Source organism: Neopsephotus bourkii, unplaced genomic scaffold (assembly GCF_033783945.1).
Source record: "Neopsephotus bourkii isolate Nb327-2 ecotype Australia unplaced genomic scaffold, CSIRO-AGI_Nbou_v1 NB_732, whole genome shotgun sequence".
Lineage (NCBI taxonomy): Eukaryota > Metazoa > Chordata > Aves > Psittaciformes > Psittacidae > Neopsephotus > Neopsephotus bourkii.
Genome location: NW_026901230.1, coordinates 311 through 144,489, shown reverse-complemented (window position 1 = coordinate 144,489; position 144,179 = coordinate 311). Strand labels below are relative to the sequence as shown.

At 39.8% G+C, this 144,179-nt stretch overlaps 3 protein-coding genes and 1 long non-coding RNA gene across 5 annotated transcripts in view; 2 read left to right on the top strand and 2 right to left on the bottom strand.

The window, feature by feature from the left end:
- LOC133212686 (pre-mRNA-splicing factor ATP-dependent RNA helicase PRP16) overlaps window positions 1–6,209 on the bottom strand; it is a 9,970-nt gene extending 3,761 nt beyond the window's left edge. The window contains exons 1-14 of one of the 2 annotated variants that reach the window (XM_061354370.1): window positions 5,842–6,209; window positions 4,711–4,898; window positions 4,448–4,552; window positions 3,861–4,026; window positions 3,642–3,760; window positions 3,432–3,508; window positions 3,111–3,266; window positions 2,350–2,511; window positions 2,159–2,266; window positions 1,675–1,787; window positions 1,423–1,560; window positions 985–1,171; window positions 709–894; window positions 99–239 (exon numbers count right to left, since the gene is read on the bottom strand). In XM_061354370.1, the coding sequence (XP_061210354.1) occupies window positions 99–239; window positions 709–894; window positions 985–1,171; window positions 1,423–1,560; window positions 1,675–1,787; window positions 2,159–2,266; window positions 2,350–2,511; window positions 3,111–3,266; window positions 3,432–3,508; window positions 3,642–3,760; window positions 3,861–4,026; window positions 4,448–4,552; window positions 4,711–4,898; window positions 5,842–6,146 (2,151 nt within the window). In that variant the 5' untranslated portion in view covers window positions 6,147–6,209. Of the gene's footprint in view, window positions 1–98; window positions 240–708; window positions 895–984; window positions 1,172–1,422; window positions 1,561–1,674; window positions 1,788–2,158; window positions 2,267–2,349; window positions 2,512–3,110; window positions 3,267–3,431; window positions 3,509–3,641; window positions 3,761–3,860; window positions 4,027–4,447; window positions 4,553–4,710; window positions 4,899–4,980; window positions 5,046–5,841 lie in introns of those variants that run through there. The other variant, XM_061354372.1, reaches the window with a different exon arrangement.
- Window positions 6,210–22,276: 16,067 nt separating this feature from the next.
- On the top strand, window positions 22,277–23,038 carry LOC133212685 (uncharacterized). Its single transcript, XR_009725571.1, has 2 exons — window positions 22,277–22,367; window positions 22,814–23,038. It is a non-coding gene; the product is annotated as an uncharacterized LOC133212685 (long non-coding RNA).
- Window positions 23,039–25,734: 2,696 nt separating this feature from the next.
- On the bottom strand, window positions 25,735–32,772 carry LYSMD3 (LysM domain containing 3). Its single transcript, XM_061354369.1, has 3 exons — window positions 32,395–32,772; window positions 26,592–29,557; window positions 25,735–26,538 (listed from the first exon to the last, which is right to left on the bottom strand). The coding sequence occupies exons 1-2, from the start codon at window positions 32,656–32,658 to the stop codon at window positions 28,949–28,951; spliced, it is 873 nt and encodes a 290-aa protein (XP_061210353.1). The 5' UTR covers window positions 32,659–32,772; the 3' UTR covers window positions 25,735–26,538; window positions 26,592–28,948.
- An 18,284-nt stretch (window positions 32,773–51,056) lies between these two features.
- ADGRV1 (adhesion G protein-coupled receptor V1) lies at window positions 51,057–142,532 on the top strand (the record flags this gene model as incomplete). The annotated part of the gene is made up of 54 exons (XM_061354375.1): window positions 51,057–51,465; window positions 62,712–62,896; window positions 64,600–64,749; window positions 65,591–65,686; window positions 66,757–66,861; window positions 67,989–68,102; window positions 71,101–71,666; window positions 72,959–73,229; window positions 74,023–74,352; window positions 77,209–77,385; window positions 78,322–78,545; window positions 89,467–89,593; window positions 89,682–89,867; window positions 90,734–90,914; window positions 91,802–91,965; window positions 92,614–92,737; window positions 93,109–93,375; window positions 95,748–95,874; window positions 97,319–97,536; window positions 98,692–99,435; window positions 100,437–100,810; window positions 103,151–103,327; window positions 105,857–106,037; window positions 106,836–107,038; window positions 107,670–107,799; window positions 109,156–109,236; window positions 110,734–110,873; window positions 111,297–111,906; window positions 112,872–113,087; window positions 113,614–113,829; window positions 114,985–115,229; window positions 115,432–115,613; window positions 116,306–117,117; window positions 118,252–118,461; window positions 121,490–121,620; window positions 121,894–121,993; window positions 123,019–123,198; window positions 125,571–125,734; window positions 126,215–126,308; window positions 128,830–128,908; window positions 129,683–129,821; window positions 130,323–130,464; window positions 130,867–131,129; window positions 132,694–132,869; window positions 133,803–133,927; window positions 135,186–135,352; window positions 135,435–135,578; window positions 136,461–136,568; window positions 137,051–137,303; window positions 138,071–138,193; window positions 138,394–138,616; window positions 139,053–139,257; window positions 140,296–140,442; window positions 142,280–142,532. Coding segments are annotated over exons 1-54 (11,371 nt in total), but the record flags the coding sequence as incomplete, so codon positions are not given.
- Window positions 142,533–144,179: the final 1,647 nt, after the last annotated feature.

Here is a 144,179-nt window from a genome sequence, read left to right as displayed (position 1 = left end):
CTCCTCCTCTATCCTTTTGACCACCACAGAGTGCTGTACACCCAAGAACCAACCCCCTTCTGTCACAACAGAACTTCCCTCTGCAACATTGACCATACCTTGCTGAAAAGAATATCAACAGGGAAGGTGCGCCCAGGAATGTGGAAAATGGGAACGTTTCCAAAGAAGGAGGCAAACTTATCCGCATCCATGGTGGCTGAGGTGACAACAAGCTTCAGATCTGAACGTCGGGACACCACCTAGAAAGCAGATGAAAGAAACAGTAAGAAAAGGGCCCTTGGGCATGGCTGCAGGATGCTTCTATTGTTATTGAGACAACAGCACAGGACAGAGCTTCTGCTGTACTCTAGTCACTGGCTGTTAATGCCAGGGAACACAGATGCGGTTAAGCTTACTTAACTGCTCTGTGCAGTTAAGTAAGACCAACCTTGGTCCAGGAAGCCTTAAGCCAGCAAAGATCTCTGTACCTAGTGACAGCTAGCCAGCAAGCTTCTGGCAGCGCTTCTGGCACTAGGGGAGATTTAACAGCTAATTAAAACTAGGGGTTAGAACCACAGGCTAGGATGGTGGAGCAGCAAATGGAGAGATGTGGCAGAGCTGCTTCCTTCTCCCAGACCTGGTAGAGAAGGCCTGTTCCTGTCAATACTTTGCATTAAGACCAGCTCATGTCCTCTGTGCTGCTGTTGTCCTGTCCAGGCTCACACATACCTCCCGAAGCAAGCCAAAGAGTACGTCCGTATTGAGCGAGCGCTCATGTGCCTCATCCATGATGATAGCACTGTAGTTGTCCAGGTCAGGCTCTCGCAGGGACTCACGAAGAAGGATCCCATCTGTCATGTATTTGATCAATGTCTTCTCGGACGTGCAGTCCTCAAAGCGGATGGCGTAGCCCACCTGGGAGGGTAGAGATACAAGCAGGTCTCCGAACAGTCCCGTGCGTTCGCTGTCCTCAGCCCACAGCCCTGCACCCACTGCCAGGCTCACCTCCTCCCCAAGCCGCACGCCCATCTCCTCACTGACCCGCTTGGCAACGGACATGGCTGCCACCCTGCGGGGCTGCGTGCAGCCAATCATGCCGTAGCTGGTGTACCCATCCTCATGCAGGTACTGTGTCAGCTGTGTTGTCTTCCCGCTCCCCGTCTCCCCCACCACAATCACAATGCTGTTGTCTCTGAAGAAAGGGAAAAAGTATTTCTTCACACACCATAAAGGGCTTTAGCACTCACAGCCCTTGTTGGTCAGCCAAGCATCACCCCACTCAGACAGAAGAACTGCCACCAACCACACAAGGCAGCGGGGTTTGTTTCCTGAGGGTGCAGCTTTCAAACAGGCCATGTAGCTGGGAGAATTTCTCACTTGGGTTTCTGAGATGTAGGTCAATGCCCTGGGAACGCTCTCTGACCAGGTCCGTAGCAGCCATACCTGAGGATGGAGAGCAGCTCCTGCTGCACAGCAAAGATGGGCAGATATTGTCTCTGCTCCAGGATTGATTTCTTCTGGGCAAACTCGCTGCTGGCTTCATTTTTTTCTTTCATGTGTTCAGCAAACTTCTGCTCAGTCCTGAGGAAACACCAGAAGTCCTGAAACTGTCTATCCACACACTTTGCTAAGCAAATGGGCCCCATATAGGACCCATTACTGGCTGAGCAGGAGTAATTCAAAGCAAACTCATACTTGTAATCCACTTTGCCGTCTCCTGTTACCATCTCATCCTTCTCGTCTTCTTTCTTGATCCCCATAATGTCTCCCAGTTTTGTGCCTGCCAGCTCCCAGTGCTTATGCTGAGCCTGGAAGGACAGAGAGCACCATAACTACCACAGCAAACACTGACAAATCATTCTTCTCCAATCCTGTTCATAAGACTAGGAAAGCACATTAGCCCCACAGTTCTCCAGTGCTAGAACACAGAACATACACCCCATTCCTATACCAAGTCTCCCTCTTCCAAGTGAGCCAAAGCAGAGCTCTTTAGACACTGGTCTGGATACAGAGAGTATCCAGACAGATATGCTGGAGAAACAATATCCCAGGTCGCAAAAATATAAACTCCTTATTATCACTTGCTGCCAAAGCCTATACTCTGCAAAGTCCAAACAAAGGCTGTAAGGCACTATATAACATGTACAGTGCAGTAGTAAGCCAGAAGGTGACAGCATACCCTCTTACGCTCCTTCTGCTCCCTGTGCTTGCGCACCAACTGGCTGCCTTTCCGGGCTATGATGGCCAAATCTGAGGTGGCATCCTTAACAGGGATGACTGGCTCCGGCTACAGGAAAGAAGTACTGCTTCAGCATGAAAAGCTCACACTTCTGGGGCTCCCTGCCACCAGTCTGCAGCCACAGTTTCTACCTGCTTGGTGAAGACAATCCTTCCATCTAGGAAAGGGGGCACCAGGTTGTGCACCAACAAATGCACTTTAGCTGAGTTATCCTCCTCAAAATCATCATCTATTTCAATCCGATGAACCACACCGCTGGTCAGCATCCGATTTGTCTCCCAGCGCTCATTATCCTAAGGGAAACAGCACGTTAGAAAGAATATAAAAGCCCCACAGAAAGCCCAAAAGATCACACCAGAACTTAGGGGTTAGGGACCCACACTTGACAACAGGATGAAACTGATGCTTCCAGCCTAGGAAGCCTGAAACCAAGCACTCAGGGAAGAATCAATAACTGGAAACAGCAGGGTACAGGAAACACACGCTGGCCAGATGAAGCACATGCTCAACAAGGCTATCTCCAAGGAAATGCAGGAGAGACATTTTCCACAAGACCCCTGCCATACTCAGAACACACCAGGAAGCCAAGACATAATCCCACTTGTGCTAAGGGCAGCAACCCCCACCGTCACTGGGCCAACAGCAGACAATCCCTGCAATGTAACTCACACCCCAGAAGAGCAAGAGCATAGCCCTCCACATTCCTGCTGCCCTGCGCACTGTGAACCACTGGAGTTACTCTGTGCAGCAGGTACTTAGCAATAGCTTCCCTGTAAGCATGGGCCAGGACACACATTGTGCTTCCTCACCTGACAGCAGAGGCTCAGCTTTGCAGCCAGCAACCAGATCTATGGAGGGACAGCAAACCCCACACATTCACAACAGCCCTTACCTCGTTGATCTGCCGCCGCTGTGCTGAGATGCGCGTCTGCCTCTGCTTGTGCAAGTGCTGCTCCCGCTTCTTCACGTACTCCTCGGAGGAGCAGGCCAAGGGGTTGTGAAACTCGTCGTAGCCCTCATCCATCATGTACCAGTCCCGGTCAGCTTGCTGGGAGGGGAGAGGTGCTGCCCTGAGCTCCGCCGGCCCCGGAAGCCACCAGGGCCGGGCCGGGCCGGGCGCTGCCGCTGCTCCCGACGTGGCCACCGGGGGGAGCCCGCCCGCCGCTCCCGCCGCCCGCACTGCTGCCTGCCCCCCCCCACCCGCGGCTCTCACCCGCTGGTCGTCCTCCCACTGCTGCCGCTCCTCCTCTGTCTCGAAGGCGATGCCCTCCTCCCCGTCTGTGCGCCGTCCTGGAGGGGCGAGCGGGTTAATGCGGCGCCAGCCCGGGCGCGCAGGGGGCAACCCTACAGCACCCAACCCGGAGTTTCGCAGGAGAAGGGAATTTCCACAGTGTTCCCAGGTAGCTTAGCCCAGGCCCCTCACCTCTCCCTCTGGACAGCCGTGGTGTGGAACCGAGGTGTCTCCGGTCATCAGCCCACTCGTTGTATTTGTATGATGGGGTGGGCAATGGTGTCTTATCTGAGTACCTGCTCCTCACAGACCTGGAAAGCAGCACAAGGGAGGAAATGGTGTCCACAGCCAGGCACAACCCTCACATACACCGTCCCTTGCAACTAACAGCTCAGCCCCAGGCACTCATACCTGTCCCGGTCTCTCCTGTCCGTGTCCCGCTGTGATGATGGCCGGTGGCTGCGCTCTGAGTCTCGAGAGGAAGGCATGGGTGACGGAGATTCCCACTGTGAGCGGCGAGCACTGCTGGAGCCAGTGTCATCCTCCTCCCAGCCGGAGTGAGACGGTGTGGCTGCGTCTAGCAGAGAAGATGGGGTTTGGGACCTGATGTTCAGTGACTCCCTAATGACCAGGAGCCACTGTATACCTTCTAGCAAGGAGCATGGAGAGAGGGTACGCACGTGTCCCTATCTAAAAGAAGCGGCTGGGGCAGCATTCCAAGGCAAATTTCCAAGTGACCACATTTCTATCACACAGACCGAGAAGAGACCCTACTGCACAGAGATCAGCCAGACGTTCACACACATGGTTGGCAGATTGCCCCTGGGCCCAGGATCAGGGTAGGAGTTTTAGGTTTACCCTAACCACAAAAGTTAAAAGATACAGGATTTTTGACCCACACTTGTCCTGACAAAAGCAGCAGAAAACATTAACAACAAAAAGAACAAACCCCTTCCTGTTTGGTCTCACATAAGAACTCTGCTGGGTCCCACTCCTACCTTTGGGCCGATGCCTGGGACTCTCTGGTTCACTTCTCCTGCTGCTGCGCTCCGATGAGCTGTCCCTCTCTGACCTGCTGCTGTGACGACTTCTGTCTTGTTCCTCTGCAAAAGGAAAGTGAGATCATGGGCCAAGTGCAGAAGCAGGCTTCCCAGACCTGCTGCAGAAACCACCACGAACATTAGCTAAGGACTGCAAACAGGCTGAGGGATGAGCCCAAGCCCCAAGCAGTTAAGAGGCACAAAGGTCTCTAAGCAATTACCACGGTGCCGTTTGCGATCCTGGTCCCGGTTCCTACTGCGTTCCTTCTTCTGCTGCTTCCCCTCCTTGGAGGAGGCAAAGACATCATGTGCCCGACGGTCCCTTTCACGCTGCCGGTTGCGTTCCCAAAACTCCTCACTGACACCCCCCGTGTAGGAAGGTGATTCCATATGGGTAGAACGGTAATGCCTGGAAAGGCAGAGCAGAGAGAAGAAAAGCTCAAGAGTGCTGAGGAATAGATGGTCTTGACTCACACAACTCTACTTCTAACCTCTGCTATAGCAGAAGCTTATAGCTGAAAGTGCTCTCTCCATCCTTTGCTAACAGCACACCATGTCTCTGATGCTCTCATGTGCACTTCTGAACAGGCCGCTGCCTTCAGGCATTAGGAAGCAGGGAGTCTCACAACTGCGATGGCTGGTGGTTGCAGGCCTGACAGTACCTACCCGTAACACCCTAGGCAGGGCAGCAGCGAAGAGCTTTGCCCAGAGCTCCTCAAACCTACAGAAGTGCCCCCGATCCTACCCGAGGAAATGCCCTGCTCTGCACACACACTGACTGTGATGAGTGAATTCCTGTTTGTTAATGAAATCTTGTTTGCTTAAAAATTATTTGTTTGTTTAAGAGTTACTTGACTTGCTTAAAGGTTACTGGAAAATTTTGACTTACAGACTGCAAGCATCTGTTAAAGTAAACTAGGTATGGAAAAGAAGATAATGAGCCTTCCTCCCCACACTCACCGGGAGGCCGAATGAGACCCCGAAGGAGATAAGGAGTCTTTCTCCCCATAGCCACCGGGGGGCTGAATGAGACCCCTTATCAACGGGCCACACAGACGCAGAGTACACCAAGAGTAGCACATACACTGGATAAAGAAGAGTATAAAATCAGTGACTTTGGGGAAACGGGGTGCGTGCCGTTGGCGGAGCAGAGACTCCCCGGCCGCCCAGCGCTGTTCTGCTTGCTGTCACTTGCTCAATAAACCAATTTGATTCATTGGCCTGGCTCTAGTCAATTTGTTTGAGCCACTATTTATAACACTGACGGTGCTCACGCTCATTCCCCCAAGGGGATCCGGCAGCCGCGGAAGACCCGGTGCCACCGAGCACCCGCCCCGCACCGCAAGACCCACCTGTGAACGCCGTGGCTGCTCCGGATCCTCCCGTCGCCGTCCTCCTCGGCGCTGCCCGCCTCGCCGCAGCTCTCTTCCCGGTCCCTCTGCGAGGCGACCCGGGACCGCTCCCTGCCCACCTCCTCCTCCCCGCGCTCCCGCCGCTTCTGGGCCGCCAGCACATCCAGGCCCAGCAAGGAAGCCCGTGGTGCCGGCACCTTGAAGACGTGCTGCTCGGCGGCGGCGCTGCGCTGCCTCAGCACCAGCCCGCCGGCCTCGCCGTCCGGGCTTGTCCCCGCCAGGCGGTGCAGAGACCCCTCGGCCATCGCCGCCGATGAACGGGCGGGAGGGGTAAGCACCGGAGCTCTGCCCCTGCCCCTACCCGTCTCCCCGCCCCTGCCTCTGCCTCTGCCCCTGTCCCGCTTGCGGTTGCCTCAGCGACGGTAAACTAGCTCTCCGAAGGCCGAAATGGCCGCCCTACAGTGCTCCGCGAGAAGTGCCGCTCTAGCCACGTGCACCACAGAGACGGAGGCTGGAGCCTATAGGAGCGGCAACCACCATAGAGTGCAGCGCCGCTAGACAAGACGTGCTACCTGTCCGTGGCGGACTTCCGGCGTGAGGAAATACGTTAGGGTCACGTGGCCGCCGGGGATCTTCCGGGTGTGGCGGGCGCTGCCGGAAGCGAGCGGCGCGGGTGTTCCGGAGCCGGAGCGCGGGCGCCGCTGAGCCGGGTGTGGGGCCGCCCGGCGCTGGCCTTCTCCGGCGCTTGTATTCTCCGGCGCTGTGCGCGGCTCGTGCCCGTGTGCCGGTGGTGGCCGGGCCCAGAGCTGAACACGGCCACTAATGGCACAAAGCTGACTAAGTCCCGAGCAGTAGTCTCAGCCAGTGGCACTGTGTTTGCTAATCCAAGTGTGTAATCAGCGTATACAGAGGCGACATGTTGGTTCAGGCAGTGTAATACACAACTTCAAAGCGCTCTCCCAGTGCGAGCTCCTGCTTCCCGAGGGGGGCAGTCGTTGGCTCTGCACAGTGTCTGTGCACAGTGTCTGCAGCCACAAAGGGCTGTCAATGCGCACATGAACATGGAGAGCTGCCTGGCAGCAGGAGCACAGGATGGGTGTTTGTCTAAATACAGAGACGGTGCTGCTCCCTGGAACAGGAAACATCTCCATGTCCCTCCTCCCTCCCCACCTCTGGCTGTCAGCTCTTCCAAATGAAGTCCCCGCTTTGTTTTCCTGATTTCCATTTTGTATCCTAAAATATTCACTCCAAGTTCCGCTTGACAGACATCCCTAATCTAATCTCCATGTCTGCTTTCTAATTTTCACAGTCAGGATAAAACAAATTGGCTGGCGTTAATTGCCTGTGCAGCGGCCTGGAGCTTTGAGCCGTGATTTACGAGCTCGGAGCAGGCGCTCTGCAACACATTTTTCTTAATTTATTTTTAATGAGTCTCTCAATTAATTTTCTTGGAAACATCTTAATGATGTTAGAGGCGGTGTTAATGAGGTTTGTACCAGTGCTTCATTTTGCGTATTTTCAAGTACTGAATGGCATCCCAAACCAGCACCTAGTTCTAAACCAGAGAAAAGGCTGGAGAAAGGTCCCCTGCTCAGCTAACACTGCTCTCTCGGGTTAGGCTACCAGGCTGCATTGGGTGGTGGGTGATTTAGAACATTGAGATGAAGCCAGCCAGGCTCACAGGGACAGGGTGACCTCAGGAGGAGCAAGGGGTTGCGCTGGGGCACGGCTCACGGCCGGATGCTTCCTAAGGGATGTGATCAGGGCCTGGGCTCTGCGCCTGTCCTCAGCTCCTGGGCTTGGCTCTGTGCCGGCATGCCCCACAACTGGGCACCTCGTTGTGTCTCCCCAACCAGATGGGGTGGGAGGCAGCACCCTGGGTCATGAGGCTTGCTGGGGCATGGGGCCAGGCCGCCTGGGGCTGTGGGTGCTCGGGGTGTCTCTGCAGCTCACAGGCTCCCCAGTCGTTGCTAGTGCATGTGCGAGTTAGAGGTAGCAGCTGATTGCCTTTGTTTTCTCTCAGCATGTCAGTGTTCATTAAACTGGAGGGGAATGAAAAAGGATTCACTTTTGTCCCAGCCAGAATGTGGCAGCTGTTTAATTTCAATTAACGTGGTACTGAAAAGAATAACATTACTGCAGTAATTAAAGTGAGACAGCTCCCACCCCAGCCCTGTGCAGCGCTGCTCAGCAGAGTCCAGTTTGAATTCCCATCCTCCCAGCACTAGGCGAGCACCAGCAGGCGGCTGTGGGTCAGGCCTGTGGGGCTGCCCCGCAGGCTCACAAGGAGCTGGAGCAGGGCTGAGCACTCCCAGCCAGCCCCAAGGCAGCAGGATTGGCAGCACATCAGCTGCAGCAAGTGAGAAAGCCACATAAGCAGCGGCTGCAAGTGGACCAAGGTGCTGCGGGCTGCATGTGGGTGCGCTCTGCTGCAAGACGGCAGTGCAATGCCAGGCTGTGCTGAGCTCTGCTGAGCTGTGAGCCATGTGACAGGCAGAACTGTGCCAAGCGAGTGGTTGGGGCTGCTCAGAGCTCAGTCCCAGTATGGGTGCAACATGTGGGGTGCTGCCAGGGGAGGGCAACCAGCTATAGTTAAAGCAGCAGTAGTGCTGTGACCAAGGCAGAGGGTGGCACCATGGGGGTTCCGTGTCCTGGCTGCCCCTGGCTGAACAACACTGAAACCCACAGAGAGCCCCCTGTTCCCCTGCACTGGCAGAAATTAGGGCTAAACTCAGTAGCATTGTGCATGGCACGGTTTAAGTGGCTCTGCTTGAGGGACTGTTGGTGCTGCATCTGTCCCACTGCCTGTGGCTGCAACTCGCTAGTGCAGCAGGTCGTCATGGCAACTGATGGTTCCTATGACTGTACATCTGTGTTCACCTCCTGGGCCCAGCCTGGCCTTGGCAATTCCCGTTAGAAAGCTTACCTGTGAAACTGCACGAGCACCAGGGAGCGGCAACAGCACCGGGAGCTCCAGGGTGCAGGCAGAGTCAGCGGCTGGTGTGTGCCCCAGGCACCCTTGTGCAGCCGCACTCAAGGTGGTGCTGGCACCCGGTGACACCAGCGCTGCCACCTGCATGTCATGCGGCCCTCGCAGTGCAGGCAGAGCAGCCACCCTGTGCCTGGAGCTGATGAGCCACAAGGGCGCTGACCGGGGTTGCAAGGCTCCTCCAAACTCAGCACCTCGTACCCCATTGCAGCAGCCAGCAAAACCATCCACTGTGCCTCTATGGACTGCACTTCACACATCTGCACTGCTACACCCATCTACACTGAACTAGCACTGCCTCTCCCTATCTGGCCACGATTGCACATGGTCCTTTGGGAGGTGAATGTATTGCTCCCCAGCTCCCCCTTGCTACAGGGTGTCCCTCAGATCGAGCAGGTTTCCTGTGCCCCAGGAACCGGCTAGAATTTACTGCCTGCCAAGACAGGCACGGATACCTCCTGCCAGCATCAGCCCATCCACTGTGCACCCTTCTCCTAGAACCCCTGGGTGCAGTTTCCTTGGCAGGGTTTCCCTTTTCAAAAGCACTCGCCCTCTCCCCAGCAGGTCAGTGTCACGTGCACCTGCAGGTTTGGGTTTCTGTGGACCCCCAGCTGCAGCGGGGCTGGCAGCCAGGCTCAGCCCCATCCTCAGAGCTCCTCCTCACCCGTGGGTGCTGTGCTTCCTCCAGGAAGCTTCTGGGGCACACTCAGCCTCCACACAGAGACTGAGAGCAGAGAGGCTGCACTGTGCAGCAACAGCACCCAGGCTACTGCCATCACTGAACCAAATTCATTCATGTTTACCATAACACACACAGGCAGAGAGATTATTTTGGGTTTTGGTTTTTTCTGGTGCTTTAAGAGGGGAAAAAACATTTCTCCCTCTCTGTCTAAACACTATTGATCTATGCCGGGAAGCTGCAGGGACAGGGAAGGGCATGGAGAAATTGAAATTTCAATTCTGACAACCTGTTTCTGTTATTTTTACCTTTCGGGACAGGGAGAAGCACGGCGCAGCGGCCTGGGTCCATGTGATCAATGGCTCCCCTGAGAGCTGGGCGCAGCGTGCCCTGGGGCCGGCCCCGGGCCACAGCACACACAGGGCAGCACAGGGGCAGGCAGCACAGAGAGGGGTATGCAGGGGTAGCGTGAGCCTCGTGTGAGGCCCAGCCGTGGCCAAGGAGACACCCTCACCCGCAGGGGTTCCCTGGTGCAGGAGGTCACCAGGTTCTGGTTCTGGGCAGTCTCCAGACCGCGGCCAGGCCCGGGCTGCAGGGCAGGGTGGTGCCTGGCCCTGCGGGGACAGGGCCTGCAGCATGGCACGGGAGGGCTGCGGTGAGGACACGGGCAGCGGTGGGGCAGTGCTGCCATGGAGGGGGCGCTGGGCCCCTGCGCAGCTCTGCTCTGCCACTGCAGGAGCCCCAGGCTTGGCGTCTCCCGACAACACTGAGTGCTCTGGCGATGGGAGGTTGGAGAGGCAATGCCACAGGGAGCATTGGTGGGGCTGCCCCAGACAAGCTGGGCAACACATCGTAGAATCTCCCTGGGACCGAGGGTTGTTGGAGCAGCAGGAAGGGCCTGACCCATGTTGTGTCCTTCCCGCAGTGAGAGAGTGGCCAAAAGCGGGCACATCCAAGGAGGTTCCCGCACCTCTGGGCCAGCCTGAGAGTGCCTGTGGAAGGCTGCCGACACCGGAGAGGGCAACATCAGAGCTGAGCAGCTCCATCCACCAGCTTCAGCAGGAGACAGAGACCCAGGTGAGCGGTGCCGACCCCACTCCCACTCCAGGTGCTGGTTGTGGATGCCCAGGCTGGAGGCCGGTGGTACAGGAAGCCCTGGCCAGCCCTCACGCCTGCCAGCAGACAGCTCCTCCCCAGGGCTCGGGGCTGTCCACTCCTGCTGCAATTGCACTGGTCCCACTGCCACGATTTCCCACTGCAGCCGTAGCTCCTGCTGGCATCACTGCAGTGCCAGCAGGGTTAGGGGTTGGCATCATGAGCCCTGGAGGACTTTAGAACACACACAGGGTGGTACTGCCTGGTGGGGGGGGGGGGTGTCTGCACCCACCAGTTCCCAACATACCCCACTGCTGCTCTGTGGGCTGCCAGCAGCCTCATCCAGCCCCCGTACGTGGCAGGAGCTGGAGGAGGGTCTGGCTGCAGCAGTGAGCAAGAGCAGTGCTGCTTGTGCTGTGTCCTAGGGCCAAAGGCAAGTGTTGGTGCCAGAGCCACAGCAGGGGCAGCCCCAGGCATGCCGAGACACACTGGAGCTGGAGCCAGCGTCCATACAGGCACTGCAGCTGGACCTAGACTTCTGCAGAGGCATGAATCATGAGCTGCTGGTGCAGCTGCAGCACCAGGAGAGCACAGCGGAGCAGCAGCAGCAGGAGGTGGTCTTTCTGCGACAGCAGTGCTGCCATGGAGGTGATGGGCAAGGTACGGCTGAAGGGTGGCACAGGCCAGGCTGAAGGAGTCCCCAACCCTTGGCCGTGTGCTTACATCTTGGGCAAGGCACCATGCCTGCCCAGCAGCCTGCATGTGGGAACTGCTGGTGATCAGTGCTCAGGGACAGGCAGGATATATCCTGCCAGCCACATGTGGGACGAGTCAGCACCTCACCCTGTATGAAGCACCCTCGACATGGGGCAGGCATGGCTGGCATGGCCCAGTAAACCCAGCTGAGCAGAGCTGAAAGGCTGCAGCTCCTAAGGGCCCCACTGACACTCTGGGCACCATCCCAGTGCTGGGCACCCACAGGTCAGTGATGCACTTCTCCCCAGGAACAGAAGCATGAGGCAGTGCAGACAGAGGTCACCTTTGATGTGGCTGCCCATGGCCATGCGGACACCAGCTACAACATCCTGGAGAAGCACACACTGGTGCTGGAACAGGTCAGTGCTGGCAGACAGGGGCCAGCACACAGCATAGAGCAGTGCTGCTCACATAGGCAATGGTAGATGCAGAGATGAGGTGCTGCAGGCAGAAGAGAACAGGCAAGAAGTGCTGGGACCGACGCAGAACACAGCTGGGGCGGGCAGCTGAGTCAGGCAGTGCTGAGGAAGTGGGGTGAGCAAGCAGGGGGCATCCAAGGCCTCTGGGCTGGAACATGTGAAGGCTGGAGCCTGCAGCCAGCTGCCCTGAGCTGCCACAGTCTTGGTGGCTCCAGCCAGAGGTGCAGCCCAGTGCTCCCCAGTGGCAGAGAGCAGGAGCAAGGAGACATCTGGCACCCACAAAGGCCATCGTACATGTGGCTGGAGGATGAGGCACAAAAGGACCCCAGGAGGCAGCAGGCAGTGCCTGCCATCAGTTACTGCATGTTCACACACTGCAACACTCTGTCCATCCTGGTGTAACAATGGGGAATGGCAAGACCCTGCGGTCACCAGAAGCTCCCTGTGCTTTTGGGTCATCACCAGTTGCAGAGTTAAGGGGCAGACAGGGTTTGCCTGGGCAGTCCTGGGAAGGAGGATGGGCAGGCCCTGAGCCTGGGGGGAAGCAGCCAGGGGGACATGGGAGCCACGAATGCCTCAGAACCACAGTGTCTCATCCCTGGGACAGGGGGAGGCAGTGCCAGCCATGCTGTCTCAAGCAGCCAGATTAGGCACTGCCAGCCTGGACTCCCCGCAGCACACAGGGGAGCAGCCGTGCCTGGGGAAGGACCCACAGCAGGATGAGGGCTGCGAGGTGGCAGCTGTGCTGCGAGCACTGCGGGAGGAAGCAGCCAGCAGCAGAGCAGAGCAGGCTCAGAGCAGGTGAGCCACACACAGCTGGAGCCCAGCAGGGCTCTCCCTGTGCCTGCTCCATCACGAGCAGGCAGCCGGGTGCTGCAGCAGCTCAGGCTGTGCCCGTGACCACAGGGAGCTGGCAGAGCAGCTCAAGACAGAGCTGAGCCAGTGGCAGTGGAAGCATCAGGTGGCCCTCGAGCAGGCACTGCAACACATGCACGCTGTGGCCCATGCTGCAGAGGAGCTGCAGAGGAGCCAGAAACAGCTCCAAACCCTGAGGGAGCAGGTAGGTAGCAGGCAGGACCTGCTGTGGGGTCCTTCCGTCAGCCTGGCCCCAGTCGTCTCTGCCCCTGTAGGTAACCTAGGGCCCGCCCAGTGCCAGCAGGAGTCTATGCTCAGTCTATGTCCCTCTCACTGCTTCTCTGTGCCACCAACAGGCCCATTCCCTCCAGGAGACACTACGTGAGCTGAGGAGCTGAGCCCAGTACTGGCAAGAGCTATACAAGAACAGTGCCCAAGCTCTCAATATGCGAGAAGAGGAACTAGTTATTTGCAAGGTGGAGCTGGCTTTCCTCAAGGAAGAGCTCAGCAAGGCCATGGAGCAGGTGCAGGTTAGAAAGAGGTGTTGATGCGGGAGCATCGGACAAACGCAGAGACGATCAATGTGATCAAGCGATTGCCGAATTTATTCACACATTTTGACAGCTTTTATAATACACAAGAATAGCTGATGTAACTAGTATAGATTCCAATTGGCTTAAAAGTGCTAACCATACATTCTTACGACAGGTCAGAGGCGAACGGGAAAATTCTACCATCTGTTGCTTTTGCTACTTTTGGCGTGTCTCTTGCAGTTTTGCCATCCCGCTCCCACATACTCTTAACCTTGAGCAACTATCAAATCTCTTTGTTCTACTGCACGTAGCTGACCCTTAATAACCTAAGGTTAGGCCTTGCAGCCTGGGTAACTTGAGTACAAGCCTCAGAGTTCGGCTGAGACCAGATGGCTGGGATTGTTTCTCATGTCCATTGTTCAGCTATATTCTTCACAACCGCCATCTCCTAGGGCTAAAATGTCTGGGTTGGTCACAAAGTGTCCGCCGTCCCTCAGCCAATCCACAAAGAGGCAGCACCACAGCCCAAGAGCAGGAGCACAGGATGGGCCCCTAGTACCAGGGAATGACAAACAGATCCTGGTCCACAGGCAGCAGAGAGGTGGAAAGGGAAGGACAGGGGACAGCATTCTGCAGCTGTCAGGCTGCCACAGAGTGGTACTGCCTGGTGTGGGGGGGGGGTGTCTGCACCCACCAGTTCCCAACATACCCCACTGCTGCTCTGTGGGCTGCCAGCAGCCTCATCCAGCCCCCGTGCGTGGCAGGAGCTGGAGGAGGGTCTGGCTGCAGCAGTGAGCAAGAGCAGTGCTGCTTGTGCTGTGTCCTAGGGCCAAAGGCAAGTGTTTATCCCCTTCTACAGTACGTGAAAGCTCTGACTGGGCTGGGCCAGCCCTGTTGGCAGATCCTCTGGTGTTGACCAGCCAGGTGGCCTTTGCTAAGTGTGTATCCCAATGTTTGAAAGTCCCACCACCCATTGCTCTCCGTGTATTTTTTAACAGCCCATTGTAGCATTTGATTTCTCAGAGACTGGCATGGTAAGGGCGTGATATACCCACTCAATGCTATGCTCTTTGGCCCACATGCCTGTAAAGTTATTCCAGAAATGAGTCCCACTGTCTGACTCAGTTCTCTCTGGAGTGCCGTGTCTCCACAAAATCTGCTTCTCAAGGCCCAGGATAGTGTTCCGGGCAGTGGCATGGGGCACAGCATATGTTTCCAGCCATCCGGTGGTTGCTTCCACCGTGGTAAGCACATGGTGCTTGCCTTGGCATGTTGGTGGGTATGTGATACAATCAATCTGCCAGGCCTCCCCATATTTGTACTTCAGACATCATCCTCCATACCAAAGAGGCTTTAACTGCTTGGCTTGCTTAACTGCAGCACGTTTCACACTCATGAATAACCTGGGCAATAGTGTCCATTGTTATGTCCACCCCTTGATAACAAGCCCTTCTGTATGTTACATCTCTGCCTTGATGGCGTGATGTGTCTTAGCAACAACTAAAACCACCGGCGCGTTATCAGCATTGTTCTCAGACTAAAGTTGAAAACACAGCACTGCACCACCTACTAAGAAGGATGAAAATGACTGCTACTGCTGAACCCAGGACACCATACTGATGAAGAACCTCATTTGTCGGTTTTAAGTGCGTGGTCTTGCTGTTGGGTGCCACTGGGATCCTGGCAAAGTGATCTGGGAGAAGCGGGAAGAAAAATATCCATGTCTGTGTGGTCTTAATAGTAATCAGTCAGTGCACTGCGTGATATGACTGGACTTTATTGCTTCAGCAGAAGGCTTTAAAATCATTTAGGTCAGTGTGAATGTGTCCTGCAGGGGTCATTTCCCAGATTTCCCCCCTCTGAAAGCTGGAAGAGTTTGTCTTAGGGGGGATTTTTAACCTGAGAAGCAGTGAGACTAAACTGGATTGATTTAAGTGCTCTGGGAGAGAGAAAACAGAAAAAGGTGCAAGGCATTGCTGCAGAGTTGATTATTTCTTGTGTAAGAACCGCTGCTTGGGGTTCATCTCCTTCTCCCCTCTTCATTAAACAGCTCTGAGTCCTGATTTTTTTTGGCACTGGACCAGCTCGACCTTGGTGGGGTTCCAGCAGCGAAGATGAGTGGCATTGGTTGGTGTTGGCTGTGGTTGGAGAGAGAAATGCCCCCAAATCAACTCCCTTAAAATAATGTTGTGTTTAATAGCTGGACATTTTTTAAGGTACTAATTTTTCCCCCCTATGTCCATTCTAGAAAGATTGGTAAGTATGACTGGCAAGTCACCTGAAATACAAAGACTGAGATGAAGATAAGTGATTTACTGAGGTTGGCTTCAGAAGCAGAGCTGGATTAGAAGCCAGAGCTTGATCTAACTCTGCTTGACCTAAGAATGTCTTTTGCTTTACATAATTAAAAATTACCCACTTTTTATTGTTTGATAATAATTAATGCTATGCTATACTTGACATCCAGTCATGCATTATAATACTGTTAAAATCCAAGCTTTCTGATCAGAAAACTGAGCTAGTGGGGAAAGAATGAGAGCAGGGTAGGAAGACTTTAATGTCTGTCTCCCTTAATGTGGGAATATTGTAAATCTAGCAGCTACAGGAGATTATTACAGTGAGAAGGGCTTCTTTCTGTTTGTGGCTTTTGCATACGGGTGTCATACACCTGAGTGCAGGTTTGCATGTTCTGAATGACAAGGCCTGTCACAGGAAAATAGGAAATACAGCAGAGCAAGGAAGTGCCGCATGTTGAACCCTAGTTCCAGTTAGTGCAATAGGAAGTCGTTAAAAAGCTTTATAAAATGTTTAAGAAATCCAAAATGGCCAAACACTGGATAATCTTTTCCTTTCTATGTTGTGCTGATGTTGAGTAATGGGAGTTGACTTGAACTCTAAATTACACGGTTAAATTTCCACCCCAAAACCATCAGAATATTTTCTGACTGAATATTCATGATGTCAATATGATACAGGTTCATTTTCCAATCCCCCCTGAATTCTTGATAGTTTTTGTTCATGAGGTAGGGGCCAATTCTAGAGGTTTTTGAGGCTGCATGCAGGGTTTTTTAATAGGCTTTGAACATAACACTGATTAACATGTTATTGATTGTTCACTTGTTCTCACATAAAAGCGCCGATTAAAATGGAGCAGCACTCCACAGTGCAAGCTGTGAACAGTCTGCTGCCCAGATGTTGTGGCTCACAAAAGTTAGAGTATTTTCTCTGAGCTGCGTCTGGAGGCCAGCAGTCAGCAGCAGGAAGCCGTAGTGCAGGACAAGCACAGCCCAGGGTGGACCCTGGTGGTGCGGCCAGGTAACAGCTTGGTTATGGAACAAGGAGAAGAGATCTGATCTTCTTTTCTAGATTCCTATTATGAATTCCAGATTACTCTTTTATCATATCTTCTCTTTCATCTTCTGAGGAAACAAATTTCAGTGTCTTTGGGTTCTCATCTTACTGGAGGCTTGCAGTGCTCTTGATGTTTGTCAGGCTTGAAGTTAGCACCTTTTCAGGCACACAAAAGGAAACTGCTGTGCCTGAGAGCTGGTCAGAGTCATTTCCAAGGAGCCAGCCACTTTGAGAGAACATATTATCTCTCTTTTCCAGCTCTGCCTTATCTGATGGTTCTTACTGTTCACCTCAAAATCATCTTCTCTTTCTGCAGCCTTCTTTCTGAGATTGAGTGATCACTCCCCGTTACTGAGTGTGCTTCTTAGTAGAACTGTCTGCTTTGAAAACTTCTACAAAAACTGGCAGTTCCAGGGAAAACAGGTAGTCAACCAGTTGAATGCTCAGATAATGCTACAGATGTTCTTACTGTCTCCCCAAGGGTAGGTTGGTACATTGAGGGAACCTTTTACTGAACCTGAAGTTGTGCAAAAATGCCTCATCTGAGAGGTGGGATATAATTACATCAGCAGTGGTCTGCAGCTTAAAAAGCTTGCTTTCATCTCAGTCATGCTATGCAGTCGTCTTTGGAACTGCATTATGTTGCAGAAGTGGCCTAGCTTTAAGAAAATCACTTTCCTACCCCAGGGTAGATAATTTTTAGCATGGACCCTAGGTAATGTCTGAGATTACCAAAGGATAATGCTTTATCTATGAAATATTCTGGTCTTTTAAATGTTTAATTCATTATCTTTCAAGCACAAACAAACAAACAAACAAATCTTCACCACCAAGTCATTTATTCCTTGTTGAGGGTTACGTTCTTTGAATGTTTTCAGAGCAAGAAGTATTGTTTTCTCAAAAAAAAAAAAAAAAAAAGAAAAAGAAAGTCTGATCTTACTTATTTACTCAGTTGAAACTGATGAGCAGCACAAGTGCAATTTTTAGCTCTCGCTTTAGCTTTCCTTCTTCCTTACTTGACATGCAGATACTGGTTTTGAACTGGGAGCAAACACTGATGTAACTAAAAATAACCCAACCCAATGTCTCAGTCACAGGTAGCTGGGTTTTATAACATCAGATTTCACAACCATATCTGTATAGCTCACTAATGCAAGCTTATAATGGAATGTAAATTTATAGCATGTGGGCCACTGGAAGGGCTGAACTTGCCCTCCCTGGGGCAGATGCCCATGACATGAAGTGGGTGAAATGGCAGTACTCAATTTAAAGTACAGCCAAAATTCCCTGAAACTGTTGTGTGCCAAAACATGTAGACATGCCTGTAAATAGGAGCAAGCACAGCAGGGGGCCCTGCCAGTCCTTAGTGGAAGGGGAAGGACTGCTGCTGTAAATCATCATTCATACATATTGAAGCAATTTTCTGTACAGATTGGAGGAGAGAGATGACGCCAAGGAAGAAGACCAAGAAAGGTATATATTTTTAAGAACCATTTAATATGCACTAGTTGAGTGATAGAAGACATACTGGAGCTGGCTAGGGTTAAAAATGGTAGAAATGTTTATTAGTCTGAATGATTAGGACTTTTGGCAATTTTTTTCTAAATATTTTACAAGTCTGCACATCTTTTGTAGGTTCTGCTTTGCTTCTGTAGGATGTTTTAACTTACTGGAACAGATGTATAATCCTTTCCTGCCTTTTTCATTGATGTACCATATTAACATACAGGATAAGTAACAGTGAAAGATTAAAAAAAAATCCCACAGATCTTTTTGGTTTGAAATTTTATATCTTTAGTCAATACTCACCCTTCTTCAGTGAATAGCTGGCTGTTCAAATTTTCTTTATATTTTGGGTTTCTCAATTATCTGTTTATGATTTGGTTCACTTTTGCATTTTTTAAGCCTTTTGTATGTGATCTAATGTAGGCTATTTTCTGTTTTCCCTGGTTTTACTTTGTTTGTTTTCAGCTGGCTTCTGCAGAATTGTGAACCAGATCCTTCAACAGCAGTTGGAGCTGGCATTGGTTGTACTTACAGGAAAAAAACCCACCTTTTTTATTACACAGCATCATGCATGTATTTGCTTTTCAAAACGTTTTCTAGCATGCATGACTCTCAATTTTAAGTTCTCTGTAGAAGTATGTTGCTCTGTCAGTGTGAAATAACACTTGGCCTCCTGTATCTAGCTGTCTGTTGTATATAATTATTTATGTTCTTGTTCCCTTTGTCCTAGTCCTTCATGTGTCATTTTTCAGTTCAAAGATAAAATAGAAAAGGAAAAGGGAATATGCAGTAGTACTGGAGACTAGCTCAGCTGGAAGCTTTGTTCCTTTTAAGAGCGTCTTTGAGAAGCATGGTTTAAAGGTAGACTGCAAGATTCAACTGAAAATTAAATACTTATTTGCAAGTTTCAACTGAAAATTAGTACTTATTTGCAAAATCTCTAAAGGTAAAACCAGTACTTACCTACTTTTGGTTCATTCTGTTTGTTTTGGTTTTTAATAAGAAACTGGATTGGATTTTATAAACTTATACACAATAATTAGCTCTCCAAGATCCAATGAAGTCATACATGCCAGTTTATTATTTCTTGTTACAATGCTGTGATTACCATGAACTAAGAAAGAATCGCTACACATTGTTGGGGATTTCCCTCTTTCTATTGTGCCAGTTTCTCTATTTGCTCTTAAAAGTACATATTCTTACACAGTTGTAATGGCAAAGATCGGCTGACCACCAGAATTTGTTTTGATTAAAGAAAAACCCAAAGGTTCCTCTGAAAACAAAAATCATGGGGGTTTAGGTGGTTTTTGGGCATCACAGAATCCTAGACTGGGTTGGGTTGGAAGGGACCTTAAAGCTCCTCCAATTCCAACCTTCTGCCACAGGCAGGGACATCTTCCACTACACCAGGTTGCTCAAAGCAACCTAAATCCTGTTACCTGAATACTGATGATACAGAGGCCATAAAAAGTCCATGTGACTCAGGAGGTTTGTAAATAGCTAAGCAGTGACACATATGGTATCTTTGTTCTATTTTGAGGACAGCCATCTTAGGTGACACTTTATAAGCAAGCAGCACAATGATGAGGGAGTTGAGAATCTGCACCAAAATTCAAAGGGACTTCCTACCACCGTTCTCCCTTAGTGTATTGCAGGAGTGGGTTTGGCATCACTGCACAGTTACATTTACAGGCATAGCTTCCTTTCTGCACACCTTTCCCTTTCCCTTTCTGGTTTCCCTGAATGTTTTAACCTCAGCTCTTGTAGGCCAGCTATATACACATGTATGGATAATAATCAGATGTATGCATTTAAGACCAAGTACTCTGAGAACAGGTATTTGGGAAGATTATATTCTGTTGTGCCCCTAAGCTAAACGGAAGTTAAGGGAGCTGGTTTTCTTGAAGTTCTACTAATGATGGGCCATTCTCTAATTTTATGATAACTCCAGAAACACCCAGCATTTAAGGAAAGCTCTTGCATGTCTGTTTCCATTTCCAGGCTGTTTGTTCTATACACATTGTCTCTAAATGCCTGTAGAGACGTAATTTCGAATCACACTTTCCACTTGTTTTCCTTAAATGCCTATTTCATTCTGGGTGTTTTTGCTTTGATGCTGTTTCTTTGTTATTACAGAGCAGCTTGACTCCCCTCAGATTTGTGCAGTGCTTTTGTCACATAATCCCTTCCTAGGCAAAACAGTGAAATGAACTGAATGTTATTTATGAAAAATACTTTTGACAGAATACAGTTCTCTTCTTAGCAGCTCTTAGTGTTCTGCTTCCTTCAGTATGAGGCCAGATAAAATACATAACCTCATCGGGTTACTATCTGCCCCAGAAAGAACATCCCTTTATTTTTCTTTCTGATGCTACTTAGTGCAGTCCAGTATAGAAACAGGGCAAGTTACATGAACTAGCGTATCCATTGGAAGCTGTGTGGCTATACCAGTTTGGCACTTTACACAGGCACTTCTACCTTTCTGAGAAGAGCTAATCTGTGTTAGGTACAGCCCTGTAAGTGTGTAAAATGCAGAATAGGTCATGTAAGTAGCAGTTCTGAAGGAGAGGACAAAGACAGTTCCATTGTGGAAACAGGACTTCTCACAGAGCTCTATAAATGCTGTCACATCTCTCGCTCTGAAGCTCTTTGGTTCCTCTCATCTCCTTGGAATTGGGGCAACCTTAGTTTAGGATGCTACATTCAAGTAGCTCTTACCTGGAATGCTATTTTTGACCTTTGCTTCACCAGTGAAGTAGCATGAAGAGGGTGGATTGGAGGGATTAACTTAATGAAAATCAAGTTTATGAATTAAGGTGGAAATACATACTGCGGACTCATTAGATGAAAGCCAGCTGTGGTCCAAAAGCCATCTTGCTGCAGTAACCATGCCTTCTGTGTTGGAGCTAATATACTCCTGCCTGTCTTATTATCTGTCTGATGCATCCAGCTCTTATTAATGTGTTGCATGAATTGGTAACATTATTGAGTTCATTTTTAAAATGGTGAAAAATAATAATTGGTGTTTTGTCCTAGGTACCTAATATATTGTGAGTAGGTAAGTGAAAAGTATTTTCCAAAGCTGAACATCATACTTTGGCCAAACCTTTGGTCAACCAACTGTTTAAGGTGAATTTCAGACTTGGCCTGTAGGCATCAGTTGCACAAATCAGGCATTTACACATCCATGAATTATGTAGCTCAAAGCCTGAGGTAATGTTAATAAGGTGACATGGGTTTTCCTTAACATACTCAATACATAGGCTCATAAGAGGAAGTAAAACAGCAAATTTGTATTCTTCCATATTAAAAGAAAAATAATAGTGATGTGATTTATTCCAGCAGGTGCAAAACCAAGAAAGGCAAAAAGCTCTGAGCCTAAAAGTAATGTGGATATGTTGAAAAAAATTGAGGTAAGATGTACATACTCTTTAAACTCTACAGTAGAAAATGCTGAAGGAACATGAAACCTTCAGTATGGTTTTTGGTACAAATTAAATAACCAGAGCAGCCTTTTTCTGGCCTTGTCTTGTTACTCTGTCAGACAACTGTTCTGCAGTGTGGTAGCACAAGGGAGGGGATAAGGGTAGAACCTGGCCGTGGAGAAGCTGTTTTCTTTGCTTCTGTTTGACTCTAAACACAACAACCAGTTGTTCTGCACTGTGTAGTGATGTAGCAGTTACTACTAGATCTTCCTGAAGGAAGAACTGGTGCCAGAGCTTTTAAATCTGTTGTTTTGGCAATCTACTGATGTTGGAAATTAAACAATTTTGTAAGTTGAGAGAGAAGAAACACACAGAAACTTAGGAGTTTGGGAGGTGAGTACCCACCATGTGGGAATGGGAAGCTTAAAGGTGAAATGGCCTTGTATTTTTTCTCTTCGTGAACCACCAGTTATTTGATGCAGATTATTATAGTCAGAATATGGTATTGCTTTATCAAGTGTGACATGGCCTTCTACTGTCAATTATTCTAACAGCAACTAGTAAAGGGAAATCATCTCAATTTATTACACAAGACATACTTTTGTAGACTTCAAGTCTGATGGCTAATGCTTGATCAAGTAAGTCCTCGTGGAGTTTTATGCTTCACATTGTATTGTTTTAAATACTGACCAAAGAGCATTTGCACTGCACTGTTGTGCTGGCTCTCTTGCTGTTAACTTGCAGCATAACATTTTGGTAGTGGGGAGGATGTGCTGTTGCTGTAACAATGTTGTAGAAGAGAATGCCTTGTGACAGGAGTTGGAAAAGGATGATGAGAAAGACAAAACAAAAGACAAAGGTGAAGATGATGAAGAAGCAGAAGACTCAGAGGAATATGATCAAGAAGAGCAAGAAGAGGTATAATATTGATTTTCCTATTTATGCACTGGTCCCACTCATTGAGTAGTATGTTGAATGTCAGACAAAGAAAAGCCCTGAGCTTCTCTGAAAAGGAGAGTTGTAGTAACAGGCATTCCTTTACATTCATTTTCGTATTGTAGTTCAAGTGGGTATGTTAGACTTGTTACTTCTAAAGAGCTCAGAAAAAAGATCTCACAAAGAGGAATGTGTCATGCCACAAATCAATACATAAAATTACTCATTTTCATCACTAAGACTGTGATGCCTCTTGTTTCATAGATATCAGGCTTTCATTAGGAAGTTTTCCTCTTTCTTTCACAAGAAATAAGAAAAAAAACTTTCAAAATGTGGGTGCTCAAGCAGTTCCAAGCATGTTTCTGTCATAGATTGTCTCCTCCACATATACAGCAATAGATGTTTCGGGGTTTTTTTAATTCATTTAGGAAAATGACTACATTTCTTCGTATTTTGAAGACGGAGATGACTTTAGTGCTGGCAGTGATGACAATACGAATGAAGCAACATACTAGCTATTGTTCCTGGGTGGTATCCTGCTCAAGCCGTACAATACCTGAAATAGAATTTTGCAGGTGGGCCAAGTATCAACTAAACTAATACTTCAGCTCTGTTGGTTTTAAGTATACCCTACAAAAATATGTTGTACAATTGTTTTTGGTTGCATTATGCTGTAAAACAGGATATGGGACCCTGTTTTCCTCTTTTGCCAAATGTTTCTCAGACTTTCCCCTTCTTAAGGCTTTCTGGGATGCCAACTGGTGGATTAAGTGACATGCCATTGTATTGCCTCTGCACAGAAAAAGAATGTATGCATCTCAATCAAACTTGTGCCTAAGCATTTGCACTGGTCAGTTCTATGCTTCAGCAGTCAAGTCATGAAAATAGTAAGTGAAATTCTTGATGACTGCAGCGAAAACAGAGATCTGGCCTTTATGGACATAAGCTGCTCATATTTGGCAGCTACTTCTCCAAAGGTATTTATGCAACTTCTGAATTTAGGTGACTAAGAATGTTTAATGACTAAGCACTTTAATATAAACTGACTTGAAAATACCTTAGTAATATGGACAAACAACATGATGAGAGTATTTTGAAAAACTATTATTCTACTTAATAGAATCCATTATTTTTAGTATCTTGGTTAAAAGGACCTGTAGTACTTAACAATGTGAATAAGGTTTAGGAATAAGCATTAAGTAATAATTAAGAATAATTTCATTTAGAAAGAATATATGGCAGAATTTTGAGAAATTACAGAATCCTGGTTTTCACCAGTGGCACACAGATCAGTGAAAAGAATGTCAGTCCTTTCTTTGCCTCAGTTTCTTCACCCCTAAAGGCAGTACTAACTTTCTTAGCTGTTAAGTGAGATGGCTGATGATAGGTACCCATGTAACTGCTAATGCATTTATTTATTTCCTAAAGACACAAGCTTAACAGACAGCAAATTAATACAAAAAAAAAAAAACCCCAACCAACCCAAAGAGAAAACAAACCAACCCCCATAAACAACCCAAAAAGGTAGGAAGAGAATGTGATGATGTATTTTAGTGCATGAGGTTTTAATTAGAAAAACGAGACAAGAATGCTGAGAATACCAAAACTAGAATGTCTGGAAATACCCATTTTACTTAGCAGCCAGCTGAGGTGTGGCAACAGCTGAGATAATAAGAAAACTTATTCCTGGGATTAGATACTTGAAGAACACAGTGAGAGAGCAGTCTCTGTGTCCTATTGTCATTTGATGGTTGTTGTGGGTTCAGCAGTAGCATTTAGGTACAAATATTATTGTTCAGTGCTAATATATTACTTTTGATCAGGGTTTTTTGTTTTGCTGTTTGGTTTTTTTTTACTTTCTTAAAACATTGTTCCTGATAACCAGTGTTGTTATCAGATCTAATGAAAGAACAGTTTTAAACCAAAACCAATTATGTTATCGGTGAAGGAAGCTATAGAAGTTTTCCTTTTGAGTCTGGTGTTGTGTTAAGCAGTACTTTACCTCACTGCTTACTGGAAAACAGTACTGCATTATTATGTGAATGCCTGTATGCAGTAAGAATTTGATCATTAAAGTGTAGCATTCAAGTGTTCTGCTAAAATACATATCTGATGTAAAGAAAATGCAACTAAAATGCTATGCAGGTCACACCCCAGCGGTATACCAATTTTATTTGGCAGTATTTGTACCTATGCAGACAATGTTTAATAAACATACTGCTGCACTGCATAGCGAACATACTATCTTTTAACATTACACAGGCAAGCAGCTGTTTCTTGAGCAGGTGTGACTGTTTCTTGCATGATACACAAAAGAGAGATGAAGATACTGTGAACAAATTAAGCACAATGAAAATTAAATTTGTCTCTAGTATGACTAGTATCTGCTTCCCCCACATAAGGTGAGACTCCTTGCCTCTCACAAAGAATGCAAATAAATTGCTTTTGCCAAATGCAGAATTAGAGGATGAGCACCCAAAGAGTATTTGCTGCAGAAGTTAAGTTTGGTCACAAGCTGTGGCTTGCCTGAACAGGTACAAGGTGACACTAGTTCTTCAGAGCCCATGGCGTTCTTCATTCACTGTATTGCTAATGGGGTAATACAGCTCCCTCCTTGCTGTATTGTTCAGAAACATTGCTCTGGCAGAAATCTGGTCCTTCTAAGCCTTTCAAAAGGTGAACTATGGTCCCCTCTGTCCTCCAGAGGGAACTACAAAGTCTCAGTCTGGATCCTTTATGTCTAGTTCAACAATGGCAAATCAGGCCAATGCTTACAAATACGCTGTTCTGCAGTGACCTGTGCCAAAGCACTTCTGAAATGAAATGAGATTGTGCCCTTACAGAGGCCTAACATTTGCAGCTGTTTTAATAAGCTGACTTTCCACTTGCTTGGAATTTATTACAAGATCATACTGCTTATAAAACTTAGACCGTTCTTTGGGTCTCAGTAAACTCTGGGTCTGTACAGGCATATATGCAAATCCTATCTTAACAACATAGCAGAAGAGCATTACTACTTCATAAAAGAAGGCACTGCTTTCCAAGTGTAGGGAGATCATCACATAAGAACTCTACTGATTCCTACCTTAATTTTTCATGCCTATTTCTTAATCCTAGTTTCACAGAACTAACAAGTTCTCAGAAACATGCACAGGGATAAACCATTTAGGCTTCAGTTATACTGCACTAGATGTGAATACCGTGTGCAACTACTGCCAACAGAATACTTGCTGGCCAAGGATTGGTGGTTTAGGTCACACATAAAAAAACTAGCCAATACAAATACAAGTAGTGGCCTATACATGCAAAGATAACAGAGCTAAAAATACATTGTAAGCACCACTTTAACTGCAGTCTGAAATAAAATATTTATTTTATGTATGTTCTTCTAAACGCAGAGGAGCAAAAGTATTTAAAATAAGACTTGCGTCCTCATTCAGGATTACTTTACAAAGTTATATTTTCAGCCTTCATAAAAGTGATACAAAAACTGTTTGTGACAACATACTCCAAAATATACCAGATTTAAGCATTTACATTTTACATGATCCAACAGTGCAATATGCACTTAAACAAATTCCTGATCAACAATGTGTTGTAATTAATCTAAAGCATGATTTACCACTCAGTTGTTTTGTTAGGGGATTTAAAACAAGTCAGTTTCTAAAAGACTAACTTAAATCATACTTAAGTTCCACACAGAGCAGTTACTTGTTTATTTGGGGCTTACATGTGATGATGCATTGCCAATTGTACTGTACTTCAGAAAAAGCAGTAAAGATCCCCACATCCTGTAAAAAGGCAAGCCAGCTGATGCTTGTAGATTACCAGTAGAGGTAGCCCTGCAGTCCTGGAAAGAGACCTAAACTGTATCCTCCGATAAATTTAACTTGCTAAATTAAAAATATTTTACCTAATAGTGAAAACATGCAAAGCTCTTGGTTAGAGTATAAAATAGTCCAATAAACCAGCTATCCTTTTGTGTTTGTTCAACGGCTGCTTATCCCAAGGTAGGCAGAGGCCCATCACATGTAACTCAGTGACAGCAAGACACATGCCTGCCAACCCTAAAAGCCCAAAGCTGAGATAACAGCAGAGAATTACTCAGCTGTACCATCACAGGACGAAGAAAAGCAGCTAACAGTCAGTCTTCCTACTCATGAATCAACAGGACAAAAAAAAGCAGCTAACAGTCAGTCTTCCTACTCATGCATCAACAGGACAAAGATCACCTCGACCGAGCCAAACCACAACTGAAGTTAAGTTCACTTCTATACCAATGGCAATTTAATACCCATCCATTCAGGAATGTGCAGTAAATGAGGCTTATGTTGCATCATCACAATAGCTAATTCATGGTCTTTGACAATTTTGTAAGAAATGGAAGGGTAAAGTATTAAAAATGTTCAGGTTCCACAAACACAATATAAAGGGAGAGAAGCAACCAAGCTTGTAGCAAAAAACCTGACACATAATGTACCAAATTTCAGTCCTACACAGAAAACTGTCTGTTGTGATGTGCCAGAGCTTTGTGGTCTGCAGTGGAGCAAGTTGCCTTTTACACTTCCAGCCAGAGAAGTTGCATCCCTTTAGCCACCATACATTACTTCACACTGCAAATTTTCATGCTGTATTACCCAGAACTGGTACTTCATGCTCCTGTTAATCAGCACATTATTTTCATGGAAAGAACTATTACTTTAAAAGACCCTGGAAAACAAGCATTACATGAAACATGAAGTTCATGCTTGTCTGCAATCCCTCATCTAGTGTGGAAACTACAAGTAGTGTCAGTATCTCCACAGATACCACTTTTATCAGCAGGCTCAAAAGCCACAGATCATAGTTCACATACCCAACTGTGCTGCACTTTCTTTCAAGCTTTGTCCTGCTTCAGTTTCAATATAACACAGGACAAGTTATGCTATTTGCATTCACACACTTGGTGGAAGAATACATGCCCCACTTACTGGGGCAACAGAGGCCACAGGAGCAGAACGGGCATGTGTCTTTACCTTCAAAATTTAAGTTGATAAAGCACTTTGGAATACCTCAAATAATTTGTAAACGTTCACTTTATCTGATTTTTTTATATATTGTATACACTTAATCAAGACACTCAAAGGAAAGTTTACAATAGTAGTTTAAAGGACAGTGATTATTTTTCTCTTTCTCAAAGTCCTATTCATCAGTTATCTCAAGCTTTAGTAACAAATTGTACTTTGAACAGGGTAACAGAAATGTTACTCCACAAGACAAATATAACAAAAAAATTACAGGCAGCATCACACTTTTTATTTAAAAATATTCTGAGTACACAAGTACCTCCTTATTTCAGGTTCGTTTTGGTTTCTTAACTCTTGTAGCATTTTCAGGTAGGGAAGAAAAGAGAAGAAAACCAAGGTTGCTCATGAAAGCCCAAGTGAAACACGAGAACAGAGTTGTTCATGGATACACTACTACCTAAAGAACAAGTCTACAACTGCAACTGGTCTATTCAGCTGCAATTAAGTTTCTTGCTAGCAGGCATTAAAACTTGTTTGCAGTTTTCTAGATTTCAGGGAAAACTTAATGTTTGAGATTCAAGGGCACATGACCATTAGCATACTCAGTACCCACCTGACTGCTGTCTAAAGAATCAGTTTGGCCTGAACTGGGATTAACTGGAGGGGGAGGGGGGAAAAGGCAACCCATTAGCAGAAGAAAATAAAGACTACTGAAGCGGTCACAGCAGGGTGCCACACATCCAGGCTTTGCTCTGTATGCAGCTGACCACATGACAAGTGCAGTCCTGTCCAGTCTGTTTTCAGAAGGATACACAGAAGGATGTAAAGGTTCAGCAAGACTTTGTGTCGACTGGGCTGCACTGAGGCACAGTGTCACACAGATACAGAAAGCAAACTACTGCCTGCACTGAAAGGTACTCAAGAATGGGTTGGTGACAGGCACCAGATTTGAAGACTTCAGCTTAAGCATTGGCTACTGCCTTTATAGAAGTCACTTGTAAGACAAAACTTCACCGTGGCAATTAATTATGGAATGACTGGGGGTTAAAAAAAATAATAAAAATAATCTTACTCTGTAAAATAGGACAAAGAGAATGCAGTTTTAACTGACGACTGTAAACCTGATATTAAAATGTCAAGTGTCCTATGCAGTCTACGATTAAAGATTTTTTAAAGTTAGATATCCCCAAATGCCCATTTTAGGGCTGAAAAACATACAGTGAGACTGCTCATGTGCTACTTCAACCTACATTTTATCACCTCAATAATTAAAAAACATGCCTATCAAAATAGAAAAAAAAAGTGCAACGCTTCAGAGACAATTTTATACCATAATTTGTACCCCAATCTGGCATTAAAATTGCCTGTCTTGGGCATATTCAGAGATTACATGACCCACAGAAATATCCTTGTGCTGGAACACTGCCCATGCAAGCAAGTCATACATCAGCATACATTTTCTCTCTGGTCCAGATGCACTTTGCATTCTGTGCTTTCCCCTTTATGTAATGCTACGTTATGCGTCTGTAAGTAACAGTTGCCTGGTGTTTTTTACCGTTAAGGCTGAAGGTCTCCTTGATTATCAACATTTATAATATTCGCCTGATTTACTCCATTTTCTATTTGTTTCTGATGTGATGCTGCTGTGACAAACAGATGGGAAGATTCCATTGTAGAATGGTGACTGACGTCTGCTTTCACTAGAACTTCGTAATACAGGAGGTAAAACACTGGAGTTACTATGCCAATAATCAACATAATCACTACAGCTGTCCACCATCCTATACCCCAATCTGCTCCGTAGTAAGGATCCTTGCATTTTTTAGCTTTACCATCAGTTTCGAAGGAGATCTGCTGGGCTGCTAATGCAGAAACAACTTCATCAAGATTCTCTCTCTTCGTATTGTTACACTTCACTATTTCCTCTATATCTCGATCCACTTCTTTTAAGAAGTTGCCAGCAGTCTCATTAGCAGGGAATTTATCAGGAGGTGCCATTTCCTGTGCTTCTACGGAGCAGTAAGCAGGCCGAAGAACCAGTCTTCCTTTTGGAGAGACATGTGTTTCAGTCAAGACGCTGAACTTTTTTACTGGAATTTTGATAGATCTCAGGGCAAAAAAATCTTGGTCATTGATAAGATTGTTAACTCTCTTGATATCTGCAACCTAAAAATAAAAACAACAGTTTACATGTCAACGCTCCACTGAACTGGAACTGTTTATAAAGAGCACTGCATCCTTGAGAAATACTATTTGTCCCTAATGAAACAAAGGCAAGGCCTTTTATTTTTAACCGATACCCATTCAAACAGCATGAAGTGAGAAAGGGTCAAAGAACAGATCTGAACAATTTTAAAGCAAGAAGGTAATTATGAGGTAACAAACCTCCTCAATTCATGTTAGAAGAATGATAGCCACTTCACACATACATGTTCACTTAATGTGTATTCATCTATCAAGTGGCAACTACCTCTGTAAAACAGATGGAACTTTATCACAGTACTTTCAAATGAAGAAAATTACTGTGAGCTTCTCATTAAATTGAAAACTTAGGAGTAAGAAATATTAAAACCTATGGCTGTCCAGTTCACCTAGCCACAGCTGTGGTTTGGATACTTTCTGCTTCTGGGGGTCTAAGGCAGAACACCAAGTATAAGTTAAAACTGGCATCTCCCCTTATGAAGTCAGCTCTCCCCTTTCCCTATTGCTCAAAATTCATCTCATTTTGCTCTTTGTAAGTTCAGCTTTTCAGACTGAAGTGAATACTCTGCAAGGCTTTAAGTGCCCTTGGAGAATCAGCACCTTCATTCTGAGACAGTAACTCCCTTAGCGTGGAAGACCCAGCCACAAACCTTACCATGAGGAAGTACATAAAGACTGGTAGTTTTCTGCAGCACCTGGTAAGCACACAGGAGTTGTACCCATGTTAAGCACAGTGCCTGAGTTCAGATTCTTCCTGTCCTCACTTGGAGGACGTCTACCTCAGGAAAAATTACAGACAGAAAACAAGGCTGTCAAAAGACCCTTGCTGCTGCAATGGGTCCATGTAAAACAGGTATGTGGCCAGAAATACATTAGAGTGATCAGTGCCTGCTGCATGTACTAACCTTGTAGTATGGAAAGTGTTTCAGTTCCTTTAATGGTAAATGGGTGAGCATAACATATTGCCAAACACAGGATATACCTCAGTGATTACTGATTCAACCACAAGTTATCCTTCCAGCGTAAAGCCCGGGACTGCTATTTTACACTCTCCATGAATTTCCAAGACAGAGTCTGACTCTGCTTTTTTTTCTTACCTGAGGCCTGATCTAGTTAGCCAGCTCAAAATACCTACCTGTGCTGCGCTCTGAAGCCAAGAACTGGTAGATGAAGGTAAGACCTCCCATGATTATGAAATAGTTATGTCAAGACATTGGTACTTAAATTCATGACAGGAGGCACCTACTTCTGTCTCCACCTTAAGAAGATGACAGGAAGACTTCTGCAAATACGGATTTTGGATTTGACCTCTTGATAACTGCACAGCCAGCAGTCAGTTCACCAACACACACAGATGATTCCGTGTCAGAATTGGGTACACACAAGTCCTAACATCAACCAACACAGTAACCTCTGCCTTAATTACTATTGCCCACGCAAAAGTATTGGGTGGGAAGGACAATCACCATACTAATTTCACAGAATCATATAATAGTTTGTGTTGGGAAGGACCTTAAGATCATCCAGTTCCAACCCCCCAACAGGCAGGAACACCTTCCACTAGACCAGTACGCTCAAAGCCCCATTCAACCTGGCCTTAAACACTGCCAGGGATGGGGCAGCCACAGCTTCTCTGGGCAACCTGTGCCAGGGCCTCACCACCCTCACAGGGAAGAACTTCTGCCTAAGAGCTCAATCTCTCCTCTGTCAGGTTAAAGCCATTCTGCTTGTCCAGTCCCTACAGGCCCTTGTCCAAAGCTCCTCTCCAGCTTTCTTGTAGCCCCTTTAGGCACTGGAATCTGCTCTAAGGTCTCCCCTTAAGGAACCTTCTCTTCTCCAGGCTGCCCCAGCCCAGCTCTCTCAGCCTGTCTCCAGAGCAGAGCTGCTCCAGCCCTTGCAGCATCTCTGTGGCCTCCTCTGAACTTGCTCCAACAGCTCCATGTCCCTCTTGCGTTGCTGCCCCAGAACTGGATGCAGGACTGCAGGGGGGGTGGGCAGTGTCTCCCCATACCACAGCAGAGGGGAAAATCCCCTCCCATGACCTGCTAGCCACAACTGTGATGCAGCCTAAGATGTGTTAAAGAGGGAAAGTTCAGGTTAAATAAGGAAGAAGTTCTTTGCTGTGAGGCACTGGAATGGGTTTCCCAGGGAAGTGGTTCAAGGCCAGGTTAGACAGAGGCCTGGGTGACATGGTTTAGTGTGAGGCATCCCTGCCCATGGTAGGGGGGTTGGAAATGGATGATCTTAAGGTCCTTTCCAACCCTAACTACTCTATGATTCTATTGGGTGCTTAAGAACCTTAAATTTAAGATCTCTTAACCAGGAAAAGCAGGAAGGTCTGAGAAGGGAACACTGGGGCATTTGGGCAGAGCATTCCCAACAGCACAACAGGTTCGTGCTGATAAATACTCAGGCAATTTAGCAGAATTCAGAAGAAAGCTACATGGGGGTTTTTCTTCCCCCTTTCCTCAGTGGAATTCAGTCTCCATACCAATGCTGAAGGTGTTTCAGCAACACCCTCCTCATCACCGAGTCTCTCGGTGCAAGGCGCCCAACTGTGACTGCGCACCTGCGTAACGTACACTGCAACACGCACCAGTTTGAGAAACAGCGCCGCTAGCAGAACCGAAACACTCGTTTCTTACGCTGCCACCTGCCTTAAGGGATCGCAGCCGGTGCAAACGGGAGCCGGGCAGTCAGGAAGTGCAAACACCGCTTCGCGTCATACCGCCGCCAGCCAGGTCCCGGCACCCCCCGAACTCCCGGATCACGGCACCAGTGTGGAACGCCTGGGGACCTACCGAGCAGCAGAACTGAAGAGCGATGGCGTTGAGCGTGTCCCCTTCCTGGATGTCCCTGGTGAGCAGGACTACATCATCCAGCCTGTCCCTCGACGCGCTCCTCCGCACCTTCTCCCTGCCCCGCGGCCGCAGCTCTGACACCTCGCCGCCCTCCTCTTCCGGCCCCTCGCTCTCCGCGACCACGAACGGGTACAGGTGACAGCCGGTGGGCTGCTGCGCTACAGCGGGCGGCTGCGGGCCGCACCCGGCGCCTCTGCCGGCCATTCTCCGCTGGGGGCCCTATGGAACACACTGCAGCCGTGGCTGCGTCCACGGGGATCCCTGCACCGTGCCGCCCAGCGCCGGGAGGAGCCGGCAGGGGAGTGCCTGGCCCGGCCCTCGCCGGGCGGTTCCGGTCCTGCCACGGCCCTACTTGTTGGCTCTCCTCATGGCATCCACAATGGCGGCGACACAGCTCCGCCACGTCCGCACCGTGGAACCGCCTCCTACAGCCCTTAAAGGACCAGGGCGCCTCTTACTGCCGAGGGATCGGATCTGAGGCTTGCAGTGGGCTCTTGGGAGTGTGTGGCGGGGCTTTGCCGAGGGTTTTGGCGGGGGTTTCTGCACCGCTCTCCCGCTTTCCGCTGCCTGTGCCCCGTGCCCCGTACCCAGCTCGTTTCTGGGCCGGCGCTGCCCCGGTGACCGCGTTCCTGTGCGGGGTTGTGAGGGAATGCGACGGCGGGTCCTGGGCCGCGTGCGACGGCGACCTGCGGGTGGCACAGCGGCCCTGGGGGGGCCCGAGAGCCGGGAGGCTGGTCGCCCGGGAGGGTTACCCCCGTGAGTGGCCCTGTTTCTGGAGGAGCAGAGGCTATCTTGTGTTTGTACCACTTAAAATAATCATTCTGAGAGCCCTTTTAGCTTGTAGCAGTTGGCAGCGCGTCACCAAAGCTTATGTATCTTTAGTGTGTGGCTCTTCGTGCATTACTGTTTGCTGGGAAGTTGCAGGCAGAATCTTTTTGTCCCTTCATGCATTTCATACAATCACAGACTGGGATCTTAAAGCTCATCCAGTTCCAGCCCCTGCCATGGCCAGGGACATCTTCCACTAGACCAGGTTGCTCCAACCCCCATCCAACCTGGCCTTGAACACTGCCAGGGATGGGGCAGCCACATCTTCTCTGAGCAACGTGTGCCAGGGCCTCAGCACCCTCACAGGGAGCTCATCTCAGTCTCCTCTCTGTCAGGTTAAAGCTGTTCTGCTTGTCCAGTCCCTACAGGCCCTTGTCCAAAGCCCCTCTCCAGCTTTCTTGTAGCCCCTTTAGGCACTGAAAGCTGCTCTAAGGTCTCCCCTTAAGGAGCCTTCTCTTCTCCAGGCTGAACAAGCCCAGCTCTCTCAGCCTGTCTCCAGAGCAGAACTGCTTCAGCCTTCGCAGCAGCTCTGTGGCCTCCTCTGAACTTGCTCCAACAGCTCCTTGTCCCTCTTATGCTGGGAGTCCCTTACGTTGTTTTCTCCCTCCTCAGGACTTGTACTGCAGAGATACAGGCGTTCAGCCCATGCTGATGTATTTTTTTCTCCACAAGAGGGAAACCATCCATTAAGGCCTGTAGATATTTCAGCTTCCCTAATAGAGTAATTTTCACTATCAAAGAACTGGCAGCAGCTGTTGCAGTTGCTGAGGCAATGGTCTGGAATAGGAAATCTTACTAGTTTGTGTAGTAAATTTAATTTAGTGTGGGTTTCTTCTGACTTGGCCTTAGAGGAAAGTTTTTGGTTGCAGCAGGAGTAAGGGCAGTGTTTCTTACAAAAGCTTACAGCTCTAAGGTTAGGCTGAATATATTGTAACAAGTGATTGCATTGTTGTTGAAGACAAATGCAGTTGCAAGTTTAGTTACTCAACAGATTAATCTTTCAAAAGAAAGTAGTTTTAAATAAGGTGTTGTTTCCCTGTTATTTTTCCTTTTTCTTTCCCCTTATTTTTCCCTTTCCCTTTATTTTTTCATTTTCCCTTCATTTTCCCTTTTCCCTTTTTCCCTTTCTTGTTTTCAGGCTTTCCTGAATAACCAAAGAGGTTAGAAATGCATTTGGCGTTAACAAAGGCAATTTTTTTTTTTATTACTTTAGTTTCAAAAACTAAACAACTTGAGTCTAAAGACATAAACATAAGAGCTAATGATCACGTAGCTGTTGCGTGTCACACTTTGCACCCACAGAAGCTGGAGAAGCTTGAACACAATTTGCAGGCACTATGAAATAAACTCTTAAGGTACAGCATGTTCTTGTGTCTCAGCTTTTTTTAAGGATTAAGTATATATATTGCAGTACCTGCCTTAAAATAGTACTCTATTGTGGATGAGGGGTGGGCTGGGTAAAATAAAGTATACTTAAGTCTCCCTTGCCTGATAAGAAATACACAGAAATTCTTTCAAGAGCATTGAAGTTCATGCTGTAAGTAAGGAAAAGCTTGCATTAAAGTATATAAATATTCTCAGGTGCAGAAGTCATCAGTAAGGATAAAATATGAGCTGGCCAGATGAGGCAGGTCCAGTTGCTGCCCTTTGCGGAGAAAAGCTTAACAGTACTAATGTAAAAACAGGATTTCCTTCCAGCAGGAAGCTGGGCACAGTTAGTAGAAGCTGTTTGTCAGCAGATCTTATTCTGCATTTGTTAAAATATTCCTGTAAGTGCCAAGCGTAATTAGAATTCACTCAAACTGAAGTTCCTTACAAATCAGGAGGCTATTTTTAAACTGTTCAGAAGCCTAACTAGGGATGCCCTATTTTCTTTGAAGTATTTCTGAGCACCTTCCCTGCCAAAGCTTGCTCAGAAATAAGCCTTCTATTTTTATCATGGGTCAGATGCACAGCTTGTGCTAATTAACACAGCTGCACCAAAGGCCTTAGATACAGCCTGACACAGAAGCTCTGCACTACACAGACAATCTGGGGTTGTTGGGTTACATGACAAATGTGTGAATGTACTTGTAGGAGTCCCAGAATAATCTCATGTGTGAGGGGATGGCAAAATGCAAAATAGATTGAATCTTCCACAAGCTGTATTTCCAGCAAGAGCTATATTGGACATTACAAAACTGAATTTATTTCCCATAACCCTAAGTTTTCTTGTGGGATCCCAAGTTGGTGAGGAGTAATTATAACAAGGTGAATGGGAATTCCAGCTATCAAGAGGTGTCATGCCACATCTGGCAAAGCAGCACCGGCCAGTTTTGTTTTGGTTTTTAAAGGGAGCTTTCAGAAGTAGAAGTGAAACGACTATAGTTGTCTGTAGCTGGGAAACTGATGACTCAGACCCTATTCATGTTGTTGAAAGACTGTTTTATGAGACCTGTCAGAGCTGTGTGTGGACCTGGAGAGGAGTTTGAAGGCAGACTTCATATGCAGCGATGCCTGCAGCAGTACCTGATGAGTGTCCCATCATATACCACTAATGGCATATCCTTTTGGAGTTGTTCTTTAATCTTTGGATGATGAGACTGCAGAAGAGGTGAGTGCAGGGAATTTCACCATTTCTTTTATCTAAGGAGGTGTACCATCAGGCCTAAAAAGAACTGCTGAAGCAGCACTCTGCCTTAGATGGGGAAAGAAAGTGCTGGAGTTTGCTTTGACCCTGCTATACCCCTATGTGTAACCATTTGTAACTAGTGACATTTTCCCATCAATGACAAAAGGGTATATTCCAAACCTGATGAGCAAGACTGGAGCTGCGTAGCTCCCATGAATGCTAATAGGAATAAAGCCTTTCTCCATCCTCTTGTAAGTTACTTTGCATATCCTAATAGTGCATTCTCAATGAGCAACAGGGTCAGTGTTAATCACTCCATGGTATTCCAAGAGCAACTGCAGGGATCTCTACCACATTCCCTTTGGTCATGTTATATCCAGTGTGGCTTGATCAGAGCTAAGAAGCTAAGCATGCACATAGAAATATTAAAAAGATCTTAAGAAAACAGTGGAAGTGTAATGTAAAGGAGCTGTTGGAGGCCTGATATAACTTGTTAGTTGTTTTTAATAAAATATGCATATTTATATCTCTTTCTGCCTGGAAATTCCATACATGTCATGTGTCACCTTATAAGCCTTTAAGTCATTCTATGATTTGGGGCCACAGGGCTAGATTTGCATTTAGATAACCAGTGCCAAGTGTCTAAATGTATGTGTTAATTGTTTGAATGACACAATAAGGAATGACTCATTAAAAATATTCACACAGAAATAAATATACAGCTTTTGTCTGTCTCTGATTCCCTGCTTAGTACTGGGGGAAGGTACTAAAATTCTAGGAAATGGTAATGTCAAGATAGATCTGCAGCTCCAATGGAGCCCAAGCAAAGTGTGAAGTTACTAAGCAGTGCCTAAGTGCAAGATATGTAAAGTGAAGTTAGAGGAGCTGTTGAAGGACAGAAGTATAGAGGAAGCAAGTATTTCCATGTATATATTTGAGTATTTGTATTATAATTTGGGCTTTGATCCTCAAAACTTGCAGAAACCCCTTTTTAGTTAGCAGGGTTCCAACTATTCCACTCTAAAATGGGTTAGAAATGACCACAGAATTTAATTCTTTAGTTTAGTATTGTTACGGCTTTAATGAGACTAAATGAAAAATTACCTGTGGATACAGACTATTGCTTCCCAATTTCATATTTCGTGTATTTGCTGCTACCCTTTGGTTACTCAACACAAATTGGTTACATTTTAATTATTTTTACTTAAATCTAATATGTATTCTTAATAGAAACATGGTGTGCGCCTTCCATAACACAGCTAGTAGGGTGCATTGGTTCTTTGAAACTTAGTTTCCAGCTATCTGTTAAGTGTTGCGTATTTGCTTCTGACTCACGTTTTACTTTTCTCAGTTCAGGCATCCTCTAAGAAAATCCGCCTGTGAAGCCATTCGGTTACGGTAGAGACAGTATGCAAAAATGGAGTATAGATTCCTAAAACTTTATTTCAGATTATTCACAGACAGAGTTTGCTGTAAGGTTCTGAATTCTTATTCATACACCTGTATTGATGAATATGTTTCTGTAGTGTGATAACTGAAGTTCATTCTTTTTTATAGACTGTCATAGATTCCTTCCAATTTTAGCTGGATGCACCTGTGATTAAGTCGAGGAATAGCTGTTAGTTTTTTATATGTATTCCTTAAGTAAAGAACCCGTTCTGTTCTCATCTTCTGTTTTTATCTGTGAGAATTTGTGTGCTGTAATTAAGGCTTTCACTCTTTTTTAATTAATTAAACACTTGAGTTTGTTAACTTTTGCTCTCTGCTTTCTGTTTCTCAGGTTTTGGGAATTTTATTTGCTTCCTTCCACTATGCACTTCAGTGTTGTTTTTAAAATGTGGACATCAGAACTTCATGCAGTTTTAAGTATCCACCTTATTAGTGCTGCATGCAAAGATAAATGATGCCTCCATCCCAGGTACTTGTCATTAATCTAATGTTGATGTATCTAAGGATCTCACTAACTCTGTTGTGGTGGATTTTTTTTTTTTGTGCTGGTCACAGCATCACCTTGGCCCACTTAAAGAGAACTGCTTCTCTGCTAGAGTTTCTTCAGATGAGAATGATCCAGAAGATTATTTATAAGGTGTAATGTGTATTTTTAGCTTTCAAGGTATCCAGCAGTGTTAAGATGACTTGTTTTAATACAACTGGCTTACCAGGTGAGCTGTATACTGTGGTAGTGTAATTTCCTTTCTGCTCATATTGACATCACAAACATCCAGCTGAAATTTCTGTATTTAGAGGGAGAGAGTGTTGAGGAGCAGCAGACCTATTTGTAAGCCATGTTGAGCCTACATGATAGAAGTATTTTCATTTGTTTATGATGAAGTCTATATTTTGTTCAGAATATTTTACTGGAGAATGTTTTTTTTGAGACCTACCAGCTGGTTTTTAATCTGATGTTCAACATTGCACTGCTTACTAGCATTGCACTATGTCTTTACCCTGTGGAAATATGATTTAAAAAAGTAAGTCCTCCAAGTCATAGTTCTGTTACATCAGCACAATTACTGTCCTTTACATTTATAATCTTTCAGAATTAAACCACATTGCACAGATTGTAAAAGATCACATATTTTCTTCCATTAATTTATTTTGCTTCCTTTTAAGTAAAACTCCCACATCAACCTTTACATTTATTTGACTAGGTTTGCTGTCAAGCTTCATGTATGGTCTAAATTTCCTTTTGTATCTTTGGAGTTGATTGTCACAGGTGTGTAAAATGTAGTTATTAACCTTGCCATTGTCTTGCCAACCCAGTGGTTTTCTCTTATGATTTTAATCTTCTATAATTTATACAGTGTAATTTAAATTGTCTGCTCTCTAGTTCCCTTTTCCATAATCCATGTACTGATTTATTTTTAATTTTGTTTCTGATTGAATTTTTACTATACTATTGCACAAAGATGGATGCTTATTGAATGTTGGGTTGTTTTTTTTTTTCTCGATTATGGAATACTGGCCTTTTCTTACTCTAGTAAACTCTTCTTCATTTTGTAAATAGAAAGCTTAAGGATTTTGATGGTTTTTCCCCTCACAGGAAGGACTTGAGTGTTTTGTGATATTTTTAAGCTTTGGGATTTCAGCTGTTGGCCTCCTTGTTACTGATAATTTGCCCTTACTGATGGCACAGCTATGTAGGTGTGTTTGCATCTTCAGGGATGCAAGACCTTTCCTTGGTTAGAAGCCTAGTGGCACATGAGTTTTTGCTGTGGCTGTGTTCTGTATTGGTACACTGCTACCTACACCCACAACTGAGAAAATCTTTCACTGGCAAATAGTCCTTTGATGTCATTCCAGCGAGTGGGAAAGTACCCTTGCACAGGCCCCAATATGCCTGTGCTTTCCTGTCAACTGCAGCCTCTTCTCCCACCCTTGCACTGTTCTTCCCATGTGAAGAGAGGTCTATAGGCAAGCGAGGGAGTTGTCTGGAATATCCTGTAGTTACTTTCATCTTTTGTTTTAAGCTCCTCATGGCTGAAATAGCGGGGTATGCTGAATAGCTTTGACAAAAGGGAGACGGAATAGTAGAAGGGAGTGGGGGCAGGAGCAAGGAGACTCTCTCATGGTAGAGGATCTGATGCAGAATCTTTAAAATCTTTAATATAGGAGGTGCATCTTTAATATATGGCATTCACAGCCTGCTATATTGATAAATACTTGAACTGTGTTTTTAAGGTGCCCCCAGTTTTCACCAGTAATGGCATGTGAGTGTAAATTAAACAGTTGAATTAATAGTCTCTGTTCCTGATAATAGTGGTGGTGCTGTAACTGTAAACATCTTGCTGTGGTTTATTTCAAATTCCCAGTATAAAGTTGACAAAAAAATGAAAAATCTGTCATGTACTATAGCTAGCTGTAATCTACAATATGTATTTTATCAGTACAGAGCTTAAGAAATGGCTATGTTTCATAAAAAAAATACTGGTTTCAGTTGTGCCTTCATCGTATAAATTTAAGATAAAAGTACTTGTAAAATAAATCATCTCCTTCCACTTTTTTAAGCATTTAAAGTATGATTAAAAATGTCCCGTGTATGACATAAATAAGCGAGCGGTCAGTAGGCACAGAAACCCTTTTGATGGCAACATTTTCATGAATTTTAAACCAGATTCACTCTACCCGTTTTCTTACAACTTTTGTCTTTTCTTTTTGATTCAGCTTCTATATTGGGCAGCAGAATGTGTCAGAAACCTTTACGTTCTTTCAGTGAGTATCAGGCATGTTAATGCAAATACTTTATGAGTAATCTCCATGTTTCTTCATGAAGAGAGGTGGTAACGTAGCCCACATGACATTAGTAAAGTGTTTACGAAGTATTAATATGCCCACAGTGACAAGATGTATTTAATGGGAGGCAACAAGGAATTTGTTTTATTAGTTTTCCTTCACCCTCAAGTAATAAATCTTAAAAGCTTCAATATTGATTCAATGAAATGAATGGCTGAATCATTCTGTAGAGGCTGTGACAAGTGGACAAATGCTTCCATGGTTACATTCTGCTATGCAGTATGGTTACTGAGCTTTGTTGGTTTCCTCCCTCTGCCATTGAAGTAAAATAATAAACCACAGGGAAGCACCACACATTGTGGGCATAAACTGGAAACAACTTTAAAAGATCAAGTTAGCTGATCTTAGACAGATTTTAAACAATATGGGTTTTATTGATTTATACTCCGTATCCTAAACATGCATTTCAGTACTTTCTCCTTTATATATCACTTTCTCATTGAATGTTTTTATTTCTTATCTGGCTTGCCTCTTGCTTTTGATTTGCAATGCTATAAATTAAAAGGCTATGTGAAAGTGTGTTTCATAGTTGTGTTACATGGGTTATGTTTAGTATCTTTTATATCTAGCAATTTTACTGCATTTATGCAAGCTTCTGCAGTACCTAGATAATAAATAACAAACCATGTATAGAACTTCTGTGTGTGTTTTAGGGAGCTTTGCAGTAAAATGTAATGAAGTGGTTTGATTTTCCATCTCCTTGCATTCAATATACATGAATTTCAGTGGTCATGGGGAAGAGGGAGATAAGCACATGATATCACGTTTAAAAAAACATAATAGTAATGGCATGAAGTTACTTAATTAGACTAAAAATGTTGAAGGTCAAGCATTACATTAAAAGAAGGAAATTGTGAAGGCCTTAGATTTTGTTCAGGACAATGTGTATATGAAACTGAAAGCAGACATATCGAGAGTAGCTGTGTCTTTTTCCGTTGCAGACCCACTCTGAAGACAGCGCGTGCTATCCTCTGTATTAGCAGCTGTTGGATTATATTTATTTTTCTCCACGTGCTTGACAGTCCCCAAGATCACTGTCTCAGCATCAGAATGTTAAGATGTTCCAGTGCCCCTTTGTAGACACAGTTTTTCAGGAAGGATGTATGCCAGGATTACCCGTACAGCCAGGAAAACAAATTCCTAAGCATGGAGGATAGATACTTCTGAAACAGAAATTCAGACCTTACAGCTTTTCACTGGAAGCTCTCTGTTATTATGAGTACTTTGTTCCGCATTTATTCAGCTGACATCTCTTTGATCTCAAGGAAAAGTAAGCAACTAATGAGTAAAGACTTCAGTGTTTCAGTTAAAGAATTTCAGAAGAGAGTCAACTCTTAAGTTGAAGAACATAGGTTGATTGTGTTTCCAAGCAATTTTTTCCCCTCACTCAAAAGGGAGCAAACAATATAACCTATCTGAGAATTGGGTATGTGTGCACCAGCAGGAATCCTTTTGCTTTCATCTTTGTCAGTCAGTAGTATTTTTTGAGGGCTGAAATTAAAAGCAATCTAGATGCAAGAGATTATGGAGAGCTTTTAATGTTTTTATTATGCTTTACCTTCAGAAAACTGCACTTTTGGTAAGCATTCTTTTTCAATTTGCAGTCTTGTACTTGATGTGCTTTGAAGTTGTGTGTTCTGATGGATGTTTTATGAGAAAGCTTCTGGTTTGTTGCATATGCTATCTACATTGTCAGTGACATGCTGCAAATGAAGAGCTGGACACACTTGATTGGAAAAAAACAGGCTGCAGCTTTATTTAGTAACAATAACTGCACAAGAGGAGCACGCAGACAGTTCTTGCCAAGCTCTCATCTTGCTGTTTCTCCTTGTGAACTTCCATCCAGTAACCGTCCACTGCAGCTTGAAAGGAACCGCTGAATGTTGTGAGACCAAATCATCTCTTCATAGATGGCATTCTTTTTGTGTCAGTATAGTGACACATTAACTTGTTCCATCTTTTACACTTGAACACATTTAAATTAACATCTTCTAAAAGTCATCTTATTTTTTTGTGAATGTCTTGTCAAATGTGCAGCTAAATTCAGTGATAAAAAGGTTATGAACATACAAATACCATTTCTGCCATAACATTCTGTATGTTAAAATACAGCAACCTCCTGTGAGCAGGTCCCAGGAAACGTTTACTTTTTTCCTGAAGTATTTTCTGATAATAGGATGGTTAACTGTTGCCAAGCTGATCACAGGAAGCATGAAAAAAATTCATGTTTGTGCTTCAAGCACAATCTGTTTGGTAGTTCTCATTTTCGAGTTTCTTAAATCATGGACAGGTCTGAAAAGTAAAGGGTCAAAACCTGGATTTATCTTCATACATCTGCACATCAGCTGGTCCAGCATAAACAGCTGGTCAGATGCATAATGCTCAAATTTCATCATTCAGTCTTTTGAGATTATTACTGCTGTTTGTGTTTGTCTGCCTCATGCTCCTTCTTGCGTGTGTTTGTTTATTCATCCATAAGCTGTGAGAAAATTGTAAAATCATAGAATCATAGAATAGTTAGGGTTGGAAAGGACCTTAAGATCGTCTAGTTCCAAACCCCTGCCATGGGCAGGGACACCTCACATTAAACCATGTCACCCAAGGCTCTGTCCAACCTGGCCCTGAACACCACCAGAGATGGCGTGTTCACAACTTCCTTGGGCAAGCCATTCCACTGCCTCACCACCCTTACAGTAAAGGATTTCTTTCTTATATCCAGTCTAAACTTCTCCTGTTTAATTTTTAACCTGTTACCACCTTGTCCTATCACTACAGTCCCTAATGAAGAGTCCATCCCCAACATCCCTATAGGTCCCAGGCCCCCTTCAGATCCTGGAAGGCTGCTATGAGGTCTCCATGCAGCCTTCTCTTCTGCAGGCTGAACAGCCCCAACTTTCTCAGCCTGTCTTTATATGGGAGGTGCTCCAGTCCCCTGATCATCCCCGTGGCCCTCCTCTGGACTTGTTCCAACAGTTCCATGTCCTTTTTATGTTGCAGACACCAGAACTGCACACAATACTCCAAGTGAGGACTCACAAGAGCAGAGTAGAGGGGCAGGATCACCTCCTTTGACCTGCTGGTCACGCTCCGTTTGATGCAGCCCAAGGTACAGCTGGCTTTCTGGGCTGCAAGCGCACACTGAAGCTGTCTCATGTTCAGTTTCTCATTGACCAACGCCCCCAAGTCCTTCTCCTCAGGGCTGCTCTGAATCTCTTCTCTGCCCAGCCTGTAGCTGTGCCTGGGATTGCTCTGACCCAGGTGTAGGACCTTGCACTTGGCATGGTTAAACTTCATAAGGTTGGCATCAGCCCACCTCACAGGCGTGTCAAGGTCCCTCTGGATGGCATTCCTTCCCTCCAGCGTATCAACCGAACCACACAGCTTGGTGTCATCGGCAAACTTGCTGAGGGCGCACTCAATCCCACTGTCCATGTCACCAACAAAGATGTTGAACAAGACCAGTCCCAGCACTGATCCCTGAGGGACACCACTCATTACTGTTTTACTGGATTGTGCTTGTTGACCACAACTCCTTGGGTGCAGCCATCCAGCCAGTTCTTTATCCACCAAGTGGTCCGTCCATCAAATTGATGTCTCTCCAATTTAGAGACAAGGATGTCATGGGAGGCAGTGTTGAATGCTTTGCGCAAGTCCAGGTAGATGATGTCAACTGCTCTACCCCTGTCCATCAGTTCCATAGCCCCATCATAGAAGGCCACCAGATTGGTCAGGCAGGATTTCCTCTTAGTGAAGCCATGCTGGCTGTCACCAAGCACCTTGTTGTTTTTCATGTGCCTTAGCATGCTTTCCAGGAGAATCTGCTCCAAGATTTTGCCAAGCACAGAGGGGAGACTGACCGGTCTGTAGTTCCCTGAGTCATCTGTTTTCTCCTTGAATATGGGGGCTATATTTCCCTTTTTCCAGTCATCAGGAACTTCACTTGAGTGCCATGATTTTTCAAATATGATGGATAGTGGCTGAGCAGCTTCATTTGACAGCTCCTTCAGAAGGAAGTTGTCTTCCACACAATCAGGGAACCTCCTGGATTGCTTCTGCGGGGCCATATTGTCCCTCCAAAAGATACCAGGGAGGTTGAAGTCCTCCACTACGACAAGGACCTGCGAGCATGAGACTGTTCCTATCTGTCTGGAATGCTTCATCCAGAGTCCTCTTGATCAGGTGGTCTGTAACAGATCGCCACATAATCTCCTCCAGGCTGTTCTCCCTCTGACCCTGACCCACAAACTCTATTAACTGATCACCTGTCCCCAGACAGGGTTCCATACTCTCCAGCCTATTACTGACATAGATAGAAACTCCCCCTCCCTGTCTACCAGGCCTGTCTTTTCTAAAGAGCCTGTAGCCTTCCATTCCAACACTCCAGTCATAGGAGCCTTCTCGCCATGTTTCTGTCATACAATTATAGCAAATCCCCATAGATGTGCACACATCTCCAATTCCTCTTGTTTATTCCCCGTGCTTTGGGCGTTTGTATAGAGGTATCTGAGCTGAGCTCCAAATGAAGCTGGCTCATTGGCTGGAGTGGCTGAAATATTTCTGCACCTCTCTGAGCATTTATTATAGGTGCTGGCAACTGACTGGGAGTGTTGGGATGGAATGATGCCCCCCTGCCCCAACACATCTAGTTTAAAGCTTATTTGACCAGTCTGGCAAGCCTCCAACCAAAACCACTCTTCCCTATAGACCAGCTCCATCAGCACCCAGTAGACCTGGCCTCCCAAATTGATTTGCATGTTCTAGATAGCCAAAACCCTGACTATGGCACCACCCTTCTAACCATTTATTAACCTAGCCAATCCGCCTTGCCTTTTTAAGGTCCTCTCCTTTATCTTGGAGAATTGATGAAAAGATGATCTGAGCTCCAGAGCCCCTAACCACCTGTCCCAAGGCTCTGTAGTCCTTACTGTTCTCCAGGCTACTGCCATCTATATCACTAGCACCCACATGGATCACTAGAAGTGGGTAACAGTCAGTGGGACTTACTAGAGCAGGCACCTCTCTGCAAGTTCCCTGATCTGTGCCCCTGGTAGGCAACACACCTCCCTTGAGACTGGGTCAGGCAGACAGATGGGTGCCTTTGTTCCTTTCAAAGTAGAGTCCCCTACTACTATGACCTCCTGCTTTTTCCTGGCAGCATCAGTAATGACCTTGCAGCACCAGTAGTGAAATTAAATTAAATTAAAGACCTTAATACTGAAGCAGTCCTCACTCATCAAGAAAGATATGGAGCAGTTCAGGAAATGAAGCAACACAAGTACCTGGTGCTACTGAAGAGGCATTGGGTGACCCCTGGCTGTGGTGGTGCATTTGTTCATTGTGGGGTATCTGGGTGGGTCTCCAGGGAGTGTAGTGAGTTGGCAGCAGGAAAGTGATCATGAACCTCATTTCACCCGTTGAAGAAGAGGCAACACAAACTCGATCATCAGTGTGCAGGAGCTGATACAGGGGGGCCAGGCTCTGAGGTGAGCACACCTCTTTGGTGTGAGTCTTGGTCCATTGTGCCCTCTCTCCAGGCATGTCTTTTAGAGTAGTTCCTTGAAGGCTGGTGCTGTCAAAGTCATGTTCTGTAATTCTGGCCACTGTTTCTTTCAACAGTGCCAGTTATAACTTCCCCCCCCCCCCCCCCCAAAGAAGGAGAAAAATGACTGCTATAGCTGAACCCAGGAAAGAATCACATTGAGAAGAAGTAATAAGAAAGAACATGGAGAATGCATCCTAGGCATCAGCCAAGCAATCAGTTGCCTATACGGAATCAAATATTGAACTACAGCTGCACAAGGAAGAATACAAGTGCCTGTGGTGGTCTATAATGTTCTTAAAAATTGTCTCTTGCAGAAATGGTCACCACCATTGACCATTATTCAAGGAAAATAAGGTTTTCAAAAAAACAAGCAAACCCCAGAAATCCCAAACCACAAAAACCCCCAAACCACAAACCCATTCACCAAAATTGAATAATTTTCTTGGAAGAAAAGAGTCTTTATTTTGTCAACTGCTCAGTGAAGAGGGGAGCAAGATCAGCATCAGTATTCTGAGTATGCACTAGAACTACTCGGAGCAACGTCTGATGGATGCTACATATTTCTGAAGTGTTGTGTCACACTGGAAGCGAATCTTTAATAAACAAGAAAGCCATAAAATTAACTTCTGCCTGGTGTGTTGTAAGTAAGATCTATGAAAGAACAATGCACATGCTTAATGTTCCTCATTGAGTAGTTCAGCTGAAGATGAAGCCCCGGAAATGATGATGGACAGAGCAACGTGGAAATCTGTACAGGACCAAATTATCAGAATTCTCAGAATCTTCTTGTTTGTTGTTTGCATCCAAACGAATATTTAGCCCAACATTTTGAAGGCACAGGTGAAAAAAAGTAATCTCAATTTTAGTGGCATTTATAGATATTCAGAAGAATTTATTGTCAGCATTAATTTTTGCGTTCTAATATTGGCGGATTAAGTTTGCAATACCTGTGATTGAAAACCAAATGGCCTTCATACATCACAAGAAATTACCTTAATAGAAACAAAAATTGTGAACAAGAAGAGAAAGTAACTCTCTTCTGAAGCCCTTTATTTGGATTTTCTTTTTCATGCTCCTTTAAGTCCTGTTCCCTTCTCAGGGATTTGTTTCTTCTTCTAACTCCCTCTTCTCTGCTCTCTCCTTTCAGGTCATGCCAATAAAGGGGAAAGGCAAGATTTCAAAACAAACAAACAAACTGGAGTCCATTGATTCTATTGCTGCTGCTTTCAATATCAGTTTACTCGCAGCAGAGCCATTTTTTAACTTGTGGAGTTTTAATGAATTCAGAACAAAGGAAATCCAAACAAAGCAAGAACTGAGGGGCATACTTAGTACACCTTATTTGCTGCTTTTTTTTAAAAGAGAAATTAAGACTGCACTGGAGTCATAGCTCTCTGCAGTGCCAGGTCTATTGCAGGTCCAATACCAGGCCTGATGATTGTTTGTCCCTGCTGTTTGTTAGGGCTGACAGTGCTGTGTGTTCAGCATGTTGAGCCCTCAACAGTGCTCATGGAGTGTCCTGTGTCAGTCAACAACCTTCCAGCACATTGGCAAAATCCCATGGGAGCTCTGTCTTATTGCCCTGTGTAACAACAGGATGCTCAAGTCTCTGAAGTAGTGAAAATGAAAAAGAGTAATTGAGAAATCCTCAGGACAGAAAACATGGAATGTGTGAGTGGGAAATAGTTGCAAAAGCTACAGTCATTTTGGATCTGAATGCTGTTTTGTTGAAAGACTCCATGAAAGTAGACTTGTGAATTAGTGAGCCCATGTTTGAGTTCTCAGTCCTCCTTTGTTTTCTAGCTGTAGTAATTAACAGCATTAAACGTGCCCAGGTCTGCTGTAATTGAGAACTGATGACTGTTAAGGCAGCCCCTCTGTTACTGAGCTGAGTTGGTGGGAGTCAAACTTCTCATAGAAACTGGCCAAGAGAAGGGCAACATGAAGTAATTTATGTAAGATTTATGTAATTTTATTCCATAATGGTGAAACAGCATTATGGAATAAACAATGCTAAAACAGCATTATAGAATAAAAGGTAAAAATAATCTTACACCTCAAGTATCCCTTCTACCTGTTGATCCAGAGAGGAAAGTCAGTATGGGATCTAGATTGTGAGGCTGAGGTAGGAAAATAATAACAATAGGATATTGAAAAACATACTACTTATACATTAAGTTCTGTATAATGCAAAATATGGCGGCTAATATCAGTGACTTTTAGTGAATGTTTCTTCTTGCCTTTTCAGTATAGTAAAATGGAAGCTGGTGTATGGGAATACTGCAAAATAAAGTACTGATTAAAAGTATTGGCATTAATAAGCCCAGGTGGTGCAAGAAGTTACAGACATACAAACACAGATCACAGATGATCATACATGTCTACCTGAATTCCATTTGGGTGCACAGCATGACTTTTTAAGGAGAAAAAAGTACACTTGTATTTTTAGGGCCTTTTAAAAAAGGTATTTTATGATTCTGCTTGGCGAGTCATTCCAGTAGGTTATTTCCTTCACTCTTAAGAACTGGAGTGTATGCTGATTATTAATGCCTACTTTTACATCTGCATATTAGATTATCTGTGCCTTTATCTGTTGTGCTGCAGATTTTTGTTTGTCTGTGTTCATTTTCCCTGCAACTGTATACGGCGATTCATCTCACCTAACATTAACCTAATGTTGTTATCCAGGAGTGAGGTGGTAGTCTAAGAGAGTCATTTGGACTCCGTGTTTACTCAGAGGAGAGAAACAAGCACCTCTCAGAGGTAGTTCATCCTGGCAGTGAGCAGGATTAGACTGGATGACTGATTTAGGTGGAATACTTTTTACTTCAAAGCACCGCTTTCATTTTTACAAGTAAAATACTTCTTAAGATCTTTGAGTCTTTCACTCTGCAGTTTTTCAAACCTTTTATCATTCTCTAGCATCATCTTTGTCCTTTCTTGTATGTTCAAATTATCCCCGATTTGTGATCACCCTAACTCAGCACTGTTTGATGTAGTGACTGGTCAAGTGCCATCACAAGGCAAAATCTTCTAGAGCCTATCTTTTTTTTTTTTTTTTTTGTCTTTAATATTTCTGCACTGTATTCCTCCCTTTTATCCTCAAAGATTGTATTAGCCTTAGCAGAATCCTCCCTCTGTGATTTCTATCTCTCTGATTGTTTTTTTCCATATGCTACAAATAAATTAAAAACAAAGCAAAGGAAGTTAATTTGAAATATATGACTTTTCAAACTATATCAAAGCTAAAAATCTTTCTGCTTTCATTCAGTGCAACATCCAGTTTTGTTCTTAGCATTTCCCTCTGTGCTTTTTGTAAATGACCTGTGAAATAAAGCTGTGAGTATTAATAACTAAAATTAGGCTGGAATTATATTTTAGTTTATTTTGTAGATACTTATATGCTAGTACAGAATCATAGGATGGTTCAGGTTGGAAAGAACCTTAAGATCATCTAGTTCCTACCCTAATGTGTAGTAAAATAGGCGTTTACAGTAGATTCTGTGTGTTCAATACTAACAAGCAATATGGGATTAAAAAAAATACATTTGTTAAGTTTCAGTTAGATGAGTGTTGGTTCTTACATTGCTGTAGCACTGGGTCATGTCAGAGGCATGATTTATAGAGCTATCTGTGAGCACTGTTTTGACAGAGTGGTCTGAATATTTGGGACAAAAAAACCCCAATGACAGGATCCAGCAAGCTCAAAGTGCGTGATAAGTGGTTGTGTACTACTGTAGACTGGGAATGTATTTGGAATGTATTGGGAATTGGATCCAGCCTGTCCAGAATTGATTTGGAAAGTCATTTGGACTCTGTGTTTACTCAGAGGAGAGAAATAAACACATTTCAGAGGTAATTCATCCTGGCAATGCCTGGATTAGACTGGATGGCTGAGCTAGGTGGAATGCTTTCTACTTCAAAGCACTGCTTTTATGTTTATAAGTAAAATACTTCTCAGGATCTTTGTGTCTTTTACTCTGCAATTGTCCAGAATTGATCTGGGCAGGCTGGATCAGTGGGCTGTGGCCAATGGTATGAGTTTTAGCAAGGCAAAGTGCGGGGTCCTGCACTGAAGTCACAACAACCCCACACAATGCTACAGTCCTGGGGAAGAGTGGCTGGAAAGCTGCTCATGGAAAACGATCTGAGGTTGCTGGCTGGTGGAGCTGAACATAGGTCAGCTTGTGCCAGGCAGCCAAGAAGGCCAACGGCATCCTGGCCTGTATCAGCACCGGTGTGGCAGCAGGGCCAGGGCAATGATTGTCCCCTTGTACTGGGCATGGTGAGGCCACACCTCGAATCCTGTGTTCAGTTCTGGCCCCTCACTACAAGAGAGACATTGAGGTGCTGGAGTGGGTCCAGAGAAGGGCAATGAAGCTGGTGCAGGGCCTGGAGCACAAGTGTGATGGGGAACAGCTGAGGGAGCTGGGGGGTTTAGTCTGGAGAAGGCTCAGGGGGACCTTATGGCTCTCTACAACTGCCTGAGAGGAGGATGGAGCCAGGAGGTGGCTGGTCTCTGCTCCCAGGCAACAAGGCATAGGACAGGAGGAAACAGCATCAAGCTCTACCAGCGGAGGTTTAGGTTGGATATTAGGATCAATTTCTTCACAGAGAGGGTGTTCAGGCATTGGAACAGGCTGCCCAGGGCAGTGGTGTGGTCATCTCTGGAACTGTTCACAAACTGTGTAGATGAGACCCTTAGTGACATGGTTTAGTGGTGGCCTTGGCAGTGCGGAGGCAACTGTTTGACTTGATCTTAAAGTTTTTTTCCAATCTAGCTGATTTTGTGATTCTGTGATTTCCTTGGGTTTGGAATTGATGCATTTTAAAATTTGGTGGAATGGTTTCAATTTGTATGACATGCATTGAGTGTGGGAGTGTTAGTGAATCTAACTGGGCTCAGCTACATGACATTATGCCGCTGTTGTATTCGTTTGCAATTGCATTCCCACTTTTTAAAATCTAGGTAGCTGTCTCACAGGACCTGGAAATAGACTGAAGACTGTGTAAATGGGACTAGGTGAAATTCCATCAAAATTCAGTATTTTCTATGTTTTGGGGCCTGGGTGTATTAACGTTTATGGGGTAACTAAAAAATTAACCATTAAATGGGAGTTTGGGTCCAACACTGGCAAGGTCTGAGTGTCGTCTTTGTGCCTTTGTATGTCTGGCATGACTCAGGATTTGCTTGGAATGATGGTGATCATAATATGTGGATTCAATATTAGATAGAAAAATTACTGAGTCCAGAACACCCAATCTGGGATTGGAAATCATTTCTCCCTGCTGAGTGCTGAATAACTGTGAATTAAGATGAGCTGCATGCCCTGGTGCAGATGAGGACTTGAATCCAAAATCTGTCATAATCCACTAATGAACCCTGCCAGTTTTGCTGCCTTCTGTAATAAAGCAGCACAGCCCTGGCCAAGTGGAGGGACTGCCAAAGAATTGCAGTGAGTGGAGGGGGTAGCTGTGTCTCAGCTACAACAAGGCAAGGGCAATTGCTGGGGTTTGAAAAAAAAACTGTGTCCTCTTGCATCCCACCCACTTTTATCTCCACAGCAGCGGGAAGACAGCAGGAGTCAGGAAAGGGAAGAGAGGGAGGAGAGTGCTGGACGCTGCACGGAGCAGAGGGAGGAGTAGGAGAGGGGAATGCATAATGCGTGAGTGACAGAGGGTGTGCAGGCGGCTGGCTGAGTTCACAAGACACGGATGTCCACGTCCCCGAGTCTAGGTAGGTTTGCTGTCTCTCTGTTGTGGTGGTTGTTGCTTTGGAAGCATCCTGTATCCTCTGGAGGGATGCTCAGGGTCAGCTCCAGGGTTCTGCCAGCAGCACCTGTTGCAGACGGACAGGGTTTAACCAGGGCAGACAGCGAGCATGTCATGTCGCTCACCCGTGAGTGGCTGCTGGATGGCGAGAGTCTGCTAAGGTTTCTGTTGTTCCAGCAGCTCCTCTTTCTGCTCCGCACAGAAGGGCAGGTGGAGACAATAGTCTTTCCAATGGAAAATCCTATTCATGGGATAATATTGGGATGAAACTCAGTCTGAAGTGTCCTGGTTGCTAATTTTTAACTCTCTGAAAAATGCACAAAGCTTTGAGTGTTTAAATTAGGTGAAAATAAAAGAATTAGAGGAGCTGTGTATGCATTGTGTATTGCGAAGGAGAGTTAAAAGTAAGGATGAATTTTTCAATTCATCATCTGGTGACAAATGTGTTTTAAGTGTGTTAATAATTAAAATATGACATGTAAGTGATTACAAGTTTGAAATATGGCTTGTGCTTCTTGCTTTTGATATGCTGATTCTTATAAGACATTGCATAATTCGCTCTGGCTAGTCCAGATAAAGTTAAGATCAAATGTATACAGAACTGCTTGCCAAACATCAATCATTGTTTTTTAATGAGGCTATAATTGCTTTGTAGTGCAAGTGTGAAATAACATGTGATTTTTTAAAGAATGTTATTCATTATATAGAAGCCAAAAGTGTTTTTTCTGATAATACTTCGCATACATTTTCTCAGTTAAATGCTAAGCATTTTGAGAGCCTGGCATTAGGGCAGTTCACTAGCTGAAGGTAGATTGTAATACATTTACTTCATTTGTCCCATAAGCCTAAAACCACCTTTTTCCTACTAAGCATATTGTATTCAGTGTGTCAGTGCGGAAAGGAGAACCAGATTCCTGAGGAAATAATTTATGGCAGTATAGGCTTAGAACTAAAATGGCCAAACATTTGATAATGTAAAAGTTAACGTATTCGAAGGGTGCTCGATTTTTAATTTCTAATTTGTTGTTATTATTAATATTTGCTATTGATTTCTAACACTGAGTTTTGTGCTTTACTGGCTTTCTACTACACTTTTGTGTTTTAATAGCCTTACATGAAGAAATCAATGGTATTTATTCAATTTGCATCTGACTGAACTAATTAACATTGATAATGGGAGCACGTTTAGTAGCTTGTAATTGTGGTCTCTGTCCTGGGCACATGGAAATCAATGGGAAAAATGGTATTTGCTTTTGTGAGGGCTAGTGCTGGGCATCTTATTTGTGCTGTCAGCATTTTTAAGGCTGAAAAATAGTACTGGATGAGTTTTAAAGAGTTGATACTAGTGAATGAGATTGATCCTTAGTCATTCAAACTTTAGTCATTCAAAAGTACAACACTTTCCTTGGAAATCGTTATGAGCTTTATTTGAATGACAGGCTCAGAATTAGGTCTAAATAATCTGTTATTAAAAGCTCTAGTATACAAGATATTTTGTTATTAAACTTATTTTTCTTGCATTTTTTTTAATTTGCTTTAGGAATTTCATTAAAAAAATGAGAGTGCTTAAGTCTGCAAATGCTTATCACAGTATCACAGTACTTCTGCTTATGTTTTGTTTAATGTGAATATGATAACTGAAACTGAACTATTGGAAAAGCTATGAAAGCATATACCTTTAGTTTATAGCACTGAAGAAAAATACCCCTAGAAAGGTCTGTAAGGATCTCAGTCATGGGGTAAAAGCAATTTACAGCAACTTGAGGGAATAATAGAGACAACCCACAAACCATCTCTGATATCATTACACGACTACCATAGTTGTTCAGAATTACATTATAGTAACAGTGAGGTGATTATTAATTACTGTATTTTTGAAAGTACTTAGCAATGGTCTGTGAGCTTAAAAAGACTTTTATTTCTGGGTGTTTCACTGAAATCTTGATGGGAAAGTATGTCTTGCAACACACTGCAGAAAGGGAGAATTAAAATTCTTCTTAACTGCATCTGAAGTTTTTAGCCTAAGCTGGTTTTGGAAGCATCAAAACAGTAAACTGGGTGTCCATCTCTTGCTGTCATTTGAGGTAAGGTATCTGATGCAATTTAGCTTCATTTTATTGCTGAATAACTGTGCTCTCTGATATTTTTTTTCTTTCTTGGCCAGCCTCTTCCAGTGTGTTCATGGTTTCAGGTCAATTCAGTTGTTCATTAAGAAATACAAATGTGTAGGTACATGAGAGAAACTACGAAGAGTATGCTGAAGTACTTTGCTTAGGGAGTATTAGGCTCTGATCTCCTACAGATATAATCATTTGCATAACTATTTTTACACATGTAATGCTATCGATTGGTTTTGCTTCTTTGTAAAAATTTTGCTTATGTTTCAGCTCTACAGGACTGGCATTTAGTCACTGTTGTGCATAATGGTGAATATAGCACTTCTCACTTAGGAATATGCATACACAGTATCTGAAAACTTTTTTCCATGTGTTTTAAGACAATTGTAGGCATTTGTCAAAGTTTCTGAAATCCAAGAATTATATCTAATAGGAGCTGTGTTACTGTTTCCTAGGAGGAAAAAAAAAAAAAAAAAAGAAAAGAAGAATTGAGAGGAGGAATCAGTGTTATAGGCTATTTATCTTATTCCAGGTGAAGACACACTAGCTTTTTTAACCCTGAAAGAAGCTATTGAATCACAAACGATACTGTTCATACAAAACCTCACTTCTCTAAGTCACTGGAAAATACTTACTGCAATAAACGTGTTTGAGACTGATTTTATTCCACAGTGAGGACTGTTTGCAGAAGGAATTTGGAAGCTGTGAATTCTGAAATACACTTAAAATAATAAAGCATTGTTTCATGGATTGGCTTATGGATATTTCCTGTAAAGCTAGTTAAAGGTGTTTAAATTCCTTTCACTGAAACAAAAGTCCAAACTGAGGTTGCAGTTAAGGTAAAGTTGCACTTATTTATTAACAGTTTTCTTTGACAGGCCAGAGTTCTCTGGCGAAATTAAACAAGAGATGCTTTCCATGTTCTTCACAGCTTTTGTGTTTGTGGAGTTTTTAGCAAGTTGAAAACATAATTTCCTCTAGAATGTTATAGCAGGCATTTTTTATTTGATTATCTAATTTTGTATCCACTACAGATTTACTAGCTAAAGTATGGTTATGATTTTCATTTTCCCTCAGGCACTTATCCTGAACTGGTCCAATATGTTGCTGCTCTGAATTCTTTCAAGCTTTGCTTCGTTAAGGATTTAACATGGCCTTAATTCAGCCATCTGCTATGGGTTTGGCAGATCAAGAGATCTGTGTTATTGGTCAGAGCTTTAGAAATTTCCCACATTTTTAAAGGTTAGGAAAAGAGCTACCTTTATGAACAGATTTTGAGTAATTCTCAGCAAGACAATGGTGCAGAAGTGGGATAAAAAAATGCATGTCATTCTCTGAAGCACAGGGTTCCCTGTCTGCCTTTAGCTTTGCTGACAGGCAATTAGCATTTTAACCAGCCAATTTGGTTACATGCAATGAAGTACTTGGGTTTGTAATTTGCTGCTCTTGGCTTGGGGCTGTTGAGAACTAGCTCTGTGTAATCCTCTCAAAGCACCTTTCTTTCCAGCATAGTTATTGTTGCTGGTCTTAAATAACTAATCAACAAAGAGATTTCCTTGTCTTGAACTACAGGGGGCCTTAGAAGAATGAAAAGAAATACCCAGTTAATAAGGGAATGATTATAATTATTAAATAGTGATTATTAAATTGCGACATAGGTTAAAAGGTTTAGAAAGCCAAGGAAAGCACAATACACGGTGAAGGTAGTGTAAGAAGTCTTTGAACCCAAACAAATTTTGCTTGGGGAGTTCTCTTCAACACATAAATACTTTATCCTATGTTTTATTTAAAAACGGATTGTACAGATTTAAGGGATTAGAGTGAGGGCCCCATGCTAATCATCTGCTCAAAAAATGGTCCAAATATATTTTTATTTCTACAGAAAGAAGGCTTTTGGGGGACTTTGTAAAATACAGATCTGTAATAAACATTGTTTGCTGCAATCTGATTCAAAATTGGACACATTTAACTGTAGAAATGAAGATTGTTTTGATATACATCTTAAATTTTCATGTTTAGTAACAGACTTTTATGAACTCAACAGTAACTCACTGACACAATTATTGTAATGATTAGGCAATGCATTAAAATTCTGTTTGTCTCATACATGCGTATTAACTTGTAAGAACCCATAACAATCCACTGTGGATAGCAGCAATTCCTCTGGTGGATAGCAGTAATTCTACTGCCAGTGTACATGAAATAATGCCATCTAATCCCCACCAAGGGGCTGTAATTTGCTGTGGTATACCTTACTGTGTTTTTTTTTCCTTGCAGGATTATTCTGTGTGAAACTCTATTGCAAAACTGGTTGTTATATTTTTGGTTTAAATCGTTAGAAAAAATAACCACTCTACTGCAAAAGCCCGCAATTACTTTTTCTGACACATGCTATTCGTTTGGGCCATAATACAGCATTCAGAACAAGTACTAGGTGTTTGAAACTATGATGGTTTTGTCCACAGCTCACATGTAACAATGCATAAAGTAAGTGTTGAGGACATGGGAGAAAACTTTGAAGCAGTGATACAAGTGGAAATTGTAGCAGAACTTCATATCTTTACTGAAGTAGAATAAATGGACGTACCTCCCTGAAGTCTGCAGGCCTTCCTTAGCTGGATTTCTGGTTCTGTATCTTCAAAAGCCAGACCTTGTGGCAGTCTCAGTTGTGCAGTTACAATAAGCATGAGATGGAAGTGCTAACCACTTTCGTGGCTCTGTTATTTTTTTTTTGTGTGTGTTTTGGGGGGAAGGGGTGGTTTCTTTTTTTTTGTTTTTTTTTTTAGTGGCTTTTTTTTTTTTCTGGTGGTTCTTTTAGTTTTTTTTTGTTTGTTTGTTTTGTTTTGTTTTGTTTTTTCTTTTTTTTTTTGGTCTCCCTTTTAATCTGCTTGCTTCTTTGTGCAAGAAACTGAGAGGGAGTATGAGTGCTCACAGTGTCTCAAAGCCTACTTGAGCAAAATGCCTAGGTAAAAACCCCTGCTTTTTGCTTAAAACTATACTATATGTTAAGTGGAAATATTCCAAAATGTTGTTTGTTTGTTTGTTAGGTTTTTTTTTCCATATATAGTGGGAACTACATATATATAGATTCTTATAATTGCATGAGATAAATTAGACATTCTGCTGCTGAAATCACTGTTGCTTTATAGGTACAAATTAAGGCAAATTCAGATTCTTACTCGTGTATTTCATTAACATTTGTTAATTACTAGATTTCAGCCAAAGTTTGTTTACATTAGTCTCTGATCTGTGTTCTAAATACAAAGTAACCTTAATAGCTCCAAGTCCTATCACTAGAACTATCCTGGGTAAAACTGATCTGGATCTTACATCTAGTCAAAATGATTGTCTGGTTCCCTGTTTGACCACCGAATTATAAAGTAACTGCAAATGTTTGTAGAAGAGGCTTGTGTTCTCTCTGCTTGCTGCTGGCAAACAGCAGTAGTAGATTCAACACTGCTGAAGGGTTTTGCCCTTTTTCCCCTGCTGAGAGTGAGGACAGTCAGGGCGGATGGTTACCTCAAAGCCTTTGACATTATCTGGCTTAAGAGATAAAACTTGCTTCTCCAGTGGAAATTACATGCTTTAGAACTTAAAATTTAAGGATACAATTTAATTCCACTCAAATTCGTGTGAGGAAGCAAAAAGAAAACTTACAAGGGGTACTGTGGGCTTATTAAACTTTTTACCTCTCAGTGAGCTCCATTAACAGGATGAGGTGATTTGGATTTCTCATCAGGCTTCTGACTTGTCCAGGGCTTGCAGATTTAGTATTTTCAGTATTGGCTCTGGCTGTGATGATAGATTTACTTTTATGACTAGTAAGTATAAATACTACAACAGGCAGCTTCAGCATCTTTTCTTCCTTAAGAAAAGATGCTGAAGAGAGCATGCCTTTTTCAAGGGACCTTCATTGAATGAGCAAGAGTTTTCATGTGGCAGTGTTGTTTAGATTACGTTGAACTTGCCGTTCCCAGTGATACATACAGTCATAGACAATAAGACTTTGCATTTTGTTATAAATATTGCAACAGTTAGGAGGCAAATCATCCTGGGTATCGTTGACTGTTGTCAGTGTCATTAATCTCAAATGCAGATAAATCTGCTTAGTCCCTGAGGATGCTGTTCTGTCATGGCAGTGGTAGTGAGTAGGTAAGTTGGCAGCTGGGCCCAAAAACTTCATGGCAGTGGTAGTGAGCAGGTAAGTTGGCAGCTGGGCCCAAAAACTTCAGGGCAGTGAAAGCTGATCTAGGGATTTTCAGCACCCAGCAGTCTGCATCTGTGTTTTTGTTAGCACTTTCCAGTGTTAGTAATAAGAAGGGTGATGGTGGGCAGGTATCTGGAATGTCTTTGTAATAGAGGAAGATGGAAAACCTTAGAGATGAGCTGGAAGCACTGGCATCCAGTGGGACTGAATGAAGTGTGTGGAAATTGGTGAGACAGACTCCTGCCTCAAATGCTGCAACTACTGGTGCAGTCCAGAGGTACAAAGTGGTCCTTTTTGTGACTTACTGTAATTATCATGTTTTATGCACCTTGGAGCAGATTGAAGGCAAAAAGGAGGTATAGGAAGATATTATTTTAAATCAGTACCTTTGGAACACTGTCTTTTCCAGTTTGTGTTAGGGACTTACTTATCCCATATCTAAAACAAAAACCCAACCCCAACCCCAAAGAAGAAACAGCCACCAACAGAGCAGACTTGGGTAATGGCCACTGTCCAGTGCTAGGTTTTGCAAACAAGCTGTTGTGTCCTCCTTTGCATATGTGTGAACTTGGAGGGAAAGGAAACCCCAGTCTGAAATAAAATACTTCTCTCCCAATTTAGGATCATGACAACATGGAAAGGAGAAATTTAGTAAATCACAGCTTTTATAATTCTTTCTGTTTTCTTAGATTGTTCTCCAATATTGTAAATTTCAGTGGTTCTGAGAATGCTTAAAATACAAATGCTGCATATATACAGGGGTTTATTATGTGTCTACAACAGGCACAGCAAAGGCAATGGCCTTGAGAAACTTCTTGCTCTGTGCTGTTCTTGTGTACCACAGAGAATCTCCTCTTTACATATGAAAGAGCACATGGTATCTCTCTCCCATTGTATTCAGCCAAAGATGCTGCCGGGTGCTGACATCTCTGCTGTGAATAGACTTCTCTTTGGCAACCATTGATAGCTGTAATTCTGTACTCAATGCAGAGTACTAGGCATGCCAGTTTTTGAATGTTCTACTTGGCTGGGTATTTGTAATCAAGGGGAGTAGACAAGGACAAGCAGTGAAAAGTGCACTGGGCTTTACACATGCTCTGCTGCACTGTGTGGACTTCAGCAATCTACAGCGAGTTGTGAGAAGATGAGCGGTAGTAATCTAGTTGTAGTTACTAGATGGGAGAGGTGCTGCTTCATCATACCTGCTTGTTTCTTCTCCTGATCAGCAATAGCAAATCTGAGGTTCAGGGTACTTAATCCCTGATTCCATCTGATTCTTTCTTAGAGAACTCCCCTTTCTTTTGCCATTCTCCATTCTATATGTGGCATTTTATGTTCATTTCTTTTCAGGTTTGTAATCTCCCGCAGCCCTTTCATATCCCTTCTTGATTTCTCCGTGTGCCAATAGCCTGTAGGTTCCTTCATTCTTCAATGAAAAGGGCCAGGAGATCTTTTAATTCTTAAGTGTTTTGATTTATTAAGTGTGGAAACCAGTGTAAAAAGCTGCAGAAAAGACTTCTCATTCTTTATAGAAGTCTGCAGAAAAGATCTCTCATTCTTTATAAACTTTAAAATTTCATCTGAAATTTGTTTCAGAAACTGAGCAGAAAGGTAAACTAATCCTGCTTATTCATCAGTTATGAGAAACACGTTTCATACGCCCACCTTTCCTTGCCTCCAACTGGGCAACACATAGAAATGGTATTCCCATAATTTGTGGCATTACTGTGGAAGTTACTGTGTGTAATCAGTATATTCTTTTCTGGTTTCTACACTAGGATTTGGGTAATCCCCCTCAGGGAAACGCAGATGCTCTTCAGAAACTGCCATAAAATGCACTCAGCTCAGGATATTCAGTCAGAATCCTGAGTTAAATTTCTTTACCTTTTTTAATTATATGGTTGAATGATGTGATTTTTAGACTTCAGATTCTTTAATGCCATTAAAATGTCTAGATAAGTTTTGAGACATATTTCCTTTTGTTCCTGATTCCAAAAACTTTTATTATAAACCCTTTCAAACTTCCTCTAGGCCTCAGTTAAACTACCACAGATCCTACAGGTCAACTACAACTACTTTGAAATGGCTTTAGGCAGAACATGATAACAGAATGGTTGGCCCGTTGACTTGTACATACCCTGAAGGTGTAGAATACTCCATTGCTTGTTGTTGTTTCAGATACATTGAATGACTTTGACTCATTAATTAATTTTAAAGCTTGACTGAATATCCTGGATTGAGAGAACTGAACTCAGTAATATTTAGCTGAAGCAGAGGGAGTATTTGATGCACAAAATGCAAAGTTGATGAAAATTTAGCAGTGAATAAGGACTAGACTTTCAGCTTAATTTTTTTTTTTTTTTTTTTTAAAGTGAACTCACTAGTGACATACTGGGGTGAGGAAGAGTGGGAAGTTATCTTTCATACCCTGGTCTTGCAAAGACTTCTACTGATCTTTGTGCAGTGCGGTTAATAAGGAACAAATTGTGATCCATATAAATGTATGTAAGAATTTAGTGTATAAATTGAGTTCACATTTAATAAAGTAAAATACTGTGACCTATAGTATCTTTTTCAGCAATTTTAATAAATTTGTTCTGTGTTCTTGATTTATGGTATTTTTACTATATTACATCAATTTTTCAAAAGAATTGTGATTTTCAAAGTTGAGTTTATATAAAGTGAACAAAAACTACTTTTGGAAGTCTGTACAGAGTAAATCTTAGTACAAATAATGTAACAAGGAAAAATACACACCAGCTAAATAATTGATGGTATGATTATGAAACCTCTCGTGTTCCACAGGAGTAATCCTATAGTTTTAGAATGCTCTCTAGTAGAAGTAATAGAATTCAAGTAATTCTAAACTTTGTATTCTTGCTCTCAAGGATCATGTTTTCAGTATTATTTACTAGAAGCATGTACCGTGGGAAGATATTTGTGAAGTCTATGACAAGGTAATAGTTGAAGCTAAAAGGTCAACAAATTCCTCAGCTTAGTATGTACAATGCCTGCATCTGCAGACAGTGTAATTGTCTCAGGGTTTACAAAGGTTAGACATCTGTTCTCTTTTCATCTTGAAGGTCTGTATTTTTCAGAGCAGTTCAGCATAAAACTGACAAAAACACCTTTAAAGTTAATACAGTCACCTTTACAAATGGTGACAATTTTAAATCCCAGGTGTTTAATGTAAGTTTTATCTTTGCTTCCTACTGTAATCTTTTTCTGCACTAGAATTACTAAATAGATATATAGGAATTGAGCATTGTTCCTGAAAGTGTTACATATTAAATTCCCAATAAGAGCTGTGGATATCTTGAAGGGCTGTATTAATGGCAATAAAAGTATATGGCAGTGTGAAGTTCTGCAACAAAATATTTTACTATGTGACATTTTTGCCAGAAATCACAGAACTCCGTTCAAATACGTTGCTAAAGGGATAGTTGTTTTCACAGGGAAAATTGTTGGGTGCTGATTTTTTTGCACTTGGTTTTATTGCTTGCTTGTTCCCTCTGTGATGTTCTGTACAGCATTAGGTGAATCTTTTATTACAAGTAATTAAAATCAGCTATTTTTGTCATCCTGGCATTCTTTGCTTGCAGGAATTCTGCAAGACACTAATGGTTCTCTTGACTGTACTTCCAACAAGCAACAGTTAGTTACTATCATGTCTGTGGACATGCCTTAAAGCAGTTTATTTCAAGTTCTCACAATGTACAATTAACCCTTGCCCAGATAGAATTTATTGTAAGATAAATCAAAGTCTTGAAGTCTTTCTGAAGCTGTGTTATCTTTACTGGTTTGAAGGCTTATTCCCTGTTCAGTGTGAGATTAAAGCTACCCAACTGTGTACATAAACCCCTCAGAGTCTGCTCTGGACTTCAGATATATTCAGAAGAATTGGTATTATTGGTATTATTTACCAGATTCATCTGGTAAGGTACTTGGAAGTATCATTTTAAGCAAAATGACATTTTTTTTATTTATGCAATTGCAAAAATATTGTTTGTATCTTCTGTACAGAAATCTTAAGAGGTAACATGAAATAGTGGCTACACACTAAAATGCGCCTTTCACGCTATGAACACCTGAAGAGTTCACTGGAACTTAAACTTGTATTTTACATGACCTAGCTGTAATACAGGAGAAATGTAGGAGAATGTAGGAGAAATAAATCTAATGTAGGAGACATAAACTGCTTTAGTTTTAAGTTGTCTTATCAACAGAAAACCAGGCATTATGCACAAAAAAAAAAAAAACACAAAAAAAACCAAAAAACTCTAGCTGTGCAAAGGTTACAATGAAATTAAAATGCATCACAGTAATTCTCTATTACAGGAAGACATGAAAAAATCATGGGATAAGAGAGGCAGTGAAAAGAGTCTCAAATAAATGTACAAATGTTTAAGAACATTTTGTGGTCTGTAAGATGTCAGAAGATGGTCTATGAGATGACTGCAGACATTCAGTCCTTCACACTTCTTACCAATTCCTGTTTATTTTGAGAGACAAAGAAAGTGGAAATAGAACTGTCAATCTTTAAGCTAATTATTTGTTGATTGAAAATGAAAACAATCATGGCAATGTCATTGTCTTTTCTTAAAAGAAGTTACTTATACCTTCACTTGGAAGAAGTTCATAAATGCTGCCTAAAAATCTGTAGATTAAAATTATGACAATAGAATTAGAAGTAGGTGTTAATTACATTATCTGACTTGATTATAACTGAGTCCTGTGCATATTTTCATCTAATTTCTGAATCTCACAAGAGAATCAAAGTATTTGAAGGGTTGAGAGGGGTTGGCTGGGTCGGTAAGGCAAACCGAGAACGTTTTACGTATTTTAGATTAACAATTTATTTCTAATTATTCTTTTCTTTTTCTATAGGGATGCCCTCTTCTTCTTTATTAGTTTATTTGCTTTTAGCATTATTCATTAATTTCACATCTGGAGAAACAGAAGTGAAGTTCAGCGGACAAACAGAATTTGTAGTTAATGAAACCAGTACAACTGTTATACGTCTTGTTATTGAAAGGAGAGGGACGCCTGCTAACATCACAGCAATTGTGTCGGTAAGAAACTATGCCAGTTATAGTCTCAGTAAATATGAGCATCTTTCAGAAGTTTTGAATGTTTTCTGTCATTATGAAGCCAGTGAAAAGAAGGGTAGTATTTCACTGTAACAATGCTTTATTTTGAAGAAGTAACACCAGATTTCTGTAACTTCCTGCTGGTCGCAGCAGTGGTTTCAAAATGATATAACAATGAGCTAGCTCCTGCTGTTCATGTAGAAGTCCAAACTGATATGCTTATTTGATCTTCATTGTGTCTGTGAGCACATAGTGAAAATGTGGGTACATAACAATTTTTCCTGTTCCAGATTACTTGTAGATTCTGCAGTCTGAGTCTGAGTCAGATTTCCATATGAATTTTAAAAATTACATTGTTCAGTTCATTTGGAGATCAGAGTTAGTATTTTTACATGATCTCAACTGTACTTCCTTTAAACATTTAACCCCCTCAGTGTGCTAGATCATATGTATATAGAGCAAGATATATGTGGTATGACCTGAGAGCACAGGTACTGCTTATAAATTTCTACCACCTATAGACAAAAGAAATTCCCTATGTTCCTGTACAGTATTTTATTCACCTGTAACTAAAGATGAAAAGCATATGTCTTAGAATTACAAGGAATAGAAATTGAACTGTAGGGATTTCACACTTTATTAATATATGGAGAAGAAAACCTTGAGAAAATGTGACTGTACTTTGAAACTAGTGCTCTTTACTGATGTAACAAGCAGAGTAATTTAGTTTCCTTATTAAGGACCTGAAATTCCAAAATTTGTGTGTAACATTAATATTTTGAGCTGCTCTTTTAGGAGGATGTTTATAGCCTGTTTTTGTAAGAGCCATTTGCTTTGTGTTGTCTTAGATACATTAAAAGTAGTTGCCATTATGTCCCCTGCTGGTGAGAGCCACAGAAATACCTGCCATGCTTTGTTTCCTCTTCACTGAACTTCTGATTTCAGTGTTTCCAAAGCAAAAACAGCATTTCTCAGAACGGTTCATTCACACCTTTAGTGCCTGTAAGGATGGTAGTTTCAGGTGTGGCAGCTATGCTGGTTCAATTGCTACTCTTCATTTAGTCTCAGCTTCTGACTCTAAACTTAACCCAGACCCTTTGCTGTCTTGACACTACTGCCTTTGTAATCTCTCCTCTGGCCACCTTACTCACAGTAGAATCAGTGGGGTGTTTTTTTTTTTTTTTCTGACTGAAAGGAAAGCAGGGCTGTTCATTAGAGAAGACTTCATTATGCCAATTTTGGCAATTAAAATGTTAATCTAGATTGAACGCTGAGGCTTCTTCTAGTCCCTAGAGTGAGGCAGGAAGGCGGAATTACATCTTAGGGTAAGTTCAGTGCAGGTAGGTATTATGAGGTATCCAGATCTCTGCTAGGAACAGCTTTTCCGTTAAAAAATTATCATATGGTGCATTATGCAGAAGATACCCAGTTGCAAGGAAGGAAGTAATAAATGATTCTTAATGAAGTGTTGTGTTTGTTTTGTTTTTCTGGTTACACAACACAGATATAAGGGGCTATTATCTATTCCTTCTGCCCAGAAATTAACTGTATGACCGTATGGGGAAATTACAGGGAGATTTATGTGCAAGGAAGAGTGTGTGAAGTCTGTTAAATGAGTCCAAAATAATATTATAGAAGATAGTGGGGTAAGAAAGAGATGGCATTCGGTTGTGTATTTGTTGCAGATTGATGGAGAAGACACAGGAGACTTTTTTGACACATACGCAGCTGCATTTATACCTGATACAGAGACAAACCGAACAGTATATATATCTGTCTGCGATGATGATCTTCCAGAGGCTGATGAGACATTCACATTTCACTTGACACTACCAGTAAGTCTGAATTTTTCAATTTATCTCTTCCCCAGAAAACAGCAGGTAATGTGACAGAAATGAATTGTATTCCACAGATTTCAGTGGAATCTTGTGAGTTTGAATGCTAATAGTTAAAATCTAAAATCTGAAGACTAGCCAGGATGGTGCTTACTGCTCTTTAGAAGGTTTTGCCACTCCTGTGTGTGGTGTTGTTTTGCCATATAGACATAATCTGAAACTGAATGCAATGGGCACTGCATTCATCTGTGGACATTAGATTGTGAAGACACTCCTAGCATTTCCTGTCTTCCCGCATAGGCCATGCCTGGAAGTAGCAAAAGAAAGAGAAAGACTTCCAGTCCTTCAGAAGATGGTAAACACGACTTACCTAAACCAAACAAATTCTTAAACCCACTTATTTTTCCTTCCTTCTTTCTTTGCTTTGTAAACGTAGCTCTTTTTCACAACACTCTAAAGATTTGTGTGCTTTAGCTGGTATCAGTATAATAGCTTCAAAGTTTCAGTTTTGTTCAAATATTAGGAAAAAAAGAACAACTTTGGAGTTCCTGCAGTGCTCCATGCTTCATATCTAGTTCCCTATTGCTATGGTATTACTAATAGATTGCCAAACTATGATTCATCATTTACAAAGTTTGTTTCAAGCACTTTGTTGTTGACTGTATAGAGTGCATTTCCTCAATAATTAAGAATTACTTCAGTGCATTCTGTTGGTTTAAGTAATTTTCATTGCAATATATGACAAAAAGACATACAATTTGTTACAGACATGTTTATTCTTGAATTGTGTGAGTTTTGCTGATCATCATGTTTAATGTCTTATTTTGTTCTGTAATTTTAGAAACCGTCTGCAACGATAAAGCTTGGCTCACCCAAATCTGTCACTGTAACAATCTTATCAAATGACAATGCCTTTGGAATAATTTCTTTTAACATGGTATGGCTTTTTATATGGTATATGTGAAAATTTTAGAAAACATAAAGGTGAAATTGTCACAGATGCTGTTTAGTTACTCAACTGAATCCATTGAAAACTGATTCTGAGTTACATCTTTGAAAACATCTCTAGAGGTAATTCATACATATGTATGTAATTCATACATATATACATCTTTAATACTTCTGTATGTTTTTAGGTGTTCAGGCGTAGCCTGAGACCCTCTCTCTTGGATGAATATCTGTGTTCATGTTAAAAAAAAAACTTAAAAAGTTTTTTAGTCCCACTGCCCCTGACATCTGTAAGTCAAGATCTAAATATATAGGGAAGAAGTGAGGAGTAATACTATAGGAAAGCTAAAAATGCCATTTGGAAATCTTGAGAATGTATACATTTCCCCATGTTTAGTAAGAAATGCCATACTTTACTCTCAAGCTGAGAGAACAGCATCTTGATAGATGCATTGTTTAATAGCTGCAACAACACGCTGGTGTGACTCTAGTGGTGCAAAGGGTATTTGCAATAATTCAAAGTTTCTGTTAGTAGAAAGAGAAACTATGCCTTATTGTCAGCATTATAATATTGGTGGAGGACTTCCTTGAAAAAGCACAAGAACATAAGAAATTTTTGGCTCAGCCGTACTAAGCCATGTTTCTCCGTGAATCGGTGTAATTACTGAAAATCTTTCAGCCATGACAGTTTAATAGACAGAGCCCGTTTAGCTAGTTATCTAATAAATTACTTTTTAATGGAGAAAACCTATTTGTAATGGCATTAGGAACTCCTATAAATACCAGTGCTAATATGCCACTGCTTTGTGTACGTTGATTACGTTAATTTACCAAAAAACCCTACTCTACTGCATAACGTGATGATTTCTATCTGAAATCTTTAATGCTTTTTATTAGCTGAACTAATTGGTTGCTAGGAAATGTATGCCATCAGTGGACTGGTTTGCAGATTGGATTAACTTGTCTGTGGGAGTTTGGTATTTCTATGGTAACAGTTTCTTCCTTCTGCTGTGATATTTGATCTGTGCCTGATTGCCTGTCCTTTTTCTTCCTCATTAGTCTGCCTTAATCACAGTGAATGAGCCCAGGGACAGAAATGAATGTGTGCCTCTCACTCTAATTAGGGAGAGGGGCACCTACGGGACAGTCACTGTAACTTTCGAGGTGAGTTTATCAAAAAGGCTTCATACACTAATCTGTGGGATGAATATTTGAGGTTATAATCATAACTTATCAAAGTGTTTATTGCAGTGAAAGAGGGGCAAAATACCTACATCTACATTTGTTAAAATTGTTTCATAAAATGAAAAGATAATACCTGTCAATTGGAAAGTATTATAATTATCTGACTTTAATTTGAGGAAAAATTAAGAGACATTAGAGAAAATTCAGTGTTCTCTGTCACTTAGGAAGATATTTGAGACAGCATTAGTTGCTATTACTAGAAAAAAATGTGTATTAATTGTGTAAGAAATGTCTTATTTAATATTTCTTCAAAATGTATCTATATTCTACAAAGAAACATCTGAGTGAGCCTTTGATGCTTGTGCCAACTTTGAGCATACAAGTATGAAAACTCAATATTAACTGAAATTCTTTAAGACTGCAGTTTGGAGTCTCAGAAACTTAAACTTTTCAAAATAATTAAGCACATTGAATATTTAGGCTGTTAATTATATACTTAGTTTGAATGTTATTTTGTGGGGTTTTGGGGTGGCTTTATGTTTGTTTGGTTTGTTTTTTCTTATCTAGGTCTGATTCTACTTTAAAATTACACATAAATTCTTTCATATGGGTATTTCTTTATCGGTTTTCTGCTCTCATTTTGCTTCTAAGAGTCTTCCTTGCCTCATAGGTTTCAGTATTAACTGTAGTTTCCATAATATCACAGGTTAAGATAGGAAAGACACAAAACTAGCATCTGCTATTATTTTGTCTTGGTATTTATTATGAAATATTAGTCATTTAAATGAAATTAGAATGAATATCCTTTCTGTTATATAAATGAGTCACTTACGCATCAGTAGATTCCAAAGAGTCCTTGTAGACCTATACGGAAGTAGTTTTTTTCCTCTTTTTTCTGGCAATAAATAAATTCTTCAGAGTGGTTACTCTTGTTTACTCCATCTGCCAAAAAAAAAGGCAGATTTTCACAGCTGGATGTTTGTGCCTATGAGAAGGAGATGACTAAATTGTCATTTGTTATACATGTCACACACTGATTATTGTACTTGTGCTAGATTTGTATTCATGTTTTATATATTTCTCATTGTAAAATCAATTCTTTGCAGATAAGTGATGGACCAAACCCAGCTGAAGAAGACTTAAGTCCAGCTAGAGGGAATATTACGTTTACTCCTGGAAAGTCAATCTTGATTTACAATGTAACAGTGCTTGATGATCAGGTAAGAACAAGCTGACTTAATTTTTGGTTTGGATGTGTAGAAGGTTAACTGCTGTTCTGGAGAAACTTAGAATACTAAGCTACAAAAATGCTTGGTTTAAATAAGGTTCAAAGTGCTTCTGCTTAATCAGGTCATTTTAAAGTTTGGCTTTATGGCCCTCATTTTTAATCCTTCTAATGCTACTACCTCTGTACTCATTTGATTCTGCTCTGACTAGACCTGTTAGGGGCTACTGCAGTAAATGTATAATCAGGAAAGTTTTACACTTTTTTTTTTTAGACAAAATACTGAGTCCCTGTTGTATGGCCAAGGTTGATATTGTATGGCCAAGGACCAGATACAGGTTTATCTACTAGACTGACCTTTCTTTATTTACTTTTTTTAATATTAAACTATTTAATTTAGAAAGAAAACTATAGAAAACTTTTTTCTTTTGTTTTTTAAATGTGCTCTGCTTTTCCCTAATTGTCTGCCTTGCAAATTCAGGCTATATTTGCATCATGAACGCAGGCTATCCTTTTTGTCTTTATTAATTGTTTAGGCAAAAGGAATCTAATCGTAACGTTGTTCACGTGACACATTTTTTATTACATCCTCAATGATGCCTGTGCAGCTTCTCTGCCTTCAGTTAGCAGTGCCTAGGAATCCCGTTTATTCTTTGTTAACCTTTTTCTCAATCATGTGAAGAGAAGACATCATGAAAGAATATAATACACTGAATATTCACAACAAAAAAATATAGATTGAATAAATTTATATGTTTTTATAGTCAGGTTACAAGGTATAAATATGTTTTTAAAATTGCTAAAAATAGATAATACTTATAAAAGAAAGGCAATCTTGTGAAACACATAAACACTAGGTGCTAATGAAAATTTTTCAATTTTTATATTGGTCTTTGAAAAAAATATATTTACATGTACTAACCTGTAAGCCTTTTTTATTGCATATTTCTGTTAGTTGCAAAACCTGGGTTTCCACATCTATACTGATATTTTTAAGTTAAGAGAGTATGCTGGACTGGTGTGCAGAAACCTTTCTTTCAGATTAGATGTAGTATTTCTGCGACTTACACACAGACAGAAATATTTAGACTTTTTGGGGAAGATGTGATGGGTTTTTTTTTTCCCCTTTGAGAAATGCTCTCAAAGTTCTGCTTCTCAGAGTCCGGTCTGTCCAGCTGTGGCTGGTCCACTGGAAGCCCTCCTAGGGATACATGAAAGGTTAAGTTTGTGTAAAAACCCTTTATTGATGATGATGAGAATGGAATTTGCAAGAAACCAGTGTTACTCTCAGAACTTCGAGCTTTTAGGATCTGAAGTTGGGAGAAAAAACAAAACAAGATTTGTTTGGAATTGGGTAGCCCTTTTCCTACGGAAGCTAGGGGACTGCAGATCTGATCTCCACAGCACTACATTTACAGTTATTTGATTGTATATATTTCCTTTTTTAGTGAGGAATAAAGGGAACTTTGTTAAGAAAAAATGAAAGAGACAAGGCAGCACTGGAAATCTTTTAAACTATTTGTTGTCTTTGAAGTTTGACTGTTTTTTAATTAGTCAGTCATGATGCCATTAAGAACTCCAGAATGGCCCATTTATATGAGATACTAAGATGTATACTGCAAAAACAACAAACTGTGGATACATTTTGACTGTCTCTTAAATGTACATTTTTATGGTGCCAGACGGTATATTAATGAGTGAACTAAACAAAATGTAAGTTAACATCTATTCTATGGTAAAATAACTGTTGTACAAGAAACAGATGACTGAGAGCTTATAGTTCTCGCATTGATGAAACCCCCTGCATCAGACAACTACATTATGCAAGTTTAAGTGCCACAAGCCAAACAAGGGATTGGATTAGCATCAACTATAAAGGTAGTTGCATGTCCACTCTCTTAGCCCTGGAAAAGGATCTGAGGGTGGCCAATTAAATGAGTGTGAAAGAGAAGAAATATTGGACAGCGAGGTTTTCAGAATTCTTTTAGTTCAGTAAACAAAAGTTCAAGAAAAGGATTTGTCAACTTTATAACAGAGTATTACCATTAGCAAAAAAAAACAGTAGTATTGTCCTGAAATTCCTCTCAGAAGAAAATAATGCTAGTTTCCAGGAATCCACAGCAAGGCTGAGATGCAAAGATCATAAATTATTTTTAAAGATCTACTTTGACTAATACATATCAATAAAAAAAATCCCATTTTCCAGTGAAATATGATTAGCAAATGAAAATGTGGGGAATTAAATGTAGGAATATGAAGAAAAACCCCTCATCCTTAGCCTCTGTAATTTTCAGTTTATAATCCATTCTTTATTGTCTGCTGCATAGGATACTGGAGAAGAAATAGCCCAAAATAAAATGTAGTTTTAAGCAGTCATTTGTAGAAATAACAAAGCCTAATTAATAGCTGAGTTCCAGAAAACACTTTCTCAGATCTGTTATGGTAATTTTCTCTTGGGATGTGCGGCTGTGTGAATGTAGAAATTGTACCTTTTCTAAGGAAAGTTGTGTCCATAAGTTGTTCCTGTATTCTCTCAGGCATGCGTAGGGGTAACTGAGTATCAACATCAGAAAATCAAGATGTAAATCTAAATAACTGGGAGGAATATTTGTTTCCAAATAGAGCTAGCTTCCAAAAGTAGAATTTGAATCTCATCATAGTCTCAAGTTGGAAGGATCTAGCTTTTTCTGATTCTTGCCTAGTTTTTGTTTTGTTTGGGTCTTTCCTAGTTTTTGTTTTGTTTGGGTTTCTACTCTTTTTCCTATTGCCTAAGAACAGAAAGTACATTTTAGAAAATGGAAACATTCAATATTGAGAAGGTATTTTCAGGCAAACTTGAAAGCAAGACTTCTATTTGCTTTCATATGAAACGAGCAGTTAAGTTTGTATTATTTCCCTTTTATGCAAAATATGTAAAACATGTTTCTCGGTAAGAGTGTTCTGCAGGCATACAAGATGTAACTTACACCCAGTTGGTAATATTATTTTTCCAGGTACCTGAAAATGATGAATTGTTTGTTGTTTACCTGACGAGTGTAGAGGGAGGTGCTGAAATCAACACCACAAAAAATTCTGTTCAGATTAATATAACGAAAAATGACAGTCCTGTGCGTTTTGTTCAGAGTGCTTATATGGTGCCTGAGGAAGTTGGTGTTGTAACAATTCAAGTCATTCGTGGTAAGGATCTGAGTGGAAACCTAATTGGACCTGATGAACATGAAGTCTCTGTGAGATACGCCATCATAACTGGGAATTCAACAGCACATGCACAGCTTAATATAGACTTTCTAGACCTGCAGCCAAATACAACTATTATTTTCCCACCTCTTGTTCATGAAACATATGTGAAATTTAAGATCCTTGATGATGCCATACCAGAAATTGCGGAGAGCTTTCAGATTATGCTTCTTAAGGACACTTTGCACGGAGATGCTGTTTTGGTCAATCCATCTGTTGTTCATGTCACCATCCAACCCAATGATAAACCCTATGGAGTACTATCAATCAACAGTATCCTGTTTGCTCAGACTGTTATCATTGATGAGGACCAAATTTCAAGGTACTACAGATCTTCAAATCTAGTATCTAATCAGTTTAAAGGGTTTGATTGGCATTGTTAAGCATCCTCAGAATTTCACTGAAAATAATTATAAAATCACTATTGAAAATATACTGTAGAAATCACTTAGCGTATTATTATTATCAGCTATGTCTACAAAGATTTCAGGGAAGTGGGAATGTGTAATTATAAAGGAAGTACTTTATTGTGTGTGAACTGTATGTAAAAACTATGTATTTATTAACTATATCAGAATACTGAAAAACCCTGAATCTAAAGGCAGGATCAATAAGGTTATGATGCTGCCACACACCAGTTTGTACAAGTGGGAAATAGATTCCCAGCTTCCTTCCCTGGTAAATCTTTGTATTTGTATATACAAAAGCAACCTTTGGTTAAAAAAAAAAAAAAAAAAATGTTGATTACCTCCCCTGTAATACAAAGTTTAAACTTAAAACTAAGTTAAATTTTTGTAATTTTACAGAGATATTAAAATCAAAGCTCTGTACAAGTTTTATAGGCAGGACTGATACACAGTATTGACAGTCTCACACTAAGAACAGTTTTGAATTAATACTTTACAGTATGTAAAGCCCAGCACCTCAACATTCATCTTGCTTTCTCATACACAGTAAAGAAATAAATCTTGGTTCCTAAATTTTTGTAAGTCTTGATTCTCAGATTTTTTCTTGTAGTCATGTGTTTATCAGATGTGGGAAACATGATGTTTCCAGTATCATAAATATTGATAACAATATTTCAATACAGCAGCAAAAAATCATAGAATCATAGAATTATTTGGGTTGGAAGAGACCTTCAAAGGCCATCTAGTCCAACCCCCTTTCAACAAGCAGAGGCATCTTCAAATAAATCAGCTTACTCAGAACCATTCAGAATCATTATTTAAATGTTCATGCCTAACAACTGTTCTGATATAGTTTATAAAATTGTTTAGAAAGTTAACAGAGAAAAAGATTTCTGAAATTTGACATGTATTTCTCAAGACAAATGTAAAACATCGTCTTTGTTTCTTAGTATCTTTCTTGCTGTAAAAAGGAAGTTCTAAAAAATATCTTGAGAGACATTTCAGAGAGCTCATGAGCAAGCACTCTAAGGAAAGGCTTCCCTGTGTGTTATGATATCACAAACTTTGAGCCAGACTCAAATATCAGTTGCAGCAGTTAGCATTTATTCCGATTAAGTCAGTGTAAATCTTTCAGAGAATCAATACCTAAGCAAGCCAGTATTTATTTTTTTTATATTGTGGGGTTTTGTTTTCTTCAAAAACATAGGTTTGAGGGGATCACAATCATAAGAAGTGGTGGAACACATGGAAATGTTTCTGTTACCTGGGTTATAATCCGAAATAGCAGTGATCCCTCACCTGTGACTACAGACCTATTTCCAGAGACTGGAGAGATATGTTTTCATCAAGGACAGATGCTGGTAACACTTCCTCTGAACATTATTAATGATGATATACCAGAAGAGGCAGAGCCCTATCTTCTAAAACTCTTAGCTCATACAATACAGGGAGGTGCAGAAGTCAGTGAGCCATCTGAGGTAAGTCTGCTTTCAGAATTCTTTTGGGGGAGGTAACAATAGGAAATAAGGCACTTTGCCAATTTTGATAACGCTGATTGATTGGCTAAACTGGATAAAGGGTTTGGGCTTCAATAAAAATCAAACAAATTAATTCTTGATATAATTTTAATATACAGAGCCATAGCCAAAGTTCTATACAAAGCCAGACCTCTTTAATGTAGTAGCAATCAGCTTAGATTGCTCCCAGTATATGCATCATTGCATGAATGCTGTCTTAAGTGATGTTTTGCTAAGAGAAGGTAGGAACGTTATTTTCACTTGCTCATCTGCTGTCTTAATGATTACTGGAATGTTTTACATAGAGTAACAGCTTCAGGAGGAGGGCTTGGTGATTAAAACTGTAACCTTTTTAAATAAAGGGTGGCTAGCATTGCTTACACATTTATGACTCAAGTCCCTAATTTATCTTTCTCAAAAATGTTTGGGAAGGACTTGCTGAATAAAATGAAATTTTTCCCAATTGGAAACATTTTAAGATAATTCACTTTGGCTGCTGAATTGAAAAACAGTTATTCAAAGCTCATTCTGGCGCATGGATGAGGCATAGTGGGAGAGTTGCCACTGTCACTGTTGTGCTGCTTGCGTACAAAGAATGCTTTGGGGCTGTAGATCTTATTTCTTTCTTCAGTCTGAATTCACTAAAGAGAAAAATGTATGATAACAGTCAGCTCAGGCTTTTGTGAAAGCATGAAAACTATGGTGTGCAGTTAATCGTAGCATAGAGTAATTGATGCTGTTTTCTGTTTTGCAGCTTCTGTTTTACATTCAGGACAGTGATGATGTTTATGGCCTAATAAAATTTTATCCTTTGGAGAATCAGAAGATTGAGAGTAATCCTACTGGACGCTTTTTATCCTTGAGTTTTGCAAGGGAGAGAGGAGTGGTTGGAGATGTGCAGTTGGTTTATACTGTGCTGTATATTCCAGCTGGAGATCTAGATCCTGAGAGAGCAAAAGATGGCATTCTAAATACATCTAGAAGAAATAGTCTCCTCTTTCCAGAAGGAAAAACACAAGATACTTTAAATATACCAATAAGAAATGACGCATTTCTTCAAAATGGGGCCCATTTCCTTGTACAGGTATTGCAGTTATGTTTGGGGGTTTATTTGGCCTGTGTAATATAAAAGACATAATTTAGTAGTGGCTACATACTCTTAATTTAATTAAAATAATCCAACCTGTTAATAAATAAACCAGAAAAAAGTGATTAGTTCAGTAGATAAAACTTCCTTATTTAGAGACAGCTTCCATAAATATGCCATAAAGATCTTTATTCCAAATAATTAGTTACTAATTACAACATTTTTCAAAAGTAGACTGTTATAACAGGATTCAGGTATTAATCATGGAATATGACAAAATGAGATCAGTGTTGCAGAAGTTAGTTACCTTTTGAGGCATGCTTCTTTGTCTGCTGCTTTCTGTCTACCACTTGGCTTTCAATTTAACAGAACAAAGGTTCTTAAATTACGGAAGCATGCAGAACCTTAGAAATTATAAATTTGGCCAATTTTTTCCTTTTTTTTTTTTTTTGTAATTTGTAAGAAGATAACTTCTGACATTGCTAATTAAAACTGGCTGGAAAAATTCACTAAAACTATGTTCTTGACAAAAAAATGTATTTCCAGAAGAAATATTTAAAGAAAAAATTTCATTTTCCAGTGAATCATTTTTCGATTTCCATCATTTTTCACTGGAGAAAAGCATACTACAGAACTACTGAGGATGTTTTAATTGCTTCTGGGATCTTGAAAGATTTCTTCATTCTACCTCCTTCCCTCATTCTCTTAAAAAAAATATATTACCAGAATTATATACTTGCTTTACTATTATTCATCTTTTTTGCATTCGTTTAGGTAGGTAATTGCATTCTAGAATACTAGAATTGGTTAGTATGTTTTACATCTGCATGAGATATGAAAGATCATCAGAAGAATTGAAATATCTATTTCTGAGCCATTTTAAAATTAATTATAAATAGCATTGCAGTGTGGACTGTGAACAAAACACACATAAAAAAGTATTTCAGAATTCAGGCAGTTTGCCCAGCTTTTCAAACTGTGGCTTTCTGGGGGGGGGGGGGGAGTGGTGGATGTTCTGTAGTTTCTCCATGAACCATAAAAATCTTTTTATTTGAATAAACAAAATCAGAGGAGCTTTCCAGGAAAAATAATTCATTTGGAGAAGGAAGAAAAATACCCCAATTTATCACTATGACAATCCTTCTATACGGTGAATAAACAATAATTGCAGTGAGCATGTTTATAATGAGTTTATAGAGTTTGTACTAGGCACAGTAAAAGATTGACCCAGAAATCATGGAGGAGGAGTGGAGGAGGAAATCATACTTAAACACAACTAGAGAAAAGAGGGGAACTGTAAAACTGAGATTCACGTTCTTCAGTGACATCTTCAATTAAATAATATATTTTAGTCTGAAGTTCAGGTTTTGGTATGGGCAGGAAGATTTACTAATGCAATAAACTACTTGTCATTATTAAGTTCACAGTGCATTCTTTTCTCCTGATAAGCTGAGTTTCTTTAAAAGAAACACTGAGCTAAAAAAAAAATAAAAATCCCAAACCAGCAACCTAGTTCTTCATTAATTTCTACTTTAATTTCAAAGTTAGTATCCAGGATTAGAATCATTTACAAAAACGAATTGTTTCAGCTGTGTAGTATTTCAGAAACTTTACTGAGCTAATGACCACATTGGTCCTCCTGCCTACTCTTAATCCAGGATCAGTGCCTGGTTTAAAAAAAAACTTTGAAAACAAGTGAAACAAGCAGACCCACCACATGTTACTCATACTCTCAAGAACTATCTGGTATGCCTGAGAATCAGTTACTGAATACGGTATTTGTATAACGGTTCCACCTATCATCATATAAAATGGTCATGAATATTTTAGTGTGTTACTCAAGCAGTGGTAGAACAAAGTATCATACAGCCCAATTATTTTATATAGCTTGGGTTTAAGAATTGAAACTCATCAGTTGAAATGGTGATTTATGATCACTGTATGGATTTAGATAAGGCCACTTTCCCCTCCTCCAGCGAAACCTTACTATATGGTAACATCTTGTAACTCCAAGCAAAAAACATTCTTGTGGGAGTTAAAAGGTAGTTGTCATTGGTGGTTCATGCACTAGTGAAATGTATGCAGAAGTATATGCAAATCAGTTGTGGGAACATTTATTAAAATGATGCATGTAGACAGAAGCACATGGAACTATTTAAACAGGCAAGTTCAGCTTTCCTTGCTATGTCAGTGCTGTTGCTGGGTTGAGGGAGTGATATGTTCCATTTAAAGAAAGGGTAAACATTTTCCTATTTCTCATATATTGTATATATTCTATATATTTACACTAGTAAATAAATCATCAAGAATACAGGAACAAGAGGAGATTACAGTTTTGAAATATTCTACTGATTTTCAATTCTGAATGCAGGTTCGAGTGTATCAGTTCTTATAAATAGAGAAGTCCTTGAAGCTGTATGAGTGAAGAAAGATTAGATCATTCTTTGGCTTCATGTAGTCTGTAAATTATTATGGATCCAGTGACTTCATCAAATTTTCAATGCATGGCACAAAAAATTCAGGACAATATCTTGGGCCTGTACCAAGTATACATCAGTACCCTTATATGTTTAAGGTTCTAGCAGTGACTCAGCTTTCTCGAATGTTCATTCTCTGTGTAGATACATCCAGTTGTGGATACAGACATGAGTTGTCTGGGAAGTATACCATTCTTCTGACAAAGCTCAACGATACCCACTTCATTTCTTTGACATCCACTTGCACATTTGTGTAAGAAAATGTTCTGGAAATGTTTTTCTCCCTGCATATGAAACTTATTCTGAAATGTCAGAATTGTTCTAACTTGGTAGTAAGGCTTCTTATTTCGCTGTTTTTTCTTTCGTTTTCCTACAGCTGGAAACTGTTGAGCTGGTGAATAGAATTCCTCCAGTCCCACCTGTGAGTCCTAGATTAGGTGAGATTCAAAATGTTTCTCTAAGGATTACTCCAGATATTGCAAATGGAGAAATAGGCTTTACTAGCAATCTTCCAATTATTCTTTCTGAGCCAGAAGATTCCCCTGCTACAGTGGTAAGTAAACCTTTAATATTGTCCCTTAGTATAGAACATTTATTTAGATGAGCAAAGTTTGCCATATTCAGTGTAACGTTTGAAAGTTAATCAAGAAAAATCTTTCCTGTAGTTCTGCCTGATCCCAAATATCCCCCTGCTTTAAACAGATAAAGAAACTGCAAACAAACAGAAAAGGCAAAAAAAAGTGCTTGTAAAGCTAAGATCTGAAATAATCTGTTAGCCATTATGAGAAAAATGATGCTGAGCTTTGCTTTCTGAGCATCTAAAACTGGTTAGGTCTCGATCCTTACAAGGAGCTAAAGATGCTGCAGAGAAGCTCTCTCACCAACTGCAAAGGTAGTAATGATACTGCTCCTAAATTTCATGTAAATGTCTGTGTCTTACAGCTGACTTAAATGTGAACATGTCATTTAGCTTGCTGGGTGTTTTCCAACAGTGGTGCTTTTTAGGTTTCTGAGAACCCCAAAAAAGTATTTTCAAGAGCATTGCCACCCCTCTGGGTGCTTTAGTCCCAGCTTGAAATGTTTTTTTTTTCATACATTTTCTCTGTTTCCCCTAGTTGTCTTCACTGCTATCTTCCCACAAATCCTGAATCAGATAACTTGTTCCTCATTGTCAGGTTAAAACTGATGATTTCCTTAAGCAAAGTTTCCTTAAGCAAGTTTCCTCTGTACTATAACCACCAGAGTAAAATTACAGTAGTTACATTTAAACCCCAGGTTGTGTCTTGATGAGATTAAATCAGTCACTTTTTGTGTTTATGGTTGCTTAGTGATTTGTCATATTAATAATCTGGCTTCTTCACTATATTTTAAGTGGTTAAAAGTATATACTTTTGTTGATACGCCATCTTTGATTTCACATTTTATACACAGGTATGAATAAAAAAACTACCCGGTTTTACAAATCACAAGAAACTCATGTGTTTCATAGGTTTCCATTGCATTGCATCGAGATGGGACTGATGGCCAAGCAACTGTGTTCTGGAGTTTGAAACCCTTTGGTCTCAATCAAAAGGCAGTAACACATGATGATATAAGTCCTTTTAATGGATCTGTTGTTTTCTTATCTGGACAAAGTGATACTGCAATCAACATTACTGTTAAAGCTGATGATATACCTGAAATGAATGAAACAGTGTTGCTAACTCTGGACAGGTATTTTACCCTAACATTTATTCATATATATCAGTTGTAATAATGAATATCTAACAAATTAGTGCAGTATTAATTAGAGGCATTGCCTGTATTGTGTTTCTAAGTGCCCGAATGAATATTAGGCCCTTGATTCAGACTGTGTGTGGATTCTTCTTTGACTGCAGATCAATGGAAGAAACTGTGTGGTATTTATTATCTAATTTTGTTGATATTTTGATGAAAGTAATGTCTGCCATTTAGAAAGTTATTTCAGCTTTGATCTTTAATTACCACTGTTGGTTAAAACATGTATCTTTTCAGAAAAATAATATTCAGTGAGATAACGGGGAAAAAGATGATGATGAGTACAAAGCAATGCATAACTGTGTTTCGGATGGAAAAAGATTTATAGCTAGAGTATTGTTGCAGAATTGGATCAGGTTTTTGTTTGTTGGATCTACACGTTCAGTATTGCTTGCTCTTGGTAATTAGATACTTCCTCACAACTCCTGGCTTCCAAAATATTCCAGTTTGACTATCACTACACAGTTTGGCTACAAAGAGGGTGATGGTGTTTCTGAAGTGCAGTGTTTTATTTTCCCTTCTGTATGAGATTAGGATTACAGGATAATTAAGGCTGTAAGAGACCTCAGGAGGTGCTATTACCTGTGTATGAATGCTGCTCAGAATACTTAAATTAGTTCATATCCAGGGCTGTATTTCCTTTTTGATTTACTAGCAGGAGAATCTTGGCTGCATCTTCTGTGCTGCTTCCAACAATTCGTTATCTGTATGGTTTAGAAAAACCACTTCTTCTACTACCTGCTAGTAGTCTAACATATATTTTTCCAATTGTTTTGGAAACTTACTAATAGGGATCTGCCAGTTGCACCATCCACATTGAACATCTACTACTTATACAGTCCTTATCTTATGCAGAAGTATTCTTATGTAGAAAGCACAGACTAGTTCTTGGAATTTTCAACACCAGATATCCATGTTGATTACATAATAGCAAACCAGCAACCACCTTCAAACTGTTGCTCGTACTGATTTGGAAAGCCTGTTTTTTGATCATCACTCTATCACACAAAAAAATAATGTTATGCCATTACAGGATTGGCCTCCTTCTGCAAAAGCTGCTGGGGGATGCATCTAGTGCATCATGAGTTATTTCATTCTACCATGACTACTCCCTGCATTGGAAAGACAGTCCTGTTCAAGACAAAAACAAATGGAGACTGCTGGCAGCAGTTCTCTGGTCTCCTTCCTATGGATGAAACTGCTTCATACAAAGGAATTAGAGTCTCTGGCACAAAGTGAAACACTAATAATGGAATCATGGAATGGTTTGAATTGGAAGGGACCTCAAAGCTCATCCATTTCCAACCCCCTGTGACAGGCAGGGACAACTTCCACTAGACCAGGTTGCCCAAAGGTTGCCCCCGTTCAACCTGACTGTGAAGAAGTTGTGTATGGTGACCAAAATATTCAAGTGAAAGGGTAGGAAATAAATAAGTAGATAGAGGAAGTGGACAGCATAAAAAAATTAACTTTTCAAGTTCTAACAGCTCTGTAGGTGTGTGGAATTACAGCTTTCTGCTGCTTATTCTGAGTAGTAAGCCTAGCCTGTGTCTTGAAAACAATAGCTGCAATGATGATTGAACTGGCAGCTGAACAAACATAACCAGTGTTCTGCCTTTACTGTGTATGGTGGAAGTAGCAGGTGGCTGGTAAAAAGCGTACCAGCAGTGAGCAGCTTTCCCATACTTGGCAAGGTCAGAGAGTGAAGTAAAGAACAGGTCATCTGGCCTGTAGAAAAAAAGTAGGCAAGGAGGAGATAAAGTCTGCTGGCTAGTGTCACTCAAGGCTAACAGTGAAACCTGGCAACTTCAACATTAGCAGAAGCCAAGAATTAAATGATTGCAAAGATCATCCTTTCAGTACTGGAGATGACTCTTCAAATCGATGTTGAAGAATACTGGCAGGGTTATGTGTGTAAGCCTGTGGTATTGCCTTCTGCATAGTTTCTATTTTGTGGATGAACAGAAGATTTCAGTTTTCAAGGCCTGGGTGCCAGCACCTCACAGCAGTAGTGAATTAGCATGAAAACAAAAAGGCACTGTGCTATGGATGTGCTTGTACTGTTTTATAAATTGCAGCATAAATCAGTAGGAAAATAGAGCATGTAAGAACCTTAATGGAACCATAGACATAGAAATATGTTCATAAGCATTCTATTTACTGCAATTAGTAATAGCATGGATAAAATAATAAAAATAATTAGTTTTAACAGGGTGTATTATTTACAACTCAGTGGTGTTGTTAAGGCATTTTACATTTTAAATGAGCTTTAGAAGAAACTGAGCCATTAAAAATAGTGTTTTCTTCCTTGCTCTATGGCTTCTGTCCATAGGCCGTAGATATTAAAAGTAACTCTAAATTCTGTCCAGAAAATGGAGGCCAATGTATATCATAAAGAATATGCTTCCAAAGAAGACAGATGAGTAATAAAGATGCAAGACAATCCTGTACCTGCTGAAGCTTCTACATATTTTCTTTTTTTTAGGAGCAGCTCAGGCTGAATGCCTGCCCATATCTGAATAGGCCTGCATTGAGACCAAACATAAATAAAACCATATGTCTGTAGTGAAATTTATATAAGAAAGAAGAGGCCTTGGCCTTCATATTGAATGTGGGTGGAACAGGCTATGGAAATTATGTGTATGCTCTCTGAAAGCATATATACATACTAGGTTTGTTCAGTTTACCTGATAACCACAAATAGAAATCAGTTTTCTAAAAATCTGGTTGTCGTTTTTTCCTTCTGCACAACAGCTTCTGTTGGCAGTCATCACCCCCTCAGTACAGTGCAGATGCACAGCTATCAATTTGTCAATGGGCACAAGTGAAGGGCCAGGACCTCTACAGCATGCAAGTTGTGCTTGCTGACAGTGAGAGCTTGTGGACCTTGGGATCTGCAAACAGCAATATACCAATATATTGAATTTAATTTGTGGAAGTGATAATCCATGAACAGGCAACTATTCAAATTGTCCTTTTGCTCAATTTTTTTTTTTTTTTTTGAGTCATGACTCATATGATTTTGGATACCAAAATCATATGATTTGGTGGTGATCAATGGCAGCCTTGGCTGCAGTGACCATGAGATGGTGGAGTTTAGGAACCTGTGTGGGAGGAATAGAATACCTAGCAAGGCCACAGTTCTAGATTTCCGAAGGGCCAACTTTGGCCTCTTCAATCAACTGCTAAGAGAAGTCTCGTGGGAAAGGGTACTAGATGGTAAAGGGGCTCAAGATAGTTGGTCAGCATTCAAGGACCGCTTCTTCCAAGCTCAGGATCTGAGCGTCCCAATGGTCAGGAAATCAAGTAAGGGAGCTAGGAGACCAGCGTGGTTAAACAAGGAGCTGCTGGGCAAACTCAAGTGGAAAAGGAGAATCTATGGATTATGGAAAGAGGGGCTGGGCACTTGGGAGGAATATAGAACAGTTGTTAGAGGATGTAGGGAGGCAATTAGGACAGCTAAGGCCTCCTTGGAACTTAATCTTGCAAGTCGGGTTAAGGACAATAGAAAGGGCTTCTTCAAATACATAGCAGATAAAACTAACACAAGAGGCAATATAGACCCACTGCTGAATGAGGTGGGTGCCCTGGAGACAGAGGATATAAAGAAGGCAAAGGTGCTGAATGACTTCTTTGCCTCTGTCTTTACTCCTGCAGACTCTCCCCGGGGGCCCCAGATTCCTATTGCCCCAGAAGGAGTCAGGGCAAAGGAGGAGTTTGCTTTGGTAGATGAGGATTGGGTTAGGGATCAGCTATGCAATCTGGACATTTATAAATCGATGGGTCCGGATGGAATGCACCCACGGGTGCTGAGGGAGCTGGCGGAGGTTATTGCTAGGCCACTCTCCATCATCTTTGGTAAGCTGTGGGAAACGGGAGAGGTGCCTGAGGATTGGAGGATGGCAAATGTCACACCAGTCTATAAGAAGGGCAAGAAGGAGGACCCGGGCAATTATAGACTGGTCAGCCTTACCTCCGTCCCTGGAAAGGTGATGGAACAACTTATTCTTGACTCCATTTCTAGGCATATCGAGGATGAGGGGGTTATTAAGAACAGCCAATATGGTTTTATGAGGGGGAAGTCATGTTTGACCAACCTTATAGCCTTCTATGAGGAGGTGACTAGGTGGATGGATGATGGTAGAGCAGTAGATGTGGTTTTTCTTGATTTCAGTAAAGCATTTGATACTGTCTCCCACAACATTCTCATAGATAAGCTAAGGAAGTGTGGGCTTGACAATCAGGTAGTGAGGTGGATCAAGAACTGGTTGGAAGGAAGAAGGCAGAGAGTTGTGGTCAACGGTGCAGAGTCTAGCTGGAGATCTGTGACTAGTGGAGTACCTCAGGGGTCGGTACTGGGACCAGTGCTGTTCAATATTTTCATCAATGACCTGGATGAGGGAACCGAGTGTACTCTCAGCAAGTTCGCTGATGACACTAAACTGGGAGGAATGGCTGACACACCAGAAGGCTGTGCTGCCATTCAGCGAGACCTGGACAGGCTGGAGAGTTGGGCAGGGAGAAATTTGATGAAATTCAACAAGGGCAAGTGTAGAGTCTTGCATCTGGGGAAGAACAACCCCATGTACCAGTACAGGCTGGGGACTGACCTGCTGGAAAGTAGCGAAGCTGAAAGGGACCTGGGGGTCCTGGTGGATAGGAAGATGAACATGAGCCAGCAATGTGCCCTTGTGGCCAAGAAGGCAAATGGCATCCTGGGGTGTATTAGAAAGGGTGTGGTTAGTAGGTCAAGAGAGGTTCTCCTCCCCCTCTATTCTGCCTTGGTGAGGCTGCATCTGGAATATTGTGTCCAGTTCTGGGCCCCTCAGCTCAAGAAGGACAGGGAATTGCTTGAAAGAGTCCAGCGCAGAGCCACAAAGATGATTAAGGGAATGGAACACCTCCCTTATGAGGAGAGGCTGAAGGAGCTGGGTCTCTTCAGCTTGGAGAAGAGGAGACTGAGGGGTGACCTCATCAGTGTTTACAAATATGTAATGGGTGGGTGTCAGGATGATGGAGCTAGGCTTTTTTCAGTGATATCCAGTGATAGGACAAGGGGCAATGGGTGTAAACTGGAGCATAGAAGGTTCCACGTTAACATCAGGAAGAACTTCTTTACTGTGAGAGTGACAGAGCACTGGAACAGGTTGCCCAGGGGGGTTGTGGAGTCTCCCACATTGGAGATATTCAAGGCCCGCCTGGACAAGTTCCTGTGTGATGTACTCTAGGTTACCCTGCTCTTGCAGGGGGGTTGGACCAGATGATCTCTTGAGGTCCCTTCCAACCCTTGGGATTCTGTGATACCAAAACAGATTCATATACATATGTTGAAACACAAATCTTGTTTACTATATGTAATAAAGCAAAACTGAAGCAAGGTAATGGGGGGATTTTTATAGTTCTAGTGATTTCTGTGATGTGATACAAGGCTTAAATTGTGTCTTGAGTACATTTAGAGAATAGATTTTTTTTTTTTTTAATTGCAAAAGCAAAACACAGGTTTGACTGTTTCATTGTGAGATGTCAGTGTAATGTTTTAGTTTTTAAGAGATTATTTCATGACAAAAAATTAGTAGATCATAGAAGTCCCATTTAAAGCAGTGCGTACTGCCTATGGTCCTTAATTCAGAACTCAAGTAATATTTACATCTTTTGGGTTGCTGTCTGCACTGGCATACAGGGAAACACTTATATGTTGTTTCACAGAGCTGAGATTTTTCCTAACTTTGTGATATCCTGTGGTTAATGTCTGTTTCAAAACTGTGTTTATCTTTCTTAAGTAATTTTTCTATTAAGTAATACATGTGATGCTATATGAATGAACTCTTAATCGTAGAACATTGTCTTTTTCTTCAAGGGTTTGATCAGACTTTTGTCTGAATGTTTAAATAAGACTTTTTTATAGAATGTTTAATTGAGTGCTGCTGGACACCTACTGCTAACTTTTATTAGTTTTAGACTAATAACACCACATCTCCTGCTATGAGTAACAAAAATTAAAATAGCCTCCAAAATTAAATAATTGTTGGATTAAACCTGGAGAGAAGGTGTTCCCTCTGATGAGAAGCAGTGTGGATTTTATAATGTAGCAAATCCTACTTTAAAGCTAGGTCCTGCCATTAATCATCAGTAGATAATCCTGAAAAAAATGAAGAAGGGGTGAGCACTGACTACAGATCTAGGAAGCATATTGAGTCACATTCAACAGGAAATCAGAATACACCTTTTCTGAGATACCCTGACAGAAAGGAAAGTTTTTAGAGAAGAGTGTTTTTAAGAGTAACGGCAATACAGATTCACAATTGCAAATCAGTTTCTCAGGTGCCTTTCAAAACGTTTGTTTCTGGGGAACTCGAAACCTTGCTCCAAAGCTATCAAATTTGACAACATCGCATCTGTTAATAATTCTTATTTTATTTGCAGTGGTGTTGTGTTGATAATAACATTGAAATTGACATGTTGCTTTAAACTTAGTAAGAAATCTTTCTGCTATTTTGTAGTACTCTGCATAAAAAAACCCTGGGAGAGATGTTTTGAAGCTTCTGTTAGTTGTCCTAACTAATCTGTAGTTCTTGCTAAATAACAATTAGCTGTTTTTGTTTTTTTTTTTTTAATAAATGATTTCCCTAATGAAGAGTAGTTTCAAATGAGATACTTTACATGGGAACTGTCTTATTACAGCTGTTTCATCACAGAAAGCACAGTTAAACACTTGAGATTGCATTTCTTATATCAGCATCATAAACATTGCCAGCACTTATGCTTTCTGATAAAATGAAATTTCATGTCAACAGATGGCCATTTTACAGAAAAAGTTAAGCTGAGGAGAAAGAAAGGCAAGTGGCTTTTCCAATGAGAGAGAGAGCTGCTCACAAAAAGGACCTGGGGGTGCTGACTAACAGCTGAACATAGGTCAGCTTGTGCCAGGCAGCCAAGAAGGCCAACGGCATCCTGGCCTGTATCAGCACCGGTGTGGCAGCAGGGCCAGGGCAATGATTGTCCCCTTGTACTGGGCATGGTGAGGCCACACCTAGAATCCTGTGTTCAGTTCTGGCCCCTCACTACAAGAGAGACATTGAGGTGCTGGAGTGGGTCCAGAGAAGGGCAATGAAGCTGGTGCAGGGCCTGGAGCACAAGTGTGATGGGGAACAGCTGAGGGAGCTGGGGGGTTTAGTCTGGAGAAGGCTCAGTGGGACCTTATGGCTCTCTACAACTGCCTGAGAGGAGGATGGAGCCAGGAGGTGGCTGGTCTCTGCTCCCAGGCAACAAGGCATAGGACAGGAGGAAACAGCATCAAGCTCTACCAGCGGAGGTTTAGGTTGGATATTAGGATCAATTTCTTCACAGAGAGGGTGTTCAGGCATTGGAACAGGCTGCCCAGGGCAGTGGTGTGGTCATCTCTGGAACTGTTCACAAACTGTGTAGATGAGACCCTTAGTGACATGGTTTAGTGGTGGCCTTGGCAGTGCGGAGGCAACTGTTGGACTTGATGATCTTAAAGGTCTTTTCCAACCTAGTCAGTTGAATGATTCTATCTCCTTACTCCCAGTTGAGTAGTCTCTAGTAACTGGAGCTGCTTGGGGTGCCTATGCAACTGCATACAAGGAGCTGTTGTAACTTTTATTGTTGATTCTGAATACCCTCATCAGCGTAAACCATGAGGTTTGGAAGTTCTGTTCCATTTCTACACTGCTGGTGCAGGAGTGCATAAAGAGATGGTTTCACATACCCCAAAGAGTGAAAGAGGACTCTTCGAATCCTTATTAGACTCTAGCACTATTCCTCATTTCATCCTAAGAGGCTTTTTTGACTCAGCTTTGTTTGGACTCATGCAATGTAACTTCAGACAGCTGAAAGATCATTTATTTTTGGTATGCCCTGTCACTTTCTGATGAATTATGTATTAGCTGCTTAAACTTATACTTACGTATTAAGAACTGACTTGACAAAATGCCTCGTTTGTATTCTCTGTTGTAAATTATATTACTAAGAGCTTAGTGATCTAGTTAGGTTTTAGCATTAAAAGCAGTATAATAAAAAATATAGCATGAATTTTGGCTCTGGAATTTTCTCTTTAACCTTTTCATTGTATTGATGCTTTGATGGTTTTGTAAGACTTCTGCATATGTTTCTGAAAGAAGGGAGAATGTCTCAATGTATAGTATTTTAAATCTAGCCACATTGGAAGTCAAAGAGAGATTTCCATTAACTCAGATCTCTTAGAAGAATGAATCTAGCAGAGTTTTTGCTTTATTGTCTCAAACTTTTGGTTAAACTCTTATCTTTACTGAATTCTGAAGCTGAGTTCTTTTTTGAGACTAGTGGATTCAGTATATCAGTTTGTAAATGCTGTAGTAATCCATTTACGGTATTTTGATAGGAGATACAGGTTTTATATGTAATATATATTTTATTTTAGAGTAAGAAAGACAAGTTCGTGGTTGCCATTGCAGAACAATACTGTCCTTTATCTGACTTGATGTTTATTGTAAGTGCTTGGCCAAAATGGAACAATTAAGAGATTAGCAAATACTCTTTTCTTATTTTTGTATTTTTGTTTGTTATATTTCTATATTGCTATTTTACTTTGATAATTTGGTTAACTGAAAAATTGTTAAAAATAAAGTTTCATGTAATTTAGTGCCAAAATAGTATTTCATATGTACTCATTGGAACTCCCACTGTGCTTATCTGCTTTTGTCGGTTACTGTGGCAGATAGATGAAACGACACATCGTGGAGGCATGTAGATGCTTTATGTATTTTTAAAGAAGGGCTATTTATAAACCTGAGTTTCTGGTGCCATTTTGTGCAGGCACAGAGGCTGGCAGTAATTGAGCTCTTGGAGGAGTGCTTGGTAAAGTGAACCATGAATGGGTCTTGACATTGGTCATGGCATCATTTCTCCTAAGTGGGATCTGCCCACTTGCTCCCATTTGTAAACAGGAAAATGCCAAGCAAGTAGCATTCTCATAAAATGAATGCTATAAGTGTTTGGAAAGGAAAAAGCAAGCTTTATGTTTTCTTTTGTGTGGTTTGGTTGTGTTTTTTTTTAATTATTATTCTTTTCTAAGATTAGTACCATTGAAATTGTAGCAAGTGGTGCTTTCATTCCTTCCCCCATCCCCTTTCTTTCTTTCTTTCTGTGTTGACAGGGTAGAGACAGAAAGGTTTGTCGTGTACTTTGGGTAAGTGCAGTGAACCATGGTTTGTCTTCAGTGAATCAATGCTTTGTTTTACAAGTGATTGCTTTGGACAGAATCTGCCTTTATCATTTCTTTTCCTCTCAGGAATCACGTCTTCTGCATCTCATCAGACAATGCATGCTTGCCCTTTGGTGTTTCATTTGATGGCATGGGGTTCTTGCTTGAAGGCGTTTCTTTATTTAGGATCTGTGAATGATGAAAGTTATGAATGCATGGCTTAGTGTTTGATATTGAACTGTTTGATGCAATAATGGATTAGTTGTTTTAAACTGCCAGAAATACAAATTGCCCAAACTAAATGACTGAACTGATTGGAATTATAGAGAGGTTGTTTTCTGTAGTTATCTTGTTTTTTAATAACCTACATTTAGTTTATGTTAACACAAGTTATTGTGTCTGCTGACTTATTTTTTATGTACATTAAACATGACTTGTTACCTTTTTAAAAAGGTAGTTCTTATTTTCCATCTTGTATCCTCAATTTAGGCTTTGCTACAAGATACACTGATGTTTAATTTTGGGGGGGAGGGGGGGCTGGAAGGTTGTCTCCCAGTTATTTATGGAGTGTTTGTGGAAACAGTTCTGGAACTGTTTTCAAATATTGGCTATAATAGATTACATTTATATCTATATGGAGGAGTGTTTCATGAAAGTCTGGGTTGTAGGTCAGTGAAACCATAAAAGTATTTATAATATGGTGGGTGAATCCATTGACATTTTCTTCAGGAAAGAGGGAAGATGCTCAGAAATTTAAATACATAAACCACCATATAATAAACCATATCCAAACCATCAGTCTCTATTCTTTAGTAATAGTCCTTCTGGCATTCTCTGCGGTGAGCTTAATGTCATTGAAAATCACCACATCTGAGGAAATGAATGCAAGAAATGCACAGGCTTTCCTTCTTCTGTCAGATGTGGCCTGTTTGTGTCCATGAGTAAGACCAAGATGGTATGGCAGTAGCCCAGGGTGAGAAATCCTCCACCAAGAGGAGTTCTGTCTGATCATACCTGCAACCCTTCACCATAAGCTTTTAGGTGTATAGGTTTTAGGCATATATAGGGTTTGTGAGTAAGGGAGGAGAAGAGGAATGAGTCTGAGCTACTGACAGTAGGTCCAGCACTTCCTAGAGCCAGGCTGGGATCCGACAGGTAGTAGGAAAAGTAGGTTAACACACATGAAATCCACATTATTGAAGAGCAAGTCTCTTCCTATTTGTAGCAGTAGTTACTCTTGTGGAAGAGGGTAGGAATATGTAGTTGTCAATGTAATTTTGGTTTGTGTAAGTGATTTTGCATTATCCCTTATATTTTGATCCATATGCAAGGTAATACTAAAAGTGACTCTAACTTCTTGCTGCACATTCTGTATCTTTTTTTGTGTGTTTTGTGGGTGTGTGACTAAAAAACCCCAAAATTGCCAACTGTGAAAACTAGTCAGAAAACAAAGTTTCTTTAGAAGCAAAGGTTCTCCTTACAAATGGATAAAACATACTGATATGTCTTTCTTAATTAATATTATTATTTGCAGGTAATTGTTTAATTAGCATGTTTGTAAAATTGATCAATATTCTGATGTCCTTCACACAGGTGTGTCTTTATTTGCCAAACAAGAATTGCCACTCAAAAAACCCTCTTGCCTTCATTTCTCAGGGTCAGTGTGGAAAATCAAATACTGAAATATGGGTTTACCACCTGCGAAATTACTATTTTGGAAAATGATGATCCTGGAGGATTATTTGAATTTTCTCCCTCTTCCAGAGGTCCTTACAGTATCAAGGTAGCTATCTGAGTATTTTCCTTTAATAATTATGGATAAAGTAGCTTAAGCAGAGTGCTGGTATAAAGCTGCATTTCTTTTCTTACAGGAAGGGGAGTCTGTTGAACTGCAGATTGTCCGCAGCAGAGGAAGTCTTATAAGGCAGTTTCTACGCTACACTGTAGAACCAAGAGACACTAATGAGTTTTATGGAAGCACAGGGATTTTGGAGTTTAAGCCTGGTGAAAGAGAGATCATAATTACTCTTCTGACAAGGATGGATGGGATTCCAGAGGTAAAAGTTGATATGTTTCTTTCTTCAAATTGCATTCACAGGCATATAAAATACAGGTAAATGTATAGGGACACAACACGTGTGTAATGGTTTTTCTGAAGAATGCCTTCCCAGGGATATCTGAATGAACAGATGGTGTCTTTGTGTTTAAATGTCCTCAATGGATTTTTTTCTGTGAATTCAAACATTTCCATATTGAATCCATGTATGTTATCTATTATATTCTCCAGTAAAGAGTGCCATTGTTCACTTGAACTGTGTGGAGAACCACTTACTTTTTTGTTTCTTCTCTAGTAATTGTCTGCTGGTTTCACTCAGTGCTCACCAGTCTAGACTAATATTTGCCATACAGATACATAGATGCAATGCTAGTTTTAATGTCCCTTGAAGCATTATCTGAGTGTTTTTCAGGAAATATATAATGTACAAAGACCCATTAGACTAACAAAGCAAGCTGACACATTCTTTTCGAATTAGCTTGCTGCCAATGCTTTTAAAATCTTTGCTTTCCCTGTTATAAAGCCACGAATTAACAAATCTTATGGAAAAAAATGCCTTTCAGGAGCATTACAAATGTAGTAGTGAATTGATGTGATTCTAAGTTAAGTACACAAAATAAGTCCTTGCCTACAGTAATGATAGATTTTTTGAGAAAATGGTGCTAGCAGAAATAGCAATTTGTAATTATTTCTTTGTTCTGCTGGCAATGTGCAAACATGTTGTGCATGTAGAAAGTGTGTGTGATTTCCTTTTTTTAAATTTGTATCTGTTTCTGCCAGGCCAGATACTGTGGACATTTGCCCATTTGTTTTGGATGTGAACACTGAATATGTCTTTTTGTTCTGACTGAGTTTTCTGTCTTCTAGCTGGATGAGATGTATTCTGTAGTCCTCAGTGGCTACAGTGAAATGCCAGGCAAGCTGGGGAATGCCACAAGGGTCAATATAACCATTCTGAAGAATGATGACCCACATGGTGTCATTCAGTTTCTACCTGATGAACTATCCATAACGATAAAGGAAAGCAAAGGAGAAATCGTCCATGCTGGTAATTCTATTTATTAGAGTTACTGCTTTATCTGCTGCCTGCCTCTGCAGGGCTTCTGTTCCCCATTTCACCCCTCTAGCGCAATGTCTGACTAGTCTTCACTCAGGAGTTTCCATAATGGTACAGTGCTAGCATGATGTGCAGTGGGCCTGAGAAGCCAGAGGGATTGATCCAGTAAAAAAATGACTAGAGAATATGCCAGGCAGGAGGGACAGAGTATTGATGTGTGTGTTAAGTGCAGCCTGGAGGTAGTAGCTCTGCTTGCAGGGCGCAACGCATAGCGTGATATGTGAGAGGAGAATAGAGTTAAATATTCATATTTGAAATAAACTATCTGGGAAGACCTTAAAGCAGCTTCCAGTGCCTAAAGGGGCTACAAGAAGCCTGGAGAGGGGCTTTGGACAAGGGCTTGTAGGGACAGAACAAGAGGGAATGGCTTTAACCTGACAGAGGGGAGCTTGAGATGAGATTTTAGGAAAAAGTTTTTCCCTGTGAGGGTGGTGAGGCCAGACTGGACAAGGATGGGGCTTGGAGCAGCCTGGTGTAGTGTAAGTTGTTCCTGCCTGTGGCAGGGTTGGAACTGGATGAGCTTTAAGGTCCCCTACAACCCAAACCATTCTATGGTTTTGTGATTCATGTGGGTGACTTCAGTTTATCTATCTCTTTTCAATTATCAAGTATATTTACAGGCTTATAATAAATAACAAATTTGAGCAAGTTTGGACTGCTTAGATGTTCTACCTTTGTCCATTTGTACAGTGCTCTTACCTATTAGTTTTGCAAGAAGTGGATTTACTTATTTCCTTTTTCTTCGTTTCAGCTTTGCTGATGTTTTTCATTTGAATTCTTCTGAAGATGCACTAACTGTATATGTTTGAATTTTTTAGCAACTTACAGAGTTATAAGAAACCAAGGGAACTACGGCAATGTTAGTGTGTCTTGGGTTGTTGACCCAGCATGTACCAATGACATCTATCCAGAGCAAGGGACTGTTTTCTTTGATAATATGGAGTCTTCAAAAAATATCACCATTTACTCACTGCCAGATGAGGTAAACATGTTTACAGTGTTCTTGTGTGAGTATATGGGCAAAGAGTAAATGCTAGAACATTACAATTTAAGGAGAAAGAAGGGATGTCTGTGTTTTAAAAGCCTGATAAGTATTTGTAGGGAAAAGCAAAATAGCAGGGTAATACTGAGATTACTTCAGCAAATCATAAAAGAAAAATTTGAGAATCCATGCATACCTATAAATAAAGTTATAAGCAGAGAGTAATTGAATGTGGTTAAATTAAAGATAACTAATTTGAATAAAGCCCTTATCTTGATAGCAGAAATCCTAATTTTAATGCTGATATTTTTGAAGTAATATAAGAAGGAATGTGAATAATTAATAATAAATAAAGTTGTGAGAGTAAATTACATGTATCAGAAGGTGGAAACTGTTAGATAACTTCTAGTTTGTCTGTACAACAGTAAAAAGCTATTACAAGGACTTATTAAGGGAGTGGATTAATTACAAGGATTTTGCACTGTGATTTCTGTGTTATGGTATGAAGTGTCATTTGACACACTTGAGGATCAGTAAATAAAAACAACACTCAAAAATCTCTGTTTTGTTAACCCCCTTGGGTGTGCATTTTAATTAATTAATTGGTTTGTGTCTAAGAAATTAATCTAGTGATACTTTCTCCTTCAGGTACCTGAAGAGATGGAAGTATTTGTCGTCAGCTTATTCAATGCTACTGGTGGAGCCAGGCTGGGCAATATAACCAGTGCAATTTTACAGATTACAAGGAATGATGATCCCATTTATTTTGCAGGTTAGATATTTCTGGTTTTATGTGTAGATTACATATGCTACCTCAAAGAGATTTTATTGACAGACCAGATCATTGAGAAATCCTAATACCAATGGAACTAGTATAAAGCATTTTTATGTTTGTTCTGTTGAATTTGTATTGTTTCCTTCAGAGCCTTCTCTTATTTTATTTTCACTGTGTTGATACTGGGATTGGCTAGCTGGCTAAGTACAACAGTTTTCTCTTGTACCTACCAGGGTTTCCATGCATTTTCCACACATGCCTTCTGTTTCACGGAGGAGGACCATCCTCTTTGGCAGGATTAAGAAAACGGGCTGCCACATGCAAGGAGCTCAGGCTTGAACTCAAATCTGTTGCTTGTGTGTTTTCAGAACCCCTGACAGTGAGCGTTAAAGAAGGAAGTGTTGCAAACTTCACAGTCCTAAGGAACGGATCTGCAGACGTCGCTGTTGCTGCACAGTATATTACTGTTAATGGAGATGCAACAGCTGAAGAAGGAGACTTTGTTCCTAGTGGAAAGAGCAGTGTCATTTTGTTCGATGTTGGAGAAAGAGAGCAGAACCTATCTGTGTATATTAATGATGATGATATCCCTGAAACTGATGAAACATTTTATATCTTCCTTTTGAATTCTACAGGTAAAAGTAATGATTTGATGTCTGTTTAGTAACTTTCCCCTTTTCCCTCACTTGCATTTTTTTTACCAGCTCGGTCTTATCACAAAGCAATATATAAATGCCAGGTATTAATAAACTTTGCTTCAGTATTTCTGTACAATTACTGCCCACAATGTGTTTGGATTTTCATCTTGAATTGTGTAATTGGAAACAAAAATCAAATGAAATCTTTCCTGCAAAAATAACTGGCGTGAAGCTCTCTTTTCAAATGTAAATGCTCCAAATTAGATGGGTGTTTGACTTGACTACAGAAATATAAGACTAAAGAATGTTAGTACTGCAGCAGTCTTAAGAAAAGAGCACTTATTTTAGATTTTTTGTTGTGTTCAGTGTATACTACACAACAGCCTGATTTTTGTAAAAACAAACAGAAGTGCCTTATATTAGAGGAAACCCTTGTAAATTGGTCTCTTTTATTTTTTGTATTAGTGCAATGTAAGCATACTTTTTTTCAGTTTGACATTGATTTAAAAGTCTTAATCTACAGAAAAATGTGTGATAGAAATTACGCAATGTATCACAAGTAAAGAATGGGTTTATTTTCTTAGAAATAATGTCTTTTTAAATTTTTGTTAAGTTTTCATTTAGCAGGAAATGATAGAAAATTATTCAAATTCCTATTTTTGAAATAGGTATCTTCTGGAATAAAAATCACTGCTGTTTGCTATTGATAAGAAAAATAAGTTTAGTATAAAAAACATTTTCTGGGGTCTGCCTGCTCAATAATGACCCTCCACCTCTAGCCCTCCCAAAATTTAAGGTTGTGGCAGAGTCATCTAAAGGTCTCTTAGCAAATTTTAATGATAAACTGTCCTTCAGTTGCTATTATTCTGTAGCTGCAAGGTAATAACCAGCTGTGAATGCATTGCATATTTTTGCAGTGCAAACCAAACCCGAACTGAATATCTCATCACAACGTGTGAGAATTGAGTAAAGCAAAGGAAGACTATTACAATTAGCCATAAGACTATACCGTCACATTAGAGTAGGTTCACAAATTAATATACCTGCCAGGGACTCAGTTCAAGATGAGGAAATGTAAAATTATATTTCTTCATTTAGACATGCATATGAGGTGTCTTAGCTCTAATTTCTACGATGACCTAGAATTCACAGTTAGTGAGACTAAGGGAGTGCTTCAGGTCACACGAAAGCAGACACCCTGTAGCCTATTTATGAATTGCTCACAAGGCTTCACGGATCTCGAACTCCATCCACCCTAGTAATTTCTGGCAGACAGCAAGAGAATTATTAAGAATTTTAATCAATTTTTTTGTGTATAAAGTAGCTTATCTGTTTGCTGAGGTCAGCTAGAATTCACCCTGGTATCCAAAGTGAACTACATGGAAATTATTGGGCAAAGCCGTTCTCCTTTTTTAAATTTTCTCTTCAGTGATCTCTTTCCACTTTACTAACTTTCTTCAGGATTTACTGGTATTTTCCCTTACTACTCTACTGGGAGCAGATGATATCTCCCTCCTGTCACACTGGTCCTACAAGAATGGGTAGCTGCAGGTTCCCTTTGAAAGGAGGAACATCTCATCATACAGCCTCACTAAAATCATTAAGAATGCAGAATGTTTCTATACACACTCCTGGAAGCAAAAAAAATAGATAAATTCTTTCTGTGATCTGCTGCATATACTGACCTTGGTTGTTGCAACCCTTTTGAAAATCATGTTGGACTGTATATACAGGTGTATGAAATTAAAGCAGTGAACACATGGTTTACTTTGGAACAAAAGCTAGTGTGATGCTCTTAAGATAAAAAGTGGGATGGGGTGGAAAATAATATACATCTGTGGACATATAGAGGGTGTAACTGTGTCTGTATAGTGCTAATACACATAAATCCTACTACCTTTCACTATGTGTCACAGGTATCTTGTATTTTTCCTTTCAAATAGGCTGGGATATGGGTTTTAACAAACTCTTAGATATTGTCCTTAGCATGTGTTTAACTTAAGTGCAGTATTTCTATTCTAGGTCTAAAGGAGAGCTGGGATATCTGAATATAAGTATTTTCTTTTAACTTGATCAATTGATCAAACATGAATTAATACCTCTTATACAACCATTTCTGCTCAGATCTCTGGTCATGTCACATATTTTTTTCCTGTCTTGCTCTTTGCACAAGATGCTGCTGAAGTACTTTTATTCTGATTTGCCTGTTACCGAATATCTCAATTATTGGTTTTCACTCATTTTTTTTTCCACGCTTAATTTCTTTCTTTGCATAAAGCAGTTAGTGTGAGACAGAAACACCCTCTGTGTTCAAGTTTCCTCCATTTCTGATTTCAGTTTTGATAACATTAATCACTTTTTTTTTTTAGGGGATACTGTTATCTTCAAGGCTGGAGTGGCTACAGTTATTATTGAAGCAAATGATGATCCTAATGGAATTTTCTCCTTGGAACCTTTAGAGAAGGCAGTGGAAGAAGGCAAAAGTAACAATTTTTTGTAAGTAAACTTCAAATAATACTTTTGTACTTTTAGCTGATGTATGTGGCACTTTATGAATAATACTTCAATCTAATCCCACACAAGCTTACTTTGATAAAAATATATTAAAGAAAAACATTACCAAATTTTGGATTAAATGATCTGTAAACATACTGAACACATCAATTGTATATTATCAAGTAGAGTGTGCATACTTAAATGTATACAGAAATTAATGTTAAAACGTAAAAAATAAGACTTTTTAATCTTGTTACTGTTATCTTGTTATAGTCGCAGTAGACTTTACAGAAAATTTAGATGATTGACCAGAATATAATCTGGGCTAACAGAGAAGTAAAAAAACTTTTCAAAATACATATATATATAACTATGTGGTTGTTAATTTCTTTTTGCATCCTACTTTGAAGTCTTTCCCTACAAATAACCTGTATCACTATACTCCTGTTAGTTTGGTTTTCTTCTATCTGTTATTTACAGATGGAAGTCTGTACTCGAAGTCCATATGTGGCATTCTTCTAGACTGGAAATACTCTTCCCCAGTCTGATCTCTGAAAATATTTTCCTTCCAGACACTGGGATGTATTTGGGAATGGGAAGGGTTAAGAAATGAGTTTGTTTGGCATCTTACCTTGCTATGTTCCATAAAGTTGGAATGGCATTACAGTTTGGTAAAAATACTGAGTTTTCATTAAGAAGCCCTAGACAGGATATAAAATCACAATCATTGTGAACAGATAGAGAAAAGAGTCTTTTTACATTCAGCCTCTTTGTACAGGATTTTATTTTATTATTCAAACAGGAGCACACTTTTTCTATGTACAGCACACTGTTAATAAAGGCACTCAGTTTTTATTTGTGCTGCCGTTTGGAAACTGCTGAAATTAATTTATCAGGGAGTTATGAAAAAAATATTGTTTTTATTTACTATGTTCTTAATGTGGAATAACCACAGATTTCTGAAGGACATAGGGTATAATCTGAATTTGACACCAATATAAGAAAGAATTTAAGGATGCTTGATGGTTAAAGCAAGACATGTTTGTGGTTAAATGTAGATGATCCTCTTTCTTGTCCAAGGTTGGCCAGGTATATCAATTTTTAATGTTAACTTGAACTGTTATACATTGGAATTTATTATTTACATAATAAAAGCAAGACGAATGTACGTTTAGCTTAACAGTGCTACTTTGCATGGACCTGCATTGGTTACCTCTTTTCTCAAGTGCCTGTGGTATACCTGGAAGTAAAATTTTACTGTGAAATTGTGGGCCTTCAAAGATGACTGTTTATTGTTCATGCCTGTGTTTACTTTTCATGTTAACCCAGAATGTTGTATATTATTTTTCACAGTAAGGAATATTAATGTAATTGTGTTTTCCCTTGTTAAAGAAAGCTGATGCATGCCTGCCAGGATGTTCACTCTTTCTGTATCGCTGAACAGGGTTCTGAGACACAGAGGACGCTTTGGCAATGTCTCATTGACCTGGCAGCTGTTTGATAATGACTCTGCGCTGAGGCCAGGAGAAGAGTTCTATGAAACATATGGGACTTTGTGCTTCAGAGATGGTGAAGGATCAAAGCCAATAACACTCCATGCTATTTCGGATGGAATTCCTGAGTTCAATGAATTTTATGTTCTAAAGTTGGTGAATGCTTCAGGTATTGTCTTCATTATTACCATTCCTTTAATATCTGGTAGCAAATAATTATGTTTAATCAATCAAAATGAAACCAACCCTGAAAAGAGCTTTGCCTTGAATCATGTCTTGATATCCTGTACTTTTCTGGTAAGGTTTTAGGGTTTATTTTTCATTTAATCTGAACTTAGATATATGAACGCAGTTACTCAGTTCCTGAATTACTGTTACACACATTTTGGTGATCTGACCTTAAAAAAGAACGCCTCCTTGTGATTTCAGAGATGTAGATCTTCATGTAGTTGAAGACAAAGTAAAGCTATTAGAGGCTATGCATGTTTACCATGATGGAGTTTGGTTGGTCTGTTTGCTTTTTCTAAAGGAGGTAAAACACTTATAGTTACCACTTCATATGACTTAAACTACAACTACTACAGGTCTGCTACTGAGCAGGGTTCCAAATCTGCTGGACTCATTTCACCTCAGTACTATTTATGGTCTTCTGAGCCCAGACAAAACTGAAAATATGTGTTGACCTTTCCTGTAAGTGAAATCCATATGTGTGTACAGAAGATTTCATACCTATGATAAGTAGATCACTGCACACGTTGAGCATAGAGGCTCTATATTCACATTATGATTTTGTATCATGAATTCTTACTGTGAAGAAGGAGATGACTTGGCAGGATGGAAGGACTTTGGCAGCAGTTTTAGTACACAACCTGGTTTTGTAAGGTATCTCTGCTTCTGTTTCAGAGTCAATGGTCCAAATTTTGCCGTTCCATATTTGTGTAATTCTTAGAGTAATATGAGTAATATGAGAACTGAATTTGGCCCCCTGTTTGTCAAATGAACCGAAGGTAACCTATCTGATTGACTAATATGGAAAAGTTGGAGGTAAATCTTGCTTCAGCTGAAAGACAAATGTATGTTTTGCTGTTAAAAATTACAGTCTGCTTTGTTTTCTATGAAAATTGTCATATAATCTTTTAAAAATGATACAGTTAAATTATATTATTGTTAAATGAGAGCATTTTCTGTGATTTCAGAGGCTCTTTAAAGAAGATTTAAGCCTTTTTAGAAATGCATTTTGTTTAAAAATCTTAAAGTACATAGCAACTTTATTCAGACTGTGTTCAGACCATTAACCTTTGCACTTTCAACTTCCATTATACAGGTGGATCTCCTGGTCCTGGAGGTCAGTTGTCTGAAGGAAACCTTGCTGTAACTGTGATGATCCCGTTCAGTGATGACCCTTTTGGAGTTTTTGTTATAGATCCAGAGAGCCAGGACACAGAGATCGCGGAAGATGTTCTTTCTGAAGATGATCTTTCCTATATTACAGACTTCACCATCTGGAGACAGAAAGGCACCTTTGGTGTTGTCCGTTTAGGTTGGGAAATACTGTCTAGTACGTTCCAAGCTGGACTGCCATCAATGGTAGACCTCTTGTTGCTGGGATCATTTCCAAGTTCAGTACAATCTCAACCCCACATGAGGCGTCACCACAGTGGAACAGATGCTTTGTATTTCAGTGGAAAAGAGGATGCATTTGGGATTATTGATCCAGAATACCTGTACAACGGAAATACTGCAATAACCAATTTTACATTTTCAGCATGGTTAATTCCTAACTTCAGTACTGATGGTTACGTAGTTGAAAAGGATAATGATAATGGGACCTTATATTATGGTGTGAAAATCCAGACAAATGATTCTCATGTTTCTGTAGTGCTTCATTATACAGCATTAGGATCCAATATGACATACATGGCTAGAGCAGCAGTCCTGAAATACCTGGATGAAAATACTTGGCTTCACCTTCTGATTACTCTGGATGAAGGTATAATTGAATTTTACATGGATGGAATTCCCATTGTGGGAGGAATGAAAAGTCTTAAAGGAGAAGCAATTGCTGATGGTGAGCCAATAGCCTGCATTATTTTTTAAATATGGAATTTTCTGCCATGTATAGAAGAGCCTAGCTCCTCTACGAGTGTATGCAAGATACTGAAATTATTATATCTGATTAGTTAGTTGAGTGGATAGAAAATTCTGATTGTTTTAAAAAAGCATATGGAAATTAGAGTTGAGAAAGCTAAAAAAAAAAAAAAAAGTAGCACAGCTTGGATTGCAATAATTTAAAAATTAAACTAATAATTCATATTTATATTTGTATGCCTATCATGTATGCATACAGTTATATACGTTTTGAAATTAATGATTTCCATCAGATTTACAGCACTGTAGCTGAAAACAGACTATTTTCCCTCGAATTCTGGAAAGAACAGTTATCTATGTGTTTTAGCACAATAGGAATGAGCTATCATCTTAGTATACATGTGGAAAAGGCAGCTGTGATCATATGATTTGCTGAGTAGGAGAGTTTTTGGAGACAGAGGAATACTAATACTGTTGTAAAAATGTTTTGGAATTTGGTATACATTTCTAAAGTCCATATTCCCAGTGCACTAGAGGAAAAGCATGTCTGGAAGGGCTAATAAAATGTGATAAGTATCATCAGAGTAGATCCACTGTCCTAGCAGAGAGAGATAAAATGGGATCTGTTTAGCAAAACAAAAGCTGAGAGGGGTTGCAGTTGTGCTCTGCAAATCTCCAGTGGAAAGAGAGGTTTCCAAGCCGCGCTAAATTAAGGGTTGGTGACAATGTGCAGGTAGAACTAGTAGGTTAAAAAGCTTGAACAGTGTAGGATGGAATTGTTTGACCTGTGATAATCAACCTGTAACACCAAAATGAGGCTCAGTGAATGCCCTCGTTTTGCATTTCAAGATCAACAGAACTCCTAATCCAGGGATAATAAACAGTTTACCACTGATTTTTAACAATTTCAGCTATTCAGCCACAGATTTATTACTTTGCAGAAATACAATAACATGAGGAAAATTGTAATTTCCTTCTCAGGTCCAGGAACAGTGAGAATTGGAGCAGGAATCAACGGCAGCAGTAGGTACACAGGGCTAATGCAGGATGTAAGGCTCTATGAACGTAAGCTGACACGAGCAGAGATTTATGAACTCCATGCAACTCCTGCGAAGAGTGATGTCCACCCTGTCTCTGGGTATTTGGAGTATCGACAAGGAGAGACAAACAAATCATTCATTGTGTCTGCAAAGGATGACAAAGAGGAAGAAGGAGAAGAGTTATTCATCCTAAAGCTCATTTCTGTGCGAGGTGGAGCCCGAATTTCACAAGAAAATGCTACAGCAAGATTAAGAATACAGAAGAGTGATAATGCTAATGGTTTATTTGGCTTCATTGGAGCATGTATTCCTGAGGTAAGCTGTTTATAAGGAAGATTATAGGTGAAGTTTTGAACTAAAAATCAATGGCAAGACCAATTGACCTGCTTGGGCCCCTGATTTCACATTGCTATTTTTTTGTAGTTAAACAAAGTTTTTCCAGAATGTGGAAATATCTCAGTCCTGTAACTACAGCCTTTGTCTCACTGTCATTTTCAACATAATTTTTAAATTTCCCTCAAATTACTTTTTTAAGATAATTGATCTTATAGGGTAAACTGAAGACAGAAATTTTTCTAGAATAATATTTTTTCCTTTACTTCTGTCACATCTGAGACTAGGTGACCAATTAAAAGATAAGATTTTTTTTTTTAGAGAATGGATTATTACAAACATTTTTATTCCATATCTCTGTGTTACATGATGTGTTTGAAAGAACTTTACCACAGGTCATGCAATGACAAGGTGTGATCTATTTTTCCACATAGAATCATAGAATAGTTAGGGTTGGAAAGGACCTTAAGATCATCAAATTCCAACCCCCCTGCCATAGGCAGGGACACCTTGCACTAAACCATATCACCCAAGGCCTCGTCCAACCTGGCCTTGAACACTGCCAGGGATGGAGCATTCTCAACCTCCCTGGGCAACCTATTCCAGTGCCTCACCACCCTAACGGGAAAGAATTTCCTCCTTATATCCAATCTAAACTTCCCTTGTTTAAGTTTTAACCCATTACCCCTTGTCCTATCACTACAGTCCCTAATGATGAGTCCCTCCCCAGCATCCCTATAGGCCCCCTTCAGATACTGGAAGGCTGCTATGAGGTCTCCACGCAGCCTTCTCTTCTCCAGGCTGAACAGCCCCAACTTTCTCAGCCTGTCTCCATATGGGAGGTGCTTCAGTCCCCTGAACATCCTCATGGCCTCCTCTGGACTTGTTCCAACAGATCCATGTCCTTTTTATGTTGAGGACACCAGAACTGCACACAATACTCCAAGTGAGGTCTCACAAGAGCAGAGTAGAGGGGCAGGGTCACCTCCTTTTGTCTGCTGGTCACACTTTTGATGCAGCACAGGATATGTTTGGCTTTCTGGGCTGGGAGCACATCATTTGCTGTTGTAAGTTACAAGGTATAAATTGCGTATGTTTGGTGTGAATTCGGTTGATACTGGCTGTGAATTACTTATCCTTTTTAAACATATTTTTTTTCTTTGGTGATAACCATCATATATGCAATCTATAAACTTCTTACTGTTTTGGGAAGAATTGCAATAAATATAATTAATTTTTACTTCTTTAATCAAATATAAAGGTGAAAGACATGATACCTGTTTCTGTTGGATTATTTTGGAAGACAAATTTCAGAATACTTTCCAATTTGAGAACTCTCCTGACATTTTAAGTACATTCTTTCTAACCGAAGTGCTTATGATGTGTTTGAAAGTAACCATCTTGCCTGAGTGATACTAGCTTTCAATTTTGTTCAGTTTGCTTTCTACATGCCTGCCATATGCTATGATAATATATTCCTTCAGTTTCAAATGCCACTGATAGTACTGTGATGTCACAGATCATCAATTGACCGTGAAGCAAAATTAAAAATTTATATGTCATGTTAATTGTTTTGCACTTATCTGACTTCCATTTCACCAGGGAAGTATCAGAGCTCTCAGTGATGATGCAGATATAGTGCTAGTGTATTCTGTAGTTTAATCACTTTATGTGTGTACCTGTCTGCTAGGCAGCTGAAGGCAAGTGCAGCATCTGCACTGTGTTATACAGAAGCTCTGAAATGTATCTGGGGCTTAAGATGGCTTTAGCCTGATTGGAAATTTTCAAATAAAATTGTTTTCTATTTTAATTTTATGATCATGATCGTCTAAAACGTATGGTCAATATCAATACCTATTTTATCCCAAATACATGAAGTTGTGGACACTGGAGTCATGTTCTTTGTGAACTTTCTACTATAGCACAGAAAATTTTTCAAACTTTTTTCTGAATGGTGTATTATAATATAATCTTAATGTCTCTCTTTTTTTTTTCCATAGTCTTTCTAGTTGGGGAAAGGGAGAATCCAAATACTTCTTGAAATTGTTGCTAGTAAAACTAAAAATAATTGACATTTATATAAAGTTATAGTTCCAGTTGCTTTTGTCATGTACATTTCAAGCATACTGATTCTGTCTTAGACATGTAGCTTGAGGGAAATGGTTGTGTCTGAAGCAAACAACACAGTAAAGTGCTGAAACTAACATGACAGCAATTTTTTACCTGAACATTTGAGAAGGACTATGGTAGTCCATGTTTTGTATCTGTTACTTTGATTTGCATTGACAGTAACAAACATTTCAATTTCTTGCTTTCTTCCAGGCTGCTGATGAGGGTTCCACTATATCCTGTGTTGTGGAGCGTACAAGGGGAGCCCTAGACTATGTGTATATAAATTACATTATCTCACAGGTTGATTCCACTGGCATTAGTTACCCTGTTACCGATTTTTCTAACAGCAATGGCACTATCACATTCCACCCTTGGCAGAGATCAGAGGTAAACCCTACCTTCCTATTAACTATTCATCCTGTCCTTTGCAAACCTGCTGGAAAACACCTTCTGAGGATGCTTGACGGCTTTTGATACCAGAAAGTGTTTTCTTCACATAGCTTTTGTTATGCTTTGCAGGGTTTTTTGTCCATGACAAATAACAAGTGATACACTAGATGCTTATGGATCTGTGTGTATCTGTGCGCATCTCAGTTTAGGAGTCACCATGTGTGCACATGTGTTTGAATGTGCATAATATATAAAACACTTTTACAAATATGTATATGTTGGATTTATGTATATCTATTTGTGTACTTGAAGTGTAGATAGTATTGGGCTGAAATAATGGATCCAGCTACTTTTGAAACTGGACAATTATCAGGTTTTGATCTGAGTTTTGAAACTTGGATTTATCTCTACATCAATTAGATTAACCTCCAAATCAATAGAGAGCAGCAAAGTTCACTGCTGTAATCAAGTGTCTTGCAACCACTGTTGGCAGTGTTTTTTACCTTTTGCTTAATCTGTTTCTGTGAATTCAGTCCTGACTCACAGGACAGGATTTTCACCTTTATTTGGATAACAGATGTGTGACCGCAATACTGTAGAAAGTGAATGTGTGTTTACTGTTGATGTTTGTTTGGCCTTGGTTTCACTTTTATAACTCTGCTGAAGTCAGTATGCAGTCTGACACCTTTATAAAAGATCCCAGAGACTCTACTAGAACTGTGGATCTGGTCCCAGTTAAACAACGCAAGTGATTAGAGCTTGGGAAAAGCTTGTGATGCCTGAAAAGAGTTTGTTCATGTCACTGTTCATTCAAGTTTAATTCTCCATTGAATCATATTACTGCATTGCATACAGTCATATAAAGCAAAGAGGTTTTCTAGTCTGGCATGGAAAAGGCCTGCCTTATTTTGTCTGCTGTCAGAAGGGGGCTTGCTCTGCTGCTCTGTGGTCCAATTTATTGTTTCCCAATGGAGGACTTAATGGGCATGGTACTAAGAAACAAACCAGGAGCAGTTTCTCATCAGATGAGATACCCTAAGAGATTTTCATAGAATCATAGAATAGTTAGGGTTGGAAAGGACCTTAAGATCATCAAGTTCCAACCCCCCTGCCATGGGCAGGGACACCTCACACTAAAACATGTCACCCAATGCCTCATCCAAACTGGTCTTGAAAACTTCCAGGGATGGAGCAGTCACAACTTCCCTGGGCAACCTATTCTAGTGCCTCACCACCCTAATAGGAAAGAATTTCCTTCTTATATCCAATCTAAACTTCCCCAGTTTAAGTTTTAACCCGTTACTCCTTGTCTTGTCACTACAGTCCCTAATGAAGAGTCCCTCCCCAGCACCCCTATAGGCCCTCTTCAGATACTGGAAGGCTGCTATGAGGTCACCATGCAGCCTTCTCTTCTCCAGACTGAACAGACCCAACTTTCTCAGCCTATCTTCATATGATCATCCTTGTGGCCCTTCTCTGGACTTGTTCCAACAGTTCCATTTCCTTTTTATGTTGAGGACACCAGAACTGCACACAGTACTCCAAATGAGGCCTCACAAGAGCAGAGGGGCAGGATCACCTCCTTTTGCCTGCTGGTCACACTTCTTTTGATGCAGCCCAGTATACAGTTGTCCTTCTGGGCTGGGAGCACACATGGAAGCTGGGTCATATTCGTTTTCTCATCAAACAGCACCCCCAAGTCCTTCTCTGCAGGGCTGCTCTGAATCTCTTCTCTGCCCAACCTGTAGCTGTGCCTGGGATTGCTTCAACCCAGGTGTAGGACCTTGCACTTGGCATGGTTAAACTTCATGAGGTTGGCATCAGCCCACCTCACAAGCGTGTCAAGGTCCCTCTGGATGGCATTCCTTCCCTCCAGCGTATCAACTGAACCACTGATGTTTGTAAGCTACTCATTCTCACACCTCTTAAGTGCAGTCAGCTACGTAACCTTTTTCTTCTGTAGGTTTGTCTACTTACATCACAGTATATAAAAAGCTGGAATTGTCTAAGGTCAGTATGTTAGCCTGTGTGAAGCAGGTTAGGTTATTTAATAGTATGATCTGCAACCTCAAGGTGGCATAAAAAGCTTACTTTGCTTGCTCTCTAATTGGATTAATCACCCTAATGTCTCTACAGAAGCACAATTTCCTCATGATTTTGAAATCCATCAGATGTAAAATTTTCAATATACGCCATTTAAGCTATGCTTCTGTTAAGGCAGATAATAAATTATTGCTTGCTTGGTTATGTGTTTGTGTAATTTGAGGCATATAAAAAGGTATACCTTCCATCTCTGGTAGCTTGGTAAAGTTGTTTTTGAAACGGATATTCTAAACATAAAATAGTATCCTAGAAATTAGCTTACATTACATGGAAAGCAAAATTGTGGTCTACATTACTTTCAGAACAACACAGCAGATACAACTGACTGAATAATCGAAGAATTTGATGAGTTAAATGGGGTCATGAAGCTCAAAGTGGTTTGTGTTGCATGGTTTGATTTTGCCATATTTGGTTCTTCTCTAGGTCTTAAACTTGCATGTTATTGATGATGACATTCCGGAACTAAATGAGTATTTCCGTGTGACATTAGTCTCTGCAGTGTCTGGAGATGGAAAACTAGGTTCAACTCCTACCAGTGGAGCAAGTATAGATCCAGAAAAGGAAACTACTGATATCAGCATCAAAGCCAGTGACCACCCCTATGGTAACAGTGATGGAGATGATTCAGTGTTGTTGCAGATAGCTGTATAGTTCTAGCTCAGCAGATAAAGACTTTGCTTAGCCTTGATATTTGAGAAAGCAATGCCAAGTGTTCCACTTTCTTTAATTTGACAGTGGTTCAGGATTTTGATACAAAAGTGAAAGCTGAGTTTCTTATTCTTGAGAATATTACTCCCCCCCCCCCTTCCTGCCCTCCCCCTAGCCACCCGGATCCGGTGGGCCGGAGCAGGGAACGGGATCCGCGGGCCGGAGCAGGGAACAGGAGCAGGAAGGGGGGTGGGGGGGGGTGGGGGGTTTGGGGGGAGTGTGTGAAAAGCTGTCTGGCTGGGGTTAAACCACGACAATTACAAAAAACCATCAAAGCTGCCCAGATCAAACTGGCGATGATTCCCTGTGAGAGCAAATAATGGTTGCATGTAGTTGATCCTGTGCAAGTTTTACTCACGTGAGAATTCCTGATGAACAGGGACATTTCTGAATATTTATTATGCCAATAAGTACCCAACACTATGACATACTGAGGCTCTTTCAGGAAGAGCTGAATTTCTTATTGTGCTGTGACTTTATCAAGACTGATAGGGATATCAGTGAGTGAGAGGAAGGTGTACAGCACATCCCTGGAAATAATATGATTGAGTCCTAAAGACATATACAGTAATTATGTTTTAATTTCAGAAATGTTAAATATAAAGATTAGAAATAATTTGATTTCCATTTATAGTCTTAATTTGAATTAGGATTGGTGCAAGAAGACATGCAAATAGTACTTTTTGTCTGCCAGGTCTACTACAGTTCTCAGTGGGACCACCTCCTCAACCAGGTGATGAAATGATTTTGCCAGCCTCTGCTGTGCCCCATATCACTGTTAAAGAAGAAGTTGGACACATCAGATTACTGGTAGTTCGTGCACAAGGCCTTCTTGGAACAGTTCTGGTGGAATACAGAACAGTGCCGCATACAGCTTTCAGTCCTGAAGATTATCAGGTATGGCTATTGCCAGGTTGTGTAACTATGTTCAGATTTAACTAGAGTTTTTGGTCGTGGAGATAGCCTTCAGTTTGAGTATTTTAGCCCAGCCATGATTCTTTTGACAGAGACACTTTGTTTTATATAGTGACATGATAGTGTCACAGTTTCTTTAAAAATATATAGCATTATGCGACCTTTACCTCCTTTCTGTGCAGCATGCTGTATTTCCTAGGAAAAGGCTCTGGTTTTGGTTTTCTTATTTCTAAAGAGGACTGTCAGTGCACCAGGAAGTGATATTTGCTATTGTTGCTGATATTAAATTCTGTGTGAACATTCAGGTACATATACAGGTTAAGATTATGTTTGTTCATATTATGATTTGTACATGTTCAACAAAATGACCTGTACATATCTGTTTGCTCGTCTAACATTTGTGCAGAAAAACGTAGATTAATGCAGATCTCCCAATTCTGTGAATTTAGATATCTTTTTCTCGTAACAAAAGATTCAGCAGATTTTTAAAAAGCTTAATTGAAAAAAAGTAGATATTTTGACAAAGGCAAACAAAATCAAAGTTCTGTTTCTTTTTTCATACGGATGAAAACATTAGTCTTGAACAAAAATAGAAATAGCTTTCATATTGCAGGCTGTTGCTGGCACGCTGGAATTTCAGCCAGGAGAAAGATACAAGTACATTACTGTTAACATCACTGATAATTCTATTCCTGAATTAGAAAAAACTTTTAAAGTGGAACTGTTGAACCCAGAGGGAGGAGGTAAGGCACATGCATCAATCCATTGGTTGTATTTTCATGACCTCTACTCATCTACTAAAATCTTACTTCTCTTAGATTTCCTATTTCTGTATTATTTCTAAAGACAAGCAAATATCCCCATATCACCTCAATAGCTGTAATTTTTCTTAAGAAAAAGACTGTTCTTGAGATATTTTGTTAATAATTCGTGAAAAACACCAGATCCTAAAGAAAGTGTACTATTACTATGCACAGTTATTTAAAGGCAATTGCTGTTCTTACAGTACATAATTTCATGATTGTTAATGAGAAGTAAAATAGTGTAAAAATGCATTAATTTCAGTTTACTAAAATTTTGACAATATTTATAAAATATTATATTTGACAATATAATTATAAAATATTATAAAATTTTTTTTATCTGCCACTCAGTGGCAGACGAATTGGGTACACTGGCTCATAATTTATTCAACTGGATTATAGTGGTAGGATGCTGTGAGTGTTGAGAGGCCTAATAGGAAGTTTAGCTGAGCTTCAGAGGCTGCTGCTAGCTCTGTGGAAGAACAAGAAAAATTAATTTTTCTTGTACTCAGTGGAAATGCTGGTGTGAGATGTGATGGCAACCATCAGTGCTCCCGCCACAGAAAGCCACTCAGTCCTTACAGAATTAGTTGCTGTTTGAGAAAAATTTTAAGGGAGATTGTAAAGCTGTTTGGAGGAAAAAAGTAATTAGAAACTTTGGCAGCCATAAAGGAACTTTTAACTAATGGGATGTTTTTTCAACAATCCAGAAATGAAAGTGTGATGCCTTCTGGAAAGTTTTATACTACCTTGAATGTCTATGGTGCAACATGGCACTGTGGTGCAACACAGTGATTCTTTTGATCTTGAGACCTATAATGTATGGGGACTTTTGGATTGAATAGTTGTTTTGTTAATAAAACTTTTCAATTTTTTTTTTTCATCAGAAAAGCTACAGCTAACTTCAGTTGTTCACTAGGTAGATACCTTCTTAACACAAGCTCCTCTTTGGGCCTTTCCAACACAATTGCATGACAGACCTCATTTAGGAGTGGGAAAAGGGAAGTATAAAAAGGGGACACAGAGAAAGAAAGCAAAGAGAAAACAGAGGTTTATGTGCTTTCTTTCCTTCTGACCTACTATTGCTATATCCAGTGTTATAAATTAAATGAGGTGACATATCAATATTTTTTCTGGCTTTTATCAAGAACACTGTATGCTTTCATATCCAAAATTGATGCCTTCCTAGAATATTTTCCTCTCTTTTTGTGTTGTCCAGAAATGTTTAAATTGCTTTCTGCTTTCTCTTTATGAATGTATATATATGTATATATGTGTATGTCTGTCACCTTAAAGTTGCTGAGCTCTTTAGAAATGATGGCAGTGGTAGTGGTGATGGGAACGTGGATTTCTTCCTTCCAACTGTCCATCAACATGGTAAGCATTTTCTATTAATCCTATTTTTTATTGCTGATTGTAGTATCCCTTAGAAATTACTACATTGGTACAACTTGTCATAGTGCTACTGTACTTACAGCTACAGGTGATGAATTTCAATTTGTCATAAAGTTCTGTCAAAACACTCTTTTCTGTTTTAATTTAGGCATAATTTCAATAGCGGTCAGTGTTTAGTGTAGCACAGAAAATAACAGCTTCTATACATGAAAACTATATTGTTATAAAACACAATATGCTAATTCCAGAAGTGTGATTTGCAAAATTAGTTCTGTTTGAAAATTGTCAAGTTTTCTGGAGAGTAAAAAACAGACACTTTTTAAATTGAAAGTCATTAAAAAAACTACCTCATTGTATGCTTGGTATGTGCTTTGTGTTACTTTTATTTTCTGCATGTCAAAAATATTCTTAAAGAAAAGTAAGCTGTCTTAGATACTTTAAGGAATGTTTTGATTATTTTTTATTTTGTTAACTTTTTTAGTTATGTCAGACATGCAGAAAACAGATACTTGATATGGAAACAGCATAAAATCTGAGGGAAAACCCTAATCATATGCAATGTCAAATTAAACCCTACAGACCTGAAGATGGATTATAAGCACCCATTATCCACACTGTATAACTTATTTCTCTGTGATTACCTGATTTTCAATTTTATTTGTAAATGCAGTGGATTTCAGTTTGAATTTGAGAGCAAGTCTGCGGTTTAGCCACTTTTTGGAGCTTCTTGTTTTTTTTTTTCATGGAATCATAGAATCATTTAGTTTGGAAAAGACTATTAAGGTCACCAAGTCCAACCAACATAACTCTGCCAATTCCATGGCCAAACAATGTCCTTAAGTGCCACATCTACACATCTTTTCAATACCTCCAGTGCTGGTAACTCCACCACTTCCCTGGGCAGCCTGTTCCAATGCCCAGATACCCCTTCTGTTTGAAGTGCTGTTTCCCTTTTCCTTGTTTCCAGGAAAGATTTTCCGTGCCAAGCTCTTTCTCTGAGCAGCAATTTATCTAAACTAAGACAATATCTTTTAGTAGTGGGATTTATGGGACTTGGTTTTTTTCTTTGTTTTCCATTCCAGGTTATGTTAGGGTGATGCCTGCACTCATCTGGTCTATCTGCTTACGCTGTGTTTTACCATGTAGCTCCCCACCATCCTAAATTCTGCTCCATTTTCATTCATTAAATCTGTAATTTTAATTCATTAAATCTAGTCCTCCCTTAAAATGTCCGTATTTGTTATATTTTTTGTTGCATAGTTCCATAAAACTATGGAACTAAACAGAACAGCATTACAGAAAGTCAGTTCCTTATCCATGTGCATAGTTATCATGCCTTTCAAAAAAACAAAGACAAAACAGCACAGATACTCCAGTCATACTCTCATTTGTGTTTTTTGCAACATATTTCTTTAGCTGTTTACTTTCATGTAAAAAAGATTCTAGAAAAATAACCCTTTTGGAACTTGCAATTAACAGCTAACTTGGGGGTTGCATCACACATCCTTGTGACTATTGAGGCTTCTGATGATGCTCATGGTGTGTTTGAGTTCAGTACTGAGTCGCTGTTGGTAAATGGAACTGAGCCTGAAGATGGAGATAGCAATATTGTACTGCAGGTTAGAAAGCTTTGAGTATGATATTACTGTGCAATCCTTTTCTGTCTTTGTTTTTACTGGGTGTTGTGCAAGGTTTTTGTTATAAGTTTATGGAGTTTATAACTACTTTATCATGCATTTTTGCCATTCCATACTGAGTTTTCTAATGTGTATCATTCAGCTTGAAGCTAAAATGATGTTATAATAGTGTCTATAAATTTAAAATTACCTCTATGTGTTTACATTTGAGGTACTATTACCTTAAGTAGGTACAGTGTTGGTGATACAACAAATACAGCAGTAATAAAGACTACACTGTTCATTTAAAACACAAATTTATTTTTAACCCATCATGTCAATGTCTTTGCTTCATTCTGTCTCATAATTTTATGTTTTTCTTTCTCACAGAACAAAAATACACAGATCTTTATCTTTTTCTCTTAGGTTGTGAGAACTCATGGGGCCTTGTCTGAGGTGACACTGTATTGGATAATAGACTGTGATCTTACTAAAGACCTGATCTCTACAGATGGGAATGTAACATTTGATATTGGTCAAGTGAGAGCAAATATTACAGTACAGGTTTCTCCTGATGACGTTCCTGAATTGGATGAGGTGTTTTCAGTTTTAATCATCAATGTGTCCAGTGGTCGTCTTGGAAATAACACTAATGCCACATTAACTGTTTTAGCTAATGATGATCCGTATGGAGTCTTTATCTTTTCTGAGCGAAACAGACCAATGAAAGTTAAGGAAGAAACAAGAAATATCCCCCTGACAGTATTAAGGCATGGTGGTCTTCTTGGCACAGTGATGGTAACATACAGGACAATGGGCGATGATGAAAAGCCCCCCTTTCTTCCACCTGATGTTGTTAGAGCAATAGAGGGAGAAGATTACACACCCATTGCAGGCTACACAGTCTTTGGGACCGATGAAAGTGAGGCCACAATATATTTGCCTATTTTGGATGATGATGAACCTGAGAGGTCAGAGTCTGTTTTTGTGGAGCTAAGCAGTATTGTTTTGATCGAGAAAGTACAAGATCGGCCAAGTAAGTATCTTATGTATGTAAAACCAAAATTTAAATATGAAGGGTAGTTTTAATATTTAATTGTATAAAATGCAACAAGTTAAATGACAAACCTTTTACCTCTACCAAACTCTGTATAGTTAAATCTCCAAGTTACCTGCCCTGTGTGCTTCTGACTTATATTTCCTTTAGCTGAGTATTTTGACAGAGATGCATGAGCATATCTTTATCCCTTTTGTATTGCCTTATCCAAAGTTTTTCAGGCCAGATATGTTACAGTACTGATTTTGTGCACTGTCTGTACTGCTAGTGTGTTTCTGTGAAATTCAGTATTAGGGAGCAAGTAAGCTAGTTTTGCTTATTGAAAGCAAAAAAAGTCATGTAAAAATAAAGTGATGTAGAATTACAGCCTCAGGTTACTTTTTTAGTGTAGAGAATGTTTGCTTCATACCTCATTCAGGTAAATTCAGGTCATTACAGCCTGATTTGCACTTCAAAAATTCTTGGCATGTCTAATTGCTGCACCACCCTAGTAATGTTGATATCAAGGAAATCTTCAAATATAATTCTGCTGGGAGTTTGAAATCTTACTTATATTTCATCATAGCAAGTGTAAAAATAAAATTCTTCTGAACTGTATCGGTCTTGCTACTGGCTTTATGGTCAAATAAATAAATAAATTACTTAACAGTACCTCACCTCTTCAAAAAGAGTTATGGCTTGTAAGAGCCGTAACTGCCTGCCTTTTACAACAGGGTAGAATAATATGTTATTATGAATTGGGATTTTTCTGCCATAATATATTTCAAATGCCAGAAGTATGTTGGTTCAGTGAGTAGTTACAATTTGTCCAATTCTAAAAAAGGCAATTTTGTTGAAAGCTAGTGGTGACTAACCATTAAACTTACATGTATGTCTGTGAATCCTATAGCCATAGATAGCAAGCGTCTTGGTCACCTCCTCACTAAGTTTTCTTTATGTTTCAGTTATAAATTCTCCTCGACTTGGATTAGTGGATGAGACAATAGCTCATGTAATTATTAATGCCAATGATGATGCTTTTGGAACACTTCAGCTTTCAGCTTCATCTGTGCGAGTTGCTGAAAATTATGTTGGACCAATCATCAACGTGACCAGGACTGGGGGAATATTTTCAGATGTTTCTGTGAAATTTAAAGCCATGCCAATAACTGCAACAGCTGGTAAGTGATCAGAATAACAGAAGTACGCAGTCTGCATTACCTTGGAAAGAGTATGTTGTATGCTTTGAGCAGTTAAAGCAAACAAGTGTATTGAATACACTATTGTATAACAAATAATAATAAAAAAAGAATTATTGGTTCATTTACTGACTGTACTTAGAAAATAGGAATCTTATGGGAGAGATCATGCATCAGCTTCTAGAAAACTCCGAGACATCATTGAAGAATCTAGGAAGTGAAATGAATGAAGGAATTGGGGTATTTATTTCCTTAGTAGCCCACCACCTTCAGAAAAAAAAAAACAAGCAACAAAAAAACCCCAACCAAACAGTAGTAGTATACGTAGCTCTGTTCAGTCCTGTGTACTTAAACCCACCATGCAATGTTTAGGAAAACCGTTGAGGAATGCATGCATAAGGAGAAAGAGAGAAGATAAGTGTTAATGATGATGTTCAATAAACTGCACCATAATGCATTAATATTTTCTGGTTTTTGTTGCTTTTTTTTTTTTAATCTACAAATCTAGGTGAGGACTACAGTGTAGCCTCATCAGATGTGGTTTTACTCGAAGGGGAAACAAGTAAAGCTGTGCCAATATATATAATTAATGATATCAATCCTGAACTTGAGGAGTCATTTTATGTTCAGCTACTGAATCAAACAACAGGAGGAGCCTTGCTTGGATCTTTGACAAGGGCAATCATAACTATTGAAGCTTCTGATGACCCATTTGGATCCTTTGGTAAATGAGTCTTGTTTGCATATTTTCTATCTTCCATTAACAGTTTTACTGCAGATTTTTTGGTGAACTGTTACTGAATAAAAACTTGCAAAAGACAAAGAGGAAGCCTGAATGATCACAGTAAAGGAAAAGATAGGATATACTGAATTAAAACATACAATGAGGGAGTAATAGTGCTTTAATATACCAAAAAAAGTAGCATTTAGTAGGTTGATATAGAAGGATTTTGGACTCTCCTAATAGAGATAGATGGATTTTAGATTACTTTTTTATTTTTTATCTAAGAAGTTCTACATTTTTTCGATAGGTTTAAGCCAAAATGTGCATTCTAATATCCGTTGCTTAAATATGTTGGTATCTTTGTTTTAGTAGATAATCAGCCAAAGCAGATTTAAAAATCTGGAGAAATTATAAAATATAAGGATAAATTCAATTACATTCACTTATTTTCTGTAAAGTACTTTAGTTTTTCTTCTGCCTTTTATTATGAATAAAATTAATCGTGTATATATTCCAAAATTCATTTTATTACACAGGTTTTGAGAAAGGTTTTAGTGATTTCAAAAATTTAATGATATATTAGAAATTTATATATATATTTTTTCTGTGTATTTTTTCCTGCCTTTTCCTTTTGTTTACCCTTTTATTCCTTTGGTACCCTACATAGTTCCTCTTGTTGCATTTTGTCAGTAGAAAATGATAGAGGAAAGAGAAAATGTCAAAACTAAATAATTCCAGATGGACAATAAATTAACTTAATTTGTAAAAACTGAAAGTTTAATGCAAGGAAGACTTCTACTTGAAAGAATTTTAGATGGAACATGTTGACTTATTTCTTCAGAAAGTGACATGACAGCTGCTAAAGAATAATTATGAAATTGTCTTCTAAGAGCTTGGAGACATGCTTATGATTAACCTCAAAGAATGAGTGTGCTGGAATAAACTTCTTGGATGACCTCCTAATTTTCATGCTAATTTCCTCTGTAGGTGAAAATATTAATACTGAAAGTTTGCTTTTAAGTTTAAACCTGACTAAAAGTGATTTACCTGTGCAAGTAAACTCAACCAAGTGAAATAAAACTGTACTTCAGGAGCTGTTACATTTACTTTCATTTTCACTGTTAATGAAATACATCTTTCTGTGCTGTACTACAGTATTTCAGATGACCAAATTCACTGTGGAGGAGCCTGAATTTGGATCAGTAACCATAAATCTGCCAATAATCCGCAACGCTGGGACTCTGGGTAATGTTACAGTTCAGTGGGTTGCTACCATTAATGGACATCCTGCTGATGATGACTTGCAGGTCGCCTCGGGTAATATTACTTTTGCCCCTGGGGAAGCCATTCACATGTTGCTGCTGGAAATCCTGGCTGATGATATTCCAGAAATAGAAGAAGTAAGTAAAGCAGTTTATCATCTTTCTTGAATAGTATTAGAGTTTTAACTTGTTAGAGAGATGTGTGCAAACAAAAGCAAGGAATGCTCTGGCAGGAAGGTGCAAGAAGTTCAGATATTACTTTGCTTGTGATTATTGTTAGAAATACCAAAAACTGTTTAGCTGCATTATTTCTTTTTCTTTTTTTTGTTTTCTTTTTGAGATTGTCCATGTAGAATTAACTCAGGCTTCCAATGGTGGTGCTATTGGGTTAGATGGCGTGGCAAATATTATAATACCTGCCAATGATAATCCTTATGGCACAGTTTTCTTTCATCAATCCTTATATCGAATTCAGGAGCCACTAGAAAGAAAAATGCTTGCAAATATAACAGTCAGGCGAAGGTTTGTATGATGTTTGATTTATTTATATCTATTCTTTTTTCCTTTGTCTTGGCTATGATTTCAAATGTTATAAGTATTTGTATCAATTTCTTTATCTGCCAGCTCAACATCATTTTATTTCATGTACATGGTTTTAGAGCTAGATGTCAGCTTATTGGAAATGTATATAAAGTACTCAAATGTAATATACATTGTAATGTGCACTATAATGTACAGTGTATTTGAAGTTTCATTTTGCCTATTCAATCATCAAATAATTTAAAGCTGCACAACAGCCTGCTCCATTGATTTTAACTGGAGGACAAAATGGCTTGTGGGATGAAAAGAAATATGAAAAGGAAAACAGGTTTTATGCATGTAATACGATATCCTGAGTGTACCTAGGAAGAAAGATGACAAAGTTGGATAGCACAGGATTTTCCTTCCTAGCCAGGCCTGAGACTAAGTTCATTCCTAGAAACACAGGTTTGCAAACAGTCATTTTCAACAGGTTGCTACCCAAGCTAAAAATAATCAAACTTGCTATCCAGAAAATTTCCTACCAAGGGAATCCATTTTAATTAGCCATTTGGAACTTTTCAGCAATTCAGAAAGGGCCAGTTAATTTTGTTCATTTTTATTCTTAACCCAGAAACAGAATATTAGACATAGTTCATCAACTAACATTGTTTTCTTATTTTAATGTCTTCTAGTGGGGGCAGGTTTGGTCAGCTGCAGATATTTTACAGCACTTCTGAGACTGATGTCGTAGCTCTTGCCGTTGAGCAAGGTCAGGATATCCTGGCCTATTATGATTCTCCAGTACAAGGAATTCCTGACCAACCATCCAAGACCAGAGTGAATGTGTCAGCAGCGAGTGACCCGCTATATGCCTGTGCAAGTCAGTGCCTAAAAGAACAAGCTTGTTCAGCCTTTACATTTTCCAGTGTCTCTGAGATGCCTCTCTGCCTTTGGCTGACATCAGAGATCAGCCCATTAACTAACACTTCAGGATTCTGGACCTACAGGAAAAACATCACCAGTGCATCCGCTCTCTTTAGCACACAAGCCATTCCTGGTAGTGATTATGAATCCATTACAAGACAGTGGGCCATAATGGAGGAAGGGGAAGAGTTTGCAAATCTCACAGTTACCATACTACCTGACAATCTGCCAGAGTTGGATGAGCAATTCACTATATCCCTATTGAAAGTTGAACTAATGAACATCTCAGCCAGCTTAAAAAATCAGCCAACTATAGGACAGCCAAATACTTCCACAGTTGTCATAATGATGAATGGAGATGCGTTTGGAGTATTTAAGATCTACAGCGTAAGTCCCAATGCAACAGAGAAAGGTCTGTATGTTGAAGTAGAAGAACGCCCTCAGGCGAACGTGCAGCTAATGATACATAGGACAGAAGGCAGCCTGGGACAGGTGACAGTGGAATGGCGTGTGGTTGGTGGAACTGCTACCCCGGACTTGGATTTTGTAGGTGTTGGTGAGATTCTCACATTCGCCGAAGGTGAGGCAAGGTTTTGCACTAGTTTCTGTTTGATGAAACTAAAGAAAAGCAAAATGAACTGATAGGCAGTTAGTCCTATGGGTATTTTGATAAGTGATGACTTATTCTTAAGCTAAACCTCCCTGAATGCTCAGAATACATTTTCAAAAGAATCTAGTTCATTAGCTTATAGCATTATGTTGCAGAACATACACTGGTAGTATGGAGTGCATTATAAAGATTACCTTTTTACCAAATAAATAAGGAATGATAATGCTGAAGGCATTTGTTAAATCAAGCTTAATGAAAATGAGAATCAGGCCTACCTGGTCTTCTGTTAATTTTCAATGAGTACAGTAGTATTTTTTCCTGAGGTCTCCTTTTAGATTGAGATTGTATTAATTTCCAAACATGACATGACACATATTAAAAAAAAATTGCAAACAGGAAAAATGGGAGATATTACTTAAGTGCCATTGAGACTGACAGATATTTTGTATTTTATGTTTTCAAAGTCCGAGCTGATTGAACAGTTCTTCTGAAAGCAATTTACAGTAGTGTAGTAAAAATTCTAGTGCGCTATCTAGCTTCCTAAATAGAACTATCTGAAAACAAAAGAAGGGTTCCCAGCAGTGATTCTGAGGCTCATGTGTAATAACATTAGTGGCTATAAGTTCAATAAAAAAAAAAAAGTTTTCAAAGTATTTTGAAAGACAATAGCAAGAAAATACATGTATTTTGTAAACTGTGTACATTCTTGGGTATATGGTTAATCAGAAGTTACCATGCACGTGGTAAGTTTTTTACAAGAATAATATTCCCCTTTTCTAAGTTAATTTTGGAAGTCAGAGAACTTATAATGCAAATGAAGAATTCTATACATTCACTAATCATGCCTACATTGGTAATTTCTACACAGTATCCTCAATAATTTTATATTTACATTGCCCTAATGTAACTTTTCAGTAGTAAGTGAATAAAAATTCATAATGACAATTCATAATGACAAGTAGCTTCTAATCAGTTGAACAAATAAATATACTTCATGTCCTTTTAAATATTTTTTTTAAAGTATTTCCTAAGAGATTGTTAAGTCTTTTTAAAAGGTGATTCCCATGTGCACACATAAGTACCTGTCTGTTCTTCTTCTTGTAGGGGAAACACAAAACATTGTCACACTGACCATTTTAGATGATACAGAGCCAGAGGATAATGAAAGTATCATAATCAACCTGGTCAATACTGAAGGAGGGAGTCGGATTCTGCCCAGTTTTGACACTGTTACAGTGATTATTCTGGCAAGTGACAATGTGGCAGGAATTATTAGCTTTCAGACAGCCTCCAGATCTGTTATTGGTCGTGAAGGTGGGATTCTTCATATTGTTCATTGTCTGTTTAACATTAGTTTCTGTGTCAGTGCTTTCTATTGATCGTGACCCACAGTGACTGTTTTTTATCACTGTTCAGAGAATGCCAGCAAGCATAGAATAACCACATACTTGGCTTCTATTTCCTTGATTTTTTAACCCTTGCAAGCTTAACACCTAGATTAAATCAATGGGAAAGATAAATGTACCATTTCTAAAACCATTGTATATATCATCATCTGTGCTTTCCTTTCTTCTGAAGAGCATGCCTTGCTTCTATTGTTATTTCAAAGCTCCTTTTAGCATTTCTTGTTGTATTCATTTATAATGTATTCCTGAACTGTATACAACTCCCATCATACACATGTATTAGTACTAGTCATAAGCAAATCTCATCTATCAGTGATTTAAAATTCACTCTAAATCTTCTAGGAAATATTCCCACAAGAAGACAAGGATCTCATCTTCCCTCTCCCTGACTCAGTAACTGGCTGTTTTTAAAATTTCCTGTTTATGATTTCTTATGGTAGCTATTTTAGGAATGTAGGAATCTTGCTGTCATTACTCATTCATGACATTTGAGAAAGAACAGTAACAATTTGATAGGCCCAAAGGTGTCTAGTAGTGCTTTAAAAGAGAATGTGTGTTCAATCTAAGGTTTGATGCATTTGTGCAGAGGATAATGACAGTACTAATGGTAATTGCTTTTGGCAGCCTTTGCTGAAATCAAAATATATTGCAGTATGATTTTTCTCTCACATATAAACTGATGGGTAGGAAAAGTTAAAACAGAAATTTGCTTTCGGAAATGCATTTTCTATTCAAAGAAGTAAGTATTTTTTAACCAGATGCCTTCTGTTTGGTTGGTTGGTTGGTTGCTTTTTTTCTATAAATGAAAGAGCATCTTAACCTTTTGGGTTTTTATCTAGATATGTTTTTTGTTAATTCCGCTCTAATGTGTGCCCAGTTTTTGTCTTTTATTCCTCCACATTAATAGCCCTGATCCCTCTGCCAAGGCAGCTGCAATCTGGCAGGCTAAGAAGAACTGTTAATGAGCACAAGACAAACCGTCTCATTCCCAGAGGTTGCAATGACCCTGAATACTTTCCACTGGTTAAATATTATCATAGTATGCTAACAAATGTTGCCTACTGGGAGCTGAAACACTCTGCTGTAGTTTATAAATTACTTGATTCTAATTCCTCCAGCTTGTGAAGAGCAGTGCGTTGTCTTACAATACATGATAGCAAGAAAACCCAAGGAAACGAATTCCCTTTGATAAAAAAAGGAAAGAATGAGCTAAGACCTTTAGAATATTTCAGTATTTATACTTCATTTTTAGTAATACCTTTTTTTGTTCTGAAAATAAAATTTACAGACATAAATCCGAATGTGATTATATTAATTGTATTACTGAACAATTTCTGTCTAGCAAATCTATATTGTTTTCAAGCTGTGCATATTGTTTAACACCTTACTGGGACAAGGGTAGCATTTTAGTGCCTGCAGAGGTATGCAACAGTTTGTGTGGCTATGACTGTATTAGAGGAAGATACATTGCAGTAGTTTGAAATAAGGAAGAAGAGGGGGATGGCTGAGGCCCCCTTCTCTGATAAATGCAGAGATCTAAAGGTATGGATAACACACAGTTAAATTAAAAAAAAACCACCCTTAAACCAAAATGGTGAAATTAGCCTCATAACACCTTAAAGCTTCAGAAACCAATTACTGCTTGTATTAGTATTTCTTTCTGAGTCAGCAGTTAACTACCTGATGTCTGTAATTATGATAAATTATACTTCAGGTTTCTTCTCAGTGCAGGCTTCTGCATCATAAAGCATTTTGTCCCAGTCTTCAGTGAAAATTCATTATATTACATCATGTTGTATTAAAATAAGCTTCGTCTAGACTGTGCATTCTGAAATGGTACCAGAGTAATCTTTTTTCTGTCAAATATTTATTTGTTTGCAATGGATGTGCAAAATTATCAAATAAGATAGAATCAGTTTCAGTGTAATGTTAAATGATATGCTAAGTTAGCCTCAGGGAAACCTGCAAACTGCAATCTACCCTCAGATATCTGACTGTAGAAGCAGAATCCTTGTGTTATCAATAAATTTTAGATTCTTTCATTCTCTTAGAAGCAACATAAAACAACTTAGAGATACGAACATTGGTGTTATCTCCATGGCTTAACTGAAATTTGAATGACACTAATTTATTTATTTGAAAATGGGTGTATATAATTCTTGTGTTATGTCTTCACAATTTTATATTTTAATTAGTTATATTAAGGTCTCTTAAAATTAGTTGTTCATCTCATTGGTAGTCAATATATATGCATCTCTAATTTTTTGTTACCAAAAAAAAATATAAATGTCTAGAAAAAGATTCAAATTTTTCCTGCCTGTTTCAGCTATACAGTGCTGTCCTGCAATGTAATATACTACAATAGCTAGATAGCATCCTAACAGGATGCTCTTTAAAGTACATAATCAGGGAGACGAGCTGGGCTGCTCAGTTCTTTATGACACTGAGTAAGAAGCCACATAATACCACATCTTCTCTTTCACTGTCATAGACATTTCTCAGTTTCTCTCAATAGGATTGCTTCTAAGCATGTACATAACAAAAATCAGAAGATGGAATTATTCCCAGATTTTACTCTTTTGTGTTGTTTACAGACAGGTATTGCTCTTTTATTTGTGCATGTTTTAATGCATATGAGTAATTTACTTCCTAAGTTATTTATCTGTGTCAGCTTGCCTCATATTTGATACTTCTTCCCAAAGGTGAACTAAACTCAAAAACGCTCAGGAAGAAAGAGTTTAGGTTTGGGGATTTTTATTTTTTTTTAATATAAAACTCAAATATGTTCTGTAATTACTGTGAAGCTCATTATTAAAATTATTAATGGTTTTCAGAATAACTATTTCAACTGTGATGGATGTTTTTGGCTTCTGATTTTTATACTTGATATATATAGATGAAAGCCCAAAATACTGCATCTTATCCTTTGTTCCTAGGAGAACAACTGCAATTCCATGTTGTAAGAACTGCCCCAGGACTGGGAAATGTTACTGTTGAATGGAAGATAGTTGGGCATAATGTAAAACAAAATTTTGAAAACTTTTCTGGAATACTCTTTTTTCCTGAGGTAAGTCCGTAAGCAAAGCTAATGGCTACAGGAAAATACTGTAATTAAAACTGACCTGAGAAAAATAAAAGTGCTTTTATAGCAGTCTTTGTTTCTTGATGTGATTGTTTACTCTCTCCTTTACTCTTGGAGTTATAAACTGGGGGGACTTTGTAGTTGTTGATGCTTCAAGTTTACATTTCTTAATGGTATTGTTCAAAATATATATGATAGATTAGTATCACTTGCATTTTGTGCAATAATGATTCATCTATTTATCAATAAAATAAATAGGGGACATTGAATACAACATTGTATGTTCACCTGCTGGATGACCATATTCCTGAAGAAAAAGAAGAATACCAGATAATCCTATACAATATCAAAACAGAAGGTAATGTGAAGCTGTAGCCTGCTATGTCTTAAATCTACCATTTAATAGCGTAATATTTTCATATGTATTAATCCATTTTGGAAGTGTAGGGTAAAATATATTGCAGCTGATGTAAACTATGCAAAGATCATTTGTATTTTATTGTAACAGGCTTGAATCCTTACACGTGTGTATATACATACATATACACATACACATATATGTATGCATTTTATTTCCTTCCATTTAACTGAATACAAACCTGAGCTAATGTTTTCTAGATACAGTTGCCACAAAATAAGCAGGTATTTTTTAAAGCAATCTTGTAATGCTGCAAGCTGACTTTCTGATCTGTCTCTAAATTCAAGTGTTCTTGAATTCAAATTGGTGTTCTGCCATTCAAATTAGAATAAGAAAAGAAGCACAAACTGTATCCCTTCTGAAATATCCTTTGTTAAACTGAAATTAATGACTGAACACCAAACTAACTTGACATTGATCGTTTTGGCACTGCTAGGTGCCATACCAACTTGCCAGAATCATTTGTTGAATCTTGTAATCCATCAGGATAAGCATAAGTTAATATACCAGTGATTATTCATCAAAGCAACACTGGGAAAAGGAAGTAATTTCTTAATGGAATGACTGAGAAGTTTAATATAATTTTAATTTTAGATGTTAATTCCTGTGAGAACTTTCCTTTTACAATAGAGGAAGTTCAAGGAAGTTGATACTTGGCACTAGCCCATTAAATTTTCTCATTTCTTAATAGATTTTTCTGACGCTACACTTAGTATGCATACGATTTCTGTTGTGATTGTATGTTTCTGTGTTTGATACATATATATTCTATTCTATGATTCTATGATTTTGTTCCACACCATCCATAGAATTCAGTGAGCATATCATGTGTTTGGTTTATTTTCATTAATTTGATTTCATTTGAACTGTCACTGACTGTCATTAGGATGTTATAATAGCAGTAATATAAGACAAAAAATTAGTTGTGTAACTTTATTCACTGTAGTCCATTGATTCTTTTGCAGGAGTGTCTTCTTCAGGTGCTGCTGTTCTGGATAGTCAAGGATATGAAGCTGTTCTGACAGTTGAAGCTAGTGATGAACCACATGGAATCCTGAATTTTGCTTCCCCGTCCAGGGTTGTTTTAATGCAAGAGGAAAACAAAACAGTTCAGCTTTTTATTAACAGAGAATTTGGATCTCTAGGTTTGTATAAATAACACCAGGAGAAGGGAAGTCCTGTTTTTGTAATCATTAGGCAAATAAAAACCATGACATGGAGGGTGGAAATTTTGAAAAATCTTGGGTACAGGTGATGTTTTCAGAAATTGTAGGTTTCTGACTGCAGGTTTGGAAACTAAGTTTTAGATAAAACTAGAGCCATAGCCGTCATTTCTACAGCAAGGAATCTTGGAGCTGTGACTTAACTAGTTGGCTGTTAGGGTTGCTACCTTTACGTTTAATGTCTCAAAGTGTTAAGTCTTTCCAAAAGAAATAAAAAACATACGAGGAAAGGAGATAGTATGCTATGATTCCCCCCTAAACTTCCAGAACCTGTCAAGGTATTTAATTAAGAGTACGTAATTCCAGAATTCAATAATGTGTTCTGTGCAAAGATATTTTCTTGTGTTTGTTGCCTGAGAATTTCAAACTGTATTGTGAGATAACATTTAATTTCATACAGCCTAGCTTTGAATTCCGTCTGGTATTTTATCTCCAGGATCACTCCTCTTAAATTTTCAGCTTGGCTGTCCTGGCAGATCAGCAAAGCATGGCTTTATTGTAAAAAAGTAATGTCTAAATTTTTTGCTTGGTAACATTTATTGGTGTGTCCCCAGTTATTATTCCTTATTGAAGTGTTTGTCAGTCTGCCTGGGGAGGAAGTTTTACTTATTAAGCTCGTTTTTTTCCAGAACTTTCTTTAGAGCCCTTCTTAGATGTCAGTTATTCCTGAAACATTCTACTTCCCTTGCATCAAACCTGGTATTAATAATATATTATATGCCCCAGGTAGTACTTCAGCAGTGTAAAATTTGCATTCCACAGCACCTTAACTACCCAAATATGTTTAGTTGTAATGCATTTTAGAATCATAGAATAGTTAGGGTTGGAAAGGACCTTAAGATCATCAAGTTCCAACCCCCCTGCCATGGGCAGGGACACCTCACTCTAAACCATATCACCCAAGACCTCATCCAACCTGGCCTTGAGCACTGCCAGGGATGAAGCATTCACAACCTCCCTGGGCAACCTATTCCAGTGCCTCACCACCCTAACAGGAAAGAATTTCCTCCTTATATCCAATCTAAACTTCCCCTGTTTAAGTTTGAACCCATTACCCCTTGTCCTATCACTACAGTCCCTAATGATGAGTCCCCCTCCCCAGCATCCCTGTAGGCCCCCTTAAGATAGTGGAAGGCTGCTATGAGGTCTCCACGCAGCCTTCTCTTGTCCAGACTGAACAGACCCAACTTCCTCAGCCTATTTTCATATGGGAGGTGCTCCAGTCCCCTGATCATTCTCGTGGCCCTCCTCTGGACTTGTTCCAACAGTTCCATGTCCTTTTTATGTTGAGGACACCAGAACTGCACACAATACTCCAGGTGAGGCCTCACGAGACCAGAGTAGAGGGGCAGGATCACCTCCTTTGACCTGCTGGTCACGCTGCTTTTGATGCAGCCCAGGATGCGTTTGGCTTTCTGGGCTGCGAGTGCACACTGCCGGCTCATGTTCATTTTCTCATTGACCAACACCCCCAAGTCCTTCTCCACAGGGCTGCTCTGAATCTCTTCTCTGCCAAAGCTGTAGCTGTGCCTGGGATTGCTCCGACCCAGGTGTAGGACCTTGCACTTGTCATGGTTAAACTTCATGAGGTTGGCATCAGCCCACCTCACAAGCGTGTCAAGGTCCCTCTGGATGGCATTCCTTCCCTCCAGCGTATCAACCGAACCACACAGCTTGGTGTCATCGGCAAACTTGCTGAGGGCGCACTCAATCCCACTGTCCTTGTCAGAGACAAAGATGTTGAACAAGACCGGTCCCAACCCCGATCCCTGAGGGACAGCACTCGTTATTGATATCCAGCTGGACATTGAGCCGTTGACTACAACTCTTTGTGTGCGGCCATCCAGCCAGTTCTTTATCCACCGAGTGGTCCATTCATCAAATTGATGTCTCTCCAATTTAGAGACAAGGATGTCGTGTGGGACAGTGTCGAACGCTTTACATAAATCCAGGTAGATGACATCAACTGCTCTACTGCTGTCCATCAGTTCTGTAGCCCCATCATAGAAGGCCACCAAATTGGTGGGGCTACAGAACTGATGGGCAGTGGTTGACCAGTTTTAAGTCCTGTGGTGTTGGTGAAATCACCAAAGGCTGAACTGAAAGCACTTTAAAAAGTGTAACAAAGTTCCATTGGCTCCAGATTAATCTTTTAATCCTTCTATTTTGCAGTTAGGCTTTTCATTTTGTGGATGGGCAAGTGATCTCTCTTCTTTTTCTATTCCAGTAAGCATTATATGAAATAAAAAATACCTAAGAATTAAAAAAATATCTTTTTGTCACAAATTAAACAGGTGATATCAATGTTACATATGCCACAGTTCCAGGAGTACTCACCTTAAGTAATGAGACAGAAGGGACCTTGGCTGAACCAGGAAGTGATTATATAGCTGTTTCTGGCTCACTGATTCTGGAAGAAGGGGAAACTTCAGCTGCCATAAATGTTACTATTCTTGAGGTATAGTCTAAACCCTTGCATTCTATGCTGATCTGTATCAGAAGAATAATAATTTGGAACCTAAAGCATGCAATCTTTATATGTCATGAAGATTTTATTGTCACTTAGAAAGATGTTTTTTATCTTGATGTTGAAGTCACAGAAGGATAAATGATTACAGAAAGCAGCTCTACCTATGCATAAATGAAATTTAGCTGTTTCATTAAAAATGTACTGTCTGTTATACAGAACAGTGCAAGTCATTGCTTGCAACACACTTTTTCGTGATTGGTGTTTATGCCTTTAAAATTGGGCAGAAGTTTATTCACAAGCATAGCTTAGTGTCAGCTGAGAGTCATTTTCATGAAATATGATGTCTTGTTTCATAATTCTAGCATTGCTATAACCTTAGAAACTGCTACTGTGTTGCTTTTTGGTGACTTCTGTGACAGTTTCTTAAAGGAAAATGAAAAAACGTTATACTGAATTTGTGTTCTACAGGATGATGTACCAGAGGTGCAAGAATTCTTCTTGGTTAATTTAACTTCAGTGGAACTCATCATGAACCATTCAACTTTATCCCCACCTAAGCTGGGTAAAACAACTTGTACAGAATTGTCTTTGGCTTTCCTCATGTGAATTGCATGCAGAACATATTACCCTGGCATATTATCAGTATTACACTTACTTGCCAGCTATGCCAATATGAGATAGAGTATTCTGAAAGAAACATTGTAGAACAGCAAACATACTCGTTATTACACTTGCTTCTTGCTTTTTTAACCCCTCTAAAAATTATAAGTAAATTTTCTTAGAGGAGTTAGTAATTAGCAGCTGGACAGCACAATTATCTTTGGAGTTTTATAGACGTTTCTAAGTACATAGTGGAAACAAAAATAAAAAAAAATACTCTTTGTGATTACTTTCTCATTCTTTTTAGAGTCTCTTTTTATTACTCTTTATCAGATTTGCTTTTAGGAGTTATATCCTGTGGTTTTCCTACTCTTCTGGTAGACTTCATTTATTATTTGCTTAGTTAGCTCCTCATTCTGCTTCTGAATTCAGTAGTGTAGCTGCTGTTGGATTTAAGGGCAATTCGATTATCCTGTGATACAATACCAGCCATATTGGTTATTTGTAACATCTTCCTTGACTCTTTTTCCTTTTCTTTGCATGCCTATAGAAGTGACAGAGTTAATTCATTACAGGCTGAAAGGTAACTTGCAAGACTCGTAACTTGCTGATTTGTAAATTGAGCTGGGATTAGTTGAGTCTAAAATCTAAACCATGAAAAGAGTAACATATGTGCAGAGGATTTTTCTGAACTAGTGCTGAGTGTTGTATAGTCTCACCTTCTATTGTAAGGGGTTGGCAGTCTCTTCGAATCATGATAGTCAACCCTGCTGTGACATCTGCATTGGGTTAAATGTACTTAGGATGAATAGATACTTACTTAAACCCGTGAGGCAAAAAACTTGCCCTCATTATAAAATGTCACTATAAATTCTGTTCTAATCTTGTTTTCCATATTGGCATATTTTAATTTGTTATGATTGACAATTTAACTCCTTATTGGTGCAGTGTTTGTTTTAGCATTTGTAGCTATCCCATACTCTATATGAAGTATTTGAAGTGTTATTAGGAAGTGTCTTGTATCAACAGAGATGGCTGTTTTGCACATGATACAAGCATGTTCAGTCAGTCCTACACATCTGGAATATAGTGCATGTGCTGTTGCTGTCATAGCTGTATGTAAATTAAGTCTGGTATGTCCATGATATAGAGTTGAACTGAAGTGACCTTGATTTCTGAGCTGAGGCTCCATTGACAAGGAGCAGAAACAAGCATGAAGACAGTTCTGTTGTTCTCTCCATGCTCCCCTTGCTTCCATCTTCTAGAACAGGTAGAAGAAAGTACTGAAATAGAATACAGAAGTGCAAGGAATTGAAAGAGAAAATGATCAACAGCTGAGAATGATGAAAGAAAAAGGAATAAACTTACTGGATACAAGAACGAACTAAGCTGGGGTGGTGGGCAGGGGTGCATCAGGGAAGGGGAGGAATGCCAGACATGAAATAAGAGATCTCATGTTGAAAGCAAAGTATAACAGACGCTGGGTGAACTGATCTGACACAAGGGAAAATGTGGGTTAGAGGGAGGCTGAGAAGTCTGTAATCACTAGCACTCCGTCTGGATTTCTAAACCGTGGCAACATTTCTACTGTTTGTGTAGATGTTTTGCTGATTTTCATCACTACCTCATAGTGACAGGTTTGGATTCATGGCAAAGACCTTTTATTAATTTTTATCTGAATCGATAGAAATTTTTCATATGGGTCTAGATATGTTATATTTACTATGGATTAAGTGGGGCAGTTTGGTTGTAAAAATTGTCATCCTTTCTTTCTTTTCAAGTTTTATTAAAAGTAATTTGAAGTAAATTAAGATAGTCATATTTTAAGATCGTCTGGACAGCTAAAATATTATTTTCTCATAAGAATCAAGTTCTGACTACCAAGTTCTGGTTCCTGAAATCAGTGATCATTTCTGTCATTAGTCTATTATTCAATATTTTCACAGTGCAATACATACAGTTTATTTCAGAGTTACGTTTATCTTTATGGAGCAATAGAATTTTTTAATAGAATGTTACAGTACATCAACAGCTAACAAAAGAAAATAAATAATTCTGTATTTGTAACAGACTCTGAGCTGTATGCCAGTAAAGTTTATGATCAGGTGTTGAAACATGACAGGAGATGAAATACTAGATAGTTTTTTATTCTTCCTTCTCATTTTCACTCCATATTGAGAATGGCACAATCTGCAAAATGTTGATTGTCTTCATGATAAACACACACAATGAAGACAAATTAAGATTCCATGCCAAATCTTGGTTTTGGTATGTCCTAATTTTTCTGTGCTGTGTTTTGCTCTTTTTCTTTGAGCCTTTCCAGTTATCTTGCTGACTACCATTTTCTCGTCCACATTTTGGAAACAGAAAATTATGTATTCTACAAAATTAGTAGAGATTTATAAATGCTTCTGTTAATCTTGAAAATAAGGAAAATGGAATCTATTGTTCTTTCTTCTTTGTAATTCTGTTTTCCATTTTAGATGTGGAAGGCTTAGCTTCTCAAGTTATTATTGATGCTAATGATGGAATAAATGGAGTAATTGAATGGGAAAGTACCAAGTAAGTCTTGTCTCCTTGAAAAGCTCACTGTGTCAGTCAGTGATTGTGGTTGCCCAATTATTTTCATTTTCAGTCAACAGTAAAATTCCTGTTAGAACCAGGGCCAGATCTTTCAGATGGCAAAGCATCATTCAATTCAGTAGAACGAGAAAATGTAAGATAATAATGTTCACACTGAAACCCAGCATTTACTGTATGTTTACTCAGAAATATTTTGCTACTACATGCTTTCATTGCTGTCCTTTTATATAGTGAACATGTGTCACTCCTCCAGCCTCTGTCCACCATTGCAGCCTCTGCTTCCATGTAAGCATATACACTGGCTTCTCCCAGATCTTCTCTGACTAATTTCTAGAAGGCATCCATGACAGACAGGCATAATCTGCCTCTAATAAGTAGGAAAAAAACCCAACCTCCTATACATAATTCCGTTTAGACAAGCAACAAATGAGAAAAGGTTATACTACACGATTGTAGTTATGGTGATAATGTAATAATGCCTTTTTCTCACAGAATCATAGAATGATTAGGGTTGGAAATTACCTTAAGGTCATCTAGTTCCAACTAGGCCTGCCATGGCCAGGGATGACTCACACTAAACTGTGTTGCCTAAGGCTCTGTCCAACCTGGCCTTGAACACTGCCAGAGAAAAGCATCATAAAGCATACTTCAGAGATGGAGTGGCGATGCAAAAATTTAACATCTGTCTACCATCTTATTCAAAAGAACATGATCAGTGAGCACTGATAATTTTTGGTTGTTTTTTGGTTTCAGTTTTGAAGTTAATGAATCTCACAGGAATCTGACAATAACGGCACACCGAAACAGGGGATCATATGGAAATGTGTCTGTATTTGTTTATGCCCAAAATTTGGAGGCACAGCTGGGTTTGGATTTTAATATGACCTCCAGGGTAAGAAGCAAATTCTTTATCTAGTACTTTTCATTCCTTCAGCTTCCTCAGTATAACATTTTATTGTTTAATCTGCAGAATGATCAGTAGTACAGCTAAATTTTTCAACTTGTTTCAATTGCTTTGGTCATCTGAAGAGAATGAGATAAAATTAGTCATTTTACTGTTTCTTTTTAAATACTGAAGTATTTTTAAATATAAGGCACACTATAAACTTTCAAATGTTTATCTCAAATACAGTTTTGCTTGGGCAACAGCAAGTAAGATTCCATGTAAGGTGTCATATTTTTTTACAACAGATTAAATTCATCTTGCTTGTTATCATTCTTCAATGTGTTGAACTTTTTACTTCTGTTTCAAATAATTTATAAGGGAAATAGAGATTATAGCTCTTCCTGCCTCTTACTTTCTATTGAACACAAGTCTGTTTACCTTAGTTGAAAAATTCTGTATATGTTAACATCTGTTAAGTATTTGATGCTTTCTGTGTTTCATTGCTAGACTCTTTTTTTTGCTGATGGGGAAAGGAATAAATCTGTTGTTGTTACGATTTTTGATGATGATATTCCTGAAGGTGATGAGAAGTTCCAATTAATTTTAACAAATCCTTCTCTGGGGCTGGAATTAGGAGAGAACACAACAGGTAAAACTTAGTTTTGATGTTCTTACTTTTTTAAATGTTATGGCTGTCATTTTAATTTTATTCTTCTGACTAACTGTATTTCAGAGAAGACCATTGCCCTGCTAGATCTTTATGCTCCTTTGGAAAGTTCTTAAATACCCCTATGAAATCTATTCAATTAACAAGACAATATGTAAAATGGGGAATCAAAAAGTACAAAAGTGAGCTTTTTAATAAGAGTCTAGATTCTTCCTGTCCAGAAATATTCCTTACTTACATATTCTTTTCAGGTAATAGCATGGACATAAAACCATTATGTATACACTAATGGAAGAATGGATTTGTCTTCATATGTATTTCATTTATCTATGTGTACAATTATATTTTACTGTGTTTACTGTGTTGTTTTTTTTTTCTCAAAAGCCACAATTACTATACTTGCCAATGATGACGGCCATGGAATTTTGTCATTCAATAACAGTGATCACTTCTTCCTAAAGGAGCAAACAGCTCTCCATTTGACGGAAAGTATTGCAGTATTAAACATTATTAGAGAACCTCCTCAGGGAATATTTGGCACTGTGACTGTTCAATACCTTGTAAGTGAAATTAATTCTTCAAAGCCATCAGTGGATTTGACCCCTTCTCAAGGATATATTGTGCTGGAAGAGGGAGTCAGATTCAAGGTAATATGATAGTTATTACTAAAGAAGTGAAGAAGGTTTTTGTGAAATTGTTGGGAAGATTTCAGAAATGTGTGTGTTTCTTTCATGTGTTTATTTTTTTCTTGATTTCCTTCATTCTCAGAGCAAATTGTCTCATGGGAGCAGGACTAGGTAAATTTAAATGTGCTCTTCTGTAGGTATTTCTCCATAGTAGATGAGGTAAATTGAAAACAATGTAATGGGTATATTGTGTTTATGTATGCACAGGAACATCTCATTGTATGTATACAATACGTAGATGAAACACGAACTTTGAAATGAAGTGACAATGTAAACACATAGAATTTAAGGCTGAAGTAAAAATCCCATTCTTTAACATGGTATACTTCAGGGGGTCTGAACTGAACAGAGTATACTTCAGCAAATGCAAAAAGTGAACACCTCTGAGAATCGTAGGAATAAAATATTACTTATTCTCTGGGAGTATTAAACTCACTGCCTCTATACTGTGCCTGCAAGAATGTCAGCTAGATAATGAGCAGCTTAAGTTTGTGAAATGCTGACCCTTCTGAAGCTTAAATGACAGCTTGCTTTTTAAATTTTATTTTATTTTATTTTATCAGTGAGGTGAGGGTCAGTAATAAGTTAGTGGGCTAGTTAGTAGTGGCTAGTTGGATAGAATCTGAAACAAAACTTTCTGCAAATACTGCTTTTGAGTTCGTGAGCCTTAAATGCATTTGGAAGCACAGTGCTGAGTAGTATAGCAGATCTGTGGGAAGTCAAGGACTTTTTAAATTGGTCTCTAAAATATGGTTCACTGCAGAAGTAAATAGGGATCTGCAAGGTTGTAAGCTAACTTTTTTTTCTATAGCAAAGCGATGTGAGCCTGTGTAACTTCTACCTGTTTAGGTGCTGGGAGGGATGGCAGTGAGCTCCAAATGATAATGGAAACATGTAACTCTACATAATTCTCTGCTACTTTCAGATCACTTAGAGAGGATGCTAGTCTCATCCACAGTAGTGCAATAAAGGGAAAAAAGCATCAAGAAGAGTGACAGTATCTCAAATATTCCTCTATTTTTGCTTTTTTTCCTCCTTTCTTCCCCTCACCAGTAGTGCAATTACCTTGTTTCCCTGGAGCTAATTTAATTGCCAACTAAAAAAAAATTAAAACCAACTTCACTGAGCTATGTGAAAGCATCAGGTAGCTGTATGGGGACTGGGAATTACCAAGGAGCGTGTGGAGTAAGTAGAGATCCAAAGTGTGAGAAAAGGATTAAAAATTATTCCATTTCAAAGGGCCTTAGGATGAGAGGAGAAAAAACTAGAAAAAAATAGCTAAGTGGATATGTATGCTTGTTCTGGTGTTGCACCAATGGAGGTCACCAGACAGATGACTTTAGAACCTCATCCTGAGCCATCCCTGCCTCAGATCTGTCCTCTTCAGTTTCAAGATCTGCTGTTCTCCTGCTGTGCTAACCAAAGGCATACACTGAAAGAACAGAAACAGGAGCATGACCTTATAGGGCTATGTCATCATTAGCTGTCAATTCTCAACAACTTTCTATGCTTGTTTTCTTGTCAGACGTTACATATTTCCGCAATACTGGATGAAGAACCAGAAATGGATGAGCACTTTGTTGTCACCCTGTTCAATCCAACTGGAGGAGCCAGACTGGGCACAAGAGTGCAAACTATGATTACAGTATTACAGAACCAGGCTCCACTGGGTCTTTTCAGCATCTATCCAGTTACAAGCAGGTACTAAGCACTGATACAATTAAAAGGAGATTTTTCATGTTTCATGTTGTAGAGATGATATCTCTCTACAACTTTCCTTTTGATGAATCACTTTAAGGAAATTCAACAATCCAATTGTAAAACATTTCTAATTTTGAAAGGTATCCTGTCTGTCAAATACTATTACTGCTATGCAAAAGAACAGAAACCCACTTAAAATGCACTATTCACCATTAGAAATATATTTTTATATTATTTAAATATCATAATTTATATTACAGATAAAACTATTATATTACATATAAATAGTAATAAATATATTATTTAAATTAAATGATAATGTAATATTTAAATAAACACTTTTTAAACTTTGGATTATTCTAGCACAGTATAAAAGGCGCACTTTGCATAAACCTGACATAGCTTTAGTCTGAAAAAATGGCATCACACCTTTTCTATAATATTTTCAAGTGCATTTTTTCATAAACCTATACTTCATTAGTCCCTAACATTCCACTGATAGTAAGCCATATTATGAGCTCCAAACCTCAGATGAGTACCCAAGGAGTCATGCATTTTAGAATTCATTTTTGTTTTTAAGTTTGTATGAAATACACTGTCTCTCAGGGCTGTTTTTCAAAAGCTAATAAACCATATGTAATGACATTTACAAAAATCAGTCAGCTTAAACCATATACTTGGTGCATTAAATTTCAGGCAGGGTGGTTTAAGATTGTGTTGAATTGCCTGTGATTGTGCCAAGGTCTTGTGGTGAGAAATGTTGGACAACTTCAATTAATGTAGTTATCAGTCCATCAGATAGCAAAACTGATCACTAGTATTTTCATTTTACTTCTCTTGTGTATTCTGCAATGAAATTGTACTATAAGAATCTTATTCCTGTACCATAAAGATAATACACTTTTTCTTTCTTTTCACAATTATTCCATTTAGGACAAATTTCCTCATAGTTGAAGAAGCTAACACTACAGTTTATTTGAAAGTTTCACGGAGTAATGGGCTTAACGAGTCTGTGAGTGTTGAGTGGGAGACACTGTCGGATACGGCATTTGGCATCAGTACGTTCACTTTATTGAGAATTTCCACTGCTTTTGTCAGAGTAGTTATAACAAGAAATACAGGAGATGTAACTTTGGAATGTAGATTCATTATTTGATGAGATTAATCAGGAGATAAAAGAGCTTAGCTCCTTAAGAGTGACCTTGTCATCAGCCACTTGTGTCAGAATTTCAATAATCTGTATTGCTCTCCTTCCTGCCTATATGAATATTGTTGTCAGTAGACTTCTGTTTCACTTTTGTGCATGGGGGGGATTCTGGACTCAACCACACACTGAAGACAGGTCATGAGGAGCTTCTCATCAACCAACACCCCCAAGTACTTCTCCTCAGGGCCGCTCCACTCAGTCCTCCCAGCCTACGTTTGTGCTTGGGATTGCCATGACCCAGGTATGGGGTTCACCTGGTAGCACCTCTCCAAGGCTGTCCAGTTCCATCTGGATCCCATTCCTTCCCTCCAGCGTGTTAATCACACCACATAGCTCAGTGTCATCAGAAAACTTGCTGAGGGTTCTCAGTCCCACTGTCCATGTTGCCAGCAATATTGTTAAACAGTACTGGTTTTGCTACCACCTTGGGAGCACTACTTGTCACTGGAAGCTATCCTACCATCTCTGCCCAATTGTACCCATCTCCATGCTAAACCTTTTTGTTCCAGTACTGATACATGTACAGCTGCTCACTAATCCAGACTGAAACTAACAGGCAAAAAAGAAAATTCCTGGTTTTGAACATGGATGAATACTCTGTCTGGCTCAGCAGCTCATCTAACCTCTGTGGGATTGGGAGTTTAGCTTTTGGAGTTTAATTCTGACAACACAGTACTTTTTTCTGTAATCCAGTCAAGCAGCTTAGGCTGTTTAAGAATCTTAGTGCCATGACTGATTGTTGTGATGAGAGAAGGAAAGAAGACAAACACATACACTTTGTAGTTTCTTTGTCACTCCTTGCTACCTAGCTAATTTTCTTACTAGCTGAATTCAAAACTGAATCATTCAGAATCCTACTCAAATTGACTATACATCCTCCATATGTAACTGTAATATATGAAGAATACATTTATTGTCTAACTCTCATTAGATCCTCTGTACTATAACATTTCTGTCACATTTACATTTCTGGCATGTTTACATATACCAACCATTTAGAGACTACTTCAAAACTTCCGATACTAGGTCTGGTTTTGGCAAGCAAATAATGCAAAAGGCATTGAAAAAGACCTCGGGAATAAACACTATTTCCTTTTACTGTATTGCAGGGGGCAGTATCAGTGTCCTGTCTGTCTTGCAGAGTTTTGTGGAAGAGTCAGCGTCCAGTTGGTGTTTCTTTACATCAGGTCAAATCCTGTATGGTATTCTGCTGCGTACACCTCCAGCTATGTTTTCTACTGTCTACCAGTGGAAAGGAGTTTTTGTTCCTGTCGAGGTAAAGGTTTGCTAGCAGACACCAAGCATGCTACTTAATAAAGGATTTAATTCTCAATTTTACTTTTTTATTCCTCTCTCAGAATTTAAATATGTGGGATCCTAAGAACTGTCTGTCTTTCCAAATCCATGCCTCTCTCTACCTTGTGATTACTCATGGAGGAGCCAGTGAAGGAGCTTCCAACAGCAGTGTTTATGCATTCATGCCCGGACACACACTGTTGAAGGTGAATCTGTTTTACTTGGAAAATCATAAAATAATGGAGTTGGAAAGGGCCTCGGAAGGCCCTCTGGTCCAGCTGTGTTTAAGAAAACAGCACTCTGTGCTAAGCTAGTATGTGTTCCTGACACTCTGCATGATTTCAGTGATGTAAATTTTAATAAATGGTTGTCTAATGTGCTTTTATATTTATATTTTGGGGGTAGGGAAAATGACCTGGAAGAGAGGAAGAAATTGTGGAGCAATCAAGTCACAGAACATTTTCTGAGAAATGTGTAACATTATATTAATTTTTAATCCCATATATATAGAGACATAAGTAAAACTACATACATGTAATTTAATGTATTTTATATATAGTTTTATGTGTAATTTCACAATTTTTAAAAGTCACAGAATCATAGAATTGTTAGTGTTGGAAAGGACTTTAAGATCTTCTAGTTCTAAGCCCCTGCCATGGACAGGGAAAATATGTGTATATATATATATATATATATATATACAATACCTTAGCCTTGGCCATATTGACTACCATCAGTGGTCCACCTTGGCCTCCAATCGGGAGACTTGGAGGCACACCATACATAATGCCGCTGACTCCTTTGAGAGTTCACGAAGAACTAGTCTCGAGGAGAAAAGACAACGCAGGAAGAATCGCGCCCCACCTGTTCCACCCAAGGAGACCTTCTGCTGTGCTTTTTGTAGCCGGATTTGCCTATCCCACATTGGCCTTCTTAGTCATCAGCGCACTTGTAGTAAGCGTGGGTAAATGCCCTTCCCAAATCTTCGTTCGCGAAGTCAAGCCATGATGATGATGATGATGATATATATATAAACTTGGCAGTTGAAGAGACTTCCAAACACCATTTTTGTTGTATTTTTCACACAGATACAGACTTTCTCTATTCTGAATACTACGCAAGTGAAACATTTTGCTGCGGATGAAGAAAACTATTTGATTTTTCTGAGTCACACAACCAGTTCCAGTTCTATCCAGGTTAGACTACACTTGTCTTCGCTTTTATATGGGTAGTTTGGTTTGTTTTGAATTCAAAGTATGAAGTAATAATTTTAAAAAAACTATAAATATATATTTATAGGGAAAAAAACTTACTTTTCTAGTATGGATTTCTGAGACTGAAAATTATAGAGTTGTACCAATACTCTCTACATTAACACATAATTTATATTTGGTTTGATTTTACTGCTAGTGTTTTTTCTGTTTTGAAATCTAGTATATTGAACACCTATAAGAACAGAAATAGCTACTGTTCATAAACCTGTGAATTTGAAGAACAGGCACAGCTGCTTGCAGTAGGGTCATTTCTTACCAGCATCCTTCTGCCTTAAGGTCCATCTTAGAAATAAGGAATTCAGTTCACTATAACTCTTCCCAGTTTTTCATCATGACACCTAATTTCTTTTCTCTCGGTGCTAATTATGAATATATAATGAAATAAATATTTCATATTTCCACAGGTTTTCCAGTGGCATAATGATGTATTTCTGCTGCATCATCAACTTCCACTTCACAGAGCTCTGAATGTAGCATTGTTTGATAGAGGAGGCATTATGTATCTGTTACTTTCTTTGTCTAATACCAGCCAGAACTTGCTCTTGTACCAGTGGTTGAATAATGAGTTTAGGAATCTTCATCAATTACCAGCAAAAGAAATAAAACATATGGAGGCCTGGATTTCTGGATCAGATATCTATTTAATTACTGCAAAAGGTATTTAGCAGAAGACAAGCACTGAGTTTGCAAAGTATATGCTGGCTTATTTGGTAGTAAAGGCATCTGGGGTAAAGGAGTTTAGCTAGGAATTAAAGTATTACAGGGGAGTGACAATTCACTGATAAGCATTTTATCGAAGTACTCTCTGGTTTGTCCCTCAAAAATAAAAGCATTGTTTGTTCTCAAATACTTATGAAACTGATGAATTATTTTCGCAAGAATGATAGGCATTTATAGCTATTCATGTAGCTGCTGACTGCAGCCTCTCTAAGCTTTTCTGAGATTTGTGATATGCAAAAATTATTGGTCAGCAAACTACATGTGCTTTTTATTATAGATATGGCATTTTAGTCATTGTTTTGTAAGTCCTGTAAATATTGAAATATTATTATGTAAGTATTATTTTGTAAGTATTGAAGAGTTTATTTTGTAGTTTCTTTGCAGTTGGTTGCTGTCTTCTGGCAATATTAATAATCTTATATGTGAACGTGTGCAGAAAAGGCCTTAAATATCAGTGGATGAATCATTCCATGAAGACCTTAGAGCAGCTTCCAGTGATTAAAGGAGCCAACAAGAAACCTGGAGAGGGGCTTTTGACAAGGGCCTGTAGGGGCAGGACAAGGGAGAATGGCTTTAACCTGACTTACTATTGGTCTCACTTTGTAATTAAAGCTGCCAAACTCTGCCTTTTGACCGGCCATGAGTGTGTAATTTAGCTAAAAAGCAGCAAACTAATGAAAGTTTTTCATTTTTCTCCTTTGTAGAATCTGGAAATTCTTCTGAAATTTTCATCTGGGAGACAGGGCAATCTACTTTTAGACACTTCCAGTCTCTTCCAGTCTGTGCTGTAAGAGGCATCCATGTTTTTATGCCTCCTTCTGGTTTAGGTAAGACTTCAATGACAATATTTGTTCATTAGTTTATAATGCTGGAATTGCAGAAATATATGTGCTCATTTTTTGGTATTACTTGTCAGACTTTAGAAGTTATTAGAATCATTGTGCTACCAGGGCATTTCTAGCATTTCGAGAAGAACTTTTAAATATATCACTGCATGTTTCTCTTTTTCCCTCCTTGTACAATGTAGTTCACATCTTCCTATCTGGTAAGGACACAACATCACTGTATTATTGGAACTCGGAAGGGAACCAGTTCTCTGTAATGCTGGAAGCCCCATTTGCAGATCATATCACTTCAGCTACTGCAAGGTCTCTGAACTCCAGTAAGAGCTTGATTGCTCTGTCTGTAGAATCCCACTCCCAGATTTATGAGCTGACTGCTATCTCCAACCAGTCAGATTTTATACCTAGGTAGGTTTTTTATGTTTTATATAACTTCCATATATCAATAACTTTATAATGTATTTATAACATATTTATATAACTTTTATATAACTTCTATTTTTCATAGGATTAATATAACCTGAAGACAAACAACCTCATGAATGGCTTTAACACACGGCAAGAAAGGACTTGCATTTATGACTTGATTTTTAAAAAAGCTTTTATTTGGGATAAATGAAATTATTTTCATAACTAACTTCAGTTATTCTATGATCCATTATAATTAAAAAAATGCAAAAAACCAAAAGATACCACACACTTTTGACCTCCATTGTTTCTTTAGGCATATAAACAGTCATTCCAGCTCCAAAAAAAGCTTATTAAATTTACAACAGTGCTTTTAAAGTTCATCAATCAGCTATCCTCAGTTTATAATTATTTGATGTGTGGTTTTTTATGCTAGTTCAGGTGAATTGATATTTGAGCCTGGGGACATGGAAGCTGTGATAGCAGTCAATATCCTGGATGATGTCATCCCAGAGGAGGAAGAATGCTTCAAAGTGTGGTTGAAAAACCCTAAGGGAGGCGCAGAGATTGGTGCTCATGGTTTTGTTAACATAATTATTCCTTCCAATGACAACGCCTATGGAGTCATTGCATTTGCTCAGGTAAAACCTCTAAGTTAAATCATTAAAATATGTATATGTAATTTCTGAATCATGGAACACAAACATACAAAAGCTGTAAACTGGACTATGCGACAGGATTTTTTTTCTGAAGTCTTGTAGCAATCTGAATTAGAAGATTTTTAACATCCATTTAGCATTCCTATGTGATGATACACATAGCAATGTGAGAACATAAACTGATAGAAAACCAGTTCCACAGGCCATCCCTATTATGAGGTTTTTATAATCCCCTTATATTTAGATTAACACATTGGTTTATCAGACTGGTTTATCAACAGCCTAAAAATTCAGTTTCCAGATGGCATTTATGAGCTCATCATAGAGTCACTACTGGTTAATCAAGGTTAATTAAGAGAATTAAGTAAACAAATCTGTAGATCCTTTTCCCCTGAAAAAGGTACTAACTAAATGAGTTAACCTGCCAGAACAAAATAACTTCTTCGGAAATATGTCAGACTGGAGGTATTATTTGCAGTGGTTAATTCTTAAATCATCTGACACTGTAGAAATTATGAAGACGCATCTATACTAAAGACATACTAAAATATAAACCACAGAAGAGTTATTACTGAAATGAAACATGGCATCTGAACTTCTGTAAGAAGATGGACAACAATAAAGTAAAAAGTAAAAATATGTCTCTTTGAAGGTTGACTTGTTTGGTATGTGCTTTACATGATTTGGATATAAATACTGTATTTAAAAAAAACACAACCCCCCCAAACAAACAAACAAAAACAACAAAAACCAAACCCACCAACAAAAAAAAACTTTGTTTTGGTTTAGAATAAAGAGGCCTGACATTTTAAGTTCTTACATCCATGAAACTTGTGATTATTGAGTAGATCTTAAAATTAAGACATAAAAATTTAATCAGTGCATATGTATTTAGATACTTAATAGTATATTAACTGTTTGGTGCCCAGTGTCACTGGCCGCACTGAATACCCAGGCCCCTAAAGAAAGTTTTCTTTATAAGAAAATAATGTTATGACCCTGCTGCTTTATGTTTTCCAGAGTTCTTTATTTAAGCAAGTTGAAGAAATGGAACAGGACAGCTTAATTACCTTGAACGTTGAACGTTTAATAGGAACATATGGACGAGTTACAGTGGAGTGGATTGCTAATGGGAGCATAAGTGATGTACTTCCAGCTTCTGGAATGGTATGTATTAATCTGATACATATTTACATAATCACTGATATGAGGAAGCACTGACTGTATTGTCTCAGACCATAGATGCAGATATACTGAGGAAGAAGGATAGTACATGTTAGATTGCACAACTCTTCTGTTAATTTCTGCTTCCTGGTCCTTTCCTGTGAGTCTGGCACTTCTGGCTACCACATAATACTGCACCATCACTCTCGCTCTTCTAGAACGAGGAATTCAAGGACCAGGATGACTTCCAGAAATTAGAAATGTATGTCCACAGTATCCTGTTCCCGTCTTCCTTTCTTGCTCCTATGATATCCAGATATGGTGTCAAATAATTTCCATAGGTGGGAATCTTTGTCCTGACCTTGCCAATACACGTTGAGAGCTTCAGTGGACCAGGAGAATAATGACAAGTCCCAGTTCTTTCTGTTTGTAAGACTGTTTAGATTTTCAGCCACGTGAGAATCCAGTGTTTCCTGCTAGCCAAAGCTCTTACATGCCTTAGGAGAGACAGATGCTGGGGGCTTCAGGTCAAAGGCCTCCACCTATTGGCCGTCTGTAGAAAATACAAGGACCTGTAGTCTTTGAGCCATTAGAGCTGTAGTAAGACCTGGGCTGAGGGAACAGGGACAAAGACTCTAGAAATAAATTTTACAGCTGGAAATAATGTGTCTGGAGTAAGATAAGAAGTAGAGAAAAGTCAACAGAGGGGAAATAGAGGAAGCTAAAAAAAGCATACTGAAACCATTGAAGTTTTCCTTGAGCATTCCAGATGGATACTGCATGATTTCCCTGCATATTCTTTCAGGTAGGAAAAGATGGAATGGTAAAGCAAAGGTGTATCTTGTTCACAGGAAATTTCTGTTTATCTTTCAGCATAAGTGAAAGTGTTTCCTAAACCTAAGTGTTTATAGACACATCTTCCCTGTTGAGAGACCTAATCAAATGGCCCACCATTTGTCCAGCAAAGGGACATGAAGATGATGAAGCGATTGGAGCATTTAATACATGGGAGGATGCTCAGGGGGGATCTTACAACTATGTGTAAGGGGCATGGGGTCAAGGTTAAAGAAGATGGAGCCAGATGCTTCTTGACCGTGTCCTGTGCCTGCATTGGGCAGAATAAAGGAAATCCCATTTAAACACAAGGAAAAAAAACTTTACTGTAAGGATGGTGAAACACTGGATCAGGTTCCTCAGAGATATTGTGAGGTCTCTGTCCTTGGAGATACTTAAAACCTGTCTGGACATGGTCCTGAGCAGTTTGCTTTTGTTGAACCTGTTCTTAGAAGTGACAGTTGGACTAGGTGATCTCCAAAATTCCCTTCCAGCCATTGTGTGGTTCTGTGGTAATGAAGATATGTGATCACTTTGAAACAGTTGAACCGTTTTGCCACAAATTGGAGTGTAGCTGTCAGAAAAAGGTATTGGGTTGGATGCCTGTTTATAATGCAGATAGCTATAGGCAGCTAAATGATACCAAAACAATTTTCATAGAATCATAGATTTTGTCCTGATTTCAGAATAATCTTCTCAGAGAAGAAAGGGATTCCCCAGTACTGGTCAGCTTTAAGATTCTACTGGATAGGGTTCTGGGACATCTAGTCTAGGTCATGTTTTGCTTAGAAGTTGGACCAGATGATCCCTGAGGTCTCTTCCAACCTGGGATTTCATAATTCTATGATACATATATATGTGTATATGTGTATATATATGTGTGTGTATGAGTGTTATATATATATATGTGTGTGTGTGTATTTTTAATTGATAGAGTTGTACAGAATAAAAGTGGTATAACAGCATTGAGAAGAAGTTTGACTTCTTCCCTCTTTCCCAACTTCAGATTACGTTTTCAGAAGGTCAGGCCCTGTCCACAGTCACCCTGACGATTCTTGCAGACAGTATTGCAGAGCTTGCAGAGACCGTGGAAATCACACTCACCCGTGTTACCACTGTGGGTGTTAATACCACGAAAGGAGCTGTCATTGACCCCAACAGGGCAAGAGCTGTACTGAGCATTTTGCCCAGTGACTCTCCACATGGTGTGATTGGGTGGCACATGGACTCCCTCTTTGTTAAAGTCATGGAGCCAGAAGGTAAGTCTTGTGTCATCATTTTTAGGTAAAAAAAACCACCAACAACTTTTTCAAAGTCAGCATTCTTGAAGCTATAATGTTGGTTTTATATATATAGTTATCATGGTTATATATTATATACTTATCATACATATATTTTATAACCATTATAAAATACCATATTATTATAATCATTACAATACATCGCATATAATACATAATGTGCAATACATATGGCATAAAACATAACACAAAATACATAATGTGCAATGTGTAATATATAGTATACAGTATATGATATATATGATGCATGATATATATGTTTTATATATGATAATAGATATGCACAATTTAGGATGTATAATATATAACATAGAATATATGACAGAGCTATAGTATATACTATGTAATATATAGTATGAAATGTATAATTTATACATTTTATATAATTTGATAAGATATATAATATGTAACTAATATATAGTAGGTAATATGATTTATAGTGTATCATTAGAATTGTTATAATATATAGTATAATTTATATGTAACTATGTATATGGTTATATATATTATTTTATAGGTATTTATTTTTTATATGTATCAGCATTTTTCTATATTTTTTAAACCAGAAATAGCCTTTAAAATGTATGACTATGGCATTTAATTACATACATTTTATGCTATATTTCACATTACATATATCAAAATTATCAAGTAATTTTTGTTTAGGGGGTGAGTTACTAAAATCTTGGCATCTTGTGATGCTAATTGCTAATACATGAAATTCTTCTATTTAGATTAAAAGCCTAACTTTCCCATTTAATGGGGTTAATATATTGTTTAAAATAAGTTACATAGCAAGGCTTTCCTCATGAAGTGGGTCAAAAAGGGAAGCTCTTTGTTCTGTGGGACAGGGGAAGGAAGGAAGCAAGAGGAAGAGTGAATTCCATGTCAGGAAAACTGAATCAGGGTTTTTCTGCCTGCCAGCTGCATGTTTGATGGTGTTATGTCAGTTTTTCTCCCAGGGTCTAAGTGAAGTTGTAAAGGATATGCCAGGCAGTTGGCTAGAGGAGGACTGCTGGCGGTGCTCCAACTCCTGCCCTCCCTGATGTCTCAGGAAGTTCTGGCACTCGCCATAGCCTGGGAGTTTTCCAACAGCTGACTGATGGCCTATTCATACTTCAAAAGCCCAATTGAAATTTCCTGACAGTTCAATATTTTGTCTGTATTAACAAATAAAATTTATAAAAAATACGTTTTTCCATCAGAATATATTATTATTGCAGATAAAACTTCCTCACCAGTTCTATTGTAAAGGGAATCACTGTTGCCCTTTCTTTAGCACATGTAAGTATTGTGGGAGCACAAAGCTGGTTGCTTATTTTCTATTTCTTCAGCCATAAACCCAGCACTTTCAGCCAAGTGCTGTTCGGTGGTTCATTGGAAAAGAATTGCAGATCTTCTTTCCCAAAAGGGATCTGAGCCTGGCTGATATAAACGTGTCTCATTTTCACAGAATCACAGAATCACAGAATCACCGACAGTTTGGGTTGGAGGGGAAGTTAAGGACCATGCACTTCCAACCCCCTGCAACAGGCAAGGGCATCTTCCACTAGACCAGGTTGATCCAAGCCCTATCCAACCTGGCCTTGAAAACTTCCTTCAAAA

Bases quoted from the DNA above. Each gene is read 5' to 3' on its own strand.
- LYSMD3 (XM_061354369.1), bottom strand. From the start codon at position 32,658: ATGGCCGGCAGAGGCGCCGGGTGCGGCCCGCAGCCGCCCGCTGTAGCG. The intron at 29,558-32,394 runs GTAGGTCCCCAG...TTTTATTTTTAG, and splicing joins CTCTTCAGTTCTGCTGCTCG to GTTGCAGATATCAAGAGAGT.